The 144,179-nt window shown below is 40.6% G+C and overlaps 1 long non-coding RNA gene across 2 annotated transcripts; it reads right to left on the bottom strand.

Moving 5' to 3' along the window:
• Positions 1-78,957: 78,957 nt before the first annotated feature.
• On the bottom strand, positions 78,958-143,895 carry LOC109284073 (uncharacterized). 2 transcript variants are annotated; one of them, XR_002091395.2, is made up of 3 exons: positions 143,851-143,895; positions 82,567-82,666; positions 78,958-81,475 (listed from the first exon to the last, which is right to left on the bottom strand). It is a non-coding gene; the product is annotated as an uncharacterized LOC109284073 (long non-coding RNA). The 2 variants fall into 2 exon arrangements; XR_009462465.1 differs by lacking the exon at positions 143,851-143,895 and adding an exon at positions 140,769-141,066.
• Between the last annotated feature and the right edge of the window lie 284 nt (positions 143,896-144,179).

The following is a 144,179-nucleotide window of genomic DNA, read 5'->3' as shown; positions in this document are numbered from 1 at the left end:
GGTATTGGAGCCCAGCAAGGGAAATTCTCTGCTGGTGTAAATGAGCAATATGCCTTTGAATTCAATGTGGCTGCTCCCATTTTCACCAGTAGAGAATTTGGCTGCTAATCTGTAGGTCTTCTCCTATTCCATGGGGAGATAGCATCAACCAGACCTCATTCCTTTTTATTTCTCTTTCTATGGTGTGGTAGATATGAAACATTTCCAAAGCCTTTGTAATGTCTACAGAGCAGATTTAAGGAATTACATAAGTAACCTTCTGGCCAGTGAATTTTTTGTTTTGTTTTGTTTTATCTATTACAGACAAAGGATGCTCTAAGAGCAACATTGTAGTCTATATGACCACCCTTGGAGATCTCTCCAGCTGAGAAAGGCAGGGAAGACAACTCATCTGTTCACCTCATGTTGATTTATCATTTGACATCTGCATCAGAGCAATACCCCATAAGAGCAAAGACTTTGATGCCATTGCAGCTATAGCTCTGCCTGAATTCAAGCATGTGAACTATTCATTGTGAACAATTTATTCAACTGATTTACTCATTTCATCAGTTTGTGAATTCTCTAAAAACACAGTGATTTTTTTAAAGTACTGGTTCATTATTTGAACAGTTTTGTTTTACAAATCTGTTTATAGAGGTATCCTGGGAAAATACAAAGGGTAACATTTTGGGGGTTCCAGGGAAACAAACGGATAGAGAAACAAATAAGTAAACAAAAAACCCCCCATTCCATTAACCCTAATCAGGTCTAGGTTTTAGCCAAAGTCCCTAGGGCAAAGGAATATATAGTGTATGCGGCACAAGTGAGGTCAATAATGAAATAGGTAGGAAAAGGAGGACTAGGAAAAGGTTACAATAGTGAAGATGTTTAGATACTTCCACCTTGAGGACTATATAAAAATGATAGCTAGAGAGGTAACAGTCTCTTATTTAAGACATGGAGACATTTTGATGGCTGGGGAATAAGATTTTTTTCCTGTAACTAGCCCTTTACTAGGAGGAGGAAGCCTTGAGGGAGACATGGTACCTCTGAGAGGACCCCACAGCAGGTGTAACTCAAACTTCAGACTGCAGACGGGCTGCTGCCAGGACCAGATTTATGGCAGTGGTAGTCAGCTTCCAGATGGCAGTAGGAGAAAGTACTTAAGGCTTGTTTGAGGATAGACATTGTAAGCCCACTTGAAGAGAATGCAGCTGGACATCAGTGCATATTGGTATTAGTGGACTATGCCATGCAATATCTGAAGGAAAACCCACCTAAGATCTGTGATGGCACAAAAAGATTGCTGATGAACTATTAAAAGTAATCACCCAGATGGGGCTACCCAAGGAGATCCTGTCAGACCCAAGCAGCAATTTTTTTGTCAAGGATATTCTAGGAGGTTTCAGAAACACCATGTATCATGAAATTGTGGATGTCCATGTATCATTTTCTGCCCAAAGGATTAGTAGAATGGTTGAGCTACACTCTAGGTCTAAAGGGTATGGCTTAGGAAGGTCATATGTAAAGACCTCAGATATTGGAACTGGCTACTACCTTCCACTTATATTTGCCTTTTGAGAGGCTGCACAATCATGCACTGGGTTCTCACCCTTAAAGCTACTGTACAGTTGCCAGCCCCTCAGGGTGGTGAAGTTAATTAAGGAAGGATGGGAAGAGCAGAAGGCACTGGCATGGAGTCTGGTGAAGCATAGTCTCCAGCTTCGGAAGCAATTAAAAACGGTAGGAGCCATAGCAAGAGAGAATCCACAAGAGGCATAGGAAAGAATATCTACAAGTAGCACAGACTGTATAACCACCAGCCCCACAAGTGGTGATTTGAAGTGGGAGATGTGCGGGCCGGGAGCGATCCGGGCCCTTTTTTGCGCCGCGTGGGCTGTGGCCAGCAGCCCGGGCACGCTGGATCGGAGAAAACAGGCGACGCGCTAGAATTAGTCACGGACGCTTAGTGGTTGATTCAAGATTGTTTACTTACACTGAAGATGGACGTGGTGTAGGCTGGACAGTTTCCCAGGCACAGCTCTGATTAGATCCTCGTTTGAGGACTATGACAAGCTCGGGTCTCTCCCACAGACTTGTTGAGGCTCTGTGGATCCTTTTGCGCGCAGGGAGAGGGATACGTCGAGGATTGCGAACGGCGACGGGGAGAGGCTAGAGGCTGATCAAACCTCTGTTGCCTGCTTGAAATGTACTGGGTCCAATAGGCTCCGCAGCGCTTAGAGATCTTCACACAGCGTGAAGGTCCCTCCTCCTGGTGTTCGTGGAGTCCTCCAACTTGGGCGGAAACCTCTCAAGCTTTTTATATGGCTAGCAAGCCAATCACTAGCTGCCACGTGTGAATAATTTCACGCAAGCCAATAATGGGGCTCGAATTATAATACAAATGGCGGGAACTCTTTGCAATGAGCATTTCTTAACTGCAAAGAAGAAATGCACACTGCGAAGAAAGCTACAAATTGGTGGGAAAATAATTCAGTGGCACCAAAGCGCACACAAAACAAAAAATCACACCCTTGGGTTGTGACATCCCCCCTTGCTGAAGGCACAGCTGAATTATGGTGCACGTTTGTCATTCGAGTGATCCAAAGCTTATCACGAGTCGTCAAATGAATAAGCAAACAAACAAACAAACAAACATAAAATTCCCCAACATAAAATTCGCTCTCCTGGGATTGAGTTGCACAATAACCAACACAAATATACATAATCAGATTCAAAACAAAACTACACGATCAGGGCTTCAGTGGGCGTCATGGCGAAGTCGTATGTCAGGCCCTCACTTCTTCCGATGATGTTATCCTTCTCAGGGCTTCTCTTCAGCATGCATACTGAATTCCGGATCTGTAAACAAAAAACTCTCAAAAAAAAATAGGTTAACGCATCTCAACATATTTACAAAGTTTCCATGGAACTTTACTATAATACAAATATTCATCACCCTAAACTACCCTCTTTTGTACGCTCAACTAGATGAAATTGTCGAGGAGCCATCATCTAGCTCTTCTAGATAACGGAAACCTAACTCATAGGCCAGCTGCCATTGACCTGCGTCCCCTAAAATCTGAAGTTGCCGCTTATTGAGTCCAGAATGCTGTAGGAGAAATCCAAACATGTATCGCTCTTCTGGTGTTCTTGAATCTTGGTCGGGTGTCGACAGTCCCGATCAATAGATAATCTTGGCTCCATCAGGATACACAGTCGTGACAACTGACGAAGGAGATTACACACGGGTTGGTTCACCATTGGGTTAAGCAGAATCCGGAGGACGACGATGTTCTTTTGCCCATAAACTTCAAGACAACTATCTAGGCTGTGAATGGTTACTGGAACGGTTCCAGGATCTCGTAGATGACGATGAGGCCATGTTCTTATTCGCTGGAGTGATGTCAGTCCTAGCGCACATGCCCTGGGGTTCCAGGCACAGTACGAGACTCCGATGATTGCTAACATGAGTTGTTCTGCACCGGTATGTTCTGGCCGTCCTTCATGCCATACGTGGGCTTTTTGACTGATCAGTCCTGTAACAAGCACTGGCAGTGGAATAGGCCAGTGAACATTGACCGCTATCATGTCGATGTCAGTGGCATGTCCTCTACTCCATGAAGCTTGTCTGACTAAGAAGCTTGCTTCTTCCTGGTTCAGCAGGTTGGATCCAAGTTCCACGACTAAACGTCCCAACCATACAGCTAGAGTCTCTTCAGGTTGGATTCTTGATTCTCTGCACAACTCCTGTAATTCAGTTCTGGTGCGAGCATAGTAGGCAGTAACAATTCGATTAGTCGTTGTTGTAGGCTGAACTGCCTCTGCGGGAGTCACTGTTGCTGTTACTGCTTCAGGCAGGAGGGGCGGATGCGCTCCTCCACTTGACTCTCTCTTTCATTGGCAGGAAGGCGTGGTCGGCAGAGGCATCACCGCGTCGCTAGGTGGGGTTGCCGGAGACGACGCTGTGTAGATGGGCAGAGTCGCTGACCGAACTCTCACGGGTTCCTCCGAAGCTCCACCCTTCTTTTCCGGTTCTTCCACGCGGTCTCCCTCTTGCTCGGTACCATCTTGGGCTGGCGTTTCAGGATCCCTTTTCTCAGCCGCTTCTTTGACCGCCTGAACAGCCATACGCAGCTGGGCCTTCAAACTTAAATTCTTATTCATTAAATCAGCAATTCTACGGAAAGTTGCACTCAATTCTCCCCCCTTGTTGTACCGCGGGGCCACCCTCTCATCTGCAGCGCGTTCCTCCATCTCCAGATCTTCGCGGAGCTCGGATGGAAGCTTGCGACCCCTTAATCTAGATGCCACGAGGGGAGGGAACCGGCTGATCAGCACCGGCTCTTCGCTCTCCCAAGCATATCGTAGGCATCGGGCACGCTCCCGGGTGAGGGTCGGGTTCACTGTGCCCGCTGGGTTGACTCTGGCGAGGGACACAGTATTGAGGGGCCTGAACAGGACCTGCTCGTCACTCATTATACACCCCAACGCAGCAGGGAGCAAATACACTTCTCTCTCTCTCAGGGCTCCGTCTTCGGAGGCTCCCTCTTCTCCCTTCAGCGAAAGGCGTCCGCTGACAAATCTCTCACCCATTCTGCCCGCCTGGTGGTAAGCAATATGCACCTCCAGTTCCTCAAAACTTTTCACTTGGCGTTTGTTATCGCGCCAAGGGCAGTTCTTAACTAATTCTAGCTCTAGCATGTTCTCTCCTGATCCCATCCTCGTCGCCATGTGCGGGCTGGGAGTGATCCGGGCCCTTTTTCGTGCCTTATGGGCTGTGGCCAGCAGCCCGGGTACGCTGGATCAGAGAAAACAGGCGACACGCTAGAATTAGTCACAGACGCTTAGTGCTTGATTCAAGATTGTTTACTTACACTGAAGATGGACGCGGTGTAGGCTGGACAGTTTCCCAGGCACAGCTCCGATTAAATCCTCGTTTGAGGACTATGACAAGCTCGGGTCTCTCCCACGGAGTTGTTGAGGCTCCGTGGATCCTTTTGTGCACAGGGAGAGGGATACGTCGAGGATTGCGAACGGCGACGGGGAGAGGCTAGAGGCTGATCAGACCTCTGTTGCCTGCTTGAAATGAGCTGGGTCCGATAGGCTCCGCAGTGCTTAGAGATCTTCATACAGCATGAAGGTCCCTCCTCCTGGTGTTCGTGGAGTCCTCCAACTTGGGCGGAAACCTCTCAAGCTTTTTATACGGCTAGCAAGCCAATCATTAGCCGCCACGTGTGAATAATTTCACGGAAGCCAATAATGGGGCTCGAATTATAATACAAATGGCGGGAACTCTTTGCAATGAGCATTTCTTAACTGCAAAGAAGAAATGCACACTGCAAAGAAAGCTACAAATTGGCGGGAAAATAATTCAGTGGCGCCAAAGCACACACAAAACAAAAAATCACACCCTTGGGTTGTGACAGGAGACTGAGTGTTAGTCCTGCTCCCTGATGAAACATTGAAGTTAGGGCCCATGCCAATGGGCCAATATGAGGTGATAAAGTGGGTGGAGCCAGTAGTTTATGAAGAAAGACAGTCAGGTAGATGGAAATTACATTAAGAGGTTTACATGGTAGAGTTTAAGAAATGGAGAGAGCAAGAACACTTGTTTATGGTACTGTATCCTGACCAGCCAGAACTAGGGCCTCATGTAAGGAAAAGGGTACATGGGGCTCAAGTGTCCATAGGGGAGCAACTAACAGACCTGTAAGTGGCACGGCTAAGGCAGATAGAGCAGGAATACCCTGTCTTCACAGATGAACTCTGGGTCACATGACTGATTGAGGATCACATAGAGATGTATCCTTTGGGGAAGATTGTGCAGGAATGCTGGAGGCATCTCCTGCAACAGCAACAAGGACAGATCAAAGAGGAGATAGACAAGATACTGGTCCAAGGCATCGTCCATGAATTACAAAGCAAGTAGCAGAGCCTCGTGGTGGAATTTCCAAAGAAATATAGGTCCATCCACCTGTGTGAATAAACAAAATAGCAAAGTTTGATGAATACCAGCTGGCAAGAGTGGATGAGTTAATAGAGCAAACTGGATAAATCCAGCTCATGTTCACAGTAAACCTCACCAAGGGATACTGGAAAACCCCCCTCAAATGCACCTCCGAGGAAAAGACCACCTTTGCCACCCTTTGGAGATTATATGAATTTACCCAAATACCATTTGAGTTGCACAATTTCAGAGAAATGGCCTCCGCACCAGTTCAGAGACTGATGAATCAGGCATTAGTGCTGCATCAGAGCTATGCAGGTGCCTACGCTGGTGATGTAATAATTTTTTCACAGGATTGGGATGAACACTTAAGATCACTGCAGGCATTTCCAGCAGATTTATGAAAAGCAGGGCTAATAGCAAACCATAAGAAATGTCCCTTGGGTAAAGACATAACACAACACAATAAGTAGGCTTCCAAATGACAGGGGTTGGGTGGCTTAAGACACTTGCAGACAGGATACATGACCATAGGGAATGGTCCCCACACAAGACAAAGAAGCAACCATGAGCATTACTTGGGCTCGTCAATTATTATTACTACCTTACACCTGTTTTCATGCACAAGAAAAAAAGAGTACCTGGCAATAAAATGGAAAGTAGAGACCTTACAATACTACCTACTTGGAAGACGGTTCGCCATAGTTATAGACGATGCACATTTAAAGTGGCTTCAGCAGGTAAAAGCAGACACTCTGTGCATACAGCCTTACAATTTCATTGTAGCAACAAAGGAATACAGATTTTTTCTTGAGGAATAGTGAGGAGAAGAGACTGAGGGAATGAAAAGTGGTCTATAAGCCAATAAAAGAAGAGGTGGGTATGTGTTAGAGGACCCTTACCACTTTACTAAGAGAGGGAAGCCCTGAAGGAGGTATGGTATTTCCAAGAGGACTCCACAGGCAGTATAAGCCAAACATCAGATCAGAGATGGGTTTCTGCCAGGCCCAGAGCTCTGGGAGAAGTGGTGGCCAGACTCCAGAAGGCAGTGAGAGACAATACTCAAGGTCTGTTTGAGGGTGGCATCAGGCAGCAGAACTGAGGGAGTTGCGGTCACCAAAGGCTTAAATTGGCAAGCTGGAAGAGTCAAGCCCTGAGCAGTTGATTAAGAGAGGACTTCAGTGAAGAATAGTAACTGGCCTGTTAACTAGGCTAATGGGAAGCCACTGATTCTATGTAAGCAAACCTCAAGCCACCTCTTCTTTTCGACAAGCTTTAGATAAAAGTGCCCCCACTGTCATTTTAAAGCACAGGGGCACTGATACCATGCTCCAGCATACTCAAGTAATCAGAGTAGCACTTCACAGCAGCCTCTTCTCTCATGTAAAGGCACCCTCAGTGTTTGGTGTGTCTGTGGTGGTAGCAGGACACAGCATGCCCTTGGGGCAGGAGAGCTGAATAGGAACTAGGGAATGTGAGCTCACAAACTCAGGAGGCAAGGCAATCCATATTCCATGACAGGAAGGAGACACTGTGAAGATAAGTGATGGAAGATAAGTGCTGGAAGCTTCATGTTTTGGTTTATGTTGTGGGCTGGCTTGAAGACTGCAAAGCATGGGAGTGGCTGAAGGGGAGGAAAGAAGACATCCCATGGAGAGCTTAGATGGTGTTGTGGACTGAGGCTAGCAGAGATCCAGTGAACTGTAACCAAGCTACTGGAGCCCTGAAAGATAAGGAAAAGGGCAGAGGAGCCTCAAGAGACTAACCAGGGAGCAAAAAGGAGCCTGTGGACCGAGCCAAGGAGGAAGAGAGACCAGTGAGCAGGGCAGAGAGGAGTAGGACATTCACAGCCATGCCCCAGTTAGCAGAAGGCAGTATCCCAAATATTCTTCATAACAAAGTCATGGTAGGTGAGAGTGAGAGAAGTAATTGGTGGGGTGGCTGAGGTGCTTAAACAGGCCTCAACAGGCCATTAGAGAGCTTCAAGTGACTTTGGGGAAACTGAGGTTTTGTCACATCTCCCAAAACTTATCTGGACCATGATGCAAACATATATCAGGATGTAATGGTAGTTATGTGAACGTATAGAAAGTACTGTTTTGTGAGACATTTTCTAAAGGGAAACAAAAGAATGATGTGTTTCTTTATTCAAGAATTTATTAAAAAGAATTCCTTGGTTTTGGTGTATAGGGACATATATGTTCATTGCTAGTTAACGATCCTATTCCACTGTAAATTATTCTGTTTCTTAAGACATCTCCACCCCTGTGTACATCTACCAATGTTCAGTTCCTTAGAACAAGGCTCAGTAGTTTGCAGCCTTCAGCTGAAAACCTACAGTATCAAAAATAAGCTTTTCCAATCCAAACAAACTGCAAATTGCAATTTGACCTTATAGTACATAACTGCAATAAGGACTTGAAGCATCCATAACTTACAGCCTGTGGGCTAGATCTGTCCTGTGAGGAGGTCCAGTTCAGCTTGGAGGACTGGTGACAGAGCTGCGCCATACCATCCATTCCCTCCACAGATTTCCTCTGCACTGTGGAGTCTTCTGTTCTGCCATGTTTATGCTTATCCTGGTTTCAAAGAAACTGGAATTAGTGTTGAGGATAAGCACAGGCAGTGAGCTGCTCCAGAAGGTTGTAACTGGCTCCCCAAGACGGGTTGGGTCACAAAGGTCACCTGAACTGGCAGAAAGTTTCTGACTCCTGCCTTAGAGCAGTAGATATTCTAACTACAGTCTCTAAAATGCTCTATTATCTTACTACTGATTTTAAAATTCTTTACTTTTCAAGGGTTCAGTAAACAAGCTGCTTAAATTATTAAACCCATTTAATTTTCATAAGCTTGTATTCAAGAGTTAAGTTTGGTTTCTTGCAATGAAAACTGTGGTGTTGGTATTGCTTCTTTGGGATTGTTAACTTCCCTTAAGTAAAGCATGAAATAATTTATTTAATTAAGGGGGAAAATGTGCATGGCAGATGGTTTCAAAGAGAGTTTAAAAATGAAAAGCCATCTCAGTATGAGACCACCCAAAAATTGGAACAGCATTGGAATACTTCCTAAGCTTAATTTTGAAACACTGAAAAAATTAACAAATCTGATAACAGATCTTATTAAAAGGCCCAGTTGATCGAAATACACTTTACTTCAACTTTTAGCATGCTCAGTGCACATATATAAGAATTTTATTTATTTATCTTTTCATTCATTACATTTATATACTGCTCTTCCTAACAAAAGCTTAGAGTGGCTTACAAGAAGAGAACAAAGTAACCTATAAGACAAGAGAACAAAGCAAGAAAACAAAACTTATAAAAGCAAGCAGAGCAGTAGAAAAGGAAATAGAAACCCCCTAAACCAGGGGTGCCAAACTCCCTTGGCCCCAAGCTGGATCTTGACTATGGAGGCTCCTCCTGGGCTAGATGCATGGGGTCAGCAAGAGCTGCAGGGGGTCCATATAGGGGTGGCAGCACAATCTGGAGGCTTATCACCAATGGCCATATTCATTAGGCTTCAGTGACCCTATACTCTGAGGCAGGCTGCACACTCCAACTTCTGGTAGCCTGCTAGACTAGGAGCAGGTCAGATTAAATGTTTCTGTGGGTTTGATCTGGCCTGTGGGTCATACGTTTTACACCCCTTGCCCTAAACAATATACCAGTCTAGACTTCATGGCTAAAAGTATGCCTAATTGGAAGGTCTTACAGCAATTCTGGAAGATGTCCAGGCTCTGGCAGGCCTCAAGGGGGAGGGAATTCCAGAACATAGGAGAGACTGCCAAGAATAGTCTCCCAGAGGGCAGCACTGTGGAGGGGATGGGTGGTATGGTATAGCTGCCCAAGCCAGACTGGACCTCCTCATGGGCCAGATTTGGCCCACAGAGGGTGCATCTACACATGCAGTTAAGCATGACTAAAATTTAATGCACATTAAGGTAATGAGCATTCAGCAATTTTTGGCAAGTGTCTACACGTGTAGGGACTTGGCATTAAAGTTAGTGCACTTGGCATTTGCAGGTATCAAATTTAGGCATGATTAGCCTAATTTCACCATTTGTAATGCGCATTAAGGGCATTCAAGAGTAGACACATGCCTGTAATGCACATTAAATTAGGCTAACACACATTAATGCACCCAGACTGTAGGTTATTGAACTTTGTTCTAGGGTATTCAACTTTGGTAGACAGGGTGGAAATGTTTTAAGAATTTTTGCGGAGCAAACTTTGTACATTGATGGTACTTGAGGTTGTGCTCACCTGACCTTGGGGATCATGATGGGGCATAAGGGAGAAGGTGGTCCCTTAGGTATGTAACCCTAGCCTGGAAACACTTACTTTGAAGCTTTACTTGCTTTTAATAGCTGTACTAAACAAAAAGCCTGCAACTGACTCATATCTTTATTGAGTATCCTATCACTGGTGTAGCATATACTGAAGTGGAGCTTCGAAAACTGGTAGTATACCTTTTTATTTTTGTTAAAAAAAAACATTGCAAGCACTTGTAATTAATTTGTCTGGTTTTTTGTCTGTTTGTTTGTTTTTCCCAGAAGAGACATGATTCAGCCTGAATCAGGACTAAAAGAAACTAGTTGGGTAAGATTAAGAACTGAATTGAATTTCAATTGAAACTTTTTTTTTTCTTTTTTACAGTAGAGAAACATTTTTTATTTGAAAAATGTTACATATAATACTGCCCCTTCTGTGTAGCCAGTGCAAACTCAGATTACTGAAAAATCTACCTGTGGATCACCAAAACAGTTAAGATACAAAGGAGACTGTGCCATCTTCAGATTTACAACAGCAAATTCCAAAGCTTCTGAAGTACATTCAAGTGTGCCTCAACTCTGGTAGGAACTAGACCATTTTACAATAGGTAAATAGAAACTCGAATAGAAAAGTGCTAATTCTGAGCTCTCCATGATATAGTCCCTTTAAAGGAAGGCTGGAGATATAGAGTTATCAGATATCTGAGAATCAAAACATCTTTTTATAATCAAGAAAAGACAGACGAGGCTGTCAGGAAACAGAGTTTCCTGATGATCAGGGAATGTCACTGAAGGCTAGAGACCTCCAGAATGTTAGAGAGAACACATTGCATGGTACCAGAAAAGGACTGCTTAGGATGGAAAGGGTTAGAAGGGAAGATTTGCAAAAAATACAAATAAATAAGCTTATAGAAAGAACTAAACTTACTAAACTTTTCTAAATTTGCAGTGATATAACATAGGCATATAATATAAAGAAGAATTTGAATACCTTTTGCTTCAGCCGGACTTTAAAAAAATAGTGGCAAATAAAAGTTTTAAGGCTGGGTTAGTTCAGCTTAAGAATATTGCTATCCACAGCACTGCTGGCTGAAGCTTGAACTGGAGATAAGCAGTTCAGTGAAACTCTAAAAATTACCCAGCTCCAAGCATAATTTATTGAATTCAGTTCTATGTGATTAAAACCCCCAGCATCAGACCACCATTTTATAGGTTTTACTATACTTGGAAAACTTTCAGTATGAATTTAGCTCTCAACAGGATAATTCTTCTACCAATATTATATTTGTAAAATGCATTTTAAATGAAGACTGACTTTTTCCTTTTAAAGAATAGACTAATTGAGTTTCCTAGTCTCTCTCAGGGTTGCACTGGATTTTTAAATTAATTCCTCTTCCTCAGCTATCCCAAAAATAAAGGTATACTTGGAAATTGTGAAGCATCAAAATATATCCAAATTTTGTGTGGCGTTAGAAATAACATAAATGTGAATGTCGATGTACCTAGTCAAGGCCTATTGAATTCTGAAGGATTTCTGCATTAAAATGTCAAGAGTAACCTGAACTGTACAGCAAAAGTTGTGCATTGGAAATGACAATTCATTCCAAATGCACCTGACGTCCAACAGTGTTATGTATTTGATCAGCAGGGATCCTTGTTTTCTCTGATAAAAAAAAATCTCCTTCCAGGTTTAAAAAAGTACTTGAAAATCCACATTTTCCCATGATCAAATTGAAATCCCACATTATATATATATCTATATATATATTAGTGGTGTTTCATTTTAATCATGGAATAATGTAGATTTTGGGTTAATTTTTTTAACCCAAAAATTGGGGATTTTTTTTTAATCACAGAAAAGCAGAATCCCTGCTAATCAGAAAGCATTTTATCAGTTAAAAGCTATTCCAATAAAGCAGGCAAAAAAAATCTGTACCTGCTGTATTTAAAGTTCTTTTTACATTTAAGTCAGGACTATTCTTAAAAGTGATAAATACCTTCTGAGACACACACATGCTGCACATGATGTAGTAAAAATTCTAGCCCAGGGCTGTTCTACTTCTGGGCAACTGTGGTCACATGCCAAGAGAGCCACAGATGCAGGGGCCATATGCCACATGGGTGGCCCTGTCACGCAGCCTGTTCAGTGCTTTTTCCCTCTTCAGAGTGCACCCAACACACTTCCCCTCTCTAACTGCACATACCACATAGTTTGTTCTACCACCTCAGCATAGACTGCTCGTCTCTCCTTTGCTGTGCACACAGCACCTGCTTCTCCTGCATGCACACACTATCCTCTTCCAGTATGAGCACCCTTTTTTGCCAAGTGTGCAGCCTGGGTAGTTCAGCCCCCTCCCAACTGCCATGGTAGGAGAAAATGGGGAGAGGGATAATCGCTAGGCAAGAGCTTGAGGGCTGCTTGCTAACCCTTCAGGGGATGCATGTGGCCAATGGCCTGCCAGTTGAACAGCCCTGTTGAAGGCTGTGCTAATCCGTCACTGCTGCATACTGGCTTTAAGACCTTCTTCCTGCCTCAATCACTTTTCTTCCCAAAAACATCCATCCACTGACTTTGCCTCTTCTTTGGTAGGGGTTTGCAAAGTAGGCCATATTCAATTCGGATTCAGATTCAGCCCGAATCAGGGACAGTGATTTGATTAATTGATTTGGATCACTGTACCCGATTCGATTCAGCTGAATCTGAAGATTTGATGCTGATTCAGAGAATCAGTGATTTGGACATAGACACAACTTTAAATGTTTTTTCTACATACCTCAAGGTACCATTGCGACTTGTGAATGCTGTGATGCTGGGGCGCATGGAGCATCCCACAGGAGTGCAGGGGGGCCTCCACATGCTCGGTGGCGGGCCCAGAAGTGGACCAGAAGTACTCCCAGTCCACTTACGGGTCCATCGGGGAGCATGCAGGGCTTGCCCATACCCTTCTGGCTTGGTGATCGGCTGCAGAAGAACCCTGGTTGCCCCCCCAGACTGAGAAGGCACCAGTCACTGAACCTGCTGGGGTCCCCCAGTGCACTTCCCAGTGGAGTGCTTCTGGTCCACTTCCAGGTCTGCTGCTGAGTGCGCTGGGAAACCCCCTGTGCTTCTGTGGGACACTCCATCAGCCCCAGCGTCGCAGCATTCACAAGTCGCCTGGTACCAAGAGGTATGTAGAAAAAACATTTAAAACTGTCTATGTCTGAATTGTTGAATCTTTCCAAACCTCTCTGAATCGATTCGGAGGATTCCAATTTGATGTGGAGAGTTTAAAGGGTCCTCCGATTCAATTCAGATTCAGAGATTTGGCTGACGAATTGGGCCGAATCTCTGCTGAACTGAATCAGCAACTGAAGCTTTGCATAGCTCTAATTCTTTGGTTATCCCTATCTAGACTCCTCCATAGGTTCTGTTCTTTGTGAGAAATTCTGCCTCACCAAAATTCAAAGCGATTGTTGTAGTAATGGCTAGTACATGTCAGATATAACTTCAGCAGAAACCATCTCTCACTGAATTATTAGAAAGCAAAAAGGTATATCGAAGAGCAAGCACTAATTAAACCGCAAGCACCATACAGATTTACAATAACTTTTATGCAATAAGAACAAAATGGCCAAAAGTACTGGAGAATATGAAAACAAACAGTGTGCACACAAAGCTAAATTTGATTATTACATGAGGAATTGTCCCATACAAAAAAAGCACAAGCCAGTTCCAAGCACAAACAACAAGCCAGTTTCAAGTCTGCCAGCATTCTAAATATTTCTGATAGAATGTTATCATAGGCCTTATTCTTTACCCTACGCTAAATGATCAACATTATTATTCATGGTGGTGAACGGAAAATTTGGTACTGTGGATAGTATACATATGTAGAATCAGTAGCTGATTTTCCAGGTATGTAGTGATGTACCTTGTATCAAATAAGATCCTACCTTACCTTTATTTTTTTTAAATGTGCAATATATATTCACCTAATGCTAAGAAGACATAAATCAACATAGCAGGTGGTCTTGTCTACTGAACATTCAGCTGAATGTCAGGATTGGGCATGGGGCAGCCCTGGGTCCTAATTTGGGTCCTGGAGCTGTCCTCAGCCAGATCCCCAGGGATCAGGTTGGGGAGTAGCTCCAAGACCTGGGAGTGTCTGGGGTCATTGCCGACAATCAGCTAAGCATCAAGATCAGATCATACACACAAGGCAGTCCTGGGGTTCAGGAAACAGCCTCCTCCTGCCTGATCCACATGATCAGGATCCACAGGATTTGCCCCAGGTCCCAGTTCATCCAGGGCAGTCACACATCTGGCATGGCAGGATGCATGAATTTTGGGATAGGGCATAACATTTTTCAGATCCCAATCCTGCCATTGTTTTAATGTCTGCCAGAGGCCTATGGTACTCAGCTTTGTATCCTTGCGAGTCTTATTTGTCAATACATGGAACCACAGAGGAACACAAAACAATCAGAGCATGTTGTTCTGAAATCATATAGTCATGTTCATGTTTATCCTGTGATACATTGTCTCATGATTCACTGTCATCATGCCCAAGCACACATCACAATGAGCGAATTTGCAGAGTAATGCCATTCTGCCTTGCTATGATAATTTTGTGGTTCTCGCCCCGACTGAGTTTGGCCCTCTACCATGTGTAGGTTCTCTCAGCAACCAGGAAGGGGAAGCATGCAAAGAGTAAAACCTACATACTTTCAGTCTAAAACAAATTTATTCTAGAAGCAGGATAATAACTAGAATAAATAATTAAGATTGCAACGTGAGTACTAGGTGTGTATACATGTGCATGTGTGTGCATGCGCACGTATTGCTATGTGAGCAGGTTGTATCAGAGCTAAGTATTAATTTATTTTGATTACCGATTCTAAAAACAAAATGCCTGCTTCAACTTCCAAAGATGCAGACGTGTAAATTATTGTTGCTTCAGATTCCCCCACTTCCCCTGAAAATGCATCTATTTTCCCATGTTCTCTTTGAGAAAAAAGAATAAAACAATGCTAACTGAATTCAGATGTGTATTTGCTCTTTTGAAATAACCCTTCCTCCAAGATGTTTCAAAATAGACATTCTTGGTAAAGATAGATTTAAGACAAGACCATGTATTAAGGCTTAAAACTAAAGAGTTTACTGCTCTCTGGAGTAACCTTTCCTTTATTAGCATGTCTTCCCACTTTAATTGGATGGAAAATGAGAATAAATGACAGTACAAAAACCACCAACACTGTTAAAAAAAAGAAAAGAAAAAGAAAAAAGAGAAAAAGAAAGGGAAAAGAAAAACTCCTCTCAGGGTTTGTATCTCTGTCCCCTTAGTGTTCTGGAAGCCAAATATGGAAGGCCCATTGGAACTGAATACATTGTTAGAGGGAGGAGACAAGTTTTCCATGCTACTGTTGTAACCTCATTTTATTAAAATCACACACTTATCTGTCCTTATTAGGACCATTCTACTTTTCTATTTGAACTTGTTCAATGGAAAGAAACTATGGTTTTCTCCCATGTTTCCAAGTTTTACATAGTTTTTAAAGGGGATCTGAAAAAGGCAAAATAAATTAACTCAGTCTTTTGGGCCCCGTCTCTCCACTTATGAACAAAAAATGCCTTAAATAGTCTCCTTTGTTCCTGTTCCGAAAAGGATATTTTTCTGCTTTTTTAACCTTAGAAGTATAAAGAATATCACCTCTTGTCTCTTCAATTTACTTGGAGCACACTTTGGAGAAACATAGAACTGGATCAGAAGATCTCCACCTTTACCATAAGAGGCCACAAATAAGAACTCTAATTTGATCTCTAATCTGATTGTTCCCAATTTCCCTTAAAAAGGTATTAAACGAAGGTAGGGGGAGGCAGGGGAGAGAACACAATAACCAAAAAAGAGAAAATAAATCTAAATGAAAAAAATCTTTCCCTTGCTGGCTGTGAAGATTTTGCTTTTTTTTTACTTGTAATATAATGACCCTTCTAAATCAGCAGTCTTTCATAAAGTCCTCCCTCCCCAAATTTAACAATGAACAGAAGAACTGACAACATTTTGCTATTCTTTTGCATTTCATTAACTAATGCTCTAGTATGAAATTCTCCCCATCCTCACCAATGCTAGTCCATTTTATACTAGCATCACCCACAAGTAACTCCAAAGATTTGGATGAGCGTAAAACCCATCCCTCCACATCTAGTTGTTACAAAAAAGAATAAATAGTATGTCTGATGTCAAGCATTCACTGGTATGGATTATCTGTATAGCAGTATCATCCAGAGTCCCAGCTAAGATTGGGTTTCCCAGTCTACTTCAGGTTATACTTAAATGTTGGAGGGCCTGGTCCTTGCCCTAAGGATACAGACCAACATTGGTTTGTATCTTTACCCTTCTCTGTCATGCTATATAACAATATTCTGATAGCTAGTGGAGTTAATTTTGTAATATTTTTGTAGTGAGCTAATGATAAAGGGATAGTATCAACAAGTTCATTAACATGAGGGGAGACATTACAGCCTATGGAGTATAAGTTTAATTTGATATATTCATTCAATTTGACTTCTGTTTCCTTTTCTGGTTAAGAGAGAAACTGTGATATAACATTCAGGGTATTCATCTTCAATGGAATCTGTCAAATGTGTAGGAGGCTTTTTATATTCCTTCTATTTGTAATGCATGCACATGCATATTGATATGCGGCAGAGGCTTCACACATCAGCTAAGGAGGAAATATTCCCACACTTCATAGGACTTTTATGCAACTTTACCTATAGATGGTGTTCACCTTACTGATGACAACAGTGACAATTGATGACAAGTGAGGATACAAGCCTACAAATAGGTTTAAGAAGGTAAACACTTAGGATCCAGGGGAGCTGTTTAAAAGGTGATATTCACAGGCATAAAAAGAAGGAATAAAGAAAATTAAATACGAATTGTATATTCAAGCCAAATATCAGTGAAGATGGTCTGACAACAAGATTATAATAAGGGATGCTGAATAGAACCTATATTGGATTCTTCTGAGTTCAGGGAAGTCTACATTTGGATGAGTGTAAACAGAGAGCTTAAACTTAAATGATTATTTGAAATAAGAATTTTGGTAAAATATCCAAGTGTAGATAAACCTTTTGATTGCTGAAGTAATATTTTGGGCTCAAGAGTAGTGCCCCACGATAATGGGCAGAAGTCCCATTGTTTAGGATATTTAGAACTAGACTGAATAAAACACTTGAAAATGTAGGAGGAGGAATAAACCTGTAGTGAGGAAAGTATCATTTAGGTAACTACTTTATACCGTTCTTAGTTCTAATTTCTGATTTTATATATACATACATTTTGGATTTCAAATAAAGTCTTTTTAATAAGGGTTAACTGGAGATGTCACACATGACTGAGTACTGTTTCAAATTACTGCTGATGGTGACATAACTAAATAAGGCAAGTGGGCAGAACATTTAAATAGAGAATAGTTTAATATCCTCCCCTTCTGTTTAATCCTAATATTTTCTTAATTATTCTTGCAATGACAACATCCTGGCAGTTATACATTTTATGAATATTTCTACTCCTTGCTAAATGTAATTGCATTCACATAATATTTCTGAGAGACTAGGTAGCTTTTTAAAAAGCAATACTCTGGTTTCACTACAAGTTTTATTGGACTAATGTAGGAACCACTTTTTAAATTTCTCTGGCCTGTTTTATGCAGGGGAGATCAGAATAATCATAATGGTCCTTTCTAGACTTAAAAATAAATAATAAATCTATATAATAGAATAATAATAAGCCTTATATTTAGACAGCTAGAACAATGCAAGAACGAATCTAACCAAATGATCATTCTATAACCTGCTGTCCTGAAATCTAAAAATAAAAACCCTTAAACTGAACCCTGAACAAAAACTTTCAGTTTTTCCCCTAATCTTCAACAGTTAACTATAGGCATTTCCTTATACATAAAATACTGGCCAAGAAAAAGGAAGATTTTATTTATATATATATATGCTTGCATGTTTAAGGAAACCTTATCTTCCAGTCCCTCCACCCACCAGTTTCAGTCAAAGGATGTCTTCAGTCCATTTCTTAACTAATCCTGTCACTGTAAAATCCTACAGTCATTCTTCCACACATAAAGAGAAGAAACTCACTAGGAGGACCTAGACTCTTTCAGTTTTAACTATTGACCAATAGTGGAAAAGCAGGGATGCCTAAGTTATGCCGTTAGAGCCAATGAAGTAGATTTGTGTCTCCCACATGACTGTGTTTCCCCTGTCTTTCACATGGGCAGTATTTAGTTCAATTCAGAACTGCAGATAGTACAGCCTGCTTTGCAGCAATGGGATGTCTGAACACAAGTGGCTGACTTCCGAGTGACTTTATGAAGCACTTTTATACTTTCCTCCTGCATTAAACTGGGATTCTGCACTCTTGGCGTTCACCCATCAGACTCCTCTCTGCTGCAGGGAACTGAGTATTTAGTACAGCTTAGCATTATGAAACTGTGAGTACTGATTTTCTTTTCTATTCTTAAAGCATATACTGTAAAGCTGTTTCCATGTTGCATGCACCAAATTTTAAAAATACATTCTGTTTGTTCTTTCTCTGGTTATGCAGATTGACAATATTGTCTGAATAGGTAAATCTCTCAAGAATATTTCCTCCATTCTTCAATTAAAAGGGGGGGGGGGAAATCACTTATCCCTTAGGGCAGTGTCTGCATGAGAACCTCCTGCCACACTGCTTCCTAACATAGCCAGCATGCTGCTTTGTTCATAAAGAAAAATGAAGGCAACTGCCCCCCCCTCCACACACACACACACACACACACACACACACACGTACGTACGTACGTACGTAAGCTGTTCACTTTTATTTGCGCTCGCATCTGGTCAGGCTTGATTTGTCCCAAAGGAGGGAAAAATAAAGGCAAACTAACTATGCTAGCAAGGACAGTCCAGACTTTCCAGACATCTGACAGTTATTATAATTAGCTATGAAAGACAGTGGAGACACTTTGGGGCGAACAGTTCTTACATCTTGGACAATGAAGTTAAGGAAGATTCCCATCCCACCCTGTTTAATGTTCTTGGTGCAGGGTGGGGAGGGGAGGGGAGGGTTTATGATAGCATTTAAAAAAATAAAAGTAATATTTTAATCTGGAATTGCTGAATGTAAAGAGAGGCTGGGGCAGGCTGCTTTAAATATCTCTGGATCCTGCCTTCCATGTAGAAAGAATTTACTCAAATTCCTGATGGGTTGGGTAGAAGTGTGGGGCTCTATACAGCAAAACATCAGAAGGGGGAGTGAGGGGGGGAAAATAATAAGACATTCATAACAATGCTTTTTCATTTGCCTCCCAGAAGACTGGGTTAGATTGAAGTTGCTTTCTGTGCAAGATTTACGAGAGTTCTCAAACAGAAGCAACAGACAAAGCAGGGCTTCCCCCCCTTAGAAAAGAAATTGAATCCAAATGGATAATGTGGTACACACCAATGTATCATTTTGTATTCGAATAAAAATAACCTTCATAGGATCCTCCTTGACTAGACTCATCCGATAAATCTTCTATTAAAAAAAAGTTACACCCTGAAAGAACAATCAGAAAGGGGTGGGGGGAAAAGGGGGAGAAGAAAAGACAATGGAAACCTGATGCAGACTCAGCTAGACTGAGCCTCTAATAAAGCATGAAGTGAATACAGTTTCCAAGTGAAAGATGATCAGACTTTTGTTTCCAAAGGAATATTAACTCCAATAAAGAAAAATTGCTGAAAGACTCCGGACTCCGCTAATTATGGCTTAAATAAATCTTCCTGGGTAGACGCTTGCCTGCTTGTATGATGGTAAAAGGAACCCAAAAATATACATTTAAGAGAAGAACTTGACGTGAAATCTTGTATATGATTTTTTTAAAATACACCATTTCTTTTTCTTTGTCTGCCCTCCTGTTATCTACACCTCCCCCAATCGCCGCCCACGGTGAGCTGAGACACCTGAAGGCTAGACATAATGATCAACAGAGCGCTATGCTAGCCTGTCTGGATTCCAGCCAGATTTTTTTTCCCCCTCTACAATCAAGGAGCCTGCATGCAATGCATGGCTAGCCAATTCCTCTGCTATGTGTAGATCAGTCGTGGAAGTCTTACCCATACTGCAGAAAGATTAAAGACAAAACAGCTTCTCTTTACCTTACTGTGGTCAGGCTAATTTTTAAATTTAGCATGACTCTAAAATAACACATAATGCATACATACTCCTTTATGATACATCTATATGCATGCATTATTGCTCCAGGATATTGCATTCAATTTTATTTTGTTTACAAACAATGTACTAGCATGTTACATACATGTGTTGCATACATTGTACACATTAGTAACATACCCTTCAGCAGAGACATTATACACATGTATATAGTTTACTATAAAAATATACATGTGCGCATACATATACATAGATGTTATGCAGAGACCTAATTTTGGGCACCTTCCAACACTAGGCAGATGATGTCCAAATTGAGGGGTTTTTTTGAGGTAGTTAGTCTTGCAAGCACTGACCTTCCAGTGGTTATGCAGTTACTGCATAGTTCAGGAGAAGCACTGATTGGCTGTGTCATTTCTTTCAGAAAGTTTCTTTTGAATGACACTCACCAAAATAGTTACATGCATTAGCCTGGTGTGGGGACATGGGTGAGGTTAGTACAGACAGCCAGGAGAAAGAAGGAATCTTATTCTGTTTTAATCTTCTTTTCCATTTAATTTTTAAATAAATAGACTAGCAATTTAACTTTCTTAAACTGCAATGTATTTCATTGTATCCTGACAGCAGTGATGAGAGGAAGGTGCACAAATGGAGATTTTAAGTGGTTTCTGCAAACAACACTTAAAACACATGAACATGGTATGCTGTTTTCAGTATACACCCTAACAAGGTTTACAGAAATGTTTTCCTCAAAATATCAACACCTAGAAAGAAAGAAAAAAATGACTTCTTACGGTGCTCCTTTAATGATACAAACTTTCATACTCATTCATCCACCCGACCCCATAAATTAGCCACAAAATGGACCCCACTATACATACCAATAGATTGAGTTTTGTAAGCTAAGCAGTTTGTTAAGGTATTTAGTAGAAAGTTTTAGTAGAGAAAACACAAAGAGTTAATAAGTTGGAAATAGCTAACTGCTACACACAAAAATCCCCAACAGAAGTAAAGATTTCCAGAAAACGTATTTAAAAAAAAAAAAGATAATGAAATTGAAGGATGTATTGGAATTCAGATTTATGCGATTTAAAATTGTATGTAACATTTTCCTGGGAGAACAATTAAGCACATCTTATTTGACAGTCAAAACAATATCTAGTTCAATACACTGATGGATATGTGAGGTGTGTGTGTGCGCACACACACAAACACTTTGCATTTCCTTCAGTTGCCCCAGTACATATGTGCTAATCTCTTTCTGGTATTGTCACTGAAAAATAAACTCTTTAGTTTATATTTCACATTCAAACTTTTTTTTGTTCATTTCATAATGCCAAAAATGCTATGTAGATCTGCAAATGTACAGCGTTCTGGGCAAGTTGAAACAGAAGTGATTTTTTTCAATTACCAAATTTACATTTATGTAGAGTGTCTATTCAGTTTGAGAAGTCTGTTTTTGCAACTCAAGAGAAAAAGCCAAGATTTGTAAACCTGGGTACCTAAGCATGAATATAGGGGTGTAAATTTAAGAGGCTAAATAAAGTGAATCAATGTTCAAGAGCATTGAGTATTCAGCGACTTCCACTGAGACCAGTGGGAGTTACAGATGCTGGCACCTTTATTTAGGCACCTAAATATGGATCTAGAAGACTAACTTGTGTCCTCAAGGAGTCTGAGTAGCCATATTTGAAAGTTTTGGCCTGTGTGTTTGGCTAACTCATTCTTTATACTTCTAAATGGTTGCTGATGTTGAAACAAAGCAGTCGTGAAAATATTCATGAATATTTTTTACTCTAGTCCATACAAAATGAAGAGTTTGATATCTGTCCCACATGGTCTGTTAGCCTGTGGTCTGCAATTGGCTGTGTAAACACCACAGTATAGTGAGTAGAGACTCCAAATGTTCATGAGGTTTCAGGGAAAAAATAAATAAAAAAACCCAACAAAAAGACATTGCCTCTGCTTGAATCCTTCCTCCTTTAAGCATAACTGCAAACATCAGATACAAGAAGAAACTCCTCAGGATAACATAACACTTAAAACTTTTCAAAGATAGGTTGCTCCATGACACCCTTATAAGTAAAAGTAACCTGAGATCGACTGAAACTTTGCTTGCCAGAAATGCAGGCAAGCTCAGTAAGGTAATGGGGTCAAATGAGCTCATGCCTCACAGATAGGAAATTAAATGTGCATTGCATATTTACAGATAAAAACATAGAGTATTTTAAAGTAAACAGGTTTCTGTTTGATATTTTGGCAAACTATTGCAAATACCAAGACTATGGCTGAGTCGCAATGATTTTTAGTATGGTATAGTTAGACCAGATGGCCACGTGTTCTTTTCTTATTTAGATGAGACTTTTCCTTTCAATAACATCTTTCTTCCTGACCTGCTTAAAAATTCCAGCGAATGAAATCAGCACAGGATTTTCAATTCTAATTGACCATGTGCAGAGGAAGGGCTAGTAGAGAAATCAGTAGAGCCATTGTGAGGCACACTGCATCAATCTCTCCTTTGTCTTGTATCCTTTCTAACCAGAGCTGAAATAATTAAGAATATTTAATTTATATTGGTTATACAACTGCAAAACTAGCTGTACTTAGACAAAAATCACTGCAAGTTCTTCTTTATTTATATCTGTAGCAAGGATAAGAAAAAAGTTGTTTCATATCTAGGCAAACAGGTTCTTATCATTTATTCTTCGTCATTATACAAAAACCCAAAGAAAGAGGCACTAGGAAAAGGAATATGAGAATTTTGATAGAGTGGATTTCTACCCATTGTTGACTGAAATTGGAAGGTGCAAGTGAGGTGATACTTTTCTATTTTTAAAGAATGCCACCAAAATGTTGGTGTTTTTTTTTTAATAACGGAGCCTATAACCACAGCATCTGAACTATTTAATTATCAGTAGTTTATCTAAGTGTGAGAGCATGCATGTAATACACATTCTGAACTGTAGACTGAACCAGTCAGATGTGTGCCAAAATTATATAATCAATAGCTTGCCTGTGTAAACATATATATGTATGCACACACAGTAATTATAAATAAAATTGACATGGATTTCACCATAATGTTCTCATCTACAATTTAATTTGGGTTTAATAAGATATATACTGTGGATTAGTAGAACATATTTACTGAGATTTATCAAGTACAGCATGCAAAAGAGGCATACACATTCCTAAATCTACTTGTTTCCTTAATCTACAGATAAGTCAATAAAATGGATACTAGAGAAGGGAGGGCAAAAAACCTAACTGAAAGCAAAAAAAGTGCCTAATATTATAATTAAACAAATATCAAAGATAGAAAATTTGTTGTTATCATGAATATTAAATACAGAATTCCTTTACCATTCAAGGCCTGGGCTAGCATAATGCTTGAATAGTCAACTTTTTATGCCATCACTCAACCCCAAATCAAGAAATCAGTCTTCCATAAGACTCTGGTTACTGCTGACAAATGGATATTCACTTGCTTTTATAACAATATCTTAGCTTAACTATCATTCTTTTCTTAAATTTAAATTAGGAGTTCATTAAAACCTCTATCATTTTCAGGTATGAGATGGAGACTAAAGGAGAGAGAGACAAGAATAAAAAGTAGCAGCCAGTTTACTTTTTAACTGTTGTACACACACATCTTAGGATCAGAAACAATGCGTAAACTAATGACTACCCTAGAAAACATAAAATGGAGAACCAAGGCATTTTCTCTAATTTTTCAGTGTAGTAGCAAAGTCCTCATTCCAGCTTCTCCAAGAAGCTGCTGCATAACCTTGGGCAAGTCACTTAACCATTCTGCCTCAGTTTCCTAATCTTCAAAATGTAGTGCTATTTAGTCATATACCTTATAGGTATAGGTTTAGTGCTTTGAATATGCAATTACTGCTGCAGGGCCTAGGTTGAAATACCACAGCACAGGACATAAAGAATATATCAATGCAAAATTTCCACTGGAAACCATAAGATCGGGCCCATCAGCTGAATAAAACTTCGTGAGAATTGTACTTTCTTTAGCTGAAAAGGTAAAACATGTATTTTTAATTTGGTGCTTTACTCCATATTTAGTTTAGTTTTCTTAAATGTTTTGTTTATTTGGAAGTAACGTTTTTGCTACAAACAAGCAAAATACTCATAGTATTTAGTAAAGATAAGTGACAGTGATATTATTCCATCTGGGCCATCTCATCCTACACCTACTCCTACTGTCAGGCAGGGCTCGATTCTGAAGTGGAATGGAACCTTATTCAGTAAATTGTTCCAGTAATTTAAGCAGTAACTATGCCACTATTATGACATTGGTCCTGATTCAGGGATGCTTTTAAATGCATGCCACTGTCTAAAGCATCAGAGTAAACCCATTCATTTCAATAGGACTACTCCCACACTTAGAGGTGCTGCATGTGGTTAAGTACCTTTCTGAAACAGGTCTTTGGTCCCTACAAAATCCCTCTGACAGTTCAAATGGTAAATATCCATAGCCAGATTCCTGCTCCCTGTTACACCTAAAGTAGTGTGACACAGGTGAAGATAAGAAAGGTGTTTTTATTAGTTAGTCAGTAAATTGACTGAATTATAAATCCATGGCTGAGTGTTTCTAAAAATTACGGCACTGTAACAAAAAAATCAAATGAGCCTGTGGAATTAAAGTACTTTTTTTTCAGGCCGCCATTTTGTGCTGAAGTAAAATTGCTCTCTGAATCGCATGTACCGACCTGCAACAGTTCTAAATTTGTGTGCATGTGGACAAGAATACAATGGTGTTCTGCACAAAAGAACACCACATTCATTCTCTCTATTGAGTGTTTGCATTAATCAATATTCATGAGTAGTATGAAAGTAGCACTCATATGCTTTCAAATGTCTTTTTGTCAGCGTTGTTCAAGAGTTATAAACATCCATTAAGAATATGGGACTGTAGCAGATTTGCAGTTTATCTCCTCTCTGCTTCTCAGAAAGGGTGGAGTGGTGAGAAAGGGGTTGGGGGGAATATCCTGTGTGGAACTTCAGACTCATACAGCGCACAGGATAAAGAGGAAGTAAGAAAAATATGTAGTCGTCTATAAGCTATTGATGGGATGCATTTCATCAGTCTCCTTTTACTGTCAAGGCACCAGATTGCATTAGCAGTTTATCCAGTCTTCTTAATCATAGGATGTGGGAAACAGGACTAGATAAAATGATTAAAATCAGTTTGGTTCCATGATTCCAGGTGGTAAAAACAATATAAATCATACAAAAAGGTTTAATTATATGATACAAGTACAAGCAACATTTTTGTTTGTTTTTTAACCACCGTGTAGAGATATTCCTTCTGTGCCTTTTTAAATGAAAAGGGAGGGGGAGAAATTTGTCCCACCCAAAATCTGTTTCTTCCAAGCCTGAAATTACCAAATGCTAAAAGCACAGCATTGTACATTTTTGCCTGGAATGTGATGTAAAGCCTTTCTGTATAATGGTCTTTAGAAAAAGGGTGCTGTTAAATTATTTGGAGAGTTGTATGATACTCACTTAAAAAAAAATCCGATGATTTTCTAGTACATTATCTGTATGTTAATATTTAACTTAAACTTTCAATTATTATTTCTAGAGGATTTTAAAGCCTTTTTCTTCAGAGGGATCATTTCTAAATGGGAGGGTTTAAAAAAGAGAAGTGTAGTGAACAACAGTAGACGGAAATTAAAGTGGCTCGCAAGGTTGATCAAAAGACATATAAAGGGTTAACATTTCAGATCTTTATGTAAGTGGAAAAAATGAAAGGGGGTTGAAAAAGGAGAGCTAAGCTGCTGGTGACTTGGGTGTATTTATGGATTACTATGCCTTGAAAAGAAGAAAACCAAAGTTGTAAGATGACACTGCAGGGGTTGTCTGGACTTTTCACCGAGTGTAAAGTCTGTTTAGTCAGTGCCTTAACGCCTAATGCTGACCTTTGCCCTCTTCACTCCTCCCTGCTCCAGGTGCAACATTTTTGCAAGTGCTTTAACATTATTGGAAAGTTTGTGCAGGTTTCATCCACACAGCAAAGTGCACAGAGGATTTTATTCAGCAGCATCTCTCTCTCGCACACAACATCAAGGCTTAGTAATTTTTCTTAATAAATGGATTTCCTTCATGCATATTTCTACTATTGGGTATTGTGAAATTACATTAAATAAAAAAGAAGAGCCATATTTGAAAGAATACAGCTTTACGTAGAAAGATACAAAATTAAATTTAAACTGATATGGCACATTCACCAGCATGGTAAATTATAGCAAGGCTGTGCTATGTACAGCAACAACATTATTGATCTCTATTAAATTAATTTGCTTTGCCATGGAAATGTGAAACAAAAACAAGAGTGTATATTGCCACAAAAGAGCAGAGGCACTTAGTCTAACTGATCTTCTCAGAAGCCAATTGATTTTTTGTTTTGTTATTAATTATTTCTCAACTGATATAAGTTTAAAACATAATATAACAGTTTTATAATTTAGTGATAAAGCAAATGTTACAATATAAAGTCAGTATACAGTTTGGGATTTTTAAAGATACCTGGATGAATTTATCCTGATATTTATTGACTATATTCTATTATACACTATATAACATCTCAGATAAACATAACATGGCATATATTATGTTTGCGTGTGTACCCAGCATGTCTAGTAATTATTATTAAAAATAATGCATGCTAAAATTGGGCTACTGGGGTCATCATGATTCAGACAAGATGGATACGTGATGTCTTAACATTAGTGCCCATTACGACTTCTGTAATAATTTCTGAAAGACTAGGGATCTTTTTTTTCTATTGCTTTGTTAAATGCCTTCTCCAGAGACGTAGTCTCCCTATCCATGTCACCCTAAGAGAATATGACTGTTTCTTTCAGATGCAACTAATTTACTATGACTTTTCCACCTTAAGATGCAATTGCCAAAATGCACTCTATATGGGGATACAGTTTCATTCAACTGGAAAATTAAGATAGTCCAGCAGCTGGAAACATACCACCTATACTCATATCTATGCTGACTATCTGCTTTGGGGCAGAAATTAAAAGTTATGGATTTGACGTTTATGAGCCTAAATGGCTTGAACTTGCCTACTGTTCTCTTCCTCCATGCCATACTGCCACACAGTTGCATTCAGTGGAGGGGTTGGATTTAAAAGAGGGAGCAAGGGATATGCATTCTCTGTGATAGGCCTTTATCTTTGGAATTTACTCCTATAGTTTATCCAAAATAGTCCAGGTCTGCTTCTTCCTCAAGGCATGCAGTAGGGCCTTTTTCACTGTTATATTTGGTTAAGGAAGTGTCTGTTACAGATTGAAGCTCAGTTTTTTGTTTCTGAGTATTTCGAGGAGAATTCTTGGTATAGAATTTGAATGTTGTTGTCAGTGGGTTAAATAATTTACCTAAGCTATTTTTATTTCTATGTTGATGGCATCTCAGGTTTCAAATGCTTTCCTTTTCCTTGAGTATTTTATGCTTTTGTCTAATAAATCCATATATAACTACATTCTGCTGCTTAAATTTTCATTTTGGTTTCAGTTGGGCTGTTTGTCCTCACCTTACATTTTTATGTGAGGGTTGATGCATGGTAGCTGCTATGTTCCACCTGAGAGAGAACTGCATTGGTAGATGTAATCTTTTTTTTGGTTGTTGTTTTGCTTTTGTTTTGGGGTTGTTCTGGTTCAGCTTACTTTAGAATGATGCTCAAGTCAAAGGTTTTAAAAGTTCAGGGAAAAATTCAAAGTCAGTTCTCCCTTTTGGTTCTATCTCATTTTGAAATATTTGGGCTGCAAAAGTATCAGAAAAAAATGGGAAAGGGTTTATTGGATGTCATGTTCATACTGTATTTCCTGAGCTGGGCAGCTTTTTCTCAGCACACAGAGTTTTCCAGTTAGTAGTTCAGTTGTTAACACCTCATCAATTCTGCTTTGCTAAGAATAGATTAAAATTAAGAATCAGATTGTTAATGCAAATTGATATTAAAACAAGGTATTATACTATGCAATTGGAATTGGTTTCTGGTGAGACTATAACCCTTTTTCTGCTGAAGGGTCTTGCACTGTTTTACAGGACAAATTTAGTGCAGGTGGTATGTGCTTCGTTTCACTTAAAGGTCAAATGTATTTGTCAAGACGACATTTTGCACAGATGAAAATTCAAATTGTGGACCAGAAACAACATCGTCTATGATGGAAACAGCAAGGAAATGGTCTTGAAATTAACAGTTTCAAATAATAGTGCATAGTATTTCCAGGTACTGTCTTAGTGAAAAAATCTCTAAATTTGGGTTTATTGTATGTGGGGGAAAGCACTCACATTTAATTTTGTAGACACTTGGACCAAAATATGATTGCAATAAGTTCATTGTCACTTTATGACCTAGAAGCTCTTAAATTATGCTTGACATAAATTAATTTAAATTGCTAATTGGTAAAATATCTTCTTACCTTTATTCTACATGACATGAATATAGCTTGGGTGCTTCCCTGGGTAGTCTGTATCTCACCTTGGTGCCACCCATGCCCATGGTTTCAGACTGTCTTCCGTAGATTTGCAACACATTTGAGAAAACTATCTTACTTTGCTAGTAATAGGGACAAGAATTTAACAGACTGAACTAAGCTATATTTGTTTGGATATCTCTTAAAATAATAATATTTTTGGATAACTACTATGCATTTTGTTGGAGGATAGGATTTGAGCAGAAGCCTTGACATAAAAGATATGGTTTAAAGAAGTGGCTTTCAACCTTTCTAGACTCAAGATACCCTTCACTAGACACAAGGCACCTCTCATTAGACTTAAAACACCCCTCAGAAAATGCCAGCTCTTAGGTTTTCATTTGCTTATTAACTATGGAAAAAATAATAGAGTAATTCCTCTTTTGCAAAGAAGTAAGAAAGATCACAACAGGTTAAAATGTCTCTACCACCATGGATTCCTATTTGAAATCACTGAGTTTATCTTGTAAATCCTGTTTGTACACCCAACAGTCCTAACATTTGTATGGCACCCCATGGCCATCCTTGAAAGGATCTCAAGGCATCTCAGGGTGCTACAGTGCCCTGGTTGAGAATCACTAGTTTAAATATGATAATGTTGACAGAGTAGTTAAATTACATGAGTAAAATCAAATAGATGATTGAGAACATTAGTAGATCTTGTCTAGCACTATATTAGAAAGGCACTCTAATAAAAATCAGTGCATTTTCTTAGCTGTTTCATTCAGCCTGGGTGCATCTACACATGAAATTAATGCAGCACAATAAACTCCAGTGCATATTGCACCAGAGTTTGTTTCTCCTGGGTGCCACATTTATACATGTGCCTGGGACCACAGCATGTTGAGCCAAGTCAGAGCAGCCCCAGCTGACAAGGGGTCTGGGGGATCAGGCTGCAAGCCTGGGACTGCTGTGACCTGTCAATGCGCTGCCAAGGGTCTGGCTGGGGCACAAGGGTGCTGCAGTGAGAGCCAACAGGCAGCCCCCACACTGAAACACCCTAATTCCCTGTCAGTGTCTACACACGCATTGCTGCACACTAAAAATGCTGCCATATGATAGTACTTGTGTTTATACATACTAACCAATGGCAGAGTCAATTAATTTCCTGTAGCCTAATAAGGCCACATGTGTAGACATTGAGACTTTACTGTGGAGCTAAGTAGGCAGCTCTAACGTAAATGTCTTGCATACATGCACCTCCCTTGTTACTATCTACTGCTTTCAAAAGTAATTCAGCTGACTGATATAAAATTGGGTAAATGTTCCTGTATGACAGCATAACTTACCTATGAATGACTAGTGACATGTAAACAAACAGGCAAGTTGCAAGTATGTTTTGTTTAGGGCCAAAAGCAAAATTTCAGGAAGCTTTCCAGAACCAGGGTTGATTCTCAAGGCTGATTTCCAGTAAAACAGCCACTGTACACAGTGAGACACTTACTTGAGAAAGGGTTTCAGAAATAGGTCTTCTCCAAGTTTGAGTTAATCTCTGCTCCACATTAAGACAAACAAATACAATGATATCTGAAAGAATGACTGCACCTGTTTCCATCTGCACCCCCACAAATAATGTGTGCACTGGTGTTTCCCTTCTCTTTTTTTTCACTTTTGTTTTCTTATTTAAAGCATTTCCCCCCAGAAAACAGACTTCCCTGTACTATGCTGCAGTAGAACCAAGGGAGAAAGAAGAGGGAGAGGGAAAACACAAGACGTGTAATGGGAACAGGACAGCTGCAACTCTGTACTCAAAAGAACCAGCATACAGCAAGTTTTGCAAAGAGCAGAAAACACCTATTTTACTTAATTTTAAAAATAACAGTCTTGCCCCACCAACCCTCAGCTGTTCTATCTTACATTAGCAGGACACATCTCTTTCCACTGCTCAGCCATCCCCATGTCTAATTGATCTTCTAGGCTGCAGGAACAAGTTTTTAACTGCAACTATTCTGAGAGTTACTCCTTCATATAGTGTCAACTTGCAAAACTAAAGACAAACCTATTTGCATCACATGGCAGAACATAAAATAAAGCTAATATGTAGTCCCATCAAATTTCAGTGAGTCAAGATTTAAGGAAATAAGGTATTTTAAATCTGAGGGGTTAATGTGTCAGCATTTTATCTTTAAATCCAAGCTTCCTTTTTGCTCACTTGTTGGTTTCTTACATTCATAATTTTCTTTTTTTAATTATTATTATTTGTGGTTAAGTTCACATTTCACATCCATCCTGTAGGTATTTTGATAGCTCCCTATGCTAGTGTTCCCCACCACTTGTCATGAGACGATTTGACTTTGTACAGCAAAATTCATGCTTAAAATACAATTAAGGCTTGCATAACTTCATCCAGAGAATTATTGTACATTATGAAAGCTCTATCAGTACCAGCATTTAAATTTAGCAAATTTCACCATGGGTTCATTAGCACAGTTTGGTCAGTTTATTAAGACCCTTTTTCTGACAAGCCTACTAGTCACATTTAAGCAAGAAACGAAGAGCAAGCCACTTGACAAATTGTCAAAGCTTGTGCCTTTGTCAAAGATGTGTCAGGGAGCTATTTACAGCTTGCTTTAATTCAAAATAAATGAGACCAAATCCTGAATTCTTAGTTATATAAAAAGAACAAAAGAAATGGGAAATAAAACATATTTTGGGTTGAAGTTGAGGAAAATGTCACATTTCATACACTATATTACAACAGTTTGTGAATCTGTTCACTAAGGAGATAAAATAAACAGTGTGACTAGGACACTATTCAGATCAAGTGGGGGTGTTTGTTTTGTTCTTTTTTTTTCTTACAATGATACAAGGAACTGAGAGTGTAAAATGTATTAATCCTTTGGGGTGTATATGTGGAAACAGAATTCTTTTTTACCATGACAAAAATCAGTTTATCTAAGCCATTTATAAGCCACTAGGCAAAAGCCAATTTTATATGTATGGATAAATTAGATATTCAAAAGATTGAATCAAGTCTTCTCATATTCTCTCCCTTTACAAGCAATATGCATTAGCACTTTCTATAGCCTGCAAAGTTCTTAAAGCTTTTGAGGATCAATAAGAAGGGTCAATTCTGGTGAATTCTAAAGAGATCAATTTACTGAGAAAACATTTGTCATGCTGCACTCATCTATGTTTGCTGGAGTTTCTGTACTCAAGTGGTTTCAGACTACATGATCCTCTCCTGTAGGAAAGTCTGCTGGAGTTTAAAAAAAAAAAGTGCTGAAGAATCACAATCTAAACACATGGGCGAAAATCCTGTTTACTTCAGAAGCACCAGAGTTTCTAAGAAGTATTTAAAGCATCCCGTAAGGTGTATTGATTTTAACTTAATAGAAGCCCGTGGCAGGGTCTCAGAAACTCTCGAGCACAGAGGTCTTACAACCTCATCCCATAGGCCACTGAAATTGGCAGGACTTCATTGAGTTCAGTAGGTTTTGGACAGTTTTCCTTTTTTTTTTTTTAAATTAAGAACTGTTCCCCAAGCCATTTTCCTCTAACATGTACCCTTTATTACACATGTTCCTTGTCCCTCCCTTTCCCTTCCCACTTCTCAAGTAGTGTACAAAGAATGAAGAAAATTAATTTTGAAGTATCAACATTTAGGCTACGTACAGAAATTACATATAAACCAGGATATGTGATCATAAACTGGTCTAAACTGTAATAGAACAGAAATTCAGTGCACAAAGGCTGGTTTAAAAATGGCAGAACCCAGCCTAAGATGGACCTGCATGGATGTAGTATCAGATTTAGTCAGTTTAAGTTAGACCAGTCTATTGAACTTTTGTTCCAGATCCTCTCCTGACTCAGTTTAGGTTGTAGTCCTCTGGCATCCCAGGACTCTTCGTAGGCCCTGCTAATCCCCACTTGCAGGGCGGGTGGCTAGCCTCTGCCCATGCTCATTTGCTCTGTCTGAGCACAGGCCAGCCTTACCCCAAGGCTGTCACAGAGTGGAGGCAGCACTGCCTCTGCTCCCCAGCCCAGCATCCTGCCATCACCTGCCAGCCAAGCCAGGCAGCAGTGGGGTGGGGGAGCAGAGGTCCCTACCCCATAGACCCAGCCAGAAGAGCTGGAGGGGTGCACACAGTGCAGGCTCTCCTTCTTCCACACTGACTGGCCCAGGGCAGTTTCTATCTCCAGCCCTACCCCTGCCACCTTGGGGGGTAGGAGTCCCCACGCTCCTCGCCTTCTCTCCCAGCATGCTAAGAGCTAGCAGAGGCAGGGCTGGAATCAAAAGCCATTCTGGGCCAGTCATCAGGAGAGAGAGGGAGCCCCTGCCATGCACCCCTCCAAGCTCTTCTGTTTGGGTCTAGGGGGATGGAGGCCTCTGTTTTCCTTCCTTTCCCCCCACCTGCTCCAAGCTACCTACTGGTTGAGCCAGGAGCCATGGCTGGGCAGAAAGCTAAGGTCTGACAGAGCTGAAGCCTCTAGTCCACCCTCCCCCCACCCCCACCTGTTGCTCCAAGGGGCACATGGGAGGGTCTGGGGTGAGAGCAGGGGGTTGAGAATGTGTGTGCGACAGCCAATCAGAGATGATCTCTGCTCACCTGTGCTTGGCTGCCCTTGGCAATGTCCGGCACACAGAAGTATGCAAGAGCAACCCCTGCCTTCTGCCATTGGACAGCGCAGGTATCTGCCTGCCTCCTCCTGCCAAAGGGTGAATTTACATTCTGTTTGCTCCTGATCCAATCTATGCAGCTTAGAGAAACCCATGTAGACTGGATTAATTCTGCCTTGAGCGTTTTTAATGTCTGTACTCAGCCACAAAGTCTGCTATGGAACAGATATCACTTGGGGCAAGAAGAAAACATCAAATCTAAATCCTGAGGAGAGAGGAGACACTGTCCTGCTGTATAACTTCAGTCCCTCTTCAGTAGATTTTCTACTCCTTTTCTAGTTTCAGCATAGCTCAACAGAGGCGAGCAGGCAGAAATTACAACCATGCACATCCTGTCTTTCCAAAGGTTAATCGTTCAGTATTTTTAAATGTAGAAATGTTACTGGCTAACATTTCTTTTGCTGCATTAATGTGAATTAAGCGAGGTCAAACTGCATGGGGGGAAAAAAAAAAGAAAAATCAAAGGCTTTCTTTTTAAGTTCTTCTGTTTGAAACTTTATAGTTGATTTCATGCCAAGTATGAAATTCACTGAAGAATGTCATCCTATATATGGAGACACTGGACATTTTTTATTACTTGAGCACATTTCTGAATGAAGACCATCTATATTGTTTTCCATTTCCTTAAGAAGGCCTGACTGTACCAGCTGTCTAAACATATTCACAGTCTCCCTGAATTCTGTTCCAAGTTCACTCTAGTGGAATTTCTCCTAAGGGTCAAAGGTAGCATAACTGCAATGACTGTGTGCTTTTACAGGCAAGAGAACATAACTATGCATTTTCTATGAAACTCATAGCCTATTTTAAAAGAAAAGAACATATAATATTAAAAAAATACAGACTCTCCTTTTCCCCCTACTAGTCATTTAACAAGCAGCTTAAAACTTCTGGCCTATCATTAAATATTGTGATCTTTATGGACATTTGTACAGAGATTTGTCCAAGAACAGGTTGCTTGAGATTCTTATCCTGTTTACTCGCTGCTATAGTTATATCCATCCATAAAGTCTCATCTTTGCTTTTTGTGGGTCTTTTTAAAGACTGCATGATAAAACATTCAGTTAGTCTCAAGTTTGATTTACGTTTTACATGCCTGTACTATTAGAAAGTAAAGACCAGAGAAAAATAATGACTTCAGAGGGATATGTTTATTACCAGTTTAGATTAGATGATTTATGTACATATTGAGATCAGGAGCTAAAAACAAATCAGTCTAACCAAAATGAAGATAAGTGACCATCAAATGACTGGGGTAGTATAATCATTACCCAATTTAGATACAGAAATGCCTGCTGAGATGTTTAACACCTTTCAGAAAATGCACAGGGAAGAGGCTTGCATTTTCTATAGCTCCCTATTCAGAAAGACATGTTGGGTAATTTTGAATTAACATGAATATTTAAATCTTCTATCTGTTCGCATTGTGTTAGCACAAGATTCCAAATAATTTAAAAAGTATGAACAATACTTTTTATATAGTGTCATGTTAACATTTTTTGGACATCTTGAAGAATCAAGAAGCTCATTTCCTACATGTAAGAAGCAACAAAAATAAAGACTTTTTCTGAGACGAGCATTTGCATTTTCCTTCCAGCTTACTTAACATTTACTTAAAAAAAATAAATAAATAAAAAGAAAGAAAGAAAGAAAACAAAACAACCCAACAACCCCCCCCCCCCTAAAAACAAAAAGGCAATTCTGAATGCTGTCAGGAGGTAACCTGAAGTTGGGCATCTGTCTCTGCCACAGCTGATTATTCCAGATTGTATTGATTTTAGCAGCACATAGCAGCAGCGGACAACCAAAATGCATACCTTTCTGTGCTTAGTGAGTACAGCAAACCATTCCTAAAAGACCACCACCTCTACCGCCCTCCCTGAGGCAGAAAAGTGACTTAAAACAAAGGAACAACCCTAGCTTTAGTGCAGGTGTATCCCAGATGTACAGGTTCAGTTGAAGATGAAAGAACACTGTATCTTGTACTCAGCCAGCTTGAAAATCAATTATGTATTTAACCAATTTTTGGCAGGCATGATACCATATAACACTTCTAAATTACTAAAGAATAGCACAAGGTGGATCAGGGTTTACATATATACTCAGGATTTTTAAACACATTTGAATATACTGGGCCTGTCAGAGTACAGAGACAACTTTCTATCAAGCATCAAAAAGAACAACACAAAATCACAGTCAACCTGTATGCTTCCCTCCATGCCCTGCACAGGTGTGAGGCTTAGGCCTAAAATTTTATGAAAACTTATCATGCATTTAACCTCATATACTTGACATTAGGCATAAAGTATGAAGTTATTTATGTTCAGAACAAAACAACTCGTCTTGTTTTGTACAGAGTTGAGAAAGAAGAATAATTCTTTGATCTCAGCCCTATAACTCTGTATTAATGGGATAGAATAAGTAGCTTTACTGAATACTTCCCGCTTTCCTAGATGTCTACGCAAAAACTACCATCAACCAAAACGCTATAAAGCTTAGGGGCAATATGAATTCTGGGTTGTGCTTTGATTTATTCCAAACTTTTAGTAAAGGTCAAGGAAAGGTTCATTTCAGTGCATTATGTTGCAAATAACTGAATTAGAAATTAAATCTTTCTCCTCATTTATCCAAATCTGTCCCCCATTAACAGAATGAAGACATTCAAGATATTTCAACCCTATCCTCTTGTTCATACAAAAAATCTCATTTTCCATATATAGAGTAGTGAACCTGCCAACTAGGAATGTGTATCAGCTGAAATGCAAAAGAAAATATGTAGACATAAGTCTGAATATTATCCAGTACAACTATAGGGAGAATATAGCAAGAAGTTAATTATAATCCTAACTTTATAGCTTTCAAGATTCAAACCTATCTTTATTATTATTTTTATTATAACTAAGGCATTTGTAGAATAGGAGGTTATCGCATTTCTAATTACACTATATTTCATTTATTTAAATCTTTGTTTTGTTTTTCTTCTCTCACTGGTCCTAAGTCCTCATAAATAAATTTTTGGTATGAAAGCTGTAACAGCAAAAATGTGTCACATTTCTAACCCAGGCACCATATTCAAATAACATAAAAAATCTAAATCATCTTTGTTCATTCTTTAGCTCCATGGGTGAGGCTTTTATATTTGCCTTCATCTCCATCTAGTAAGCAGTTCCAACACCAACTTTTACATTTTATTCAAATGTTATATCTCTTATTTATTCAATTCAAAGACAACCCAGCACTAATTGGTTTCTATAAATGGAAAATGTATAAATTTGTTATGATTTCCCATGTATAGAATTTAGTTATTGGAGGGTTGTCTTTAAGGCTAGGGACAGACATTCAAGAAGCCTGAGCCTGAATTGATTCAGTTTTTGCAGGTGAATATAACCTCGCTAGACTGAAATGGCTTGAAACCGGGCAGACATTATCTCTGGACTGAGGACATTCAGGCACATGCCTGCAGTGGCTCAGGCTACAAGCTGGGGGGTGCTAAAGCGGCCCTCCCTTCCCTTCTGCAGGGAGCTGAGCTGAGGGGGGTGTGGCCAGGCCCCAGCAGGACTCTCTCATTAGGGAGGTCTGCCTGCATGGTCCCAGACTTTTTCCCACTGGATGCTCAAGGGGTAGGAGTGTTGCCTGCTCCCAGCCCCCTGCTAGCACTCTGAGGCAAAGGGGGAGTGTGGTGCATGCATCTGTTGGTAATACAGAACTTTTCAAACTCCCTCCCTGCTTCATCATCATCATCATCATGTCTGCAGCAAACTGACAGGCAAGCAAGCCAGCTGGGGGCTGATAGTGATAACAATCTTTATCACCTGATTGGCAAAACAATGGCCTCTCTCAATTACTTCAGACTTCTTAAACTGGCTGACCTGTTGATTAGCTCCAAACAGCCCCAAGCAGTCACTGTTCTGTCTGCCTGCCCCAGTGAAATTGGAGAGATGCACACAGAGACACCTCTCGGCATTAGCTAGCATACCATATGCCTAGGGTCCATGGGGCTGGGAGATGGGGGGCCCTATTTCCATATGCCTAGGGTCCATGCTGTGCAAGATGGGTGGGTGCTATTTCCTGCTTGAGCAATGTAGGGGAGGGGGGGGAGGTAGGGATAGGGCACAGGGATGCCAGGCAGACCCTGCTGTGTCTCCAGTCTCTGCCAGAGCCTTACACAGCATTAGCTAGCATACCACATGATGGCTATGATCCATGCTGTCGGAGAGAGTAGGAAGGGATCCCTGCTTAAGCAGTGAGTGGTAAGGAGGTGAGGAGAGGGGGGCACGGAGAAGTAAGCAGACACTGCTGAGCCTGCAAGTCTCTGCTGGAGCTCTGGCCAGGGAGCAGAGGGGAGGGGCCAGCCCTGCTCTGGAGCAGAGAGCCCCACCCAGTCCAGAGAGCATGCTGGGATGCTGGGGGAGTCTGATTTAACTTAAACAAGAAAGGGGCCTGGGACAGACATTGCATAAACCAGTTTGAGCCAAAACAGTTAAGTCTGATACTACATTCAACCAGGTTTATCCCAAATCAGTTTCAGCCATTTTCAAACTGGTTTATGTACACTGAACATCTGTTCTGTTACAGGTTTAAATCAATTTCTGATCACTTAAACCAGTTTATGTAAAATGTCTATCCCTAGTCTAATTCAACCCCCATACTCCTGAAGCAGAGAAAGCAGTGGCAGGGGCACAAGTGGTGTGGAATCAGGCAATAGTGGGGCAAGTAGTAAAGGGGAATAAAAATAGTTTTGCTCCTGCCCCCTGCCCCCCCCCCATTCCTGCACCACCTGGCATCTGCCCCCCACCTGACCCTCACCTCTCTGACCACTTACCTTCTGGCTCCAGTCCAGCTCAGGGGAGCAGGTTCTGTTCCAACTCTGGATCCAAGCAGGGAGCACCTAACAGATCCATCCCCAGCCTGGCTTGGTAGCAGCAGTCGAAGGGGTGACAGCAACAGCTCGGGTCTGGGCTCCAGCTCTGGGGACTGAACAGAGCTACCTCTCGTACAGCAGCTGCTACTGGGCTGGCTGGGGCCACAGCAGTTACATGATGCCTGGGCTGAAGCAGGGCTGGAGCTGGGGTCAGAGTCGGAACTGCAGCAAGCACCCACCCCATCAACTGCCTTGTACTTGAATCCAAGATGAGGGGATTCACCCCCGCCCATGTTAGATGGGGGGAAACTAGTCTTGGATTTGAGTAAATATGGTGTATATACATTATTCACACACATGCATGTAGCATGTATAATGTATATACACCATATTTACTCAAATCCAAGACTAGTTTCCCCCCATCTAACATGGGCAGGGGTGAAGCCCCTCATCTTGGATTCAAGTACAAGCACTGACCATATATTTTTCAAGTACATATATTTTTTGCATACCACATACACCCAAATAAGACATGCACCTTGTTTTTGGAATGGCAGAGTGAAGAAAAAACAACCTTTCAGAATTTTGGCTGCATAGAGCAAGGACAGAGCCTAATTTTTATCTTACTCACCCTCCCTTTCCTGCTCAACCAGAAGCTGCACCTATAGCTGCTGCTGAAAACTGGTCTCCATGGGCATATCTAGGATTTTGAAAAGAGCTACAAACAGTCTGGAGGGCTGTGAAGTAGGAGAAAGAGAGACCAAGAGTAGCTAGCAGACAGCAAAATTTGGAGGAAGAAAGCTTAGCTTGATTACTGGAATATTAAGATCATTTAAAAAGAAAAGAGGGTTGTTAACACATGTGAAGCAAAAAACAATGAGCCATTAAGTCAACTGACTCCCTTAGGTACTTGAACTGAAATGCCACTTCTGCTGCCTGGTAGTTGGTTTTGAACTTTGACTTCTGTTCCTTTACAAAGTGGGGTGCTTTTAGTCTGAAGGGGAAACAAATCTTCCCTGCTTAAGACATGCACCCTAATTTTGGAAGGCTGATAATTAGGACATTTGTGTGTCAGATTCAAAGCAGAGGATTTCATCCTCAATCTCTCCGAAACAGTAAGAGTGGAGACAGAGCAGGAACACAGGGTTGAACCTGGTTTCCTCACACTTTAAAACAGTTTCTTAGCTACCTAGCTGCGGATACCCTTCCCAATACAGAAAACCTTAAATCTGAATATTTTCATGAAAATGAAATTACTTCATAAGATTATTTTGCCACTTTTATTCTGCTACAGAGGAAGAACAAATATGAAAAATAAAAAGTTGCATTAAAACTGAATTGTTCTCCAGTCAATTTTTTTTGTATGCATTTATTATGGATGTTTTGTCAGATCTTACATATAACTTCTTGTATCTAAAAAATGACAAGACACCCATACATCTCCCCTGATTTTGTTCATATACTGGATTGAAACAATGGATTAATCATGGGTTCTAAGACAAGAGAAACCAAGAGAGTCCTTAGATCTTAGATATAGGAATGTTCCTGCATTGAGCAGGGTGTTAGACTGGATGACATCCCCCTTCCAACCCTATTTTCTATGATTTTCCTGTATTTATTGTGCGTGAACATCATTTAGTTCTTTTGAACATTTAAGAGTTGCAGATCAAGTTTCTTGAAGTAAAAATAAAGTTGTAGATTCACTGGGTTCTTAATTTGTATCCACCTTGGTTGAGAATAAAAGACTTATTGGGCACATCTACATGTCACCCTATGTCATTGTAGCGATGTGCTATGGCAACTTAGCAATCACATAAGTCTACACATGACTGGCAGCTACATCACTGTAGTGGAGCACTCCCCATTTTCCCATGCTGTTACAGTGAAATAACAGCTAAAACTAACTGCACCCCATGCACAGCATGGTACGGGCAGCCACTGCACACTTCCAAAAGGAAATACTAAAGCAGGGCACAGTAACAATGTGTAGACATGCCCATTGTTACAAAGTAGCACGGATCCTAAAAGAGTATGATTCTTCTGCTGCAAGACTCTTCCTAGGTCACAAAAGACCTGGCATCTTTATGTGCTGCACAGCTAAGTTTAAACTGCTCGTCTGCAATTAATACATCATCTTTGCTGAGGACTGTTGCTATTTTTCATCTGAGAAGTTAGTTATAGGAACTGATAGGCACTTTCACAATTGGAAAAATACATACTTTTTATAATTACCCAGAGTGACGTTTTCTCCTTTAGTCTTGCTGGTGCACTTGTTAGCAGTTTGATGCATCATGTAGGGTGCAGTGAAATCATGCATTACACCTTAAAGAAATGCTACTTCTCACTGAAAACATAAGATTTCAACTTTAGTTCCATAATCAATTAATTATTTGAACTGCTTGAGAATTTTAAAAACTTTAAAAAATTTTAAATAAAAAAAATGATGATTGGTCAAATCAACTATTTGCTTCCATGTCATATGTTCATTTAAAGAACTATTAGGAAAGTCTTCTTGGGTCTAAATAGCATTTCAAGTCAAAACCAGAGGTAGGCATTAAAGCCCAGAACTGCCAAGGTTTCCCACCTCTGAAGGTAAAGTCTTCACCACTGGTTTACTGACTGCTCTAGGGTGCACATCTTCTCTGTCTCCTGTCTTCTTTTTGTGGTGGAATGAGGGGGCAAGGAGAATCTAAGCATCTTTGTTTGATCCCAATATGGAGCAATAAGAAGTTTCAAATCTAAGAAGTTTTGTAGGAAGGGAATATTCTTACCCATCTAGCTCCTTTCATAATCTATAAATTCTACAATGGTTTCTCAGCTGAAAATATTAGTGATTGGTACACAGTTACTGGTCTGAGTCTGAGAATGCTCTCCTATTGACCAGGATTCAAGGATCACATGTTTTCACAATGTACTGGCTCATGTCAAATACAGTTTCCTATCAAGTTACATATTGTTGTATCCAATCTGCTACAAGTACCTTGAAGTTGCTTTTAATTTAACTATGTATCAATTCTTAATTTAACAATCCTGATGGTGCACTGGAATGAAAACCTTGCTGGGGGGTAGGGGGACTGTAGTGTCACAAGATGTTTTGTACAGTAAATTATTTGATAGCACAGCTCATTAATAAAACTGTGTATATTTGCTGTTGGACTAATGTATATAAATGTTAAGAGCTCATTTTCAAGTTATAAAAAGATATAGTGGAATGAACTAATAAAGGAAACATAAAGGAAGCACATACAAGGGCATTTTACATGTGTTAGTTTATTGTAATAAAAATACCAGCCCGTCCATTAAGCAAATTCAGTGCAAATACACTTTGCATAGTCTAATTATTGTATTTTGAAATAGAGAAATGGAATTATATCATGAAAGATGCAGGATATTTTTTTTTAAATTACGTTATATTTATAATAGACTTGCCATGAAGAGGATTCCTTTGCTTTTAGCAATCAATAGAAGGGATACATTTTAGAAGAGCTAAAACTTGCTCAAACTTCCATTTAAGTTTATGGTTTTCACTAGCCTTCCAGGTCTCATTCATTACATCAGAGGGAGTGAGACCCAAGAAATGTTACCCTTGCTGAAATCCATCTTGGGAAATAAGTTAGCATGCATCACCAGCAGCTGTTCTTAGATTCATACAGGCTGGTATTTGGGTAGATCAGTGCCTTCTGGGATCCTTCTCACACGGGAAAATCCTGGACTGCACAGAATTTCTACAGAGCAGCTGGCCACTGCTTAGACAACATTATCAATTTCTAAATCTCTTATAAAAGAAGGCCTTAAGGATTGAAGGGATAAGAACTTGCAGGTCAAGAATGGGGTCAGGGAAAACAGGCTTCACTCAATCACTTGTCTTAAATTTTTAAGATGGATCCCAAGAAAGGAGAATTTATTAAAGTTAGAAAATGCAAATTATTAATAGCTGTATATTATCATATGTAATATATTTTACAAACATACAGATTCCCTTTCATTAACTGCATATCAAGCATAGCAGCATTGTGCTAATGCATAAAAAGTGGAAATTCAGTGAAGACTGACTAAACTTAAGTCGCACTTAAATTCAGAAGAATTAAAAAAGTGCAGACAAAGTCTGGGAAGACAAAATAGAGGAAAGTAAATAAAGGAGAGTGCATTGGGTTCTACATTTCTCTTTTCATTTTGGTAATATAGGCAAGTTGTATTTACAGATAACATTTTCTGAACAGATTAAGTTGTAATCAAAGGACCTCTAAGCATTTTAATAGCAAAAGATAACAGTTTTGAAAAAGCTGTCATTAAAAAGGACATATTCGACATTGAAAACAATGTTTTACAATTTAATCAAAGTTTAAAACAACAAGGATATGAAATATGTCCCAGTTTCCTAAGACTCTCATTGTGATTTTAAGGGAAGAGTGCAATGTAGAAGTCCACAACATGAGATATAGAGTTGCAACAATCTTTTTTAATACCAGAATGCAATGGCCCATTTTAAGGATATCACAAGACAGATTTCTTACTTATTAAAAAAAATATAAATGTTTTAGTAGACTTATTTCAAAACATTAAATTTACAGAGGTTTTAACACTCCATTTTAGTGAACAAACAAGCTACTATAGTAGATTGTAATATCCACTGTGGCAATAAGATTTGACAGCATGCTCATTGTTGTACCACAATTGGGTTGGGTATCTTGCGAGGCACAAGGCCAAAGGCCAAATGCTTTCAACCAACTCAGGCTGAATGCAGGACAATACTACATGCCCTGTAGTATTTCTTGCCAAGTATGACCTTATTCCAGGTGAATAAGAGATTTAAGTCCTAGAAGTAAAACAAGATGGACAAGCAGCATTTAAAATTATTTCCACATTTCTTAATAGAACATAGCATTAACACCTTAATACTGATATAAACTGAGCTAATGACCACAATGATAACATTATACAACATAGAAAAAGTGACAAATTGTGAAAAAGCAAAATGTGATTCCATGTGTTGTGAATCAAAACGAAATAGTTTCTCACTGAATGGTGTGATTTATGTACTCAAGAAACATGTATGGCTATATAATAAGTCCTGGTTCCTATATTAACTTTACGTAAGGAGAAAGTTCTGTATGAAGCTTGCTAAAAAGGAAAGAGCAAAGACTGTGGTATTATTTAACAAAGCTTCCTTCCCATATGTATAAAGCCATATTTCTACTACACCCACATGGGGCACAAAAGCTAATGAAGGACAAGAAGTGGCCAAAAAAATGATGGGTGGTGATGACAGAGGGTGAAACATACTGCTTGTGAGAGCAAGGAATCTATTTAGAGAAAGATTAGCAGAAGCAAAAAGCAGGAGTCTTGACTTTTGTTCCATCTACCTCGATACTGTAGAATACATATAAACACCTTTTGGCAAATTCAATCGCATTACTAAGGTGCCATGCATGAGAAATTAATGTTTGTAAAAGCAAACACACCAGCACACAATATGAGGCAATCATTTTAGTTTTTAAAACATTTGAAAAAAAAAAAATCTTTTTCCCCTGAGTCCAAAACCCATCATCATATTCTCTAAACCAGATTTGTCCTTTTTAGTTATGCCCTTCCACTGCCTCCTTTTTCTAACTACATAAAAGTAACATTTAAGGGAGAAGAAACTGCAGTGAAATCAAGATAGGGCTATTAATTTGCTACCATAGTTTAACATTGTTTGAAGGAATGCAGCTCAAGTACAAGAATGAACTATCCCCTTAATCCCCTACTGCCCAGAAGGGATGGCACTAGTATTACTGTACCCAATTTCTTTTTCCCCCGATCATCGGTGACCACATTAACAATGTCAGCTGCCCCCTAGGTTGTTTTATCTTCATGATCCATGAAGGACTACAGGCTATATAAGGAGGGTTGTAGCCTTTTGTCCCTCATTCATGTCCCCTCCTCCCCTCCACTTGCCTTTTCATGTATGATGAGGATATTCACTTCATTCGTTTGGAATGACCCTGAAAAAACAGGCTTAGTTTTACTTCCATGCAAGTGTTCCCTACTCTCTAGTCCATCTCTGCTACTGGTTTCAGTGGTGTACACAATTCTCTGAGCTAACTTCTAAACTGTCATTACCCTTTATACCATGAATGGGATGTGAGGAGACTCTTGAGAACCAGAAGCCTTCACTTTTCCCAATTTGAACCCAGTCACTTCTACTGAAGTTCATGCAATTTTAACCCTCTACTTTTACATTTTTGTGAGGTCATCACTATAGTATCAGTCACTTTACATAAATTAAGTGGTCATCATATCTGCTTAATGGCATCTGCCTTTCATATTACAGCTAAGATGACAAAGTGTAAAGCCAACATTAAACTTTGACCTAAAGTGTCTGAGATGGTTAAATTCTAGAGCCTGATTTTCAACATTACCAAGTAACGTTTCAACATTACCAAGTATCCCAAACTCTCCCCTGGCATTCTGTATTGATAGGAGGTATCTAGCTATGAATGTTGGTTCTTAACAGATTCCCAAGATTCAACATTTTGATACAAATTACTTGACCCAGGCTAAACAGGACTCACAAGATCAGGACAGGGTTTACTACTGAAGAACTGTTGTTTCTGGTGGAGTGCTGTGGGTACACTCAGCAAATAGGTGTATCAGTTGCAAGCAAACAGTTGGTGGCCAAGAAGGCCAAGTGGGTCTCAGTGATTAGTAGTAGAATATATAGCACTCTGGGCTGTGCTGTGGTCAGGGATCTCCCTGCACAAATAATCATGGGATCTCTTATGTGGAATCATGGGTTCAAAGGCCTGCCAGGTTCAGCTATAGGGGGAGTCATAGATGACCTACTAGTTGTAAAATGTATTCAACCAAAGCAAACTTTTCAACTCTAGTAATGGTTATACACTTTCTTTCAATCTTCATGCAAAGCTGATCACAGAGGCATTCATGTTCTTACTCTGAGAGTCAAGCCTCTGTTTTATTGGCAATAGATGAAAAGATTTGGGCTTGTTACCTCCAGCATGTGCTTCTATGGGTTCCAAGCTCATGCTTGAGGAAGAAAGGGATCAGAGCCACTCATTGGGTAATCACTTAAAGTATTAAGCAACTGTCTACCTCCCTGCCTGCCAAATCCAAGCACATATATGCAAGTCAAGTCCTCTTCCTTTTTTGCCCATGGGAGTTGTCAAGATAGTTGTCTTCTGTATAATCACCATTTTGATTTCAAGGAGTATGAACAGGAAAATGGTCTCTTATTGTTATATTATGAATAGGTGAGGTGTGCTCTACAGGAAGTAAGGCATAAATGTACAATTCCTGCCACTTACAGGGAAGCTGAATGCAAAGAATTCCTTACACACAAATGAATAGCAATAGAAATAAAGTAGTTTAATAAATAGCTGGCAAAAAACTGCAATGAACTGGAATCAGTATTTTAGAATGGGATGCATTTTTATGTCATTTAGCTTTCTGCTAGTCTTTTTTTATAAGATAGTGCATCATTGAATGAAAAAATAAAGCGCATCTTTCCTTGCTTGGGTAGATTATACTATAGAGGATGCTGTTTAGGAATACTAAAGAAGGGAATGTATCAGGCTTGGAACTTGTTATGCAGTGCTATCACATGAAAAAAATGTATACAAACTAATTAAAAGCTCATTAGGCAAATTAAGGCAGTATTAAAGGTCAAGACCCTGATCAATTGCCACTGAAGTTAATAGGAATCTTTCTGTTTACTCAATGGACTTTGGGTCATGCTCCAAAAATGCTGTCTTCATATTTCGGAAGAGGAAGCTGCAATGCAGTATTGCACTGCCAGCAGTAAATCAATAAATCAGTAATCAACATAAAATAATAATAAAAAAGAAACAAAACAAAAACATGAACCAGCATGTGCTGGAAATCTGCTACATACCAATAAAGCTTCACTTCAGTTTTTCAATTGCAAGTAGCTCCCAAGCCAGGGTAATAGCTCTCTCAATTTCTGCGCCTGATATTTAATGTTTTTTTAACACTGGTCAGTGAGAGTCTTACATACATCATTAATCGTGAATTTTTCGTATCTTGAACTTTCCTGTTATTTGCTATTCTTACCATACTTTCTCCTTGGCACATATATTGCCTCAGGTGCAATTGATGTAACTTATTGTCCCATGCAATTGTTGAAATTGGACTATAAAACCTACATTTCAATGTACAGTTAGAGTAATGACAAGAATCACAAGGACACCTCTCAAAACACATTTCGTCAGAGTGCCACCACCACGCACATCGCATATTCCTTCTCATTTCAAGATCTAAAAACGCATGTGCTACATACCAATTGTGAACCCAAAGCTTAAGTTAAATGTGATCACTGATGTTTCTTTCAGATTCTACTTATTTAAGAGGCTTTCTTTCTTACTTATAATCTGAGTAAATTGTTTTCCTTGTGGACTGAAAAACGGCTTACGCTAGACCAATTATATGCAATATGTAAAAAAAAGTCTCATGTTTGGAGGTCTGTAATTGAATTAAATGAATTTGTGCCGTTCAACTTCAGTGAAAGATTAACTACTACAAAAAGTTACCTGAAGGAAGAAATAAAAAATTAACTCTCATAGTGTGTTTCACTCAGAAATGACTTCAAAGACAACCAGTTTTTACAAATTCCAGATAGGAAAGTGCTTAAACTTGCCATCTTAAAATTATACTGAAACAGTTTCATTGGTCTTGTGGCTCTCTTTCTGGTGAAATGTGATAGCAAAAATTCCACAAAACCTATGTGGTAACATAAGATATTGGGCCTGGAGAATAGTATGAAAAGTGGTGACTTAAAAAACCCCACAAAAATCAAATGTGGATGACAGTTAAGGTTATCAAAGTTTTAAGTTAGGGACCAGTCCATTTTACTTTGTTTAATTTTCTTTTTAGCCATTTTATCACATTGACTAGTACCTTACTTTGCACAAATCAGACAGTTTCTTGACCATTCGGGTACTAATGTACGTAAGTAACAGATTCCTCTACTTAATTGGGAATATCTGAAAAATTCACTGAAGGTGTTCCATACTCCATCTCATATAATACTTAAGTAGATGAGAACAATCACATGCTTAAAGTTATGTATTTGCTCAAGTATCTTGTTGAATCAAGTCCCTGTCATCAATATCAATAATATATTATTTCTCTCCACCACCCTAATGTAGGGATGCAGCATGACTGACAATAATGTAAGCAATATATGTATATACAGGCCAAAGAGAGATAGATAGGTGGATAAGCTTGTTTGTAACTAAATACTATTTGAGTTTGCATTAAAATTATTTGAGTTTGCATTCTTTCATATCCTATTATTGTTTCCTTAAATTATTGTGATGCTTTCTTCTAATATACCAAATTCCTTCCAAAATGCCTTATAGACTGTTTAGTATTCATCTCCATACTCCTGTATAGCAACAGCTGTTAATCTTTTAAAATGTACCAAAAAAGGACAACAATAGTTCTACACGAGGGCCTATTTTTGCCTATTTTGTTATTTTATTTTACTTTATTTCTTCATATTAGATCTGATTTAGGATTTCTAAGGCAAAAAGACAATTTACAGTTACAATGTAGTTAACTGTAAATTAAATACCTATCACTATAAAGACTCAGGAATTTACAACTTACTGTGTCTAAGAATCAGTGAAATCAATTTGCTTCTCTTCTGTTTTCAAGGTCAGTGCTAAAATAACACACGATCTGTATTATACAGTTGTATCATATAGGTGACGTGCTAGTAAATGGAGTCATAATTCAGCAAACTTGGCCCTGAGTTATTAGTGCAAGTATTGAGTTAACTGTGCCTACCTTCTACTGCTTCCATTCATACAGCTACCATTGAATTTAGTCACTGTGGTCTTCAGTGAGCAAGAAACAGGATAAGGAGGAAAAACTGTTTGAGAGCTCATTTTTACCAGTGTAAATCTGAAACAACTCCACTGATCCTAATAGTTCAGAAATATAAGTGGAGATTTTCCAAATTTATAGTAGCTTAAATTAGAACAGGATCTAGCCCTCTTTTGCTTTTACAACTTTAAAAATTCATAGTAAGAGTGGTTTGTATTTATTGGATGGATTCTTAACACTTCCTAAAAGGTATCTTTGAGAGCGAAAACCAATGCCCAAAGTAAACCACATAGTTTTTCTTAAAGTTCCCTTTCATTCTTATCTTCCACACACACACACACACACACACACACACACACACACACACACACACACACACTTTGTTCCAGGAAATGTCTAAAATGCCTGCTGGTAGCTTTTAAATAAACATGAAAATCTCCCTTTGAATTCAAATAATGACAAAGGGAAGTGTGCTTGGCCTATAAGAAACAGATATAAACAAAAGGTCAGGAATCACTCTCAATAATTAAAGTGCATTTTTCTTCTTTTGGACTTTAGTTTGATAACTGCATTAGACTTGAACAAGGCTTTCGTTTGTGGCACAATAATCTTTTCCTGTGCACAAGTAGTACAAACAGACCTCATTTGCATTTTTCGACTAAGAGCTAAAATTTCTGGGTACATGTTACCATTTCAGTTTCATTTGTCAGTAAAACTTTGTTTACTTGCTTCCTGTTATTAATTATGGGAAGCAGGATCTCTTCAAACTCTTTCAACTCCTGTCTAGACTTTAAGGCAAAAATATTGACAAGTCCTTTAATGTTTCTGAAATGCTGTGCAAAAATACATTGTTACCTCAAACAGCTTAAGACTTCTTATCACACATGCACAAAAAAACTCCTTAAATCACTGAAGCTCCCATCCTTATTAGTCACTGAAGTAATATTTTCTTTCATAGTTGGATACTTTCTTCATCTGTCACACTGATTAATTAACAGCTCACAGTGTGAGCACTAAGCTTCAATAGCCCAGAGAAACTGAGAAAGAAAGATCAACATTAATATTCCATAAAATGCTGAAAAGGAAAAATGTTTTTTCTTTAAATATGAAGGGATCTATCCTCTATAAAAAAAATATAACCTCATTTTTGTTCAGTAGCATTACACCCATGCTAGTATCATGCAAGGGGCTGAAAGCAGATGGATTGTGAAGGAAGTGTGTGGTGCAGAGCTATTTATGAAAAAAAAAAGTACTTTAAAACAAAAAAGACCTAAAATTAGACTGCTTGTGGGGAGGAAATGGGAACCTGGACACTTTGTGAACAAATTCGCATCAGCATTTGAACAGCCAGTTTTAATGTATAAGAACAAATAGATCTGTGACACAACATACTCAAAACTGGGGGAAAGGCATGGGATTATGCGAAATGAAGGATTTTTCCAAAGTCTCAACCTTCAAGTCTCAAAACACACTGAAATACGTGTAGGTTGTTCCTCTCCCTACTCTGCTCTCTTCTCCCTTGCCTTCCTCTCTCCTCCCCTCCAGTTCCCGTCTGGTAGTTATTTTAAGAGTTTGACTTTCACCAGCTATGAGCGCTCCCCCTTTTCTAAGCCCCTCCAATAGTGCTGAGTGGACAAAAATTACAGATGCAAGTAAAGCTGACAAATGACTGCAAGGCCCCTCCTCCAGTGCCTCGACAGTCAAAGCTCCTGCCAAAACATGCCTGAAAATGAGCAAGGAGACAAAGATACAAAGATTCCATTTTCTCAGTGAAAATAGATTTCATGTGTAAAACACCAGTGAGAATAATAGCACACTGGCACATGTGTGCTGTTTCAGAAGCAAAAGTAGGAATGAATATTCCAAGAAAGATGGAAATTATATTTGATTATACAGCAAGCTCAACAAAATGCTGTTTAACCCAATAATCTTTTTTAGTCTGCAAAGTGGTGTGGAGGCTATATAGGGAATAAAAAAGAGAGAGGGTGTCTGAAAAACGTGTTTCAGCAATGGAAAACCTTGTGTTCAACAAAATCCTGATTATACACCAGTCACCAGTAAGTAAAATCATCTTAGATAATGAAAGGTCACATTGTCCATATGTAACTAAAACAAAGCAAAATGTCAAAAAGTTAGTTAACTCAAACATTTGTGAATGTGCTTACTATTCTTTCCTCAGGACAGCCTTTAGAGCTGTGAACATTTAAAAACATTGGCACCCTACCCTTCCCAAGCTTTTCATAGTCAGCTTGAAAGCTTTTCATAGTATTTTTACTGCTTTTGGCTTGTTAGGCTACTGTGAGTGTCATTAATCACTGAGCTGGATCTCTTCTGCCCTTTGAGCTGTACAAAAAAAAAAAATCAGCAATGGGCCCAAATGTGAAGTGGAAGGGAGAGGAAGAACCTGACTTCTCTTTGGAATGAATCAGTTTGTTAATCAGGAAGTCAGGGTGAAGTTGGGCAACAGAGAAAGAGGCAGGTTTAACTTCTGGGTAATTTAAACTTGAAATGAATATTTTCCTTAACACCCAGTAAAAAAAAAATATTGGATACAATTGATTATATTTCAGTATGGCCTTAAAGCAAAAGTAGCTAGTCTTAAAATTATATACTGCATATCCAGTTCTCTGCAGAATTTTAGAGAGCTGTGTTGAGGGACATAGAGGTGTAAGCAATTATCATATTCATCAGTAGGGTTTTTTCCATATGCTTGCAGCTCCAATAATTACTGCTCATCAACATGTAGCATTCTTACAAAGCCACTACTTACAATAGGCCTGTTTCTTTTACATGGGACAACCTACGCATCTGGTGGTATTTGGCAGACCTTCCCTACTTTAGCAAACGAGAAGAATTTCAGCAGAAACCTTACAACAAGGTGAACAGGATCTGGGAAATGTTATATAATTAAGTGACTAAAAAAGGATTTTAAAATGCCTGAGGAAAGAGGGAACAAGAAAAGCACCATGGATATTTTAATTTAAAAACATTTTAAAAACAAATATAAAAACCTCCCTAATACACACACACACACACACACACACACACACACACACACACACACTCAAATCTGTACTTCTAGCTAGAAAATGGCAGCCACTAGCCCTGTAGAAGAGAGGACATATATGACTATCCTTCACAGGAGCAGAAAACGGAAGTGAATGTACTTTTGAGACAACCCTTTTTCTTCATCATCCTAGCTTTTATTCTTACCAGTTATGACATCCCTATAGGTATAACTAGCTCTTATAGTACTCTGGGCAGAGCAGAGGTGGTTTTGCTAAGGGCAGAAAAAAGAGATGTGGGGCACAGGTGGAGCTGTACATACCACAGCCCAAGATATCTCAAAGTTATACTGGAGGTAAACCCAGGCTTACCCAAAAGGTAGGAGCTGGAGGTTGCAGCCATCCAAAGCAGGGGCAAGATTCCCTCCCTCAGCCTCACATCCCAGCAGCTATGGTGTTAACCCTTTCATAGGTGCAGCAGAATCGTATGTAGAATGAGACTGTAAGGCTAAGTACAGACCATCAAAAACCCTGAGTCTGAATTGATTAACTTTTTGCAAGTTAGTCTAAGATGCAGAGATTAAACTGACTAACAAGTACACCAACATTTTTTTTTGATACAGGGAATGCAGCCACATGCTTGTAGCGGCTCAGGCCAGAAGCTGTTACAGCATGGCTCTCTGGCACGTAGTCAGCATGGGCTGTGTGTTTGCTTCCTCTTCCTGCTGCCCTCAAGGCCTCTGAGATTTGCAATCCAGACTCACAGCAGCAGGACTCTGCAGAGTTGCTCATCACTTCCTCTTCCTGCTTCAAGGTGCCCCTGAGATTTGTAGTCCACAGTTGCAGCCAACAGTAAGTTTAGCAGGGCAGGGCAGGGCAGGGCAGGGCAGGGCAGCTCTGTACTTAGGGGAAGGTAGGGTTTAATTCCCCTCCCTGGCCCCAGACCCCAGCCAAAGTTTGCTTGGGGGTGGAGCGGGGGAGGAGGCAGGGAAGTCCCTAACTCTCCCCCACCCAACATCTCTCTGCTGGAGCAGACGGAACAACCCAGTCCAGGGCTGGAAAGCATGCTGGGATGCTGGGGACTGTGATTCGACTTGAACCAGGAACGGGTCTGGGACAGAAGTTTCATAAACCAGTTTGACCCAAATCACTTAAGTCTGATATTACATTCAACCAAGTTTATCTTAAGCTAGTTTCAGCCATTTTGAAACTGGTTTATGTGCAATGAACTTCTGTTCTGTTACAGGTTTAAACCAGTTTCTGATCACTTAAGCTGGTTTATGTATAACTTGTGTCCCTAGCCTAAAAGACATCTGTGACAGAGTTACATTGTGACACTGGCAGCTGTGACAGAGTTAACCCAGTAGCTTTTGGCTAGGCACCTTCCCCTTCAACAGCAGCATCTCCCATAGGGGAGGGGGAGTGATGCTGGCAAGGGGGACCCCTGCCCTGGCTTTGTGCAACCACAGCCTCCTGCCACCATTCCAGTTCTTCTCCAACATGCCCCCCTCCCCTCCTTAGTCAGTGTCTGGGACTCATAATTCCCTTTTATACCTCTTCTTGTTCTATTGCAGTGTTTCTCAACCTGTGGGTCATGACCCAAAAGTGGGTCACAAGAATATATGAAAGGGTCACAAGCAAATTTTAAAAATGGATCATACTTTAAAAAAAGATTCTCCTTTAAAGGAGAAAAATGTGGGAAACTACAGCTTTTCTGTTGCAGGCTGGAAGAGTTCCAGCTTGCGAGGGGCTGCTCTGTAATACAATAGTAAGTATGGATCTTAAGTTAAGACACACTCAAGTCTTGAACTGGGTCTGATATGATCCCAGGGTTGTTTTTTAGTCTCAGGCCTGGCATTGCACTAGAGCCAGATCAGGACTCTAGTGTAGTGTGATGGCTGGGAGCAACATCAGCATGTGACAGGAACTGGACCCACTCCTGCACCTCAGTGGAGCCTTGAACCAGTTCCCATGTGGTGTAGGGGCTGAGTGCCAGTGTCACTCCCAGCCCTTATATTGCATGGGAGCCTTGAATGGGTAAGACTCCAGTACAATGGTGTGTGTGTTGGGGGGTGGAGACTGGTTAAAAGCTGTTTACCAGGCGTCCCCATTTTCCTCATCCCCCCCCCCCCCCACACTTGATCCTTACTAGTTCAGTGTTCCAGTGCAGTAAGGAGGCTGGGAGCCTGAAAAAATGGATTTGTTGGGCTCTCCCCCACAGCAGAGTCCCCTGATCCTATTCTATCTGTGGGCCAGTCTGACATTATTTCAACACATATTAGTCAATACAAACTGGAGATACTTCTCACAGGAAGAGGCCTAACTTACCTTGCTACCATGGCACATAGCAAGTGCTTCACTGTTTGAATGCCTGGGCCGTAGCATTGTAAATGCAGTTATAACATGCTAAATGCACTGTAATAAGGCCCTAAATGTGTTTTCCAGCCTCTTGTTGTCTTGCAACCCATTCCTAACTGGCCTTGATAAATATTTCCTTCCCCCATTCAAAAATTGTCTGCCAAAATCTTGCTTGCAGGTCAGTACTTATTTCATTACTGCCAGCTCTTGGTTAGCATTTCCTCCCTTTGGATCTTATTCTCCACTGAATCAAAAACATACCCTTACTACCTGCTTTTATGCTAGTTACTGTTCTCTTGTATGCTGTTAATATGACAACTTTCATGTCCAGTTGGCTAAGGATGCCACCTTTTGCTGTCCACTTTAAATGTGCTTTCTCTCATGATGCTTCTCGCTCATGGAACAACTTAGAAGCATCTCCAAAGGCACCTCACTGTCCTCCTTAAAACTCTTTTAATCTAACAAAATCTTAATGTTTATTAAGTACCCATTGTGCTGAACCATAGCCTATTATGCCAAGTATTATATCTTGCTGCCTACCTGCCTCTTGTTTTACACTTTAAGTTCTCTGGAGCAGGACCCACCCTGTCTTTGTACCTGGTCCTGATCTCTGAGTGGAGCTCCTAGGCACCGTAAATATATATATATATATATATATATATATACACATACATATATACATATACGTACACACACATATACACCTACTCTACTCCTACCCTTCCCCACTGCAGACCTTACAACTTCTCTTCAAACCTGTCCTCTGAAATTCAGTTCCTTCCATCACATAAGATGGAACTGCTCAAATTAAATTCATAGATCAAATAAGGAAAAGGACTTGGCTTATCTAATTTCTGGTACTGTTGCAGGAGAGGGTCTCCAGAAAGGGTACTTGCTTTGTGGGCACAGCCCTGAAAGGAATTCCAAGAATAGTGGTCATCCTGGAACAAAACAAAAGGGGCAGACCATCTGGCATCATCAGCTTGAAAGGAACAGGAAATATAAAACAAATTTTATAAGATGTAATACAAGAGTTATGCTTTATCTATTATAGTTAGTAAGCTCACTCACAGACAAATAATATAAAAGTAAACCTTCTGAGAGAATACTTAGATTAAGAAAGTAAGCAGATGATTGAAACAACATTATACAGAGTGATAAATACTGTCACTTCAATTCATACACATGCCTATCTTCTCCCATTCAGAGACTATTTATGTTCAAGTGTTTTTAAAAAGACTACTTACAAGATTTCCCATAATGTTATTTCAATTTACAGAATGATAAAGATTCAGAATCATAGATTTCACAGATTTCATAGACATTAGGGCTAGAAGGGACCTCGGAAGATCATCGAGTCCAGCCCCCCGCCCAAAGGGCAGGACGTCAGCTGGGGTCATAGGATCCCAGCAAGATAAGCATCCAGTTTCATCTTGAAGGTGTTCAATGAAGGCGCTTGAACAACCTCCGGCGGCAGGCTGTTCCAGACCTTGGGGGCTTGGACAGTAAAGAAATTCTTCCTTATGTCCAGCCTGAAACGATCTTGTAGTAGTTTGTGACCATTCGTCCTCGTCATCCCTTAGGGCTCTCTGGTGAACAAACGTTCGCCTAGATACTGGTGATCACCCCTGATAAACTTGTAGGTGGCCACCAGATCACCCCTGAGCCTGCGCTTTTCCAGGCTAAAGAGCCCCAGGGCTCTCAGCCTGTCATCGTAGAGTCTGCTTCCCTGACCCCTGATCATGCGTGTGGCTCTTCTCTGGACTCTCTCAAGCTTCTCCACATCCTTTTTGAATTGTGGAGCCCAAAACTGGACGCAGTACTCCAGCTGCGGCCTCACTAAGGCCGAGTACAGGGGGAGAATGACGTCCCGGGATTTGCTTGAGAAGCATCTATGGATGCAAGCCAGCGTTTTGGTCGCTTTACTAGCCGCAGCATCGCATTGCAGGCTCATGTTCATCTTGTGGTCAATGATGACCCCCAAGTCTCTTTCTTCCATAGTGCTAACCAACATAGCACTGCCGAGCCTATAAGGATGCTGCGGGTTTTTTTCCCCAAGGTGGAGAACCTTGCATTTATCGGCGTTGAACACCATCAGATTCTCATCCGCCCACTTGCTGAGCCTGTCCAGGTCAGCCTGGATCACCTGCCTGTCTTCTGGCGTGGATGCTTTGCCCCAAAGTTTGGTGTCATCGGCGAACTTGGCCAGTCCGCTTCTGACTCCAGTGTCCACATCGTTAATGAAGATGTTGAACAGTATGGGTCCAAGGACAGAGCCCTGGGGGACCCCACTGGTCACAGGACACCACGATGAGTGACTTCCATCAATTACTACCCTCTGGGTCCGACCCCGGAGCCAATTTTCCAGCCAGTGGATCGTGGGGGACCCAAGGCGACAATTGGCCAGTTTCTCCAAGAGACGATCATGGGACACCAGATCGAAGGCTTTTTTGAAGTCAAGATATATGACATCAATCTCTTCTCCCTTGTCCAGGTGATAGGTCACCTGGTCGTAGAAGGAAATGAGATTGGTCAAGCAAGACCTACCCGCAACAAACCCGTGCTGGCTATCCCTTAAGATGTTGGCGTCGGCCAGTCCATTAAGGATGGCCTCCTTAATAAACTTTTCTAAGATCTTCCCCGGGATAGAAGTCAGGCTGATGGGCCTATAGTTAGCCGGATCCACTTTCCTCCCTTTCTTGAAGATAGGCACCACGTTAGCCTTCTTCCAGTCTTCGGGCACTACACCAGAGCGCCAAGAGTTTTCAAAGATCCGCGCTAGAGGCTGGGCTATGATGCTCGCCAGCTCCTTGAGTACCCTGGGGTGAAGATTGTCAGGGCCGGCTGACTTGAAGGTATCCAGCTTCTCAAGATGTTCCTTCACGAAGTCAGCATTAATGGAGGGCAGGGGATCACCCTCACCCGGACTTCCGGGCCCTGTAGCAGGCACAGGCATCCCATGGGGCTGATGAAAGACCGACGCAAAGTACCTATTTAATAGGTTGGCTTTTTCCTGGGCGTCAGTTGTCAGTTGCCCCATCTGGTTCAGCAGGGGTCCAACGTTGCCCCTGCTTTTCCTCTGGCTCCCCACATATCTGAAAAAGGACTTTTTATTGTCCTTGATGCTCAAAGCTAGCTGGAGTTCAGTTGCAGCCTTGGCTTTCCTGGTCTGCTCCCTACAGGACCGGACCAGTGCAGAATCAAACCTTATATCCTTGCCTAACACCTTTCAGTGCAGCTGAATTTTGTTTAATGGTCCCAGAACTAGACAAGGTACATTATTGGGTGTTTATGCAGATGCTCCAGGAGTGGGGGGCATAGGGAACGCTTTAATTAAAGCAGGTACAAGAGCTACTCTAATTAAAACACCTGGAGCATCTCATGTATCAGTATCCCTGCACTTCAAAATGAGGGTGGGGATGCTTTATCTAAAGCTCAAAGCTCACCCCCATTTTGAAATGCAGGGATGCTGATACACGAGAAGCAGGAGGCTGCTAGAGTGCAGTAATTGCCGTACTCCAGCAGACTTGATTAATCAAGTCTGCTCCAACGTGCTCTGAATTGCAGTGCATCAGAGCAGCTACCCTGCTCATATATAGGCACCCATAGAGACCAGTTCTACATTGAAAATGACTTGCTTTTACATAGTGCCACAGATCATTGTAAAATTCATCAAACCCTTGGAAAAGGTTTATTCATATAAGGGATACGGCGTGATTAAACCACTTTGTGTTATACTGAACATTTAACTGGTAATATTAATTCAACTGTGGGTTTAGTGTTATTTGATTTCCTATTTTTTGCTATGGTACTTTCAAACTGAAAAAAAAAAATAAAGGTGAGGTTTTCAAAGTTACCTTCTTCCATTAATTGTAATGGAAGATTTATATCTAAATCTTCAAAGATGTCTTTGAAAAAAATCTCTCCCTTGGAACTGTAGGGAATTTAGCACCTATGGGTGCATACAAATGTTCATTGTATGCAGTCTATGAAGCTGTATGATTGTAGACTGAAAGCTGCATGTACAAGCATTCGCTGGTTCCTGGAGCTGCACAGGGAACCCGGTATAAGTAACTCAGGTTGTGGGGAGGAACAGGCAGGATTAAGCAGAGGGCTAGCAGGTCTATGGGAGTGGTTTGGTGGGTCCATAGGTGGGAGTGGGGAGGGTTGTTGGGCTAAAAGTAACCTAAGTCAGGGTTGGGGGGACAGGTAGAAGAGCATAATCAAGTTAATTTACTCCCAATCTAAGTTAGTTCACATACTCAGGTGAACTATATTAGATCAGGCCTGCCATTTTTGGCCTGATTTAAGTCTCCTGGACATCAGCACAGATGGCTATTTAGATCAACTTAACCCTAGTTCGATCCATTGAAATATAACATTTGTACATACCCACACCCTTGGGATCAGATTTTATTCCACCTATTAGCCACCTGAGTGAAATTCTTTTTCCCCTGCTCACATACAGGATATCCATTAAAACACCTACTTTTTCAGTGCAACTTGCCATTCACACACACACACAAATAGGGAGGAGGAGGAGTAGGATCAACCAATCTTTTACATTAACCATTTTTTCAGAGTCAAGCATGTGAAATAAAATCATACCTAGGCACTTATTGGACCAACTGTATAACTGGGAGTCTTGTTGTTCTTCCTTACCTCGCTCAATGCCCAAACACTTGTCAAACAGAGCTTCCAAATAGCTTTGGTCCGATAAAAGATATTTTAAAAATTCTTATCTCTTGGACATTTCCTGGACCATCATGGCTCCAACAACATTGCAACCTTATTGAGTTTACTTACATACCTAATAGGGGTGTGCAAAGTGGGCTCTATTCGATTCGGATTCGGCCCAAATTACGACAGTGATTCGATTAGTTGATTTGAATCTGATTCAAATCAGAATCTGAAGATTTTATGCTAATTCAGAGAATTAGCAATTTGGACATAGACACAGCTTTAAAAGTTTTTTCTACATATCTTGAGGTAGCAGGTGCAGCTTGTGATTGCTGTGATGCTGGGGCACATGGAGTATCCCACAGGTGTAAGGGAGGGCCCTCCATGTGCTTGGCGGTAAACCCAGAAGTGGACCAGAAGTACTTCTGGTCCACTTCTGGGCCTGCTGGGGAGCACGCTGTGCCCCCTTAGCTTGGTAGTAGGTCGCAGGGGGATCCTGGGTGCCCCCCCCCCGACCCAGGAGGCACCAGTTGCTGAGCCGGAAGGGGAGGGTGGGGAGCCCCCAGCATGTTCCCCAGTGGACCTGGAAGTGGACCAGAAGTGCTTCTGGTCCACTTCCGGGTCTGCTGCTGAGCACACTGGGGAGCCCCCTGTGCTTCTGTGGGACACTCCATGCATCTCAGCATCGCAGCATTCATGAGCCCCTGCTACCCAGAGGTATGTAGAAAAAACATCTAAAGCTGTGTCAAAGTCCAGATCTCTGAATCTTTCTGAATCAATTGAGAGGGTTCCAATTCAATTTGGAGAGATTAAAGGGTCCTCTGATTTAATTCAGATTCGGAGATTTGGCCACCAAATCAGGTGGAATCTCCACTGAATTGAATCAGGGACCAAAGCTTCGCACAGCCCTAATACTTAAGAGGTGGAAAATAATTGTGGCCTATGATATATCTGAAGTTTATATTTTGTAAAAATTATGGCACTTTCCTAGATTATTAGAATACTTTCCAAATCATAGTCAATCACATAGTACATGTCTGGATAGAGACATTACTTTTAATCCTAATTCTAATATTATAAAAGCCTAAGTCTGTCTGTCTGTCTGTCCATAATGCTTTATTCATGCTCTGACTGGCTGATGGAAACAGCCAATCAGAGTGCTTCAAGCATGGGGGAGTGCCGCCATGATTTTGAAACCATGCTGAGGACTGGACAGAGGGTGGGGGAGCAGAGGCCAGCAGCCCTGGCCTCAGCTCCCTCACCCTGCTCCCTGGAAGAGGCACAGAGGACCAGACAGAGGGTCGGGGAGCCGAGGCCACCCTGATCCCTGCAAGCAGTGCCGAGGACCGGAGGAGGGTCCCTGCAAGAGACAGAACAATGGCAGCATAGGGCGTTAGCTGGCAGCATTCCATCCCAGCCTCCTCCCTCCCCGTCATTCTTGACGGGCAATTGGCTAGTATGTCATAATGGTTCAATATAAGTCTCTTTCAGTTAAAAATAAAACAAGTTTCTGCGAGCAGAACTCAAACACCTGTCACTAAGGTTTGTGTTTTGGAGCTGTGACAAAATTTTCAAACCTGCATACCAAAAGTGAGTTCCCATAGGAGCTCCAATATTTTAAAAGCCAAGCACCTAACTCCCATTGAACTTCAGCTGAATATCTGGCTCCTACAATGCTTTCAGCCTAAGGTTGGACTGATTTTCAAAGATGTGGAGAACCTACAGATTCCTTTGACCTCAATAGATTTATGAGTGTTCGGTTCTGCTGGGCATCAGTCAATTTCTATTTAGCAGGTTAAATATATGCTTGAGAGTCTAGCTTCTGACACTCAGTTTTGAAAAAGTTGGTTATAATTTGCATAAAAATTAAAGAACACAGCACTGAAAATAAACACCACTTTTTGATGAATTCCTGTTTTGTATTCCTAAATAATTTAACAGAACTGAAAAATGGTGATGTTCAGACAGAACAAAAGTTCCAACTATTTTAAACATAGTATTTGGAAAGTGAATCATTGAATTTATTGCATTCAAGTTGCTGTTTACTTTGTTTCACCCACAGCAAAACTTTGTCAGCCAAAATATATACCACTTAATCAGAAGAAAATATTATAAATTAATATTAAAAATGCTGGCAGATCTTTAGCCTTAGTGGCAATAGCAGTCCTTGCTTCAATAATGTCAAGATCAATTTTAAGCTGATCTATTTAGCATATCCTGAGCTATCACATTAAATCTTTCATTTCTTTGTCTTCCAAAGGAATCTGAGCAGAATTGTAGACCAGCAAATTAAACGAGCTGAAGGCAATTTGACCAGCATCTTCTATGTTCGGTCCACAGAGGATGATGAAGCACCAGGTCTCCAAGGTAAAACTCAGAGTTTAATCATCTGCTAATTTTATGCCATAATGGACTAAAGTAACCTGTTTTCTTGAGCTAAAAATCAAGCTATCATGGATACTAAGAGGTCTTACCCTCTTCCTGAAAGTACATCTCCTCCTTAATTGATGTTATTTACTAATATTTAATTAAATATATGCTATCTCAGCCAATTGATCAGGCAGCACACACACCTGAGGCACAAAGAGACTGCTTGTTAAGGAGTTCCACCTGTCTCATCCAGGCAGCTATAATAAGTATTTCCATACCACAGAAGACAACCTAGTACTTGAATGACAGCTTTCATCTCAGTTCTTTTGGTCTATTTTGAAACAAAGCTGTAAAATTATATGAGTCAACCAAACAACAGAGAGAAAGTAATTGGACAAAAGCTTGCGCTAGGTTACAATATATTTTGGTTTAAAAAAACCCCCCCCAAAACCCAAAAACAACAACAACAAAAACACACCACAACAGGATACCAGGTAAATGATTCCACCTAATAAGGCACATGACAATCTCAATTATGGGAATCATTATTCTATGTACTATGTGCTATTTCATATTCCCAGCAGGGTTTTTTTCATCTTATCACGAGTTGAGGGCTGTCTAGTATTTCAATATATGTAAAGCATACTTAAAGCCTCCCCTCCCCCCACCCCCCCAAAAAAGCTCCACTAATTAAAAAAAGGCTTGTCAAGTGGTCAGACAGACTGGAACTAGAGGATTATAGGTAAGAGGGATGAAATGAAGGGTTGAAAGCTTCAATTCCTGTGGTAGCTGCAGAAGCGTCTGTTATAGACAGGCAAATTAAAGATGTGGCTTCTTGGACTAACAGTCTGGGAACAAGATGTTACAAAGCCTTGCAATAAGTCATCTGCACCCCACTTTTATTATACAGTAAGTGCTAGTCATTTCTTCTTTTCCCTCCCAAGTTTCTCTCAACTCATGCAAGCACTGCACCTTCCAGCTGATTTCTTTCCTGTCCTTGGTCACCAATTCTGTTCCTTTCTTCCCCTCACTTTTTTGTCCTGTGGAGTTAATAGTATTTCCTAGGCCTTTGACTAGTATTCCATGCAGGGAGTTGCTAGCAAAAACAAGGAAGATATTTTTACAAGACAGAGAATAAAACGTGGGAGTGAGGTTAAACAGCCCTACCTGTATCCATTTTTGCATACACAGGCTGTTTCTAGATTGTGCATCAAGCAAAATAACATTTACCATTTTTAAGTCTGGGAGATAACACTAGTTACACATTCAGTCCAGCTTCTGGAAGGAGAAAGGACAAACCACCACAATACTTGTCACAGATACACTAATTTAGTTGAAATATTTTCAGATGAAAAAATGCATGTTTCCTCCCTTCTCAGTGTTTTCCAGAATGTGTATGTATTGTGAATCTCATAAAAGCTTGTTGGGTGATCTTTTGAACCCAAATGCCCAGAGACAGCATTATTTTCCAAGTCTATAAATCCTAGTTTTATGGGATGCTGCACCCAAACAAAAGCAAATCACCATTATACTTCCAATATATGTAGAAGATTAATACTTTGGGCTAAGCCTTAATTCTATATCAACTATGAATTCCCCAAACTAGAAGTCAGCTACACACCAGAACCAGGAATTTTTGCCTTTTGTCACAATGTAAACACTATTGGCTTGATTCTAATTGTGAATGTATACTATCACGACTGCATATCATCCCATCTGTGTGCATCGGGGAGGGAGGAGGTCTGAAATCGAAACAAATCCACCACCTCAGGATTTACAGTTGGTGCACTGCCTAGGAACTGGGATCTCAAGACTGTTGGAGCTCTTGAATTTTTGTTAATGATACTGCTGCCAGTTACATAAGTATCTTTGAAGGGGGGAGGGGGGAAGTGTCTCCAAATCTCACTGCAAACATTGACAATATTCCGTAATTAAGGAAGCCTCATAGTTCTTTTATGAGAGTGGTAAATACCTGATGGCAAACCAAGGGACAGGGGTTGTGCAACTTATTCCACATCATACAAAGCATTACTGACAGAAGAGTTAGCATTTTCAGTGGGCCTGTGTTTCTTTACTTTCTGTTTTCACCTCTAATGTAAATCAACTCCTCCACAGTTTTATGCAGAACCAATATAATAATATGAGTGACCAGCAAGAGGATCCTTTGGGTTAACCCCCAAATTTTAAGAGAGAAATTGTTTGGGGAGGATTGCTACATTTCCTCCTCTACTGCATCTCTGCTTCAGAAGCTGAACCCAGCTTCTGGTTCCTTTTAATTCTAGCAGTTAGCTGACATTTAGCATCAATTTATGCTTTCAAGTTTATCTACACAAGTTAAAGAGCTAAAACATGTTTTAAAAAGAAGTGCAGGTTATAGCTTTATATTTCTTATTCTGTCAAAAATGAGGACATATGGCCAAACACTGTGGTAGAGCATATGTAGGGGACAAATAAGTGGTCTTTCTGCCAGACTTCAGAATAGGACCAGGAGTCCTTGTATTACTGCCAGCAGAGCCGTCCCTAGGGTATGGTGAATTGGGGTGACTGCCCCAGGCCCCATGCTTTGGGGGGTCCCCACAGAGCTGGACAGAGTGGCTGCAGCCTGGAGCTGCAGCCCTCCTGGAGCTGGCAGCTTAGCCCTGTGCCGCAGAAGAAGAATGGAGACTTCCCGCCTTTGTGAGGGTACCACAGCCCCACACAGTGTTAAGTGGTCCCTGCAGAGGCTGATATGCCCCGTGCCCCGCACCCAAAGCCATCCCTTGGGTAGGGTGAATCGGGGCAACCACCCCAGGTCCCGTGATTTGGGGGTCCCATGAAGCTGGGCAGAGAGGCTGTGCCCCCTCCCACGGGGCCCGCCTGGAGCTGGCAGTTTAGTCCCATGCTGCAAAAGAAGTGTCCAGCCACTCACTACCCCTTTCCCCCCCCTTCACACACTGCCAGCTTCATGTCCTCTGAAGAGTGACTCGTCCAGGGTGCATGGGATCTGCTTGGCCCCGGGCGCCAAATTTCATTGCTACAGCATTGATGTGCCCTGCCTTTGCAGCGGTCCCATGGCCCTGAGCAGTGTTAAAGGGGCCCCGCATATGCTGACTTGCCCCAGGCCCCAAACATCCCTAGGGTTGGCTCTGCCCCCGCCCCCCAAGAGTCGGCTCTGACTGCCAGTGCACTAGATAGCATATAATTGGAGTTCATGATTATCAGTACTGATTTTGTTGTTTATTTCTCCTTCAATCTGAGTTTTTAAACAAATCGTTTTTAGAGTGATGGTTACATTCATGATGCTTTGAAGCTGGCAGAATTCCTTTAGCAAGCTTCATAATTCAACCCCATGGTAGAGAAGATGGGACCAGGGAAAGGCAAGAAGGTCATGACACAGAAAGCCCCATGGTTCTCATAGCCAAAAAGAGGAATTGATTAATTTTAATCTAAACCTTTAAGAATTAAGGCTTCAGTCTTGCAGCTGACTTTGGATAGGAGCATACCCATGAGAGTCAGTAGAAGCAGAACAACTGTGAAGTCAAAGTCAACCTTTAAGGTCACACAAGTCTTCAGACAACTCAAAACCAAATTTTCCTTTTAAAATTTTAAATGTATACAACTGCTTCTTTATGCCAAAATGAAGATCATTCATGTTATATAAAATTAAAACTTTGATTACCTATTAAAAATGAGCCAAAAGAACAAGTTTTAAACAAGGGACAAATCCATATAATTAAGTCTATATATGAAGACAATATGGAAAAAAGAATCTAATGAGCAACCAATCAATAGATCACAGACTAGAAAGGTCAAGTCACCAAAAGGCTAGAGATGATCCAGGCTGGAGATGATTCAGTGATAAAATGGATTAACACAAGGATTCTCTCACAGAGACTAGTTTCAAAAGCAACTTGTTACATGTTACAATAATGTGAGCAGCTTTAGTAATGTGTACATTTATAGTGGGCCTTGATGGAGCAGATAGCCATGATCTGTAGTCTTTTATTTGAGGATATTTACTAACAGAGAGCTTTAAGAGGTAAATACTATCAAGATTGTTATGGATGCTGAAAAGAAACTGGATGCATACTTTTAATGTTCCAGGCATTACATGTTGGTGCAATCATAGATAACTTAGAGGTCTTAATCCAGATACTACCAATAAATGTCAGCCTGAGTTTCTCTATTTACAGAGATATTCAGACATTCAGTTCTGACCAAACATTTTTTTTAAATGAAGACATCCACAACTGAACACCACAGAAGTAATTTTAGAAATAATCAAGCTGCCTCAACATCTTCATTAACTGACTAGTGCAACCTGTCATCAACTGTGGATGCTAAAGCAGTCACAATAAGTAATGATATTCATGGAAATGGGTCAAAGAAAAAAAACAAGAAGAAACTACAGTGAAGATTCTCAAGTAAAAAAAATACCTGTCCTCCAGAACATGCCAAAATCATTAATAGAAAATACAATCTACAGCAGTCCAAGAACATTATTTATATTGTACTTAAGTTGTATTAGATTAAACAACTGTCCAAAGTAGCACATAAAAAGGCCCAACCAGACCCTTTCAGAAGTTTCAGACAATATTTGAAAGTCACAGCAGCTTCTCAAGAGAGACTTTTAGTGCTTTGATGTTTTACGGAAAAAAACCCTGAAAGTAATCAATAAAAAAAACGAAACAGATACACTCTAGTGAAACAAACTCAACCTCTGCCACATCATAAAGTAACCTTGACTTAAAAAGGAAGTTTTCCAAATTTGGGAAATTAACATGATTTTTGTTTAAAAAGGGAAGTTTACCTTGAGCTACATAAACAAGTTAGTTCCTCAGGCAGTTCTGGCTACAGCTGCTTTACAGCGATCCACAAATTCCTTCTCAACATGGTTTAATAATTAGAGGAAGAAGAGAAAAGATGATGGTTTACACAATGTTCATGTTATCCTAAGGCAGCTTGATCCCTCTGATACAGACTTTTAAGAAAAGGAAAAAAAAACACACTTACACACGTATTCAAATGTATATGACAAACTAGCAATGTTCCAGATATTCATGAATAGGCCTTTTGTAATATGCCTGCCATTGCTTTCAGTAAGGATTTCCACTTAATACATTTTAAAAATCCTCATCAATAAATTTCAGTCTTTTTGAAATGGAGGGTTTTTCAAATTTCTATGTAGACCCAAGAGGTCATGTATACAAGTAACACTGAAAGAATATGAATTTTTCCCCCTCTCAGAAACAGGGCAGTTCTGTCCCTCTGCCAAAACTGGTCTGTTTCCTAGAAAAAAAGAGCCCACATATTCCTTTTGGTGTACACAGCAGAAATCAGAATCAATCCTACCAATTTTGAGTACATATGACATGTATAAAAAAGGAAGAGAAATCAAAACAAGAAGCATTGTTAAAGTTTCCATAGAAGAGGATAATTTTTCACTAAAGAATGCTACCATATTTGTTCGTTTAAATATGGAACTGCAATCCAATCAAATCCATAAGATCCTTCAAAGTCTCCTTTAAAAAACAAAAAAACAAAAAGGATATACACAATGTGGTAAGAGCAAAAACTGGGTCAAACAACATTTGTTGTCTACTAAAAATGGCATAAACTGGAGCTCTATGCTTCATTTAGGGCTTAACCAAAAACTCTAAGATTTCTTTTTTATGGAAAAGGTTGAAGTTTTGGCATTTGTTTTTATTCTGCATTGGAACAATAGAGAGATTGCTCTGTGTTTTGTGAGCGCAAAGGACCAGAAACACCCTAAAACAGAGAGTTGTAGTGCTCTGGATAGGGCACTCAACTGGCATATTTTCTTTTACTGCATTCAGCAGAATAAGGAATGGAATCTGGATCTTCCAGAGTCTAGATTAGTCAATAGTTTGGTGGATAAAATACTTTTCTGAGGGAGGGAGAGAGGGCTGTCTGCCTCCATCTGAGAAACTGTTCCAAGCATTTCATTATGCACATTGAAATGTATTTCCACAAAACACTTCAGTTTAGACAAACCACAGCATTTTTGTTAAAGACATTTTTTCAGTGAAACTCTCTTGGACCAGGTCTAATGAAAAATTAATGCACAAAGGCAAGTAAGATAAATATAAATTAATTCTAATATGAGAAATCATGTTCTCAACAAGTTCCATTTATTTCTTTAATAAGCTAGCTTTCAGTACGATTAAAACAGCTGCACCTTTAGAACAAACAGCATAGCATGACCAAAGATTTTGCACTTTAAAGACTTATGCATCTCTGATTTAGTTAGTTTTCATAAGCAGCAGTTTCCCTTCATCAAATGCTGTGAAGAGACTGCAGGGAGCAGAGCCTTCCAAATAGACAGCAATGATTTGAATACAAAGGATTGGGAAGGGAGAGGAAAAGTGAGGAGACACTGCTGACCTGCAAAGTGAGTAGAAGAGAATAAAACAAAATAGTTAACCCATTGAGGAATCTAGGGGTTATAAAAGCTAATCCAGATACAGGGATTCATTCATTATATATGAACTAATCCATAGTCTTGGTTTAGACCACACTTAACACACTCCAGTGTGAGGTTAATTTCTTGTTCTGCAATTTCCTACTGCAGTTAGTTTTTAAAAGTTTCATTGTTTAAGAACAGCTACTCCAGTTTCAGTGGTAGGATGTCTAGGGAGGTTAAAGTGTTCTGCCACAGGCTTGCGTGTCTTTCTGGAATTGAGATAAGAAAATGTTCGTTCATTCATTCATGTATGTATTGCTCCATCTGTCCAGTGTAGATGTCCAAGGGGCACTATAAGTAGGTGATGGCGTATAGGTTGTTGAGAGAGGAGCAGGTAAACAACCCTTGGATGTTACAAAACATGTTATTTGGTACAGTGATGATACAGTTTGTATTGAGGAGGGAGTCCAGAGCAAGTTCTGGAGCCTTGCTAAGAATAGGAGTTAGGTAGTCTGTTGCTGGAGAGATGCTGCTTCAGACTGGGAAGAGCTCTGTGGGCATGTCTATGAATTGTTTACTGCGGAGGTGCCTAATTAACTCTGCAGTAAGATCTCAGGGCATTTATACACATACCTTTTAGTTCTCGGCTATGTCAGAGATCCGCCGCTTTGGAGCAGACTCAATTAATTGAGTCTGCTCTTCATGGGGGCTGACGCACACCACATTGCACCGCTTGCAGTTGTAGAAGCAGCAAAATGCCCATTTGTTAGCATGGAGAAAATGGCAGTGGTGCGCTTTTGACCTAAAGCACCTCTAAGGTGTTTTAGTTCAAATGTGCACCACCACCATTTCTCCACACTGACCTGAATTTCGGCACTAATACAACTGCAAGCAACACAGCGCTGGGCACTTTTCATGTGTGCAAATGCCCTCAGTGTCTATACATGCAGCCCTATTAGGCTACTAATAAATACTGCCATAGGATAAGACTTGTCAACACAATTACTATCCTGCAGCTGTGTTATTTAGTCTGCTGGAACACGTGTATACACTGGCAGGACTGGCTGGGGCACAAGGGTGCTTCAGTGCAGGGGCTTGCTGCTGACTAGTCCTGCACTGAAGCATGCTCATGCCCTAGTCAGCCCCTCTGCAGCAAGCTGAGCTGGTTAGAGCAGCCTCAGGCTGGCAGGCCGACCCCCAGGAACCCCTGCCAGCTGGGGCTGCTCTGATTCAGCTCAACATGCTGCAGTCCTGCATGCACATGTAAAACACAGCACCCGAGACCAATAAACTCGGCACAAACTGTGTCAGAGTTTATTCATCAAATTAACAGCACATGTATACATGCCCTGTAAGTCAGGATGGGTTTGTTCTTCATGGCTACCTTGAGATGGTCACTATTTGCCAGGCGGAGTAGAGTTCACTGCTGATATGGCCAAGGATTTCAAGCTGGCCTGTAGCTAAAAACTTGAGAGATTCTGTTGTCTTTGTCCTAGGGTTGATATTTTAGCAGGTCATAGTGAGGGCTGAGTCTGGCTTTGTTGATTTGAGTGGCTACAGTTTTATGACTGCATTGTAAATGTAGGAAACCTGGCTTCAGATCTTTAATATGTGTATCCCAGTCAGTGGGATCAGAGCAGATATGGTTGTAATGCAGAGCTTGGCTGTAGCTAATGTATCTAGTGGTATTCTTAAGATGAAAGTTGCTGGTATGGAGCCAGTTGTAGCAATTGGTTGATTTTTAATACAATATGGTGATGATATACCTGTTGGAAAGTTTCACAATGGTATTAAAAAAAAAAACAAATTTGAGGGGGGAGTATCCCAGAATCCTATGTGTCCAGATGATGAACATACAAATCAGCATACCTTAGATATCTCTGGGGGATGAGGGGGCAGCTGCAAATGAAACAGACTTCAAGGTCTGTCATAAATATTTTGGCATATTGCAGATTCACGTGCCATACATATACCCATGATAATACCATTTGTTTGTAAGTATAGGAGTCCTCAAGTCTGAAATAGTTATATATGAAGAATGTGTGGAAACAGAAGTAGTGTCATCACTGGGAACTATGTTCTTTTTGGTCTATAATCCATCCTTATGGGGGATATTGATGTACAGAGATTTGACATCTCTGATGTACAAAGACATGATGATAGGTAATATGGTGGTAACTGGAAGCGTAGACTTCTAGAGCCTAGTTTCTTTAGTAAATTTGTAGTGGTTTTCATATAACTGGCAACTCCAGTGGCATGTAGGAATTGGATAATCAGCATAGCCAGAAAACTGCCTCCATGATGGTATCAATGCCAGAAACAGCGGGGTTCAGCATTGCAATGGTAATAAGCAGGGAGCACTTCTGAAAGAGGCAAGGTAGGCAGAAAATAAATACATTTCATTTTACTCATAAAAAAATGTGGAGTTTGGGTTACTTTTTTTAATCCAAAAATTAGGGATTTTTATTTTAAAATCAGAGAAAGCCAGGATCCCTGGTACCAAGTAAAAATGTCTCTTTTCTCCCTACCTTGCCTCTCTCACAAGTGTTCCCTCCCTTTTCATCCCCCTTCCCTATCCTTTGTATTCATATCACTTCTTTCTACAGTATTTAGAAACTCTTCTCTCTGCAGTCCCTTCACAACACCTGCTGAAGTAAAGTGTTGCTTACAGTCCCTTCATGGCCTCTGATGAAGTAAGCCATTACTTATGAAAGCGTACGTACTTCTGATTTAATTAGTCTAGAAGGTGCAACTCTACCCTACCCTTGTCCTCATTTGGCTAACAAGGCTTACTACCTTTCTCTCCTCAAAGATTTTGATGCAAGTAAATCACACTGAATAGTATGAAAAACAGCAAACTTCAAAAGCAGTGCTATCTATCCTAATCTTGCTTAATTTCTATATAGGCTTTCTTCCTTCTTAAGGAAGTATTTTTCCCTTCATCTGTGTTGCGTTTACTATTGTGGCAACTTCTCACTTACACTGTGTTGTTCTATTACTTTACTAAAGTGTCTTTAGGTTCATTTGTTTTCTTTCTGCATGTGGACTTATGCAAGCACCAGTGATTAGCATTAATAGGAATTGTGTATAGAAGTCCCTTTTATAGCAGGTGGAAAATAACTTGCATATGTTGTGCAAGTTGAAGAATGACAAAAACTGCAAAATCTGGAACAATCATAAAGAACCATACCACTCAGAAGATCATTGCAATTCTGAAATATTTACTAGCTAAATGAGTTTCATAGCACATGGAAGGCCAATTTGGAGTTTCATGCTACTCTGAGAGTTTTTTCAAGGTTTTAATGAATCCTACAATTTTAAACTCTGGGGGAAAAATACTTTCTAAAGACAGATATGGAAGGCATGAAGTTTACCAGAACTTTTGTAGTGCCACTGAAAACAAAGGGGGAAAGGACAGATAGGAGTACTCCTTGTGTCCCATTACTTGCTTAGCCAACAAAGCTGCATTTGAATGGATTCTGCAGGAGATAGGGGCTGGGCTGAGGGTTTGTCATGTTGTGACAGACTAATACAGCTCTACACAGACCTCCTAGCTCTAAGCCTGCTTTGGACAGGATACTGCAAGCACCTGCCTCTAGCATAATTAAAAAGCCATGTAGTGATAGCCACTGTTTGTGTGGGTGTCTATTCCATAGCCCATTCCACAGCCCTAGGCCAAAGAGAACATTGTATTTTCCATCACTTCTGTTATATCTTCCCTTCAATCAAAGCCAATTTGCTAGGGATTTAGCAGATATGGATTTGAGAGTTCTGTCCTCCATACTTATCCCAAGAAGATTATAGCCAGTTGTTACTAGGTCTTTGACCACAATATTTATAGTTTTATTTATAGTAGCATATGCTAGTTTCTTCTTAAGATGAAGCCCTCATTTTGCAAGGTACCATAAAATACCAAGTCCCTGCCTGGAAGGTTTCCCAGTTAAATGAGCAAGATAGACAAAAGATGTTAACAAAGGCAGTGCCTTGAAGAAACAATTGAGTGAAATCATACACCAGTCTTCAGCATAACCAGGAACAGAATACAAGCTTTCTGAATCCCAGACCAGCAGCTTATCCAATATATCACAGTGCTTCAACATGTGGATTGGATTACAAATGAAAACACTGAACAGTTAGCAACAAGCTGAAATACCATATTTTCTTGCATACAACATGTCCCAGACTATAACACACAACTCATTTTTGAAAAGCAGAATGAAGAAAAATATTTTTTCCCAGAGTTATGGTTGCATAGACCAGGTACAAAACATAGTATTCAGTTTATTCCTTCCCTTTCCTGCTTAACTAAAGGTGAAACCCTAGCTGCTGCTGAAGACAGCAATGGTCTCACAGGGTAGAGCCATAATTTTGAAAAGAGCTAGAAGAGTCTCCAGAGATGTGAAATAGGAGGAGAGAGAGAGAGAGAGAGAGAGAGAGAGAGAGACAGACCAAAAACAGCTAGCAAACATCAAAACGGCTCTAAGAAAGATTAGTTTAATGAGCAAAACATCAAGGTCATTAAAAAGAGACAGTCATTAACCCCTAGAAGAGTGAGCCATTAAAGACAACTGACTCCTTCATCTGCCTGGCATAGTACTGCCACAGCTGAAGCATTTTGGAGCAGGAAATCAAAGCAGGGTGATTCTATCCCAGGAAAAAAAACAAACTCAGCTTTCTTGCTAAGTATATAGACCCCAATTTTTTTTGCAGGGAAAGGCGAGCGTTACACAATATTTTTTCTCTCATATACATGAGAAAATGTCTGAATGTAAAATCAGAATAAATTTGAAGGGTCTGGAAACATAGTCACTCTGACCTTCTTTATCCAGTAAGTGGCTGGAGAAAAAACAAGAAACAAAAACAAACATTAGGAGTATAGGTAGCAGGTTATTTACCAAACAGTACATTTCATCCCAGAGAAATGAAGAAGCAGCTAAAGGAAATAAAGTTTTCAGGCAAGTACACCATCTATATTATTTTTCTTGCCCTTACTTAAAAAAAAAAAGGGGGGGGTGGCATACATGCACAGTTTAGGATTTCAGTTTATTGGAAAGTTCAAAACTAAGGCAAGGGCCTGTTTATCAAATTTCCACGTGATATTTCTTATTGCAATCTGTTGTGTGCTTTAAAAGGGAAGAGATATGCAGGAGGTTAGTTCTCAGCTCAGTCACCTTAGGAGGGATACTTGCTGCATGTGCCTGAAGTTCAGCTAGATTTAAGAAGTCTAAATGTTATTTTTTTTTCATTCACGGGGAAAAAGGAAAGAGGAAGAGAACTTTCCCCCCTGAAGTAACAAATCAGTCTAACAGTCATGGTACCCATGACCAGGGATCTTGGTTTTCTCTGTTTAAAAATTGCAAATTCTCTGATCAAAACCACTCAAATCTGCATTTTTCTGTAATTAAAATGATATGCCATTATACTCACAGGTATCAGTTAAAAACAATACTTTATTGATATGTTTACAATATATCACTATAATAAAATAAATTCTAAGTATCTACACATTTTGGCAGTTGATTTTCTTTTGTTTTTTGTTTGTTTGTTTTTTTAAATCACAGAAAAATCAGAACTCCCTCTACCTCCTTCACTCACCAGGATGTGGGTCCAGCTGTGCCTCTCCCCATCCTGCCCCCCGCCCCCCTTTGTGGTGCTGAGCAGCCCTGATATGCTGGTGCCCTGCTCATGCCATTGCCTCACACTTCCCACCCACAGCCCCCCTGGCTCTGCTAGTGCCCCTCACACCTCACCCACAGCCCCAACCCCCTAGCCTTGCTGAAGGGGGGCCCCAGCTGCCAGGGCTATGGACAAGGGACTCTGGTCTGCAGCTCCCTGCCTCCTGCAGCAGTACCTGAGCCCCAGCTGCCACCCAGTCCTGCTGTACCATGACATGCTGGCTCCCACCCGCTGTGTTGCAGAAGCATGGGGGCAGGGAGCCCTGAGCCCACAGTGGGCAGCCCACCCCCATCCCATGCACAGGTCTGGGGGGCACTTGCCCCCCCCAAGAGTGCACACAGCAGTGGGGAGCCAGTCCCCTACCCTTGCCTGCTCCATCCTATTCCCTGTGCATCCCAGCTTCAAACCCCAGGCACTGCCATAATGGGGCAGCAGCCTCAGCCCCAGCCCTGAACAATGCCCCCCACCCCCCACACACACCAGACTTACCTGTGGGAGCTGCTCTCCAGGCTGCCTGGCACCCATGTGTATGTGTAAGTGCACACATGCACATGAGGCCCCTCCCTGACTTGAACACCCTGATCCCCTTCCCCCCAGCCCCTTGCAGGCTGGAACTCTGCCAGCCTGCAAGGGGAAACCCACAGATTTCTTCATTTTCACTTTTAAAAGGAGAAAATCTATGTTTTTCTCCTTTAAAAGGAAAAAATCTGGGTTTTACTGTGTTTTCCCATGGGAAAACCTGAATCCCTGCCCATAACATACCTTGGTATCTAGTTGGGGTACCAATGGAGGTATAGCTGCCAAACCATTGAGCTCAGCATAAGGCTACAAAACCTGCTTAATAAGCTAGCTTAATACTCAAGCTTGCTCTCAACTCCCTGCCAGTGCAGCTGAATTATGGACAGTATATAAACATAGCTAAGGTATGCAGCTTTTGGCTGCAGTACAAATATAACCCAAATACACCCATTCCTGAAAACATGTTGAGCTCCCAACACCTACTCTTGTTCTGTGTGGAAGACACGTAAAATAGGAGTACCTTACAAGACCGTCTCCAATAGCCAGAGGGACCATTGATCAAGTAGACACAAAAGATACTTTTTTTTAATACTTTCTCATCATGACTAATTTTTTTTTCCTTGCTACAACTTGGAATTGCCCAAATAAAGTTTGAATTTTTACTGTCTAGTAAACAACATGGTTCAGTTAAGGTAAAATAGGAAAAAGTTGTATACAACAATTTTTTTGTGTGTCTATTCTGAAATGTAACAGATTTGTTAAAAATAAAAGAAAACTTCTAAATTTTTTCTTTGGGGTGGTTAGCTTGCTGTGTGTTACATAAAATTGTTGAAAAAGAATACTGCTAATTAGGTTTCTGAATAGTTGGGTCTTATAACTCAGTTAACTCTGAGGGAGTTTTCTTATTCTGTTCTTAAAAGCCTGGAGTCCAAGCACACCAAGCTCTAATGTAAGATAGGGACTGTGTTTTATCCCAGTCCTCAGTCAAGATGCACTGACTGTCCTAAGACATGTGGAAAGAGTGTGGAGGAAAACAGGTCATTTTACGAGGTCCAAACATCCTTTGTTAATGGACTGATCAGGGAGAGATCATAAGGAAAAATTATTTCCCTTTATGTATCCTTCTGTGAGCTATTCCATGGAAGGGGAAAGTCAGGATCATTAAAAACAAAAGGAATTGGAGGGGGGGGGGGGGAAAGAGGGCTCATGTGCACACATACACACACACACGCATGAGTCCATGTGCGCAAATACACCTATTGACACATTGGTGAGACTAATCTGTCTGCATCACTGGGGAAATGCAGGTTTAAGGTATTTGCCAGCATCCTGACTTGATAGCTATATTCTGGCAAATTTCTAGGATAAATGTACACCCTTGTTCAGTAGGGATTACATTCTCTTTAAAAAGCACGTCCTCAAAATTTCCTTACAATTTACTAGAAAATTGAGGGGGTGGGAAATGCAAGAGTAGGTTCCGCTTGGCTGGCACAGATATCCACAGGATTAGAGTATCTAATCATTAAATGGTGGCCCAAAAGGAATTAAAATAATATGAAAAATGATAGAAGTAAAACCATCCAGAGTTCAAGGTTCCCCCATATTACTTGCCCATACAGAGTTTACCCATTGCCGTATTCTCAGCCCATTGCATAATCTTGCACATTTTTCTAACAGCTACTAGGCCAGTAAGTGAAGTACAAAATGGGATTTTCAATTCCCCAGTTAAAGATAACCTAAACAACATTTTAAAATAGCAGTTATTTTCCCTTCACATACTATACAGGAAGCCATATATGGTCTCCAAATGCATATGCAGTTTGTGTTAATTTAAATGGGATTTATGTGAGTTTGAAAGCGCACCATCTGACTGTATATTCTGTGTATACATCCTTGCAGCCCCATTCAGATTTCAATGGTTATAGCATTCTCCGATAGCAAAATCTTATTCCTTCCTTCCTGCAATTACAACAGTGTTACACACAAAACACACCAACATCTGGAATCCTACTACCCCAAGAACAGCTGTGATTTCTAATCTAAAATCAGGAAGTGAACTGTGTTCTGTCAGGGGTTTTAATTGTTATAGAATATGCTTCTAGCTATAACAGAAACATAGTATCAATGGCCAAAATGCTTTAGGGTGGCCATGCATCCTGGTTTGCCTGGGACGTGCCAGGATTTTGTAGTCCAGTCCCAGTTGGTTGGTCCAAAGTCCTGGGCTGGAGTTTGGCAGGGAGGTGGAGGGCCATGGTGCACCAAGCAGGCGGCTGGGGCAGGCACCGCCACTTCAATTTGGGAGCAAGGTGGGTGGACTGGAGCAGATGCCCATGATGCTCTGCCTCCTCACTGGACTCTGGCCTGGAACTTTTGACTAACAAGCCAAGACTGGGCTACAGAATCCTGGAGTATCTCAGTCAAACCAGGATGCATGGTCACCCTCAAATGCTTGCTCTGTTGTCTGTAATTATATAAGAGAAGTTGTAAAGGTAGCATATTATACTCGTGTGGATAAGACATTGTATGGGTTTAACATATACCCAACCAAAGAGGATAAAAAGTGGTCTCTTACTACCATTTCAAAAATAACTTTTTACTCTAAGGCTCTCACTACACACTACACAATTAACTGGTTAATTGTACATAAATTTAGATTGGCCACATGTGCAAAATAATTATCACACAATAAAAATGACTTTCCAATAAAAATGAGCTATAAAAAGAGCCAACCAGCTATAAAGTTAATGCTTGAAAATGTGTAACAACTCTATGGCTGGTTCCTATCCAGCTTTAATTTGAACATGTAGCAAGGCTTTTAGAGATTAGTTCATTGCTGCTCCTATGCCACAGAATTCCTGAAATTCTATTTCATGAGGGCAAGTCTAAAGAAGAATTCAGTACAATAGTCAATGTGCCTTTCATATGATAGGCAATGTGCCTTTTTAAAATCAATGGCAGTATAATACCAAGCCATCCGGTATCAATGTTAAACAATTCTGTTGCTAAATGAACATTTTTGCTAAGTAAGGTTCTCATTGCATTGAAAAAAAGAAATATGGAGTAGCTTGCAGAAGTGCTACTCATTTACTTGCTTCTTTTTGCCCTATTGGTTGAAGTTTACTATTTATTCCTCCCAGGAGTTTTAGGGGAGAGCAGTGCAACAGTAGCTATTCAAATTGGTTCAGACTGATCCCTTCTATCATAAAAAAAGCATTTCCTATACTGATCCATATCATGGAACTGACCCAAAGAAAGATTTAAATTCTCACCAAAACTCCTGTAATGCACATTTTTATTGCAGAAGGGACCCTGACTAATATCCTACCTTATTGTCTTCACTCTGCTTTTTTTTTTTTTTCCTATGCTGATGGATTACCATATTTGGCTTGCATTGATTACCTGTTTACTTCACACCGTGTCCTACTGAAATCAGTAGGATCATTACAGGCATAAGATGATACTGGCCATATCTACACACATACTTTACTGCGGACTAATTAGCTGCAGAGTGAAGCTTCACTACCTATATGTGTAACAGTATTAGGTTATGATTAAAATGCATGTGTAGTTTATGACCACAGGCATAAATTGCACCCGGTCAGCCCAGTCAGCAGGGTGCCAGACTCCTGCCTGCTCCCTAGCCACACAACTTCGCACTTTTAGCACCCTTGTACACTGGCCAGCCTCTCCGCTGCCCAATGCTGTCACCTGGAGCCCAAAGCAGAGCAGGGCAGGTACAGCCCTGGTGTAAATTGTTCTGCCATGGCTCAAATTGCTACTGTCCTGTGTGCACATGTAGATACTGCACTGAGGAATAGTTTACTCCAGCTCAAACTGCTCCAGAGTTCATTGTTTCGAATTAATTGCATGTGGAGACCCATCCACTGTAAAAGGCGTCAGAGTCTGGCCTCATACAACACATATGCACCCTATAGATCAACTCCATTGAGTACTATAAGTTCCCTTGTACTTGTAATTCTTTAATCTCTTTCAGAAGCTATTTAATTTCCCTACTGGATTTCACTGTTCCAATATTGCATTGAAGGAATCCAAAAGGTGGAGATGTGACATTTCCTTAAAAAGCCAAAAACCCTTTCATCTAGGCAAAGCCCTTATTCAATATTGCCGATTCCCCTAGAGTTAGCTCTAGACAGGTCCAGCACCATTCTCTACATTTCCCATTTCAATCCTTACATGCTGTCAGAAACAATATTAAAGTACAGCGCAGTCTGTAGGAACTGGGGAGGGAGGAGAGACAAAGGAGTATTCTTTTCCTTGCTATTCAATGAATCTGATGTCAGATAGTTTTACTGCAGCAGTGCAAACAGCTCCTCTCCCGCCTGTTTGAAATACCCTGTTAAATATTCAGACTCCTGATGTGGGATATACCGGTCACAGAACCCATATCCATGCCTATGCACTGAGCATCAGAAGGACGTTTATGGTGAAGCAGATAGAGGCAGATGCTACAAGCTTCCTCTTACAGAGTTTCTTTCAAATGCTTTCACTGAGGGCAGGATTTGACTAACAGAAGCAGCTAGGAGTTAGCTACAATTTCTTGATAAAGATGCGTGTTTTTTCCTCACAAAGACTATACTTTCTCACTGACTTTAGGATCTCACTGAATCAACATTTCCTTCAGCTCCCTAGAAACCCATCTTCATTGAAATTATACTGCCAGACTACACTACTCCTGAAAAGACCCCATTAAAAAGGAGGAGGTCCAAGCATGGAGAAGCTCAGCATGAGAGATGATTCAGCTCTAGATCATTTCAACCTCGCTTTTGATTTGCCTGAGTCAGGGGAAGGAAAACAATGCATGTCCACCCCCTCCCTGACTCACCCCATTTCAAGAATTGCCTTTGCCACAGTAAGCTGCTTGTGTAGATTTTGGAAGTAAGGTATTGTGGAAAAAATCTATTTTCCCTTCTCAGTACTCACAAACAAAGTGAGAAGGTTTGAGGCATGATACGACTGCCTTGATCTCCATTTTCAGCAAGTGGCATATGCTTAATTCTATACATAGTTTTGGAAAGGTCAAAAGATGCTCCCACTCACCTTTTTCTTACATAGATAAAATCACAAACGTTAAAAGAACAAAAAAAGTGAATTTAAAGTGCTGAACTTCAATACCCTTCCAGCATATATAGGCCCAACACATGTAGTCAACTATGTCTGCACTTGTACATGTGCACGCACACTCTCTGGAAGAAGGGAAAAATCTGACATTCAGCACTCAGACAAACAAAGGTCTCCAATCATTTAAGCTAACAGGAGGATTTTTTTTGTAGTATGAAATTAGGAAGCTTTTGTAGTCACGGAGAAGTTATTTTCCTTGAGACATATAGCAGATAATATGGCAAGGAGAATGATGATTTTTTGCTAGAGAAAATAAGGGAAAGAAAGGATCTTTCACACCATATTTCATGAACATAAGAGTTTGTTTAACCTCTTGGCATGATTTTTCATTCAAATTAAATAACTCCCACAATTATTAAACATGACTGGAAGCTCTAGGAGTAGTTATTGGGATACTTGGAAAGCTATCCTCATTTAGAGGCACTCAACAGCTTCATTTTATTAGAACTAATTGCAGCCTTGTGCCTATTAGCTTCACTGAAGGGGTACTTCCAGCCCATTTTTATAGTTCAGGAACATTTGGAAGGAGATGGCCATAAACCGATCAAATGAAAGCAACAGAAAATGCTAAATGTGAATACCTGTGTTCATTTTATTGACTACTCTGATTAAGAATCCTCTGATAATCAAAGCATTTACAAATGTTTGAATGCTGCCACTTTCTAATACACATAATAAGATTAAGAGACATTGAGTTGTTATACAGGTGTGTAGAAGAGGCTGCTGTGGAAATAGTCAACATTTCAGTTTTGAGGGATGATCTCCCATAGCTGTGGACAGCAAAGAACAACTTTTCTTTAGAATAGCAGTTTATTTATTTTTTAAATTAAGTGTGGTAACCTTAGTTCCCTGGAGTTCAGTTATAAATAAATAATTTAATTAAATCGCATGACATCAGGGAAACAGGAATTGATTTTTTATATCTGATTTAATGAAGGAAAGAGGATCATGCATTTGTATGTGCAGGCACGCATTCGTGCGCATGCAGACACGCAATTCACTACTCAGAATTTGGGGCTGGATCATGTAAAGGCAACTTCTTCAAAACCATTTTTACAATAATTAATATTTGACTTTGGTTCGTCTCTAGTAGAAGCAAGAGTTAAGTCATGAGAGCACAGCATGAATATTTTTAAAAGTATACATATATTTAAGTAAACGGGAAGGGGAAATTTTAATAGCAACAATCACTTACCTGGTTTGGTAACAGACTTATATACAATAAGCCAGTATACAAAAAAGTGGCCTGAGTAACTGCAGCTTACAAAGGCTGCATTCTTTTGTTTGGGTTTGCACAGTACAAGGGAATAATGCATTTATTATCATAATTTCCAACTAGAAAACTTGAAACACTTAGGCAAGTTTAACTTACACAACATTTCTTTTTCCCTTTTGAAATATGCACTTAAAAGCAGTTCCCAGCTAAAATACTGTACATGTTTCATGAGGCATTCAATTATCAGGGCTTGTTTCTGGAAAGAATCATTCCAATTTGGCAAACAAATTACAACATATATAACTCTGAGGTGCATTAAAATGTCTGGTTTCCATGAGGATAAGGAAATGTGTGCAGCTCCCCAGCTAAGTCCAATGAACAAAACATATTCCAGCTATAATTTGAAAAGGACAAAAAAAAAAAAAAAAAAGTTAAACAGCAGAAAGGGTATTACAACAGCCTGGTGGAAACAAATGAGATATTATAACTGGGATGCAGTCATAGGACTCTGTGTAATTCTGTTACAGCTGAGCACCAATAGATTCTTGTAAAATTAGCTTTGTGTGCTAGTTTAATGAAAGTATAAAGAAGCATATTCAAAAGGCTACAGTACAAAGAACACACAGTCATGACTATTCACAATAGTGAATTCTATACTGAATGTGCTAACTGGATATGGATTAGTCAAAATATAAGCAGCTTCCCTTTGCCTTGGATCCTTGTAATGGTACACACCAAGCAGCCTAAACAGAAAAAGTCTGTCTGTACTGGGAGGGAAAAAAAAATAGTTTTCCTTATTGAAGAGTAGTATCTGTGGACAACATTTGGCACGACAAGTTCAAAAGAACTATTTTATCTGCATTGTAAGTACAGACCCAAAGATTTTACAGTATCCTTGTCTCCATGCTATTGCTTTTTTGTCCCATTAATGGCATTTAAATTATAGACCTGCTGTAGCCACATAATCAAAACACCAAGTCATCTGATGAGACACTGTTTTATAACGTCAGTGTGTCTGTGTTTTAACTATTCTTTCATATACCGTACTTGTCCTCGTCAATCACTTCTTTCTGTGCCAGAGAATACATATAAAAGACAATTCTATCTTTAGATCTCAGATCTCACTGAAGTTTCTAACACAAAGAGCTGTAATTCTCCATTCATTGCACACCCAAGACTGTTTACATCAGTGGAATTTTTTGAGGTACAAAAAAAGTACAGGATCAGACCCCCAATTTCTTATGAGGATTTAAACTATAACAAAGAGCCAGAGAAAATACAGAGGTGGGGGGGGGGGGGGGAGTGTAATTAAGCTAGAATAGCTTAAGTGCAATTTTTTAAAAAGGATTTTTGCATCCAAGTTATAGTAATGGGTTCTCAGATGGATGGAAACCCTATATATTCTGAGGCAGATATTAGCCTTTTCATGTATCGAGCTATTTGCAGCAGCACTATCTACAGCATGTTTCAAACCAGGATAGGAATGCCTTGCTAACCAAAGATTAGTAAATTAAGGCTTTATTTTGTGATAGAGAAATATCTTGAGAATTTTGGGGTTTTTTTTGACAAAACTAAAGTAGAGAAACTAAACAATGGGAACTCAGAGTCGCATGAAATTGGTGGCAGTTGACTTCCAAACATTTAAGTCATTTCCTTGCTGCATGAGTCTACAGTATCAAATGTGAGCATCTGAACTGATTTCAATAAAAGAGCCATTTCAATGCCAGATAAATACTTTTGGGTTCTGATCTTGCAACCCCTTGCATGGGCAGTTCTGCTGAAGACAAAAGGATTGCAGGATTCAGCCACTTTTCTTATTTTCAGATTGCTGTTCTCCATGTCATTCTTCAGATCGAAGACAAACTGTAAGTTGCATTTCACTGTACTCCTAAAAAAATATAAAGGAGATGCAGTGAATCTTATCTAGGTTCCAGTAGAAATCATGTATGGTTATTTCCAGTAGCACATACAACATGGTAAGCATTTTAAATATAAAAACAGACATTTCCCATTCCCCGAGGAGGTTATCATTAGAGATAGAAAAAAGTGTTTTGGAGAATAATGAACTTACCAAAACATTTGGGCAGACCAAATCTGTGCACAGATTTGGGTGCAATACATTGACTAGTTTCATGGGGAAATTGTGGAAATTTTGAAAACATAATATTTTATTTAAGTTTTCTAAATGGAATGCTTTAGTCTTTCTATTGCAAACAGCACTTTACATATTACCTCTGAACTCAATTTTTAAAAATAGCAAAGGGATTAAAATAACCTCTAAGTGAAGTGTCTCATTTCAAGTCAATTAACAACTTAACAATTATTTCTTAATAATTTTTGGGTCAGTATCTGATCCAAAAGAGTCTCATTCATCCAGCTCTACTGATAAAATCAAAAGATACAGGGTTTTGGTGGCGGGGAAAGTTTTAACGTACTAATAAAGGGTCTAGACAGCTTTAGAACCTCTCTTTGTAGTATGAAGTGTTTATTCTCAAGAGAGTTCATTTGCGATTCCCACCGATTAAACAAAAACTACATTGTGTACTTCAAATGCATAAAAATTCTTGTCAAATAGTTGACAGGCATAAAAAATATATTTCAAGTGTAAACAAAAGCTGGTTTTGAATGCTGTTTAATATCTTTCTAGAGCATTTCACAAGCTCAGTATTAGGGCAAAAAGGTGAACAAAACTGCAAATATTTTATGTTTTAATGAGAAGTAAGCAGATTGAGAAGACTGTTAAATGACTGGTCAAAGTAACCTATTTCCTTCATCATCAGTCTTACTTTATATTGCAAACATGTATCATACGAATCTTTGATATTTATAGATGACACTTGTAGAATTCAGCTCTAAAGAGATGCATGTCCTCCTAGGACTGTCACAGAAGTAGGATTAGCTCCTTATGCTTTAAATTAGAAAAATACATATACATGAAAGTATAAATATAAATAAGGCTGCAGCTCTGCAGAGACTGACCTGGGGCTTACATCAGACCAGGAGACAAGTATGAGCCATGAGTGTGCTCTTGTTGAAAAAAGCCAACAGCAATGCCGAATTGTACCAACAGGAGTGTCACCTGCAAAATCAAGAGAAGTGATTCTTCTGCTGTATGTGAGGCTACAACTGGAGTACTGTGTCCAGTTTTGGGCCTCACACTTCAAGAAAGATGTGGGTAGTTTGGAAAGAGTCCAACAGAAGGATTAGAGTCCTAGGAAGCATGACTTACGAGGAAAGACTGAACATGCTAGGGTTATTTAGTCTGCAAAAAATGAAGATGGGGGGGGGGGAGAGAGAGAGATAGTTAAACAGCATTTGAACAGTCTTCAAATACTTGAAGAGTGAGTATAGAAAGGATGGAGATGGACTTCTCTGTGACCATGGGGGACAGGACTAGTAGTGATGGCCTCAAGCTGCAGCAAGGGAAATTTAGGTTGGAAATAGGAAGAATTTTCTGACTGTGAGGATGGTCAAGCATTGGAGCAGGCTACCTAGAAAAAAAAAAAAAAATGTCGAATCGCCATCTTTGGAAGTTTTCTAGAGTAGGTTAGCCTGACACTTGGCTGAGATGGTTTTAGTCAGGGATGACCCTGCCTTGAGCAGAGGGCTGGATGAGATGAGCCTTGTAAGGTTTCTTCCAGCCTCTCTCTCCTATGATCCCATGTCAAAAATAGAAAAGTTGAAGCATATTTAGTAGGTGATATGTTAACATCACAGAAACACAGCTCTTCCTAAGCACACAGATGTGTATTCATTGTATTTAAATCAATAAAATCCTTCAGTCTCCTGCACAGACAGCTTTGTAAAATTTAAATTTCTAAATGTTGACTAAATAAACACTCTACGCACATACATACATTGTCTGCTCGTGACTAAACTACAGCAAGAAAGCATCTACAGACTGTATTTGCTTTACACAGATTCACAGAAGTTTAGGTCTGGAAAGGATCTTGTGAGATCATTAGTTAGATTTTCATCAAGACTTTAAACTATTATTTCCTAGATAGCTTGGACCAAAAATATCTAAGAGGTGCTTCAGTGTAGTCTTACGTTACAACTCAGAATGCAATAGTCATTGGCACTAAGACAACAGCAGCATTTACCATTAATTATTACCTCATGGTGTTATCTGACATACCACAGTTATTTCCTTATATGTAGAACTTTTTTTAAGAGGCAAAATTATGCTCTGTAAAATTCTCTGATCTCACTTCTTTATCTATGCCTTTCTAACTTCTAGGTACTTTTGGTATAACTTCATAAACTTTACATAGGATTATCTTTTAAGGCCACACGAAAGTTAACGCAACCTGCCTTGCACTGGATTTATTTGCCAAGTATAATTACGGCAAATGTTGATTTTGGTCTGAAAATACCGCCCCTATGGAAGGGCCTAATATCTATTTAAATCTGTTCTCGCTGAAGTTGAAGCCAATGGTAAGAAATTCATGGACTTCAGTGAGAGCAAAATTAGTCCAAGGCTATGAAATCCCACCCCAGCGCTACATGATGTGCATCTTGGATGCGTTCTCAAGCTATTGTTTCTCATTAAGGGATCCTCATAATTAAAATAGAGAAGTAGTGTGTGCTACAGTCTGTAGATATGATCTCCTAGGAACTGGATTTCCTCCAGTTACAGCTGATTGACCTTGAAGGACAGGTAAAAGTTTCAGACATTTGGCTAAAACTTTATTTTAAGGCTGGTGTGTATATTGGAGACAGAAGATTTTATTTTAGTTCACATTGGCCAGTGGGTCTCACTTCATGGGAGCTGTCTATTGCTTTACATTATTTGAACAGATCAAAGAAGCCACAAACTCAATGGATTCTAAAAGGCTTTCTCCTGCATAGAGGATTTCTCTGGTTGAGGAAAATATCTGTAATGTTTCCTTTGCAAGTTTCTTTCCTTGATTTATGAACCAACCCAGGAACTGCAAATGCTACCACATTCTTGTGCTGGACAAGAGAATCCAGTGGTTTTTTAAGCTATTGTACTGGATACATGTTTACAGAGGTAGAATCTACTTCTTCACCCAAAGAAGTCCACACTAGAACTCACAATAACTGCAGAGTGCAGGGTAGAGATGCACCTTACAGACTAACTGAACCAGAAATGCATAAGTTTTCATGAGCAAGAGCTCTTGCTGCCTATTTGCAATTATTTGATCCAGCTGTGTCAAAAGCTTTCAACTGTCATTTCTATATACATTTGAACAGCCAGATACAAATGAAAACAATCGTGTTCTCAATGAACAGCTGTGATGAACTAGGAAGCATCAAAATCAGAAGGTTGTAACGTCATTTTGTGTTTTCTGACTTACTCTAAAATTTAGATTGTATATAGGTGTGTAGATATTGCAAGCTAATCATCTTCTTTTCCATATTGAAAAAGAGAAAGCCTTGCTTTCTGCTTTTAATGAATCCTCGGTGAGATCACATGGAGGACTGTATAATTTGCGATTCCAAGAAAGTTACTGATGAAATGCAATGTCATTTTTTAATTAAAAAATTAATTATTTTCTACTGTTAAATTCAGAGGGAAAAGTTTCATACCAAATTTAAACTGTGTCAAAATGAGACAGACACATTGGCTAGGTACAGACAGTCAAAAAAGCCTGAGGCTGAATTGATTTAATTTTCACAGGTTAGTCTAAACTGCATAGATTGAACTGGTAAGCAAGTGAACGGACATTCACTTTTGATTTTGGAAATGCAGCCACATGCCTGCAGTGGCCAAGGCCAGAAGCTGGGGGACACTAAAGCATGCCTCCCTGCTCACTAGAACAAACAGCTTGGGCCAAGACTAGCCCACCCACCCTGTGAGGCAGGAGTTGCATGGGAGGTGCAAAGCATCCTGGGATGCTGGGGGACTGAGTTTACTTGAATCTGGAAGGCATCTGAGACAGAATTTCAAAATCTGATACTACATCCCGTGGTTCAGCCATTTTGCAAGAGGTTTATGTGCACTGAACTTCTGTTGTGTTACAGATTTGAGCCCATTTCCAATCATTATACTGGTTTGTGTGTAATTTCTGTCTCCAGCTATTAAGTGACCTGGCAAAGTAATGCAGATGTATAATTTTTTCTGCAGCCAACCTAGAAGGACAAGTACTCCAAAGCTGAATCTGTAAATTTTTAAAGCACAGCTTGCAAACACAAGAGCTGGTTATTCTGTGGGGGTGAGAACAGAAACCAATGTAATAATAGATTTTGTTTTGTTACTTAGCTGTATGAAATAAGTTTTTGTTCTCAGAAACCAACAGAGTATACAGAATTATTTAACAAAAGGCAAATGATGAGCTGTTACCACATCAGCCAAAAAATCTATTTTGCAGAAGTCAGTGGCCTCCCTGTATTCTGTCATGATTGAATTTAGTCATGTTCACAATGGCTCCATTTTTAAGTCTTATTAATAAGATGCTATGTATTGATTTGTTTTAGGTTATATGAAATGATTCTACTGCCTGCTGTAACCAAAACATTTCTCACCTCTGTTTCCACACATTTAACAAATGCAAATAGTAGGGGTTTAGTTTCTAATGTCCAATAGAGTCTAGTGATGCTCTTGCTTGATCAAAAAGAAAATTGTTGTATTCAGAACTCTCACAGTTGCCTTGACTTCCATCAGAAAGGGAAGAACAGTATGTCAACTCTGGGCTATTTAATGGTTACTATCAATCAAAATATGCAGGACACTGGGGAAGAGAGAGAGCATTTAACTTAGTATTGCCGCATACTCCTGCTTTGTATGAGTACTGTTCATTCTGTTGTGTTATCTTAAGAAAAAAAATAAAAAGAAATCAACAATGCGGTCTGTCACATTTTTTACAACTTGTTTACTAGTTTGATCCAAAAAATCTCTGGAGAGGGTACACAAATCTGCAGAACGTCCCTTGTTGAAGTCTCTTAATTGGAAAGCCCTCAGATATCAGTTTTCTTTTGTTTGAATCAGCTATATTAAAGAGGGGTACAAAATTATATGAACAATGCATTGAGAAAACTCATATGATTTATTCCATCTAAAGTGCCATATATTCACTTTAGAGACAAAGGAACACTATATGCAGACAAAGTGACATCAGGTATACTTCGCAGACAGTAGGAGAGGAATGACTTGGTTATTTCACAGAACAACCTGTTTTGAAGATCTACCTTCACAGGTGCTGTGAGCACATGGAGCCAAGGCCCTGGACACATAGGAGGTAACTGTATTATCACAAATTAATGTGTATATTTTAAACATTGTGCCCCAAAGTAAAAGTTTAAACTGTTTTTAAGGCTGTGTGTTGCTCCCTCTGAAACAAAGCTTATGGTCTAAATCTTGGAACAATACGTTGGTCCAAGATGTGATTTTACATTATTTAGTTACAGAAAAAGTGTTTGTGAGATACTATAATTTATTTTAAATTGGCCAACCATCTATTTGCTGGTACAAGTACTATCTACAGTTCCTTTTATACCCGTTCTCTTTACCTTTATCATTTCACTGTTGCACTCAGTCTAATTTCAGCATCCTAATTAACAGCTAAGGTATATTTTGAGAGAAATTCACTCGGTCCCTCAAAGGCTTAAATTTTCAGCCCCTATAATCATATGTCTAAACAGAAAAAGAAGACACACACACACACACACACACACACACACACACACACACACACAGCTGCATACAATGGATCCTTCAAAGTTATTAACTGCAGCTAAAGCACTTGCTTATAGAAAAAAGACTTTGTGACTGATTTATTTGCTAAAATGCTTCCTGGAGGACTGCCCAGCTGGAGACAATACCTACCCCTGAGGGCTGATTACTTGGCTTGCCTCTTGTCCACATCACCTGAAAGCTGTCACTTCAGCACAAGGAGAGATCAAGATGTCCCATGGGGGGGGGGGGGGGGGGAATCGACGTACTGTAAAGTCATATCCAGCTTCTTAAAATAACTGCTGCTCTCCCGGTTGCCAGAAAATATGATTATTTATACTAAAACTTATTTAATAAGGGCAGAAAGAAAATAAAAAAGCCCTGGCAGGGCCTATTTGTCCACACATTTAGCCTATTACAGGATATAGTGCTCTCTCGCATGCTATGAAAAAAAAAAAATAAATAAAAAAAAAAAGAATCACACATTGTATGTGATATATCTAGGAACATTCAGGACTAGGGAATCAGGTGACACAAACTGACATAGCTCCACTGACTTCAATATATCTCACCTAAGTATATCAGGCGATTATTCATTTCAGGCTACTACATTGGGCATTGCCTTTGAATGAAACTAATTTGTAACTTTAATTGGGGGGAAAAAAAAGAGACAGGAAGTAGAAGACGACATAGGGGAAGTACAGGCACTATCTAACAAAAGACTAAGGTGTGATATTCAGGGTAGCCAAACCAAACTTTTAGGTACCTTGACAACAACTGAAACCCAATGTCCCAAGAAGGGCACCTGGATTTATCAGGCAAGTGCACAGAGTTAGATGGATAAGAGTGAAATCCGCAAAAAAGTGTACAGAGCAGAGGCCCACCTCAACTCATAAAAGTACAAATGCTAAGAGCAGGCATGTGGTTTAAGCCACACCCTTTGAAATGAGATACCCAGTTCTAGGTTTCAAGGAAGCATGCTTCTATATTTGGGATTAACCACCAGGAAACTCTGTCCTGGAATGGATCCTTACACCTGCCCTTGCTCAAAGACAAGCGGAGGGGATGGTACTAATACTACTATCCGACAGTCTTTTAATAGGAGGCTGAGGCTACAAATAGATGATGCCAAAAGAAGTGGATCAGCCATGCCGTGATATATCATGGCACTATTAATCCACTGTACTGGGCAAAACCCTTTGTCCTATTCTTGATGGTGCAAAACAAGGGGTGATCAGCAGGGATTCCAGTTTTCTACTTCCCACAGAGAAATGGAGAAAACTATGGATTTCCCCCTTTACTGGAAGAAAACACAGATTTCCCATTTTAGCAGAGAAACCTGCAGATTTTGCAGTTTTGCAAAGAGCTCTCTGCAGGCTGTCAGAGTTCTAGCCTGCAGGGGATGGGGAGGGAGTGGGAGGAGGGCAGTCAGGTAGGGGGCACCATGTGCATCTATTTGCATATGGCCATCAGGCAGCCTGGAGAGCAGCTTCCATAGGTAAGTGTGGGGGGATTGAAACCCCCATAGGGAGGGAGTTGGGCCAGGCTGGAGCTGCTGCCCAGCTGGGTGGTGCATGCGGCTTGGGGCCCAGGGTCACAATGTGTGGTGACAGGTCCCCAGTGGGGAGTGGGATAGGGCTGTGGGCAGCTTGTCCAGGCAACAGGGAAGGCCTGACTCCCTGCCACTGTATACACTCCCAGGGCACAGGGGGGACACATGTCCCCCAGATTTGTGCGTGGGGCAGGCATGGGCTACCCACTGCAGGCTCGGGCTCCCATCTTGCTGCCCTGCCCTGGGGCCTCCACAGCCCACTGGGTGCAACCTGGCAGTGCAGGGCAGAGTGGGGCTAAATAGGAAGCTTCACATTGCCACAAACTAGTGCATCCTGTAGGGTCCAAGTAGTTATAGGTGTCCTCCAAGTACAACCAACAATTTAGTCCCTGCAGGGCATGTCTACACAAGATACTTTACTGTACAGTAGACTAATTTACTGCACAGTAAAGTCCCATTATCTACATATGCACAGCATTTACTATGCAGTAGATTAGTCTATTGTACAGTTGTCTACTACCTATAAATACAGGTAGTAGATTAACTGTGCAGCAACTACAGTGCAGTAGCACAGTTGTAGACTGCTCACAGGGAACAAGTTGCTTCTAGCCAGCCCAGACAGCAGGAGGCAGTTAAAATGTTCCCCTACCCACTACTTCCCAGCTTCATGCCCTGATCTGTGGATTGGGGCATGGGGCTGGGATGCAACTGCCCCAGAGGCAGGACAGCTTTTCCCACTTCCTGGATACCAAGGCCTGATTCTGGTGCCCCCCTGCCAGCCCAGGGCTGGCACCAGTGGAACCTGGAACTCCCCCTGGATGCTGTAGAGGGCCATAGCAGGGCTGAAGTAGCCCTATACTGAAGTGCTCCCCTTGGGAGCAAATTTGCTTCTGACAGGTGCACGTGTAGATGCCTTGCTGGGGAAAGCTTATTGTGCAGTATTTTATGGTAAGCTTACAGCACGTTAATAACATGTGTAGATGTGCCCACTAAGAAGTAAGAAGAGAGAAACAGTGTTCCCTATTATTCAACAGTTTAATGAAAGTTGATCTAAAACCAAGATATGCCCCTCCCAGGTGAGTGCTCTCACCACTAGGTATGGTGATATACATACTCTCTTTCTCTGACCCAATGAATATTTAATTATTCTAGCTGTGGTAAAAGTATCAAGAGCAGTTGAAAGCACCTCTATCCAGAGTGGCCTGATTTTAGGACACACTCTTTGGAACTTATATATCACAGTTTGCAAATTACCAAGCAGAGTGGAGATTCATATCTCAGGATGGAAACAAATGTAACTTTTATATATTAGGGACAAATAGATGTCAATACTGTTTGTTGCAACACTTGAAAGGGAAATCATGGGCTCAACAAAAGGTAGTAATAGACTGGGAGGGGGCACTATTTCAGGGGATGGGCCACTTAAGTTTTGGCGAGCTGTCAAGGGCTTCACACACCCACCTTCTTTCAGAAGGTATCATTTTAACGAATTATTGATTAAAAAAAATTACATGTTAAAGAAATCAAACATTTACTATAACATATTTAATTTCAAAATATATTTTTATCCTGATTTGTGTTTTTGAGTAACGTATATAGAGGTGATTAAATAATAGCTCAAAATAAAGTTAGGGGGAGGGGGCGGAGGCTCACACACTAGTTTCCAAGAGCCAGTCATGGGGGGGGGGAAAAGGGGGAGCAGGGGACATGTGCAGCAGAGCTTGGCTTGGAGGTGTGGTGCATGTGTGGTCAGCCCACAGCTGCCCCCATGGTGCTCTGCATGGGGCTGAACCCCACCCACTCCTCCCTGGGGCAGCCCCTGCTGCACTCCTGCCTGCACCCATCCCATGCCAGGCAGCTCCTGCCCCAGCTTGTGGGGCTCCTGACTGCCTTCCACCCACAGATGACTGTTCATTGTGCCAGGAAGCCAATTGGATCCAAGGCAGCTAAGAGCTAGAGCTGGAGAGCCCCACTTGCTGAGAAAGAAGCTGTCCAGCAGGAGGCAGCGGTTGCTGCAGGGAGTGGAGCCCAGCTCCCCAACCTGTTGCAGGCTTGGGTGGGGGGAGGGCCAGGTCCCCATCACTGCAGGCACTCCTGGGGGACAGAGGGGACCTGGCAAGGCTTACACAGGAGCTATACACCTAGCAGCTGGCACTGACAAGACATGCCCAAAATCAGACAGTGAGGTATGACAAAACAGACAAAATCTTGAGGTACTTAAAAGCTTGGATACCTACAGAGTTAGAATGCAGCAGAGCAGGCTTGAGGATCTAAATTTTAGCTTTAATCACTTATAGTAGCAGTTAAACACTTAGGTAGTTTTGCAAATGTGTTTCCTATTCATAACTCTACCCCTTCTATAGTATTAATGGATCAGACCCTCAGCAAGTGTAATTCAGTGGAAGGCTAACATTGCTATGCCAGTTCGCAGTAATTTAGGAAATGGCCCAAAATTTCTTGGTCAGAAGTACTGCCATTAAATATCTTAAATCAAGCTAATGTTGCTTGATCAGATTCTGTAAGACTTTGAAATGATTATTTTTGCCCAAATCTCAAATTACTTCTAAACAATTACTCTGGGAAATTATATAAGTGATAATGAAAGAAAATTCATTCTAATCTGTCCCTCACAGCAAGGTGGACCTCAGCTCCTTGGAAAAGTCCCTGGATTTGGTGACAACCTAGTCTGAAAACTTTTAGTTTAATAAAGAAGGCTTAAGAGGCAATATGGAAATGATTAATTGGTGCATTAGCTCCTGAATTACTTATTTTGCAAATGAATTCAGTTTATGCTTGCTGCCACGGATTTTTCATTTTTCAGTATACACTTTTCTACGAAGGAGGCATAAATATATCATAGTAAGAGAGGAGGGCCACTGATGCTTTTGGTAGCCAACTTGTTCCCTGAGCCCTTAGACACTCAAGAAGCCATTTTGTGATTGTCAGCTCAGTCGGATGTCTAGACTAGAAACAATAAATATCTAATATTGGTAACGGTAACATTTTGATTTTTCATCTTTAGTTTCCAGAGTAACCGATTCATTCGGATAAATAAGGCCATTCAGTTTAACCCCTTTCCAAGCCATTGTTTCAGGCCATCCATTAATTCAAAAAGAAAAAACCCAATGCCTTGATTTATACTCAGGTCAGATGTTGCACAGCTAATTTTGAAACATTTGCTCTTCTTTAAAGAAAGGTAAAAATCCTGAACAGAACCCTGCAACATGTGATGGTTTTTATGATAAAATATCAGTGTGACACAATCACAGGGACCTATATGTCACTTATTATACTGAAAATGAAAGCAACATCCCCCCACATTACCATTTTAAGCAATTAACTCCCTAACTCCTGGAAAAGTATTAGGACAGTATTACATAACAATAACTTCAGATGCCATTTATTTTAAATCCTCTACTCTTCAGTGAAATGATGGCAGGGTTAAGACTTTACTACTGACTCCAGTAGAGAGGGAATGGAGCCAGCAGCCATATTTAGCACATGGTAATTGATTTCTGGCACTGTTTAGCTTCTCTGCATCATGAATCTGGCAGAATGGTAGGCACTTTACAAAGAGACTGACTGGCAAACTGACACTAGCATTTAACTGGGCTCAAATACAGGGCAAGGAATGAGAAATGGATTGGGTCCGGAGTCCCCAAAACTAAATTTTAAAATTCAAAATTTCTGAAATACATTGAAGATGAGTCCTGAAAGTCAAGAAGTTACCATCTAAATTCATCATTTAGCTTGTGACTGTTTCTGAGAAAAATCTATATTGTATTGAATATCTTTAGCATGGGAAATCATAATTAAAAAGGCACACTGCCAGCTGGAGATGAAATCTGCCTTTTGGATTTATCTGCTTTTTGCTATTGTGTTTTTCCCTACTTATTATTATTTAAATGAAAATTAACCACTGATTTTCAATTTTCTGAAAAGTTATTCCTCTAAAACTCCAGTAAACAATCAAAGATAACAGAGGATGACAATTCTAGACTTCTTTATCACATTAAAAAAAAAAAAATCTTGACTCCCTCTCCCCCCAATTTTTCACAGAAACCAGTGCCCACTTAGTTTGGAATTTTGTTCGTCATTAAAAAAAAACAAAACAAAAAAAAAACAAAACACAAAAAAACCATGACAACACAGCTCTGTTTTTTTGCTGCTGAATGTAAAAGTGGGATCAATCAGCAAGGCATAATCAAAGGCTTGGAGTAATAGGAGCTCACTTATAACTGTGACATCTAATGGATTTCAGAGTAGTTTATAAAAATACAGAGGTGCTCATAGACCATGTATTTACAGGTGCAAAATAGGCAAGCCTCTATTTAAAAATCTGATTTAGTGCCTTTACTAGGGCAGGGGAGCCAAGGGAACATGTGTGCCTGGTGACAGATCAAACAAGTTTCTACATTTGATCCTTGATTCATATAATTTTTTACATATGCTTTAAAAATGTCTCTGTTCTTCCATGGTAATGAGTTAAATATCATAAGTGCTCTTTCTACAACTGTTCCCTTCAAGTTTGATTCACAGAACACATCCCTAATCTGGCTACAGCTTCTCAAAAGCACGGCATATGTACCTTCTCATTCATTTGGCCAACATATGCACTTCATGTCTTCTGATTTCCATCTAAATGGGTGCTTCTACATATGTGCTTTACTGTACAGTAGATTAATTTACTGCACAGTAAAACATCACCGTCTACACATGCAGAGCGGTTTGGCAGGTGTAGACTAATATAGTGCGCCGTCGGATAGTCCCATCAAATATGATTACTATGCGATGGCAGGCTCAGTAAATTACTGCACTTAGACACACTTGTAAACGGTGAAGGGCCTGGCTGAGGCATGCAAGTGCTTCAGGGTGGGTCTAGCTGGCAGGCAGCCACCATGCTGAAGCACGCTCATGCTTCAGTCAGGCCCCCTGCAGTACAAGGAGTCCAGTTGGAGCAGCCCTAGGCTGGCAGGGGACTCAGGAGTCAGCCTGCCAGCCCAGGGCTGCTCCATTGCAGCTCCATGTGCAGTGGGGGGGTTGGCCGAGGCACGAGAGCACTTCAACGTGGGGGCTGCTTGTGCCCCAGCCAGCCCCTCCAACATCATGTGGAGCCACATTGGAGCAGCCAGCCCAGGGCTGTTCCTATGGGGCTCCAAATGCTGTGAAGGGGCTGGCTGGGGTATGAGGATGCTTCAGAGCAGGGGCTGCCTGCCAGGTAGCCCCACATGAAAGAAACTGTGCACCTTGAAGCAAAATTCCTCTGAAGTGTATTCATGTGCATTAACTGCACAGGTAGACATGCCCAGTGAGTAACAATCGTTAACATCTTTATGCACAATTAACGTGAAATTCTGTTCAAATATGTAAATCCACTTAATGGTGAGACTGGAGTGTGCTTGCATATTTGTTTCAGTAATCCATGCCAAAGGATGCTCTCTTTTCCTTGCTGCTTCCTCCCACCCCTGCCCCAACCAGTCTCAACTCAGATCATGGGATTTTTTAGGTCAGGCAATAAAGTCCATGCTTTTAGACTATGATATTCAGGGTTTGATCTCCACTTCTGCTGATCCATCCAACGGAGTTAAATAACATTTGTAAACCTGAACAAGTCCTTGGTTCATTGACATTTCATGGTCTAATGAGAGTTTGCGGGGGGGGGGGGGGGGGGAAGGGAATACTATAAAGGAGGAAAAAAAAAATACCCAAAATTTAAATCCCATGTTCACCGCTCCCTTTTAAGTTTTTCTTTAAATGAAGTGTACATAACTTCTGAGCACTTAGCTCCGCAAAGGAGCATTGAACATGTCTCCAGAAAACAGAGACACTTGGATGTTCAGCTGGTTGCCAGTCAACATCTTATAAAAGGTTTGAACATTCTGTAACCAAGAGCTAGAACAGGGGTGGGCAATTATTTCAGTGGAAGGCCCTCTTAATGTGATTTGGTGAGCTTGAGGCCCCTTGGCAAGACGGTGGCAGGGCAACTGTCATCTTGGGACTAAAAGTCCTGACCCTATCCCCTGACCTTTTCCTCTCCTTGTCCCTCACAAGTACTCATTTTGGGAGGGGAATTGCCATCTTGGAACCAGAAAAAAAACAACCCAACAACCCAGAAAAAAACACCAAATTATAAAATACGGTAGGTGTTTGACTTTTAGTGTAATTTTATTACAAAAAATATTTTTGTTGTGAATTTTGGTTGTGTACTGTATATAGAGATTATTGCATAATAACTCAAAAATAAAGTTTTAGCCATATATAGTGTATGTGCGTGTGTGCGCGCATGCAAGTGCGTGTATGGTGGAGTGTGGAGGGGTTGTGAGGAGGCATGGTTGTGCGTGGGGGGAAGCAATAGAGTATCTTTGGTGTGTGTATATGTGGGAGGGGTTGTGGAGGGAGGGTGTGGGGACCCCCCCCCACACACACACACACCCCGCCATGGCATGTAGTCCCCATGGCAGCAGCAACAACAGGTGGGGGCGCTTGGGACACTTGTGCCCAGCAAAGGTGTTGCTGCCTTGAAGCACATGGCTCCAGCCAGCACTGCACATTGCAATGAAGAGTACAGCTAAGCTGGTCCACCTCTAGCACTGCTACTTCCTGCAATTCCCATGCAACTCAGTGCACTGGAGCTGGCTGTCTTCACTGCTCCCTGCTGTGCAGGTCCTGGGATTCTGTGGAGAAGCAGGGACTGTGGCTCCCCTCCATTCATGGCAGAGTCCTAGACAAGGTTCCCTCTAAGGTGCGTGCATGCGTGCGCAGCTGCACACAATTAAGTGTGGCTGCGCAGAGCCTTTTCAAGGCTGCACACCAGGAGAGGCTGGGGTGGGAGCCTGGCACGGGCTCCACCAGCTCCAGGAAAGTGCTCCGCTCCCCCACATCAGGGCTGGGGAGTGGAGCACTGCCCCAGAGCTGGCAGAGTCTGCGCCAGCCCCCCGTCCCTGCCTCCATCCCTGCCTTGCCTCACCTTGGGGAAGAGCTACTGCCTGCCCCAGTGAGGCTCCGCTGGCTCTGGGACACTGCTCCACTCCCCCGTATCACCTTGGGGAACAAGGAGGCATGTGAGAAATGTGCCCCCACCGGTAATTGGGTATTTCTGTCTTCGATAGATTTCTGGTATGCGTTCATTCTGGTGCGCAGTTGTTGTTTGGTCTCTCCTACGTATTTTCCATCAGGACATTTGGTACATCGGATGAGGTATATTACATTTCTGGAGGTGCAGCTGCAAGATCCAGGAATGCTGATGGCTCTGTTGTGGGGTGTAGTAATAGTGGGGGTGGTGGAGATGTGGGGGCAGGTTTTGCAGCTTTTTCGGTGCGTTTAAGGTGATTGCTGGTTCTGTGCAGATATGTATGTTGGTCTGTGGGTTTTTTTTTTTTGTATACTGTGGTCTGTATTTTACCCTTCTGGATACTGATCACGTGAAGAACTGCTGCAGTACAGAAGAAAACCCCCTACAAATCACACACCGCTGGTTATGACATATCACCCCTCCCTTGAACCTGTACAGAAAATCCTCAAAAAATTGCAACCCATTCTAGAAAGAGACCCTATTCTTAAAAAGATCTTCCCAGAGTCAGCCATCCTAGCCTTCAAACAAGCACCGAACCTCGCCAACCTCATCACCAGAAGCAAACTTCCTCAGACCCAGAACACACCAAATGGATCCAGACTGTGCCATGACAAGAAATGCAAAACCTGCCAACACATCTCCACCACCCCCACTATTACTACGCCCCACAACAGAGCCATCAGCATCCCAGGATCTTACAGCTGCACCTCCAGAAATGTGATATACCTCATCCAATGCACCAAATGCCCTGATGGAAAATACGTAGGAGAGACCAAACAACAACTGCGCACCACAACGAACGCATACCAGAAATCTATCGAAGACAGAAATACCCAATTACCAGTGGGGGCACATTTCTCACAGGAGGGCCACTCTCTCTCCAATCTCTCAGTCCTGATCCTCAAGGGAAACTTACACAACACTTCCCAGAGACGAGCCTATGAGCTCCATTTCATCAACCTGCTGGATACTAGAGATCATGGACTAAACATAGACATTGGATTTTTGATACATTATAATCTGCCTGACAACTGACTCCCCAGCCCAGCCCAGCCCCTGGCTTCTTTACTTTTCATTCCATCCAGGAAGAGCACACAGCAACTGCTGAAACTTCCTTAGCCTGATGAAGGGTTTTTGAACTCGAAAGCTTGCTTAATAACTATTCTCCAACTATTTGGGTTGGTCTAATAAGAGATATCAAATTCACCCAAGGAACCTTGTCTGATTACTTGATAGACACTTATTAGGGAATAATTACAGATATAATTACACAGGTCCTTATTAGTTCCTATTACACACACTGACACACACCCAGAAACTTATACACATAGGAGTCATAGTCAGCAGAACCAGAAAACTTATTTTGGCCTATTCTACAGATGCTATTGTTTGAGAGAGAGAGAGAGAGGCATCAATTTAGATAAATCAACACACTTCCACTATTCTTGCAATAATAATGATGGCAGGCTCCTAACTGAAGTATACAAAAGGGACCCGATATTCAGGAAGAAGTGCCATTGAAAGTCTCTAAAATCCCTTTGACATTCTTTAAACTCTCCCTTCTTATGCATAACCTCAAGATTAATGTGGGGTGTACAAAAGTTGGTTGGGTATTCCCAATGAAAACCAACAGCTTTCACTAAATCCTTTCCCTTCCTTTTTTATTCTGACCATCTCAGACTTGGATATTCTCCACTTCAGTGGTGCCTAAAACATATGCAGGCCCCTACAGATATTACACTTTTACCCGTACAAGTGTTCAGAAACTGATCTAAACCCATAACAGTACAGAAGATAGGTGCACATAGACTAGTTAAAATGGCAAAACCTGGTCTAAGATAGACCTGAATCAATGTGCACTCAAACTTAAATTGATTTAGGTTAGACCTATGAATTGAATTTCTGTAGCAGAACTGCTATTGACTCAAAATAGGTCACTGTTCTCCAGCATCCCAGTCTCCTTTGCAGTCCTGCACAATCCCCCCCTCTCACAAGTAGGCATGCTAGCACTTGCCATGTGCTTAGCTGCTCCAGCTGAGCGCACAGCTGGCTGTACCGCTGGGCTCTCTCAGAGCTGAGTCAGTACAGTGGCCAATGAGGACACAGCAGTCAGGGGAGGCATGATCTGCTGTGCCCTGAAGCCCAGTCAGTCTCCTTGGGTCTGCACCTGCTTATGGGGGAATGGGAGTACCTAGGTGGGTGTCCAGGATCTTTCCCAGGGACCCCCATGCCACAGAGCGCAGGCACAGCCCCAGGGAGCGTGACCTGGCTGCAGGGGCCTGGCAACCATGGTTGCCTTTGCTGCCTGCCTGCAGTTGACAGATGGCTATGGCTGATGATGATGGGGAAGAAGGGTGTTCGGCTGTGCCTGGCAGCCAATCAGGGGTGTCCCAGCTGCTCAGCAATCTCCAGCAGCCTGAGGAGCTGCTAGGAGGCATGCATGAGCCTCCGCAACCTGCTTGCCTCAGCCAGTGCAGGCAGCCTGACTGCCTCCCCCAAAGGGCAAACATGTGTTCTGTTCACTCCCAAACTAACCTATGCCACTTATAGAAACCCACGTAAGTTTGATCAATTCTGCCTTGGGCTTTTTGAATGTTTGTACTTAGCCACAGTCTCTTGGCTGCCTATACTTATGTCCATCTGTTATAATGGCAGCATGCCTAGTTTAAAATAATTTGTTCCATATCTCTAAGAGAGATACTAAGCTATGGTTAATTTTGAATGGGCAGGTGATAGCCCTGACAGTGTTGTCTTTTTATAAGAAGGTCCTCTCCAAGATAGCTTTGCCATATTGGCATCACCTGTCTTTGGTTTGTTTTTCAGTTTTTTTACACAAGATATCTAGTGACAGGTATATCAAGCTCACCCTCACAAAAAGTTACTTATGATCTTACTCTCTACTATATATCCATCTGCCAATGAAATGAATTGTATTACAGCCAGATCTTTGAGAGGGAAAGAGCAAGAGCTTGATGTGTCTGAATATTTTCAATAGAAACCATCTTCACATACACAACAAAATCCTACATCACCATAGGAGGACTGAATCCAGTACTGATCATAATCCGACCATGTAGATCAACTGTATATATGCAAATGATTGAGTGATATGTCCACATCCTTGTACTCCCAAGCAATTGCTCCAAACAATTCTGTTACAAGTGGGCAGCTAAACTTGTGAAAAATCAACATATTTTTGAAAGTAGCGAGAATAGGAGGCTGAGAGACAACAAAAATGCATGGGAGGGAAGTTGATGAGTGAAGAGGAAGGGGAAGTACATTAACAGGGATATTAAAAGAGTGAGATAGCATCTGTTTTAACTGTCCTTGTCATCCATACCCTGTATGAATATACCCATATTTGGGGCTGCTGGTTGATCATCTCTACCCTTTGCTTTATTAATCAAATAGTACTTGGAATTTCTGTGAAACATTTCACATAATTCCCAGCATTGCCAAGTCAGTAAAAAAAGGAAAGGAAAGAGCATGTAGAAATTGGGAAAATACTGGCATAAGGAACACAGGGTAGAAAACTGCTGTGGGATGGCTGTTTTTATTTCAGAATTCTTGATGGGTTCATAAAGGTTTTCCTCATATTTCTTAAAGACTTAGAATGAAATCTATAGCTGGGGAGGCTCTTGATAGATGTGCAATTATACTAAGAAAACTATAAATCCAAAAAGCCATCCATTCTCAATTTCTCCAGAAATTTTGCCTCCATGTTCCAGAAGTAGATTTGATTCCTAAATATTTTCTCATTCTTCCCTTCTTTCCCGAATCCAATGTTTCTCCAAGCCCATATTTCACAGCATGCAGTTATGGCACATGCTATTAATGATACTAATACCTAGTTCTTATATAGCACTTCTCAATGTTATGTCTCCACAGGGTCCATTAAATATGATCCTTATTTTGTACATGGAAAAACTAAGGTACAGAAGTCAAGCAAGAAGATCAAGGGCTGCCAGCTGATCTATGACAGAATAAAATTAAATAGAAATGAAATCTTCAGAGTCCCAGTCTAGTGCTCTGACTGTTAAACTAAACTATTTGCTAGTTACCAGCTTTAATTAAAAACAAAAAGGTATATTTAAAGACAGCAGGATAATTATTTCTCCTTTCTACACCCTTACTAGGTGCCGTAGGTCATTTTCCACAACAAAAATAAAAGTCTTTTTGGTAGTGTCTATTGTCTGAAGCAGCAGTTGTTAGCTGCTTGTGGCTAATTAGTTACTAGTGAAAGTATAATAATCCTCCTGTGTGATGGTATACTCCTGGAAAAGATGCAGTAAATCAGCAGGGTTATAGAAATCTTTAAACAAAGCAGGAACCCATTAAGGATTTAGCCATGGAATATTTATATAACTAACTGGTTTGTGTTGAACACTTAAGGCTGGCCTTTTTAGCACCTGGGTCATATATTCACTAAGGGCAAAATTCACAGTGTATTCACAGAGCCATCCTAATGCCTCTGCATTATGAGTTCAAATATACTTGCACTTCAGAGTTCAAATAGGACTTAAGTGGTTCGTGTGTGTGTGTGTGTGTGTGTGTGTGTGTGTGTGTGTGTGTGTGTGTGTGTGTGTGAGAGAGAGAGAGAGAGAGAGAGAAATATATTACCAAAGGCAGATAAGCAGGGTATATATGACAAGGACAGTGCACACACACACACACACACACTCTACAAAAGGCAGATAAGCATTATAATATATATGCTTATCTGCCTTTGGTAGTCAGGGACACTGCTTTGCAGATCAAGCTTTATATACTTCATATATGTTTATCTGTACATAAAGCTCGATCTACAAAGCAGTGTCCCTGACTACCACTGGGCAGGAGAACAGGTAAGATACAAAGGATATGTAGAAATTCCAAATAAGTTTTCTGAAGCTACAGAGGGATTTTTATGCCAAACCTTTGAGATAACTAAAGTTAGACACACTGGATTACATTTGTGGATGCTTAGGACGAAATCTTTTTTTTGTAAAAAAAAAAAAAGTGACAACTGAGTTTGGGTTCCCACATGTCTGGGTTTTCCTGGACATGTCCTCTTTTTTAGTCCCCTGTCCTCAAGTCTGGGTGGGCTTTTTAAAATGCCAGCAAATGTCTGGGTTTTTGTTTTGCTTATGTTTTCCTGGGCTGGGGGCAGCAGGCAAGGTAACTGGCTGCCAGAGGCCACATGTTCCCCATGAGGGCCTGGCAAGCTGCTCCCAGATAAAGAGACAATGTGAGTGTGTGCACACACAAGCAAGCACGCAGGAGCTGCTTGGGAAGCAGGGCTGGTGCGGCAGGGAGCTGCAGGTCAAGATTGAGGGGCACCGGCAGGGCTGGGGGGCAGGGGTCTGCAGGTTAAAAGTGAAAGTCACGGAGCAGTGGGGGGCAGGGGCAGGGCATGTGCATATCACTGCCGCTCCCCACCCAATCATATGCCTGTCACCCACTCTCCTCCCTCACAGATGTCTTCTTTTTTGATACTGGAAATATAGTAACTCTGAGATTCCTTTAAACACACCTGATGCTTAAAAAGTGTTCAGCACCTGCCTGCAGAAAAAGTCTACCCATTCAGCACTTGTAGGGTCAGGTTCTGAAACTATAATGATTTCAGATTTGTGCTCAGTTAACCAGAATGTGCCTCTGAATATCTGTTAGTTATCATTACCTTCTAGATAATATCACAGCTGTGCTCCATCTGGTGCTTAATACACAAGAAAAGGAAGAATTTGGTCTTTCCGTTCAGGTGTTTTTTTAAATTATATATATATATATATATATAAATAAAACTCCTGACTCACTCCATACTATTACAGCCTTCAGGTCTGTGGCTTTGTTTAAACTATGACCCCTTGTCTGGGAAAAATTTAAACTAAAGCATAATATAGGAAGTCAATTTGAAATTTGGCTTAAAAAGGAAGTCTTTTTTCCCCCAAAAACTGTGTTGGGGGGGGGGGGCAGGGAGGAATGAATGTAAAGATGCTGATAGAGTCAGGGACAGAAAGTAAAAGAAAAGGAGACTTAAAAACACCTTTCCCCTCCCACTTCCCAGTAAGCCCAGTTCCTCTCTCAGCCCATTGTTGTGGTCCACCGACCACTTTCAACTCACACTTTCTATGGAAAAAAAAACTGAATGAGAAGTCCAGTATAGCTGTGTCAATAGAACATAGCAGTTGAAAGTGGCCGTTGAACCACAAAGTGCTTCTCAAAGGGCAGCTCTGAGGAAAAGGAGGAAAATGCTTGGGTCGAGATAGAAGAAAGAAAGGTTTAAAGTAGGTGTAACGTTCATGCAAAATAGTCAAGATAAGATATTTAAAACCTTTGTTCCATTCTTTTGTTCTTCTGTCTGGAACTATTTTTCTTCAGGCAAATGTGAATCGTCTAAACATAGTACCCCAAAAGCACATCTAAACAGCCATTTTCTTTTAAAGGTAAACAAATGAGGCAGATTAACCATACTAATAGGTTGTGAGTACTTCTGCAGAGTAGCCCTTGCTATATTAAACATTTTAACTGATCCCAAAGGCTGTGGACTACTTAGTTTCCATTGGATTCAGCACTTTTCAGGATTAGACTCATAGCTACCATGTTTTTTCTGAATCACGGCTTCTTAAAAATGGGTGTACTTGCTTAAGTCCTTTAGCTGATCTTAAATGGGTAATAGCTTATCTTAGGGGTTCAAAACATGCAAGAGATTTTGGTTCTCTATAAGAAATTGCAGAACTTGCTACAGCGACAAGAAAGAGAAGAGGAAGTGGCCAACATGACTGTCAACAAGTGGGAATGGTCCCTAAATCTTTCTATGATTGATTATTTCTAGCATAGTTTGGGAGGGACTGGTGTTATCACTATCCCATAAAATAGTTTTAGCATCCTTTTACATAGTAACAGGAAAAGTCTCAGACATGGTACTGGAAAACAGAGATCAACAGATATGAGACAACCTCTCTAGCCAAAGTCCCTGTCAGCTTGTTTTTCTCCTGTACGCCAAGGCAGTGATTCCAGGAAAAGGGTGGGGGGGGGATTCAACATTTTCCCCAAGGGAAAAGATTTTAAATGACTATCCTGTATCCTTGATCATCAGCTGCATTCAATGCATACTTAGTTGTATAATGACAACTTTGCTTTAAGTAGAACTGTGTGGTTTAGAAGATATTGTTGTGCATGAAGATAGTGAGATATAGAGACTTCTTCAGAGACAGCTGCTGAGGTTAACCTGCCTGCTACAAACAGAATAAAACAGGGATTAAACAAAATGCTAAGGAGTAGGCACCTGCTGTACTATTTCAGAAAATTTGTTGGGAAGGCAGAAAGACGGTTAATGCTTTTTAACACTGAAAGTTTGTCTCATCCAGCCATTCTCTTCAGCCCAAAATGTTCTTTGTGCTTGAAAAGAGAACTTTCCATCTTTAACAGGAGGAAAAGGGGTGTCTTAAGTTGCTTTGAGTCAAAGCTTTTTCTGTTGTGCATTTGAGCAATGATTGGGAGAGAAAGCAAAGTAGCAGGTTTTTCCTTTTCCAAACCAGCATAATATGCATTGTGATGTGTGTGTTAAGAAAGATTGCTAAGTGAGAAGTCTTTCCACTGCAAAGGACAGCATACTGTCATCCCAAGGGAGGTATGGTTTGCCAGCCGAGGGTGTGACAACCTCCAGTTTTCTAAGAGCATAAAGGGGTTTGGAGCTATCCTATGGAAAATAGCAATAAAACAAGTCAAGTATTTTCACCATCCCCCTTCAACACTCAGTTTGACCCTCATCAGTACTGTCAGGTCTGAAAGATGCGTGTTTAACTAGTGCCACTCCGCTGTCTCTTTGACATGACTGCATCTCTGAAAAGCAGGATGTCATCCTAAACATACAGAAATTAATTCATGCATCATCAAATGCTCAACCTACCTTGTAGATGCTCGAGCACAGCAGCTAGTTAAAAGCAACAGTGATATTTTAGGACAAGAGGGACACATCTACACATGCTATTAATATGAAGCAATAAACTCCAGTGCTTATTGTGCCAGAGTTTATTGTTCCCAGGTGCACCATTTGAATGCATGCCCAGGACCACAGCACCTTGAGCTGGGTCAGAGCAGCCCTGGTTGGCAGAGGACCCAGAAGGTCAGCCTGCCAGCCCAGGGCTGCTTCAATCCAGCTCGATGTGCTGCAGAGGGGCTGGCTGGGGAATGAGAGTGCTGTGGTACAGGGCTAGCTGCCAGACAGACCCCTCACTGAAGCACCCCCATATCCCAGCCAGCCACATCAGTGTCACATGTGCAGTGCTGCAGAGTAAAAGAAACCAAAAAAACCCCACAACCCCCTCCCCTAAACCCCCAACCCCCTCCCTCCAAAAGCCAGCTCTGCAGTAAGTAATACTGTGCTGCACATTTAATTCATTTCCTGCAGCCTAATAGGGCCACACATGTAGATATGAGATGTTTACTGTGATGCTAATTAGTCTAGTCTGCAGTAAACATCCCATGTAGAGGTGCCCAAGGTGTAGCATAATGCTGCCAAACCACCTCCCATTTGAGTTTCGTATGGGACCCAGACCTACACTAAATTTGACAAAGGTACCCAGTCCAGTTACAGTCCGAAATTCAGTTACTGCAAAGATATGAATATTATAAATCTTGGACATATTGCTTTTTTTTTTTCTTCACAGCCATAAATTCCCCCATCCAAGCACCTTAAGATGCTTTACATAAGCCAGGCCTCAAAATGCACCCCCACTGAGGTGAGGAATCATTTTATTCCCACTTTGCAGATGAGATTGCAGAGGAGTGCGCACATTTTAAATAAAATAGCTTAGCGCACATACAGATCAGGAGTTAAACAAATTAGAGTGTATACAATCCTTATGGGGCACTTTTCATTTTGAAATTTTAAAATGATTTACAAATGCATGTAAATATCCTTTCCTCCATTTTGCAGATACAAATACAAAAGCAGAGACTGAAAACAGCAAGTTAACAACATTGGAGTGGCAAAACCTGCAGGAGAGCTCTAATCCTCTAATTCACAGTCCAGGGCCATCTGCAGTGGGCAATGCTTGCCTCTCCTGCCTTTATCCATTTGTGTGAAGCAATAAACTGATTAAACTGAGGCCATGAATCCTAGAGGTACCGAGTGCAACTTTATAATTATTTGCCTTGTGGTACAGAATGGAGGTACAGCAACTAAGATGTTGCTCTTCGAAATCAATTCTGGTTCCAGAGGCATCATTAGTTTGGGCCTTGTTACACGTTTTACTTTGAGTTGCTCAAATGTTGATCAGTGTGGCCATGTCTACATGTTTGCTTTACTGCAGAGTAGACCAATTAGCTGGAGAGTAAAGCATGACTATTTTCACATGATGGTATTAGGCCACAGTAAGCTAATTAACACCACTGTAAGATAGTAATGTCAGGGACAATACTATCTTAGGGTAGAGATATTAACTGCAATTAAATACACATGTAGACACTGACCATGGGTTTAAATTGCACCCAGTCACCTCAGCCAGCAAGGAGCCAGATTCCTTCCTGCCACCTAGCTGCACTTTCAGCACCCTCGTGCCCCAGCCAGCCCCTATGCCACCTGACAATGCCCCCTGGAACTCAGGGCAGGAGTGAGTGGCTCTGGCATGAACTGCTCTGCCCTAGGTCAAATTGCTGTGCCTGGGAATAGTTTACTTCAGCTCAAACAGCTCCAGATTTTATTGCTTCAAAATTAATTGCATGTGTAGGTGCACACTGTTAGTGCTAGTTTGAGTTTGGAGCAGTCACACCATACGGCTAAAATAAAAACCTTCCTCGACTGTCCCCCTTACTTGCAAAGCTGTGACTTTCCACTAGATGGCTGGTGAGCAGGGGCCTGACTAGGAGCTACAGCTGTGAGTTGCCACTACAGGGCTGGTGAGCCAGGACAGGCTTCTATACCTGCTCTAGGTGGGGGTATGTGAAAGATGGGGGCAGGAACACAAACCTAGGAAGTGGAAAGTTAATGGGATGGGTAATGGGTGGGTAATGAAATGGGATGCAGAAAAGAAATGGGGGTGAGGAAAGGGTGGTGAAATGAAGTCATCCACCAAAGGATAAAATAAAAAGAAGTAAAACACTCTTCTTTGCGTAGAAAGAAACAAAGAAGTAAATTAAAAGGTGGTCTCATATTTTAATAAACTGGTTGTGCTTCCCTCCCAGTGGTGAGGGAAGGCACTTTTGTGGGAGCCAGTGCACCTTCCCCAGAAAGGAAACCTCAGCTCATGAGGACCCAACCCACTCTACCCCCTGCAGATCCCATTCCTATACAACATCCATATCAGGCAAGCCAGCTAGCTGGCATGTGCTCTGCAGGCTGTTTGCATGGGGTTGGACCCCTGGAGGTAGGAAGGTCACACCCAGAAGGTTGGAGGGGGGAGTTGGTTTGGTGCCAGAACCACCCCTTGTAGTTCAGAGGGTAGAAAGTCTGTCCACAGAGAACAGGAAGGCGAGGAAGGGACACTGCATCCTGGGATGATGGAAAACTGCAATTTGGGTGGTTCATCGGTAGCCACATTAATGGAACACAAGCTGGGTAACATGGACCAGAGATAAACTTGCCATTGGAGTGGTGTAACTTTAAGCCACCTAAAGTGGTCTTAAAACTAGTTTCAGGTGTTAAAGTATAAACAATCCAGGGGTTGAGAGCCCCAGGAGCTGCCCAACATTACTATATAATAAGGCCCTCCAACTCTGGCCAAGCAGAGTGGTTCAGGGGCTGCCATAAGGGAAGCTGTCACTTCCTCATGTTAACAGCCAGGTTAACCCTTCCCTGTCCCCACCAGTACCAGTTTTACATGGCGAGCAAGGATCCAAAGCCCCTAATTCAGCAGTGGCTGCAGGGCCAGGGAAGGGTTAGTTTAGCTCTTGGTGGTGATAACTCACAGCTCCCCTTACAGCAACTGTGTCCCTAAAAGGGAGTAGGAGGCAGTGGGCTGATGAGAGGATTACTGAGCCCACTCGACTCCAGTTTGCCAGAACCTCGGGCTCTCTGTCTCCATTTTGGCACCCCCCCCCCTCCACACACACACCTTTCCCTGAGCACCTGGGGTGTGTCCCACTTGCTCTCCCTTGGTTATGCTACTGTTTTCAGTCAAATAAAGAATGGGTAACTGGTTAAGGAAAATCATAACAAAAGTGGTAAGAAATCCCTCCCCACTCCCCCACCAGAGGCAGTAACAAGGGGCAGAAAATTACTAGCAGAACTTCTTGTGCCATAGCGTGAGCCCATCATGGTGCTTCTAATGTTCATGCAGTCTTCTCTGGTATAGTATCCATGAAAAATGTTGGGGGTCTGAGCCACAGGTACTCCAAACCAGATTCTGTTTCCAATTTCCATCGTTTTACCTTGCCCTGCCTAAAAAGTTAGATTGCTGAAATATTTGCTAAAATAGTAGAAGCTAAGCATGAAGTCAGTAGGTGAGCATTGCTTCATGGATATTGATGTAAAAAACAGTTGCCATATAACTTCTACTGATCTAAAGAACAGATGCTTGCATATGATTTATGAATACTGAAATATGTGCATATCTTCCATAAATAGTAATATGTTCCAGCAACAAAACAAGCAGAGAATTTAGTCCGAAAGGGCTGAGAAATTGTAGGCAGTACTTGAAATTACCCAATAATTCTTAGCTTTAAGTAAAGAATCACAGATTACAAGCACAATTTGTGGTGGGGAGAAGCTTATTTAGTAGATTCTCCAATTTCAACAGTGCTAGTAGTATGGAGTAGTAAAGACCATTCACCTCAGTTTAACAAATCAGGCCTAAGAATACAGATATAGCTGTATAGCTTAGACTAGTTAACACACAGCTTTTGCTCATTAAGCCAGTATAATAAATAATATGTACTTATTATACATTTCATCTTTAGACCTACGCATGGCATGAGCGCTCTGAGAATTACCCAGATTGTATTCAATTTGCTATCAAATTTTAACAAATTCCTAAAACAAAAAATTGAATGGGCAAATCATATTCAAAGCCTACACATTCACACCTACACAGTTACATAAATTATTCCTTTAAAAGTCATCAAATATTTGATTAAACGGATATTATCACCAGTGCTCACATGTGCGCGTCTCCTAAATTAGCATGACTAAATCAGCCCTTCACTTCTCAGAAAGACTGAGTTGCAGACATGTAATTTTAGCCAATGGTTTAATTTTAACACCATGGTCAGACTTTTGACAGTGGATTAAAAATAATAATCTTATTCAGTGGACATGAGCATAGTATTCTTGATCAGGAGCTTCAAGACAGAGAACTGCTAGTGCTGGACCCAGCAATTTTCAACTTTTGTTTTTGTCATTGTGTGTGCATGCCATTTTTTTTTTTTTTTTAATTAAAGGAGTCCTATAACTGCTCTTCTACTTCAAGATGGATTCCTAATATGCTGGCATTTTTTTCAGTTTCACAATCAAGGGACTTTCATAAAAAAATAAATCTGCATAGCTATAGCTGTTCCATCATGCAAAAAAAGGGGGGTGTATAAGTTGCAGCATTTATGTACGATTATGTGTGTTGTATTTAACATGAATCAATTTTCCCTCCATGTTCTCAGCTGAAATGCAGTGTTGCTTTCAGAAAGGTTACATAGCTGTTGCTTCTCTCTCCAAAGGAGACATTTCTGCTGAAGGAACAGTGCTCTCTTAGACATGCTTTTCTGACTGTACTGCACCAGGATATTATATTTTCATAGGCTTAAATCCTGATGTAAATATTATAATTGTTTATTTGGGTTGCATGCTTATCCCCAGTTGTAGACTCCCACCCTGTAATTCCTTCACTGGGCTCTAAATACACCCCAAACTTCCATGAATTTCAATTCCAAACAACAAATGCAAAAGGATGAAGAAACCTTAGGTAAAAATTAGAGAGTATATTAGGCTATGGTGTTGGCCTTCGTACAAGCAGCACCAAAATAAGTGCTTTCTGTTTTTATTACAAAATGCTTCTTTCTTGTGCTGTTGTCCATACAATCTTGCAAACATGTAGCCTGGAGTTTAATTTCAATAAAAGACTGGTTTGGACAGAAACATTCAATAAAATAAAATAAAGCTTATGTTGATAATGATCAACTGGATGTCATTCTTTTTATTGAAGTTGCAGCACAGTGTCAATATTTAATTGGATTTTTTTCTAATTTATTTCAGATTGAGCTTCAAGATAATATGACGTTGTGGCATTCAAGAGGGCTCTTTAGAAAAAGAAGGAAAAGTATGAACTATGAACAAGAAAAAGGTAAACTAATTAAAAAGCACACCAAAGCCCATAATTATCCTTTCCTTTTCTCACAGATCAGACCAGGACCTACCTGACACAGGAGGTACATGGTCCCACTAGGGGGAATGCCATACTGGATCTGGTATTGGCAACAGGGGATGACATGTAGGGGACCTACAGATCGGTAGCCATTTGGGGGACAGTGATCACCTAATAATAGAATTCAACATAAGACATCAAGTGGGTAAGGTAACTAGTAGGGTGAAAGTGCTAGACTTTAGGAAAGCTGATCTCAATGAACTCAGGCGATTAGTCAAGGACGCACTGCAGAGTAGGAGTTTTGAAGGGATGGGAGCCCAAGAAGGGTGGCTGTGCCTTAAGGAAACGATCCTTCGGGCACAAAGCAAGACGATCCCCGAGCGAGGCAAAAGAGGGAAAGGGGCCAGGAGGCTTCCATGGCTGACCAGAGAAATCCAGGGCAGCCTAAGGGCCAAAAGGGGAGCACATAAAAAGTGGAAACAAGGCGAGATCACTAAAGATGAATATACCTCCTCTGCTCGTGCTTGTAGGGAGGCAGTTAGACGGGCCAAAGCTACCATGGAGCTGAGGATGGCAACCCAAGTAAAGGACAACAAGAAATTGTTTTTTAGATGTATAGAGAGTAAAAGGAAGGCCCAGGGAGGAATAGGACCCCTGGTAAATGGGCAGAAACAATTGGTGACGGACACGGGGGACAAGGCTGAACTCCTCAACGAGTTCTTTGCCTCAGTGTTCCTAAGTGAGGGACACGACAAGTCTCTCACTGGGGTTGTAGAGAGGCAGCAGCAAGGAGCCAGACTTCCATGTGTAGATCCTGAGATGGTGCAGAGTATCTTGGAAGAACTGGATGCCTAAGTCGGTAGGCCCGGATGAGCTCCATCAGAGGGTACTGAAGGCACTGGCTGACATCATTGCAGAGCCACTGGTGGGAATATTCGAACGCTCGTGGTGCACGGGTCGAGTCCCGGAGGACTGGAAAAGGGCTAACGTGGTCCCCATTTTCAAAAAGGGGAGGAAGGAGGACCCGGGCAACTATAGGCCAGTCAGTCTCACCTCCATCCTTGGTAAAGTCTTTGAAAAAATTATCAAGGCTCACATTTGTGAGAGCCCAGCAGGACAAATTATGCTGAGGGGAAACCAGCACGGGTTTGTGGCGGGCAGATCGTGCCTGACCAATCTAGTCTCTTTCTATGACCAGGTTACGAAACGCCTGGACACAGGAGGAGGGGTGGATGTCATATACTTAGACTTCAGGAAGGCCTTTGATACAGTATCCCACCCCATACTGGTGAACAAGTTAAGAGGCTGTGACTTGGATGACTACACAGTCCGGTGGGTGGCGAATTGGCTAGAGGGTCGCACCCAGAGAGTTGTGGTGGATAGGTTGGTCTCGACCTGGAAGGGTGTGGGCAGTGGGGTCCCGCAGGGCTCGGTCCTTGGACCGATACTCTTTAATGTCTTCATCAGTGACTTGGATGAGGGAGTCAAATGTACTCTGTCCAAGTTTGCAGATGACACAAAGCTATGGGGAGAAGTGGACACGCCGGAGGGCAGGGAACAGCTGCAGGCAGACCTGGATAGGTTGGACAAGTGGGCAGAAAACAACAGGATGCAGTTCAACAAGGAGAAATGCAAAGTACTGCACCTAGGGAGGAAAAATGTCCAGCACACCTACAGCCTAGGGAATGACCTGCTGGGTGGCACAGAGGTGGAAAGGGATCTTGGAGTCCTAGTGGACTCCAAGATGAACATGAGCCGGCAGTGTGACGAAACCATCAGAAAAGCCAATGGCACTTTATCGTGCATCAGCAGATGCATGACGAATAGGTCCAAGGAGGTGATACTTCCCCTCTATCGGGCGCTGGTCAGACCGCAGTTGGAGTACTGCGTGCAATTCTGGGCACCGCACTTCAAGAGGGATGCAGATAACCTGGAGAGGGTACAGCGAAGGCCACTCGTATGGTCAAGGGCCTGCAGACCAAGCCCTACGAGGAGAGACTAGAGAAACTGGACCTTTTCAGCCTCCGCAAGAGAAGGTTGAGAGGCAACCTTGTGGCTGCCTATAAGTTCATCACAGGGGCACAGAAGGGAATTGGTGAGTATTTATTCACCAAGGCACCCCCGGGGGTTACAAGAACCAATGGCCACAAGCTAGCAGAGAGCAGATTTAGATTGGACATTAGGAAGAACTTCTTCACAGTTCGAGTGGCCAGGGTCTGGAACGGGCTCCCAAGGGAGGTGGTGCTCTCCCCTACCCTGGGGGTCTGCAAGAGGAGGTTAGATGAGTATCTAGCTGGGGTCATCTAGACCCAGCACTCTTTCCTGCTTATGCAGGGGGTCGAACTCGATGATCTATTGAGGTCCCTTCTGACCCTAACATCTATGAATCTATGAATCTAGGCTGGTGTAAACTGACATGCCTTCATTGACATCAGTGGAGCTGTTTCAGTTTATACTAGCCAAAGATCTGGTCCCAAATGCCTTTATGCCATTTTTAGAAACAGCCACTGGAATTCACTTTAGTGTCAAAATTAAAAATACATCCATGCATTGCATTTCTTTTCTGTCCCCAAGTGTATAAATGGAGGGTTGTTAACAGACTGTGGGAGATGGAATTACTGGAAGAAGCCAATAACTGCATCCAAGATATAGTTTGTGACCTAAGCAAAACAATGTGGTTTTGTCCTTTGCTTTTGGGCAAATGAATATTTGCATCCAAAAAACAAACAAAAAAAAAAACCTTTCGCTCCTATAGTAACAATTTAACAAAAGAACACTAATCATTTAAAGATGGTGTAAGCCTCTCAGAACATTTATCATAGAATTACATTAATGTAATCAGCCAATCAACACAGAGGCTCTATTTTAATATATCATTAAAGAGGTAATCTAGGAGTAAAATACTTAGAATTTGCAAGAAAGCCCCAAATTCCAGACCTACTTGCTCACCCAGATAATTTTCCTAAGAGTCTCACTGCTGGAATAGCAACAAGATTGATTAAAAAAATAAGATGGCTGTACAAAGCAGCCAGCATGGAGCCAGACCTATTTGACATCTATCATTTATTCTCCAATTGATGTGTGTGTGGGGGTGGGAGAAGAAAGGAAGGAAGCGGGTGTGGGCCAGTGAAAGAACAGAGTAACATTTCAAACTAGAGTTGTAGGCACTATTACCAGGTTGAGAAAAGAAAGCCTGTATGTCTGTGTTCTACACAGAGAAGCTGTTAAACATGAGCAGTACTGAACAACAAAATCCAGTTGCTGATATTAGCCACAATAATGCAGTAAATTGTTCCTCTTTTGATGCCAGATAAAAAGGTCCAAATATGAAAGCCTGGTAATTAGGAGCAAAGATGCAGCTTGCAGAGCAGAATAGTAACTGTCTGTGCAGCACAACACCCATATTTTCAATTTAGGTCAGTCCATCAAGAGAGGAAGAGGACTGGAGATGAGATGCTCTATTTCACACAATTGCCCTCTGGAAGGACTGGCAAAGGCAGTCACTTAAATTAAGTACAGGTCATCAGACAAGATATCTAATCTATTCCTAAGACAGACATCTTCAGCAGCCCAAATCCCTGTGGCCTTTACAGTGACACAATGAACTACTTCCTCATGTACTTCTGTCAATTCATGTTAGGTTCTTACTTTTTTAAAAGCTATATTTCATGTACACTATGACCCTATTGTTCATAGCAAGGAAAGTGCTTTGGTTTATTTATGACCTACTAACCTTAAATAAAAAAAAGCATACATCCAATCTGAATGTTCTCATAAGCCTGGAGATCTGAAATAAAACTTTAAATAAATCTGGCATTTGTACTGCAGCCAGCTCCGCCCAGTTGGGGAATTAAAAAAAAAATAAAAAAAAAATCAAAACCAGATGACAGAAGAGGAAAGCATTATTACTCTGTATAAACTGCAAGTGTTCGGCATCAGAAGTGCCTGGATTTTGTAAGAGTCTAGCTTCTAGCAATGTGGCTAAATAAAAAAAAGTACAGTTTTCCATCTAAAACTGGAGATAGGAGAGTAGAATAAGCAGCCAACTGTATTTTTTTAAATGGAATTTCACACAGCCACAGCACCTAATAGCTTCCCTTTTTCCCCCCAAGGTATCAGCCAGGCAAGACAGTGCACTGAAAGATAAAGTGACAGGGAGAAGAAGAGAATGAGAATGCGTGAATAAGTACTGAAAGAAATGGAGTATAGAAAGGAAGCATACAATAGAGAGAATGTTAAACATGAGTGACCCTAAACCATGAAGTCTATTCATTTAGCTGGGACAATGTTGAACACATGCAGATAAATACAAAAGCCTATTGAGTCCAAGGGCCTGATTCTCCACTCAATTAGATGGGTGTAAATGAGAAGTAACTTCACTGTAATCAATAGAGCTCCATTTGGATAAAGCCAGGGGAAGGCAAGCAGAGAATCAAGCCAAGTGTGTAGTCTGCTACTTGTGGATACACCACAGGTGCTCCACTGTATCACCAAAACAAGTTCATTGCTGCATTTGCTTGGATATTTGAAGCATCAAAAATCTCAAATGATAGATTCCCCAGGCAAGTGTGCTTCCTGTCTATAAGAAGTGCTCTAGGCCCATCGCGGAAAGAAAATCCAGGCTGTGCTCCTACTGCCATGTCTTTGTACATCAGCATGATTTATCGTTTTATCTAAAGCAGGGGATCCCAAACTGTAGTACACATATCCCTGGGGGTACACAAGATATTTTTTGGGGGTATGAGAAATAAAATGTGTAATAGCAGATTTAATTTTCATTAAGCAATAATTGGCATACAAGGGATTAAAATATAAAACATATGCTGGTAAGCATATGTGGGCATCCGGTAAATCTGGAATGGAGTATGCAATAGGAAAACATTTGGCAACCTCTGATCTAAAGGACAGCAAGCCATTGACTAGTAAAAGTGATATAAGCAAACACTGGGTGGCAATAAAATGCCAGGATACATAGGAAATCCATTTAAAAGAATAGTTATAACTTAGGGTCAATGCTGTGGAGCAAAACTTGCTAACAAAATTTATGCAAATAGCATAAAAATTGTGGCATGTCAAATATTTTTGTCCTGGGTTCCCTGAATGCAAATAATGCAAAATAAGGTGTTTGAAGTGATTTTAAAAATGAAGGAGGTATACAATAATCTGACACATACCATGCCACCAGCATTTGGGGACAAGACTTCATCTACAATTCATCTACAGTTAATACATACCCAGGAATCCTTCTATTACCTGGTAACTGCTCTTCTTCCGTTCAGCAAATATAGAAGCATCTTCGTATGAAGAATACTCACCTCTCAAAGGAATTCTCTCCTGTGGAACAACTCTGCTTGCTGCTACTATTAGTAGGCATGGTGGACTCCTAAAGTATCAGCTTTTACCCTCTGTCTGTAGTCTCTCCCTTTCCCAAACCTTGCCCTTGGGGAAAAATAGTTTTTGCCATATTAATTGCAATATTACATCTACTTTACTTGGGCTAAAAACATTTTTGATAGAATAAAAAAAAAAAAAGTTTAACTGAACTAGAAACCTTTAGAACAATGGCAGACAAAAAAGTTGTCTTATTGTGAGAGTCTTATCAGACTTTAAGGGTGATATCAAGTCCTTGAAATGAGAATGACATGGCCATCTCATAAATATTCCAGAAGGAATCTGGGGCATTCTAACCTAGAGATAGGTCCATTTATATCTCCCCAGAAAGTCAACATAACTGGAAGCAGCAAATAAAAAGTGTACATGTAAAGAAAATCTAAGAATTGATTTCCTCCAAGTTTAGTTTAGTTTTGATAGGATTTCATTTCACCTGCAATATCATGAAGTGGTGATTTAAATACAAAGTCAGCTTAAGGTGGTGATTTAAAATTTACAAAGCCTGTCTAAATTACAAAGCTAGTACAGAATCTGTATGGATTCTGCACAGGCATTTAAAGAAGTAGAATGCTCTTATTAAAGTAAAACATTGCACCTGTTTCACAGTAAAGCCTTTGGTATTCTAGCAATTTGATAAGAAAATAAAAGTTGCTCTTTTCCAAAAACATTGAAAAACAAAACCATTTAAGACAAAGTTCAGTATTCAGCAAGTCTAAAAGATCTTATGGAATCATTGTAGCAGAAAAGGCCTTGCCGGGGTTGGAGATCTATTCACGTCATCACTGAGACTCACAACTTATCCAGTTGTGTAGAGGTATAGGGTTGCATGTTTTGATCTGACAAATTTAGCTTCATGTTAATTTCTATTTGGCTACCAATGTAGGAAAACAAAAGCTTTTCAATAAATGAAACTTTTTTTTCCCCCAAAGGATCAAAGTGTTGATAACTGCCACTTCCCTACTGGAATAGGATGGGCAAGGGAGGGTGGTAGTATTGGTGTTAGCAGGATAGGAAGGAGAACTTAAACCTCATAATATGTACAATTAAAATCATTGTGTCAATTCTAATCTTTTCCCCCCTTTCAGACATTTAAGGATGCTGTCAAGTCAATGGAGTTCTGGTTTTAGTGGTTGCTTCAGTGAACATTCAACGCTGTCGGTGAGTTTGGATTTAAAGTGAAAACCATCGACCGTTGATTGTACCCTCCAGCTAACCATCATCCTCCTTGCTTCATGCTTTCAGGCCTTTCACCGAAGATAGCTATCAAACCAGCACACAAGGTTTCTTCTCCCTCTCCCCCACTCATTTGCAGAGCTTTACAAAAAAGGTCACAATCAACATTCATTGCTGTCGGTGGGTTTAACTATGCGGACAAGCTCACTGAACAATGAATGCAACTGTGGCCCCACTTCTTGCGATCACAGTCAAGAAAAACAGCAGTTCAGAAAGCAACACTAAAAGGTAGACATTTTTTGTATGTATATATCTTAAACTTCTCTGATCATAAGACTGTTGAATATTTTCAGGATTTATTTATTTATTTTGAGATTGGTTTGATTCAAAGGTTCAGTGTGTAATCACCGTCTTCAAGAAGAACATCCTTTTTTTCTTGAGTTCATTGTAAAGACTGATTGATCTGAACATATGTCCTATTTGCTACAGATACAAAAGTGTTGGTATAGAATTTCTCTCTCGACTTCTGAGGAGTTTGAATGCTGGAGGAGAGATGTTTAAAAGCTCCTCTTTAAACTTAGGCAGTGTAACATTGCACAGAAGGGGAGATGGTTGTCCTAGCCAAGGCAAAACAAAAAAAAGAATGGGATAAAATTAGTTATACGATGGAGCCTTAGTTCAAAGGATGCTGATAATACAGTATTCCAAGACAAGGAATAATTGATTTCTTTGTGAAGTTTATATTAAACACCTAATAAATATTCAAGACGCAAGCCTCATTGGAGTTGCCCTTGTTCCAAGATTAAGCCAGAACTAGGTAGCTGGCATTCCTTGTAAACAAACGACCAACAACAACAAAAAATTAATAAGCTTTAGGTCATTATTTCAATTAGGGGAATGAGTTTCGACTACTTTTGCCACATTGCTATTTCATGCTTCCAGGTATAAGAGAGGAAAAAATATAAAAAGGAAAACAGAAGCAAATTTCTACCTCCTCTACCAGTGTGGGTTAGCACTCTAATTTATAGAACCATATGAACCACTAACAAAATTTATGTAATTCTTTAGGCCAGATGCAGCCAAAAGGTTTGATCTTTATCAAAAAAGTGTTGAAAACAGAAACTATTGATATGACAATAGGGAAAGATGCATCATTATATCCATGTCTTCCTTATATGAGCTCCATTGGTAAAGACTTCGGTACCTCAAAATAACACTTTCTTTCTTGCCCTAATGCTTACCCAATTCACCAGTCTTAATTCTTACCTGGCTCTCAGCCCTGTAGCATCTGAATACAGAGATCTCATCTATTTCACAGTACTGTAGTCGTAAATTTACATTTTCTTCAAGAACTTGATATTCTTGATGTAATTAAAGAATGATAAAAATACATGACAGCTCTGACTTGAACCCCTTGCAAGACCAATGCATGTAAGATGAGAACCAGATCCATAAACAGTTATCCAGAAATTTAAGGGCACCTTCTCCTGAAAGGACGTGCCTTTTAATGAACACTAGTATTTTAGAATACTTACTTATTTGTTTTGTTCCAATGACTACTGTGAAGGGCAGGTCTAGATGTACTGTTGTTGAAAACAAATGTTTTAGTTGGGTTGCTTTATTGGCACCTTTGCCGAGTGTTTTTTTTCTTTGGCTGCTTCTTTTAAGTAATGCACACACCCCCTGACTATATTCTCTTGTATGTTCTGCAGTGATGGCCCCCTGGAATTCCTACAAAATCACTTACTGAGGTACTCAAACACGAACTTAATAAAAGGTTGCATCCACAAAACTGTCTTGTATCTGAAAGCTGAACCTTTCATATGAAGTTGCAGCTAGTGTCCTGGTGAATGTTGGTGTTTAGAATTAGGTAATGACATGGGAGCAATGCATAACATGTTGGATCCTCCTGGCATTATCACACCTGCATAATATTATATTTATTTATATCTTATTATGTATTTATATCAGACACGATACTTATAAGATGATAATGCTGGAACTTGGCAATGCTACCACTTTATCTACATTATGAACAGCCAGCAGAATTGTGGTAGGCAGGGGTTTGAGGGATCATACCCTGTAGCAAACAGTACTGGCAATAAAAAAGGGCTTCTGCCAGCAGAGCTGTTATTCAGGGCAGCTGGCATGTCTCTGACAGCAAAAATCTCCTTCTGCCAAAATAGCTGCATCCACACCGGGAGTTGGAACTGGAGTTTGTAGCAGGAAACTAATTTTGGACATAAATATTTAAGAAGGTCTTTTTTCCATATCTGTGTTAAAAGAGTTCTAATCTTTTTTGTTTTTTTCATTTATTGAATAACTACATTTATATTGATGTACTGTAGAAAGGCTTAATTTGGGATTGTGTCAGGCACAGTACAGTCACATGTGAAGATGCCAGCCCTATTGGACAGAATATTTACAACCTATAATGGACTTTATCAAGTAGTTTGTTTTAATACAATATTCTTCACTGGACTCAGAGTTATTCCATGCTTCTGAATAATATACATTTTTTGCCATAGCAGGCTCTGAAACTGAACACAACAGGTAGGTTGATCATGCATAAGTTTCAAGAGGCCACAGACCCATGCATGTCAGAGCACATAATCAAAGAGAGAAAAGAATAAGAAAAGAGTCAAGAATCTTTACAGGCTTTTGCCACATGAATTATACTTCATATTTAATCTCTCCCTATTTCTGTATTTGGTGTGTGCAGATACTTCTGGAGCCATATAAACTGTAGGTTTACTAAACTCCATCCTTAAGTTTACTGAAATATCTGTGGTTTTTCCCCACTGCAAATGCTAGAAGTTACAAGACAAAAGTAAGAATAGTTTAGTAGCTTGCTCTGCATTTTAATGGTACCCACTGTAACTTCCATTAGCATGCCTCCAATTGACATCATGCCTCTGCATCAAAGGAAAGAGATTCAATTCTGTTTAATGCAGCATTTCTGCAGTTTGTCAGACTTTGCCCAATACAGACCAAGAATTTCACCCAATATTTTTTTTAACAAGCCTGTAACTTGTTAACTGTGTAGCTATTGGCTCCACAGAAAGGTAGCTAGCGTTTAGACTAACAGAATCAGAGAAGCTTATGCACACGCATCTCCGATTCAATTAGTCAATAAGGTGCACTTCTACCCTGCCTGATGCCCGACTTCAGACTAACATAACTTAAACTAAACTTCCTTTCTCTCCCTTCATAGTGTTACACTAAAGATACTCAGAGACTACAATCATGACCTAATATCTCCAGGATTATATAATGGCTCCTTCACAATGATGTCTGACAACTCTGAGTAATCTCTCAAGGTAAGTGGTCAGATATTGCTTCAGTAATGGGATGTTTGTGTGTAAAGAACAAATAGGTAAGCATGATTGAGTGCAATTTCTTCCTTCACCCTTAACCTTCACTTAACTTTGTATCCTTTTCCTGCCCCACTTCGCAATTTACCTAGCTTGTCATTTTGAGAGACTACAAAGCAAATGCAAGAAATTCACACAACATTCCAAATACTTTCAAGACAAGGCCACCTTCTTAGTTTTACACAAAATCACTGACCTTTTTAGCCAACAGCAGTATTTGTAGTGGCACTGCACTGTTAACACATTTAAATGTAAAACATCATCCTTGTATTTAGCCTTCTCCAGTGATCCCTTCCCCAGATTGCATCACTTTATTTCATCTCAGTCAAATGCAATACCTTGCACTTATTGAACTTAAAACAATTTCTCCAAGATATAATTTCCCACAAAATTGAAATCTTAATGAAAGGTGCTTTTAAAAAACTTGAAGGGTAGCAACAAGAATGTTAGCAAACATGAATATTAGCAGAAGCTTCTTACTACCCAAGAAATGGATTGTGTAAACTGCCCTTTATCACTATCCCTTTAAAAGAAAAAAAAAGGAGAAGGAGACAACCCAAGACGAATCAGGATGATCCAAGACAAATTAGGAAGTCTAAGTCTTCATCAGATACAAAGACAGCAAGTTCTCTCTTACATACAGAAATGATAGGAGTATTTTCAGTGTGGGTATGTGTACGAGAGGGACTGTAAACACACCTAAAAGGTGTATGCATGTACACATGTATGCACATTAAAATATGTACGTGTTATGATGATTAAAAGATATAGCAAGCATTAATGTAAACCCAATTTAAATTGTGGGCATTTCCGAATTTCTCTTGTCAAAGTCAACTACCATAGAGCCCTGATCCTCCAAACCTAATGGAAAGGAGCAGAGGGCTGTGTTAGGGAGCCATTAATAATAATTAGGTGGCCCTGGAGGAAAGGGAATACAACACACAAGATGTCCGCATGTGTGTCTGGTTTCACAGACACCACTTCCTGCTTTTCTTTTGGCTTATTTTTCTGCCCATATAGAAGACTGTGTAATAGCATATGCCCACCTCCAAAGAGATCTAGCAATGAAAAAGACACAGTCACAAACTCAATAATTTATATAATAAATTAGGTTCAGCATAAATGGTAGCAAATTCTGGATGAGGTTTGAAATGGAGTTTAGATTTTTTTTAGTCTGAAATGGAAGCATTTGTGTAGCACAGCCATGAAATACTGAGTTGCTTTCAGAAGAGTGACAGAAAATTATCTGTACAGCTACATAAATCAAACCAGAAAATAGGACCCTCCTCCTGGAACTACATCCAACTTCATGGCAAAACTATTGAGACAGGTTAAGATCCAAAAATTGCTACCAACCCATTCGAGGATGACCACCCTTCCCTAATTGGGCAGGACAGTCCTGGAATGGGAACCTCAAGTCTTGGTCCTGGGCTTCATAAATCAATGACAGCATTTGTCCTGGATTTGCAGAGTAATGCAGGGATCCATGAGAAGTGTCAGGTTTTCCTTTGCAGGCTGGCAGGTTCCAGCCTGCAAGGGGCTGCCATGTGCATGTGTGTGCCCACACACAAGCATGGCTAGAAATACAGCTGGGCAGTGTGTGGAACAGTTCCCTGCTGGCAAGCCTATGGAGGGGAAGGGGTACGGAGAAGATGAGGGGGGACAGCAGATCGAGGCCCCAACATTGAGGGAGGGAGTGGGGCAGGGACTAGGGGTGCTGACCAGTCAGAGCAGTCCATGGGGCCAGGGTGGGAAGCAGAATGGAGCCATGGGCAGCTTGTCCAGGGGGAGGGGAAGGTGGCTCTCAAGTGCTGCACACACACCCCAGTGGGCAATGGAAGGTGGCATTTGACCCATCCCAGATTTGTGCACAGAGCAGACGCAAGCTGCCCACAGAAGACTTGGGGCTCCCTGCCCTGTTCCCTTTACCTTGGGAGCCCTCTGCCAGTCGCACTATACTTGCCCACCTGACAGCAGCAGGGGCAATAGCGGCAGTGGTGGCATGGAGTCATCCTCCTGGCTGCTGCCAGGTGGGCAGGGGGAACATGGCAAGCTCAGGGCTCCAGTGGGAAAGGCAGCAGGGCAGGGACCACAGCCTGCAGCGGGCAGTCCACATCCACTCCCACTTGCTCAGCTTCGCTCCAGCCATAATGGAGGAGGGGGCAGTGGCAATGCATAGTGGGTGCACGGGGCTGCACATGCACCCTGAGAGCACTGGTGTATCCCCTGACAGGCCACCCTCCTCACTTAGGCAACAGGCAGGGGGGGCAGGTGGGAATACCAGTGCCCATCCCTGAGAGTGCCAGCCAGGGAGTGGGAGCACCGGATGAAGCACCATGACCACTTCCGGGAGTGCCATGATCAGCCATGAGGGACCCTCATTGCTGACTGGTCACTGGAGGGGGGCATGTGCTAGTCACCCTTGGTGGGGTGGGGGGGGGAAAGGGGGAGGAGAGGCGGGCATGTGTCCAGTGTTTACAGTTTGAAAAAAAGGTCACCCTAACCCATTCCCACTAAAAGCCAACGAGATTAGCAATGAAGTCTCCATTTTTTATTTGAAAGCTGACACACCCACACACCATATATGTTCAAGAAGGGGTTTTTTTGTTGAGCTTCTTCCAATTTTCTCCCACCAAATGTTGACCCCTTTCATTAATATCAAGATTCAGAATGAAATTTCTTCACAGAACTAACTTTCAGTAAGAAGTCAGGTGACCAAGGACTTAATACTGAAATTGAGATCAATGGAATTCTTGCCATACACTTCAAAATAGGCAGAATTAGGCCTCTAAGCCATCAGGCAGAGAATGTGAACCCCAAATACTCTGTTTTCTCTTAAATGCAAAAGGACATGAACAGTAACATTAAAACTTAAGGGATGTTTTTAAGGTAGGTAAAGGTTTCTGTTTATTTAGTATCAGTGACACTTCAATAAACCTGCACATTCAAGAGGCAAAAGCCAAGAAGTTAAGATTTTACTGACATTACTGGTGCACTCTAGCTGGGGTCATCTAGACCCAGCACTCTTTCCTGCCTATGCAGAGGGTTGGACTCTATCTATTGAGGTCCCTTCCGACCCTAACATCTATGCATCTATGGTTGTTGTTTATGTGGAACCCTGAAAGTTTTCTTCTACAGCAAGACTGAAAATGAACCAGATTCTGTGAACCCATGGTGCCAAAATTCTATGTATTTCATGCAAAGGATCCAGGAAAGCTGCAGAGATGTTCAGCTGAGCATTGCTATGACTGGGTTTGATGTTGACCTAATGGTCAACTTAAGACTGAGAAATGAACTATCAGGGTACCTATGGGTAAACAGCAGGTTATTCCCAAGATAAACTTAAATGTTTGCATGGTAACTGGCTGCACAAATCAATTATTTAGGGGTGAAACAGTTAAAGTTGTTTCTCATAAGCCTTCTGTAGCACTGAAGTGAAAAAGAAAAAACCAAAACAGAAATATTATTTTGGTTATAATAAGTTGGGCCCAGGTCATTGCCCTCAGAAGTCATTGCCAACTGATCTTCAAAACGTACTCTTAATTATCATACAGCACACCCAGTGCTTACTGCTGTATTTGCCACAAAATAATGATCCACGGCAAGCCTAAAGCTCATATTGTTAATTTACATTTAAATGCCATGCAAGAGCAGTGAATCAGTGTCAGTATACTGCTGGTTACGAAACTGACAGAGATGAGATTACTGAGTCCACTATCCTTTTCCTCCAGTGCTACACTATCCTTATCCTTCATTGTTACAGAGCTGGCATTGAAGAACTTTAAGATGCTGCGGATAGAACATGCTATTTAGTTGTAGAAGAAAAGCCTGGGGGGAAGAGTCAGTTACTTAAATGACGAGAAGCAGTTACAGCCTAAAGAGTCTTATCTTGAAGACTTTTCAGCTGTGCCCTTGAAAATCTGTCTTTTTTCCTAATAATTACAATACAATATGTCACCCTAGAAATCTGACAAACTTAAACCAGCTAAGATTTTGATCCCATATTGGTTAGGTCAACATATATACATTCACTTCAATGAAGTTTAGGTAGTTTACATTGGCTAAGGATTTGGAAAACAATTATTTGGCACATATCCTTGTGTCTTACAATATATTATGCCAAATCCAAGTTTGTTTCAGAAGGGGAGACTACTGAAAGCCACATGCACCCTGAAAAGACGCATATTCCCACCTACAGGGACAAACATTTCTATCAGAAAATCTACCAGGAACTGAGGCTGTTAGCAGTGTGGCACACCACACAGATGCCCAGGTTGCATGTACAAATGGCAGTTTTGCAGATAAGTAGCTTTAGAATACAACAGGAAACTATACATTGCAAGCATAACTTATATAGGTATATTAGGATAATGTAAGCTTATCTACTTTAAGGGAGCCTTTTTAGTTTTGCAAATGTGGTTGAGAAGCAGCAAGTTCACAGAATACTTACCTCTGAAAATGGTTCCCATAAGCACACATAATTAAGTGATGATTTCTTCCCCCCCTCCACTTCAAACATAATTTTACATTTCCCATTATTAGTGCACAAAGCAAGGTGTTTGTATTAAAAATATATTGCATTTGAACTATCACTAAGAAAAAAAGAAGTCATTAAGTTATTAAGGATAGTGTAGCACTGGAGGAAAAGGATAGTGGACTCAGTAATCTCATCTCTGTCAGTTTCGTAACCAGCAGGATATTGACACTGATGCACTGCTCTTGCATGGCATTTAAATGTAAATTAACAATATGAGCTTTAGGCTTGCCGTGGATCATTATTTTGTGGCAAATACAGCAGTAAGCACTGGGTGTGCTGTATGATAATTAAACAGGTCATCCATCATCTGAAAGCCTTCCTAGTACAGACCTCCTGCTACCTCACTTTTTTAACAACTGAGCCCTACAATTACTTCAGTGGGCTTTGGATCAAACCTTTACAAGGAAAAACTTCATTTCAATACATGGATCAAACTTCTTGTACTGGATATTGTTTTAAACAATGTTTAAGACTTGCTTATCAATAAGCACTACAATTTCTGAAATAACATAATAATTAACCATTGAACCAAAACTTTTAGGTCTGGCCCACATGGATACTACAAACCTGATTATTCAGGTCAATTCACATGCTCCCATTATTTTAGTCTACAAAGTTGGCTCTTCCCCATCTTCTTTCACCATTTTCCACCATTGTAAAACCCTGCAGGCAGATAAGTTTATATAATAGAATCACAGAAAATTAGGTTTGGGAGGGACCTCAGGAGGTCATCTCGTCCAGCCCCCTGCTCAAAGCAGGACCAGCCCCAACTAGATCATCCCAGCCAAGGTTTTGTCTAGCAAGGTCTCCAAGGATAGAAATTCCACAACCTCTCTGGGTAACTTGTTCCAGTGCTTTACTACCCTTCAATTGAGACATTTTTCCCTAATATCCAACCTAAACTTCCCTTGCTGCAACTTAATACCATTGCTCCTGGTTCTGTCATCTGCCACCACTGAGAAGAGTCTAGTTCTATCCTCTTTAGAACAACCCTTCATGTAGTTGAAAGCTGCTATTAAATCCCCTCTCAGTCTTTCCTTCTCCATACTGAGTAAGCCCAATTCCCTCAGCCTCTCCTTATATGTCGTGTGTCCAACCCTAACCCTCCACTGGGCTCTCTCCAATTTGTCCACATTCTTTCTGTAGTGGTAAACCCAAAACTAGACACAGTACTCCAGATGTGGCCTCACCAGTGCTGAATAGAGGGGAAGAATCACTTCCCTCAGTCTGTTGTAGACACTCCTACTGATGCAGTCTAGTATGCCATTAGCCTTCTTCATAACAAAGGCACACTGTTAGCTCATATTCATCTTATTGTCCACTGTAACCCCCAGGTCCTTTTCCGCAGAACTGCTGCTTAGCCAGTCACTCACCAACCTGCACCTGCATGGAATTCTGTCAGAAGTATAGGGCTCTGCACCCTTAACGAACCTTGTAAGATATCTTTTGGTCCAGTCTTCCAATTTGTTGAGGTCTCTCCGAATCCTAGCCCTACTCCACTGAACTTGGTGTCACCTGCAAACTTGCTGAGTGTGCACTCCATCGCATCTTCCAGGACACTGATGAAGATATTGAACAAAGCTAGCCACAGGACCGACCCCCAAGGGCACTCCACTTGATACTAGCTGCCAACTAGACAGAGCCATTGAATCCTACCCTCTGAACCCAAATATCCAGCCAGTTTTCTATCCACTTGACAGTCCATTCCTCCAACCCATACTTCCTTAGCTTGCTTGCAAGAATGTTGTGGGAGACCATATCAAACACCTTGCTAAAGTCAAGGTATATCTTGTTCACTGCTCTTCCCAAATTTAGAGCCAGTTATCTTATCACATAAGGCAGTCAGGTTGGTCAGGCATGACTTGCCCTTGGTAAATCCATACACAATGTTCCTAAATCGCCTTTCCCAAGTGTTTAGAAATGGATTCCACGAAGACCTTCTCCATGATTTTTCCAGGGACTGAGGTGAGGCTGACCAGTCTGCCATTCCCTGGATCCTCTTTCTTCCTTTTCTCTAAGATGGGCACTATATTTACCCTTTTCCAGTTGTCCAGGACCTCTCCCAACTGCCATGAGTTTTCAAAGATAATGGTCAGTGCCCCTGCAATCACATCGTCCAACTCCCCCAGCACCCTTGGGTACATCACCCCATGGACTTGTACATGTCCAGGTTTTCTAAATAGTCCCTAACCTATTCTTTGGTCACCATTGGCTGCTCATCTCCTCCCCAAACTGTGCTGCCAGGTGCAGTAGTCTGGGAGCTGACCTTGCCTGTGAAGACTGGTAAAAGGCATTGCATAGTTCAGCCATTTCCACATCTGTCACTAGGTTGCCTCCCCCATTCAGTAAAGGACCCACATTTTTCCTCATCTTCCTCTTGTTGCTGACATACTTGTAGAAATCCTTCTTGTTGCCCTTCAGGTCCCTTGCTGGCTCCATGAAAGGTACTTGGGAAGCTAGAAAACTGCACCATGGTTGCCTCCCTACTAAAGCAACAAGGGCTGTAGGTACCCCATAGTATGTGGTTCAGATATAAATGTCTTGCTATGGATCCTTAGTAATTACCTACTACATGCTTTCATACTTACATGCCCGAACTGATACTTATGGCTAGAACCACCATTTCCAGATGGGTCCCAGCCATGACTGGTGCATACTGCTAATTATGATGATTTCATCAGAATGGAGCATCTGAGCTATTTTTCCCCCAAATATGAACTCAATGCTGCCATTAAAGGCCTTCTTGCCTTATTTTGTATGAAGTCAGGGTACAATTTGTTTAATCCCTCCATGACCATAAAATCATTTGGCAGAAGAAATACCACTTTTGTGGAATTGAAAGTAAGAGCTAATAAAAGTAAGGTCTCTGCAATTAAATCAACAGGTCATAGGTAAAGATTCCTACCAGTGAAATGACAGATTTCAATTATTTTCCTGTCCTCTCAGTAGATATAGCAAGTGGGTATAAACCATTTCCTTGTACCATAGTGCCTCATTGAATCAGATTGGACTTTAAGAGTTAGGATATGTTATACAAGAACTAGAAACAGAGAAAGCTCCAGAGCCCAAATTAAAACCTAAATTATCTAATTTTGTATTAATCTTTATGATGAGAAGTCACACTTTCTTAGTACTATTAATCATAGTGAGGGGCCCTATTCACTTGCATTAAAACCCTGCCAGTTGCAGTTTTACCAGCTCTTTTTTTAAAGTTTGTTAACTAGCCTAAGTTTTATAAATATTCATATGTACATGGCTCCCTTTGCATACAATTATAACTGTTATGGGCAGCTTGGTAACAAACAAACAGGCATGTCAGACTTTCATTGTGCTCCTAAATTTTAAAATGTCACATTTTTAGCTTGTCTTTCAGAGATAGCCTCTGAATTTTGGACCTTTAACTTGAATTACTTTTGATGTGAAGTTTCTAGAAATAAATTTTGTGATTTTCTGCATACAAACTGAATAAACTGCAAACAGCTCATTTTGCATGAAGCACCAAGTTACTGAGATCTCAAAATTAATGCTTGGGTAGAAGCCACTTTGAAAATTTGTTTCAGAAAGTCAATAAATAATCCTTTTATAAATATAATTCTGAGTCAGCCCCAGCAGTAGAAAAATAAGTAGGTTGCATGTTCCTTTCCTACAGGAAAATAATGCCAAAATATATAACTGTCACTTCTCATCTTTAGAATAATGTTAGCTATTGTGGATATTTTCAATGAGCAATTATGTCTTCAGGCTTCATGTCATTTTATATCATTCCACTATCAGCCAGGCTAGAAAGCTTAAAGGCAGCATTCTAGGTCACTGACTTCTGCTAACAGTTTACTTGCTATTTCAGTAATTGAATTAAATACATTGTAGATAACCAGATTCTGAAACCTAAGCAACCATGGAGGGGAACACCTCACACACATGATCCAGTGCACTGCTGCTCTTGACACAGAGTGAAGAAAATCACATCTGCTAGATATCACTTGAGTGTCAGTTTCAGTATTATACACTAATATCAATAGTAAAAATGAAGAACTGCTTTTCAGATTGTTCATGCAATTACCAAAATACTGGACTTCATCAGGAAAGATCACAAGACCATTAATGGAACCAAAGAAATTAGTACTATATAGTGAGCACCGAACTGGTCTCCATTTTCAAGGACATTTTAGACCAGTTTTTATGCTAGCATCCATTAGCATTATTTGGAATCAGAATTTCAGTAGCAAAATACAGACTTTTATATTTTTTTTCTACACACCCTTAACATATGAGCCATAAGATCTGTATTAATATACCAAGTCTCTAAACTTGCATTTTAGAAGACTACCATACATTGTTAGGTCAAACAAGCCTCATGGGGATCCACTCTATAAGAAGTTACAGATCTCTTATTTTTAGTCATCACAAAAAGATAAACAATGGTTACTGCAAGACATGTTCTATTAAACAGAAAAAAGTTTTGCTTAAACCTCAAGGAACCAATGCCTCCTCCCCACAAAATACTTTAAAGAGAAGTATTGTTCTTGTAATCCCTTTTTCTAGTTCCTTATGTGAATATTGTGCTTGGCAAAAGAAAAGTACTATGGATTGATCCAAGTGTGGAAATGACTGACAATGGGCACAGGGCCTAAATTTAAGCAGCCAGTAACAACTTTGTGCAAGGATTTTCAGTGTTACTATCATGTACATATAGGATATGGGCTTCACATATTCAGAAAATTCTTGTGGCCAATGATGATTTTCTAGGCAACTCTGAGGGTTTCATATCTGTTTCAGGTGTGTTGGGGTGGGAGAATCTTATCTCTCTCTCACGGAATTAGTTGGTCTGTCTGTGTCTGTCTGGCACACTCTTTAAATGTGAATAGCTTGAAAACTGTAAGAGACAGAACATTTGTTTCTTCAGAGAAGGTTCTTTGCTAAACCTTAGCATTTATTTAGTGACCATGTCAGAATGATCCCAAGTTCCAGAATTCTGAAGAGAGTCAGGGACCACAGCTGTTTCTACTGAGCTTCTCCCAGGAGGGCACCAGGAGCCTGGCACAGTGGGGAGGGCAGAAAGAGGGGCCAGCAGAGGAAAAGCAGAAGCCAGGCAGAGGCATGAGGCAGTGGGTAAGCAGTGGCAGCCCTGTCCCAAGCCCCAAGCGGGGAAGGGGGCAGTGCAGAGAAAACCCTGGGGCATGGGCAGCTGTTACAAGGTGCAGAGCTCACCTGCCCTTGCCCTTGCAAAGCAAAGAGATGCACAGGCTCCAGCCTGGTGGACAAGAGCAAGTGCAGGAAGGGATTGGTATCTTCAAATATTTAGCCTATTTTAAGTTATTTATAAATATTTAATTTATTTAATAAAATATGAAAAAGTAAAATCTGTTTGTTTTTGTTATTTGAAATTCATCTGTCATTCTTGATGGGCAATTCAGTAGTGTATATATGTTGAACCAAAACAGGAAGGAGCTTTGTTCGATCTACGATCCACTTTTATGGGAAAAGTGAATGGGGCCTGGAAAATTAGGTTGTGCTAGGCAAGGGAACACTACTCTTCTAGGTGACAGGCAGGAAAATGTGAGTATCTGGGGTAAAGTGAGGTGGGGACAAACTTTTAAGTTTGGGGATATACCATCTATTTTGTGATATAAAAGAATAAAATATTAAAATAAGTATAAGTTATTTTGTCTTCTATTGCAAGCTACCCTAAACTTTCCTTGGGGTCGGGTAACATAAATATAAAAATAAATAAATACATACATATAAAATAATCGCTGGTAATTTGACTATTTTGGGGTGATGTCTCATTAATTTCCATTCTGGGTCTAAGAAACCTTTCCAATGAAAGCTTCATCGAAACTGATATAGTTTTATGAAAAGCACTGGTTTCAAGAAATTAGCATTTTCCAGTTGTATTGAAAATTTTCCTTGCTAAATCTAGTTATTATGCTACTCAATTATCTGCTCAAAGCCCCCAAACAAAACACTTTCCTACATACTGAAAGGGAAAAAAACAAAAAACAAAAAAAACTTAAAGACTGAAAACCATTTTCTACATTTTTGAAAGGTGAGCCACCATGCACATACTGTACAGCTAGACTTACCATTACATTGAGGTCAAACAGACAAGTCACTGTTGTATAACAAAAAAAAAAAAAATGGGAGCCATAAATGAAAGGGGGGGGGGGGGAAGAAGAGAGAGAAAAGAAGACTTTTCATAAGATTTTTATGAAAAAATATATTTTTTAAAAATGATGGGAGAAGGTAAAAAAAATAAAATGTAAAAATATGTGATTGGGATATTCAGCATAAGAATGCCCAAGAGTGAGGAAAGGTTGCTGTTTGAACAAAAAGATGTCAGAATCAATGGAGGGGAGATTGACTGTTAGATTTTAAAAAAGTGGGTGGCCAGGCAAGTTTTCTAGGATGCCTCAAGCAGCAGAGAAAACATAAATTGAGCCAACTTGGGGGCAGGGAGCCTTGAGTGAAGGGAACATTGTGAGAGTTTAGAATAGCTACGGAGTTATAGGGCACATCTACAGCTCATGGGCCTGCTACCATGAAGACATGCCCCATTTGTTTTTTTCCACCCCACATTCATTGAACAAAAAACAATAAAACCAAAGCAATTGCACATACCTGAGCCTGGTTATGTGCATATTAGCACAGCACCAAGCACTCCCCAAACAACAACTACATTCTACTTTTTTCAGCGTGTGTTCAACAAGACTCTGTTTTCACATTAGTGGCAACAACTACATGCACGGAAGACTGTGTAGTTGTTACTGCGCAGGCATAAATAAGTACTAAATGACTACACAGTACTGTCACTACATTTTTTTCCGACATTACTTACTGCGCAGTAGCAATGAGCTACTGCGCAGTAGCATCACATCACGGTTACTGTCTCATGTACAGATGCCCAGTCTGTCATTGTCTACCTATTCCCAAAGATGCAAATCATTATAAAGTATGAAAGCTGTATGAGAATGAGGAGAAGTTAGAAGTGAGAGTAGGTTTAGATGATCAAGTAAATGATCAGAAAGAGAATTTGGGGACAAGACAGGCAGAGAGCAGAATGGGAGCGGAAGAAAGTTGTCTTAATGAAGACATGGCCAACTAAGACTAAATAACAGTTTTGGGCAACAGAAGAGCCAACCCAAGGAGAAGATAAAGAGGTTTCAAGCTAGGGTGTCAATCCAATGAAGAATTTGAATTCACTAAGGAGTGTGCGAGAGGCTTTCTTTTTTAACTGTTCCATTTGTAGTAGAAGCTGTGCCTCTCTCCTACCACTTCTCTTCCCCAGAGCTTAATGAGGCTGCTTCAACCATCAGTAGCTTCCAGCTCCTGGAAGAGAAGCCTTTCCCCTCAGTGGAGGAATGTTAATGAAGCCAGCCTGGTCCCTTCCTACTACCAGTTCACCTCTGTGCATGCAGCTGTTTGGGAACAAACACCAAACTAGACTCCATGCTGGCTTTCCCTACAGCTGCAGACCTGGCAGATAGGCTCAACTGCCTCTTTGGGTGAAAAAATAATTCAATGAGTTTGGGGAAAGCAAGACAAGTCTGCTAGCTCACTAAGAGAATAATATTTAATATCAAACAGGCTATTATTTTACCACTAACTTGGTTACTTATGCATAAGAAGTAAATGGGAGTAATACCACAAAGACCTTCTGTTTGTTCAGTTCTAAAAGATGCTTTTTCCTCTACCAAGCAGAATGTTGCAAGTACCAGACAAGAAGAGACTAAACTAACACATTTACTTACTCATATCTTACTTCTAAAAGTGCTTGATTCTCTTTGAAGCTCCTACCAAAATTGAGACCCACTCATTTTGCAAGAGAGGAGAAAAAGAATTAGTGTGTCCCAGGGATGCTCTATGCATTACATGTGTGCTGCTATTAACATGTTAATCATGGCATAAATGTCAAAGTTGCTACATGTGCATCCAATTTATGGCACCATAAAACAGCAAGCCAGCCATACATATATGTAGAACATTATTATGGTTGGGTTGTATAGCACCTTAAATTAAAGGTGCAGCATGACCCAGGCTACTGCCTACAATCAACCAGTTTTTGGCCCCACAACAGCCTAGAGGGCTTGAACTGCTCTGTGGAGGCCAGGGCTGACAATCAGCTGATTGTTGGTCCCAGTCTCAGGATAGTCCTAAGTCACACCAGGCTGTGGGCACTTGGCTTTCGACTGGCCAACGCAGGAGGAGCTACGGAGCACAGAACTCCTCCTGCACCAGCAAGTAGAAAAGGTGCAATTGGAATCTGATCCCCAAATCACATAATTGCATCTCCTGCCATGTACATGTGGCATGACAGGAGGCATGATTGTTGGGACGAGGATCAGATCCCATGATGCTTTTAAATTACTGTGTGCCAGGGGCCTCAGAAGTGTGTTACTGAACCTGGCAAATACAAAAGTAGCAGCCCTTCTCTATACAGTCACAAAATAAACTCTTTGGTCCATTTGAGGGATCTTTTATTGTCTCAGGGAATATTTAAAAAACAGAACATTGATCCCTTGAGTGTGACCAGGCATGGATCCAAGAATCTAGGACATGTGGGAGTGAATAGCAGGTTCTTGAGGTAAGGGACATAGACAGAGGAAGACTGTTTGGATCAGAGGCTCTCAGTGGTAAGAGTGTGATGAGGAAATGAAGCAAGAAACCAAATCTGGCTGCTTCTGTCAGTTAGTGAAGTTCATAGCATTCCCAGCACAATTCCCTTGGAGATAGCCTGGAAGGATAGGGCAGAGTAGGAGCGTGCCTTGTGGTTTCCCCCAGCATCGATAATAACATACTTTTACAGACTTCCTCACTTCGATATTGGGTTTCATTTCCAGCTACTCCACTTCTTTATTATTATAAGGTAACATTAGTGGGAACAAATCTTTTCTGCTGACTACTAGGCCTGTGCAGTGGCTAGTATTTACTTCGGATTTGGCCAGTTCAGGGGACAGTGATTGAATTCAGCAATTCAAAAATCACTGTTCCAAATAGATTTGGCTGAATCCAATTTGGAGATTCGGCAGCCAGGGAATCAGCCAAAGCTCCAATTTGAACAGGCCCCATCCCTAGCCTGCTCTCCCCATCAATGGCTGCCCCACCCAGTGCCAGTGTCCTGGCACTTAAAAATAAAAAAAAAAAAAGCCCTGCACTCACCAGTTCCTGCCAGGTTGGGGGGGGTAGAATCCCTACTCCCCCCCCCCCCCCATGCTGCATGTGCGGGAGCTCTGCCATGAGTCTCCAGAGGCTTCGATGGCTGCTGCAGCAGCCAGTGAGTGCAGTGGTTTTGTTTTTTGGGGGGTTTTTTTATATATTTTAATTCCAGGACACTGGGGCTGAGTGGGGCAGCCATTGACAGGGCTGGCAGCTCATGGCAGAGCCCCCGCCACACAGCACAGGGCAGTGGGGGGGGCAGCAGGGATCACCTCCCCCCCCCCAACTGGAAGCATCCCAAGAGTGCAGGGCTTTTTTATTTTTATTTTTTTCCAAGCATCAGGGCACTGTGGCCAGGTGAGGCAGCCGTTGACAGGGCTGGGAGAGCAGGCACCCCCCCCCCCCATGGTCCTCTTCCCCCCTCCTCCAGCCCCACCCTCACTTACTGGCATGGAGTCTGGGTCCAGCTCCCTGTGGCAGTGATCAGGGACTGCCCAAATCACTGACGCTCCTCCAAAGCTTTTCCAAATCAATTTGGACATTTTTATTGGTCTCCTGATTGGATTTGGATTCAGAGATTCGGCTGCCAAAATTGGGCTGAATCTCCTCTGAATCAAATTAACGACCAAAGCTTTGAACAGCCTGCTGCCCAACACGCCCTCTCCCCCCCCCCCCCCACAACCTCCATGTGGCTGACCAGCTGTGCCTACACTGGCTCCGAGTTGGTGGGACTCATTCTCAGATGCAGCAGCCCTGTACATGGATACATAAAGATTCAGAATCAGGGACCAGATTACTTTTTGTTGTTGTTCCTGTTAATTAACTTTTAATGTTATTGTCTACAATAAATGGAATGAGACAAGCTCCAAACCTTTTAAGATCCTGAACATTGTAATTGCCATGTGTTACACAGGTGAGGGGCTTTTCTTCTAGCAGCTCTTTGTTTCATTCAAGCTGGATTCAGCAGTGCCATTTACCTTGTGAAACCCTATCAGTTTCAGAACACAAAAGTCACAGCAGTAATTGGCCAGGTTCTTTCAGCATCTTGAAACATTATTTTGAAAAGATTGCTTCCTTTGACACCAAAATATTTTAATGTCTGACTGCTGTTCCTTTCTGCTAGAAAATTTAGCAAGAATGTAGGAAAACAGAAACAACTGAGACATGGACGTTATTCTCACCAGGGATGAAAAATGTTTTCCAGAAGATTTAATTCTTCTCATCTTAATGTTTTTCTTTCCTTTGAGCCAAAGGAATAATTTTTGCAGGCTGTTGGAGTTCATAAAGCTATTTTTTGGTTTCCAGCAAACTTGTGTTCCTCTTTCATCTAGAAAGGTACAAGCGCACACAGCCAAAACCACAGTGCTCTTCATTGTTTGAAACAATCTATGTACCTCTTTCACACCACCATTTGTAGAGCAAATTCAAAATTCAGCACACCAGCCACAGTACTGGCCTTTCAGTCACCTATGCGCATCATCTCTTAGCTATTAAGAAGTAATATATAGCAACAGTTCTATGAAACCTTTTATGACTGTGGAATGAATCTTTTAACCACATCGTTAGAACACTGTTTTTCTGTCTAACCAAAAAATATTCCAGAATTAGAAATCTAGAGGATATTTGTGTTGATCTGAATGGTATAGTACCTATTTTCTTGCCAACAATCTATCCAAAGTGAAAAAATACTGCCAAATCTAATTTTTAGTATGCCGCGTGGGAGGTATTTATTTATATTGAATTTGGAAGTTATTTATATTGAAGTAAACGCATCTAATTCACTGCCAATGAGATATCTGAGTGAACTATAGCAAGAATGCAACAACAGTTCTTTTAATGCTTTTGCATCTTCGGATACACCACCATGCTAGGCAAATGTACACGCACGTTGTCAGAAAGTCTTTGCAAACTTCTTAACCACCACATCTGTAGATATATGCCAAAGTTATCAAAAGATGTGCCAAGCAAAGAAAGTATTTCACACTGGAGTCATGCAAAACTTTTTAAATGAGAAGAAAAGGTACACACTATTTGTTAATTCAGATCAAATTTGGCAAAACAATCCTCTGCCATAAAGTCCTAACTGCTGCTGGAGCAGCTCCAAGTCTCTTAACCTTCTTCTACATAATGAAGATCAGGAAGAGAGAACATAGTCACCTGCTGGTTTCCTGGGATGGTAGGGAAAGGACAAGCAAAGTAGCGAAGGATGTTTCCCTGGCTAAGGGTATAGGCATCTCCCAGTCTTCAAAGAGACAGAAGCTCAAGGCATGCTCTACTTCACCCACCTTCTTTCTGAATAATATAGCTACCTAATCTCTTCACTTCATCCTCACCCTTTATCAAAAATCTTCTGCCTTCTCCTGGGAGGAGAAAAGGGCTGTCAATGGTAGTTCTCTCCAGAGGCTTTAATTAGGCTAGCTAAGATATGGTAAACAACAACAACAACAAAATATCTTTCTTTGCAAGCTTTCAGGCACACACTCCCTTCTTTAGCCTGAGGGAAAATTAAAGATCCTGAAAGTTCCCATAGGTGGAAAATAAACTGCATTTTGCATACAAGAAGCTGAACGTGGATCTCTATTCCCCTGGGTCCATGACAGTTCCTGTGTGTGACTTGGTCTTTGATGTGCAGATAAACAAGAAAGAAAAAATCCTGCCTTAATAAGTGAAGTTTAATTCCAAAATCAGCTAAAATTTGGCATCTTCCATGTTTCAGGGACATATTTGGTAGTCATGTTTATCTGAGACAAAAAGAAATTCAAAACTCTAGAACTCTTGGTTCGGAGATAATACACAGCTACCAAATACTGATTTGGGAATTATAAACTTCATTGCTAATCAACAAAGAAAGATTTCTATATCTCCCTGTCTTTCTGCCATCTGACACCACCAGGAAAGAAATCCTGCCTTATCTGCATATCAAAGACCAAGTCACATGGACCCAGAGGAACAGACATCCACCGTCAGCTTCCTCTGTGCAAAATGCAGTTTATTTTCCACCAATCGGGACTTCTAGCATCTTTAATTTTCCCTCAGTCTGAAGAAGGATGTGCGCCCAAAAGCTTGCAAAGAAATATAATTGTTTGCCATTTCTTAGTTGGTCTAATAAAAGGTATCATTGCTGAACCAAGAGTTTTAGAGTTTTGCATTTCTTTGCGTCTCAGACCTACGTGGCTACCAAATACATATCCAGAGGCTTTGCATCCTGGACAATGGTGACAACCAGCTGCAATCTGTGGTGGCAGCATTTTTTGCAGACTTCTCCATCCCCAAAGGTGACCCCAGCCACCCCCACTCAGTTATGTTACTGGTTCTGACTCTTACTCACCCTGCCAGCTGGCTGTAGTTCCCTGTCCATGCAAAAGACTTCCTGAGATCATGAAATGATAGGATAGGGGCCTGAAGCAGAGACAATGAGGGATACACACACAGAAGGTTGGAAGTTTAGACAGGCAAACAAGTGGGGGGCTTTATTACAGAATGGAAGAGAGCCACGGTGGATGTTTATACTGCTTTTGCTCCCCTTATTTCTAGAGCTGCACATGCCACTCCTGGAAGCAAAGTGGTGAAGCCCCGATTCCTCCACATGCAAGTGGTGGCACTGCCTGTCCAGAGTGGTAGCAGAGGCACCCTACACACAGCTTCACAGCCTCACTTCCAAAACAGACTTGTGAACAGTAAGAGTAGGAGGGAAAGGTGTACTTAACCACCATTTGCCTGACAGTACCATAGATACAGTGTAGACAGAGAGATGAAGAGCATCTATATTGCAAAACCATGCTGGGGAGCACCACCTTTAGACAGACTGCCCTACTTCCCATGCAGTAGAAGCAATGTAGCTGCATCTGCACAATTCCAAAGGTGGTTTAACTGCTACAGCTAAGAATTAGTGCCAGTTAATTGCTGCCCTCTCTGTCATATAAAGACTGCTTCTGACTTGGGAGACTGTACAAGTGGAGCAATACAGTATATGTGAAGGCTGTGCTGCTTGAAATACTAAGTACATAGTGGAAGTGAAGATGAGGTTGAAGTGCCTTGGCTAAAGTTACACAACAGACTGTCACAGAAGTAGGAAGTGAACCCAGACCTCACTCCCACTCAAGCAGCTTAACTACAAGACCAACTTAAGTCTCACATCACAGACAGGCCACTGGTGGGTTCCATCATTTCCTGTTGAAACAGTGTCTTCCTATCACATTGGGTGTGCCACAACTTCCCTGGAGCATCAGGACCAGCATCCAGACTGATGGGAGAATTGTCTCTATTGAGATCCTTTCCTTTAAGGTGTGAAATGCCTGGAAAGCTAGTTTATATATAAAATACACTATCCTAATTACATAAAGATAATATGATGCGGAGAGAATTGTAAGAGACAAGCTATCCGTTTTTCTTTCAGCAAGGAATTGCCAGAGTCCATATATCATGGTATAGGCCTAAGAAGTAATATTTTCAAGATGCCAAGAGAAATAGTGCAATGAGGGCAATGACAAGACATGGCATGAGAGGAATAAATGATAACACGTGGAACTCTCAAAATTAATAACTTTCTACTCCCACCTCCCTAAAAAAAAAAAAAAAAAATCTAAGCCTATTAGAAAGCTTCCTTCCCTTCTACCCCACATTGCAACTGAAATGTTTCAAAGTTTGTTCAGATGTTATATATAATTTATGAAAAGTTTGTGTTCAAACTTTTTAAGAGAGCGAGATGGACACAGCAAGACATGGAACAGAGATCTGGTTATCCATTTAAACCTTTAAAGAGACACACCCACCTAACATGAGCTGGGTAGCCTGCTTAAAATATATTGGATTTCCATTTTTACTAAGTTTTAAAGTTGGAAATGAGTAGAACACTACAGAGCGAGGTAGGATGGTGCCATTCACAAATATAGCTCTAAAGGCAAAAGGATCGCAAGTACTTCAATTGTAATTTCTTTGATCTCATTCCAGAGTTATTATCCTTACTGCAAAAAGGAGATTGAAATGAGATCAGTGGCCATTCTTTTCATTGCTTTGTGTGGAAAAATTCTCATCTCTGGCACATGAATCCCAACTAGGTAGCTTTCTCCAGGTACTTTTCTTAATAAAAGTTGAACAACAAGCAAGAACACTAAAAAAAAAATAAGCCTGTATGTCAGAAGGATTTTGAAAAAGGGAGATGCCCAACCAGCTACTAAACCTCGAAAATAAATCAGAACCTAGATTATACATGTCAAATAGTTGATTTTTTTTTAAAGCAATGAATCATTGAAAATAATATTCTGTGTACAGATGCTTTAAGAAAGCATTACTTCCTTTAGGTGATCTGAAAACTACGTACGCAGCAACTGACAAAAGTGGCATTTTACAGCCTCTGTGGGACATTGGATTTCAGTGCATTTCATGTTATGCACACTTATTTCATACGTTATCTCACAGTAGCTGCTCATGAGCAATCCAAAAACTGAGAAAACTGAGAATTTGACAGCAAAAAACTCATTAATTTTCATGTCATTCATTCTTCTAAAGACTTCATATCCACTTCTTGTATAAGTGAACATGTCTACACTAATTTCAATGGCTCTATATCAGTTTATTCCTACACTAAGAATTTAACTCAGTGAAACTAGTATGAACTAATGGTCAAATGATTCTTGGCGTTTAGCAAAGTTAGTTTCATGTCTGCAGAGGATGTTACTTTTCTCTGACTTGAGGCTATATATTTTGTAGGAAAAGAGAAACCATGCACCCCTACAAACCACAGTGAGGGGTGATCTTGTGAAAGCTTAGCAGCAACCCCCCCCCCCCAACAAACAAACAAAAAAAACCTAATATAGGAAGTTGCTATCAAATGGCACCCTTTGTTATGTGTGTCACAGCCACTAGACACAACAGGAAAGAGCTGTGCTTAAAAACTACATTTAAGTCTAGCAACCATAATACTGGTACTTCTTTTTGGGTAGCATACTGTTGTGTGTGCATGTCTCCCACACATTTTATAAAGCAAAATGGATGATAATGCCTTTATTTTCCCATTCCTGTAAAGGATCTTACTTTTCCTAGGAAATACTAGTTACAGAACCTCCCTGTGAAGTACATAAGCATTACCATCATCTTTCATACAATAAAACTGAAGCAGAAAAGTTCAAAACAGATTATATAAATCTGAGATTTAACAGTGAACCCCCCTCCACCCCTGCCAAAAAAATTAAAAACCTTGACTAGTTTAGGTTCTCCCCCAAAATTAATTTTTCCTGGGTATTCTCCCTGAACCAGAGGTTTCTCTGGTTGCCGTGAGAAGCTAAGTTAAGTGGAAGAGTGGTTTTGCACAAAGAGATGACAAATGCATAAAGGAAAATATCTTCTAACGTCAGTTAGAGTAATTTTAGGCATTCTAAAATAAATAAATACAAGTTAAAGTTTAAGATAAGTTGATCGTGTCCATTTAAATTATTTGCTCAAATTCACTAGAGTGTAGAAAGAAAACCCAAAAACCACACAATCCATAAAACTCAAAGTTCCTATTAGACCTTCCTAACTGCTACATCAGATTTCTCCTTAAAATTAGGTTACACTTTGCTAGTATTTGTGGAATCTTTCAAACAGAGATAAGCAATTACTCTGCCCCCTCAAGACACAGATATGAGGCTGGTCACCTGACTGTGTAGAAATAGCTAAATAGAAATAGGACTAGCAATGCTGTAGCAAAGGATGGGGGTGGGGGAGGGGTGGAGCAGAGGGTGAGCAAGGCAACTGCCCCAGGTGCTGCTTAGTGGGGGCTGGGTGCAGGACAGAGACGTGAGCAGCTTGTTGGGGAGGGTTGGGGGCAGCTCCTACTGCTGTGTGTGCTCCCAGGTAGGCGAGCCGGGGGGGGGGGGGGGCAGCATGTGTGCCCCCCAAATCTGTGCACAGGGTAAGGGCGGGCTGCCACTGCAGGCTTTGCTCTGAGTGCCAAACTTCCTTGCCACAGTAAGGAGTACTAGACTGGCTTAGGAGGAGGAACCCAAAGCAGATTCTTACTTAAAGCATCAAGCAAGCCTATGTGGACATGGCATTAATGTAGTTCACAGAATAAATCAGTTTCAATCCTGAAATATGCATGATGATCAAATGTAGATATTATGTTTTTACACCATTTCTATGATTTTTAAAAATGTAATACTTCACAAATTGCTTGTCATTTATTAGGCATATGGAGTTATGTTCCAATTAAGGAACCCCCCATCCACGCACATGAGCTATTGCAAAGTTGGAATAATGTCTTTTAAAAGAAAAGACTCTCACCTGGGATCTTTAAGTAATCAATCACAAAAGATTGGGTCTTAGTTTCTAGTCTGTCTTTTTAACATCTTGGAAGCAACAAGTCATGTCATTATATAATCAGAAACCACAACTCTTAGAGCAATCTTTCACATGTTACTTTTACACTAATCCATAAATATAATGAGCAATCAGTTCCCACAATGGTGCCTTGCTGTCTGTCTGCAACCACTCTCCTACTGAAAAAAAATCTAGTCTCTGAGCGCTAATAAATAAATCAGTTAGGCTTGCTTGGTTTCACTGGTCCCTGAATATCTGAATTGCTTACCAATCCATATATTTTTTATGAGCAAATATTTGGCATAGAATGAAGCATTTTGAGAGAGACATATTTCAGACTGCAAATGACTACCTTTTCTGTTAGTCTAAATGATGTACATTATATTACAAATGTCATTAATGAAGAAACATATACCTAAGGTTACTAGAATCAGCTTTACTGCAAAACACTCTATCAACAAGCATTAATTTTCCATCAGAACGCACATTTGCTTAATAAAATAATTATGTGGAAGAATTACAACTGGACTCCTAATGTATTGATACATCAATAATGCCTGGATTGAAATAAAAGCTGCCATCAGCTACTTTTTATTTTAGCTGCCCTCTAGTATCATACTTATTTCATTATATCCATTTCACCTGCAGTAGAATGGTCTTGAATTACATATGGCCTTTCCATATCACAAATGTCCATTTAATCAGAAACACATTTTGACTTACATTCATTACTGAGGCAATATGAGAGAATCTTGGAGAATCTTCTAAATTGTTTTGAACCCAGTTCAGTGGGCAAATTTAGGACCTCTCAGGATAAGACCTTTTGTTCTTTAACTAAAGAAACTGCTAACAGAGCAAAAGAATCTAGGTAACACATTTAAAGGCTGAATTGCCACAGCTGGACACCATCTCATTTGTGCTACATGCTTGGTCCAGCTGTAGGAAAATGCTAGTGGGCAATCACAGGCAAAAAGTCAAGATTTGCACAGTGCAGATATTCAGCACTGCTTCTTGTTGCAGATGAAATTTAGGACAGACACCACCTGTTACCACAGATGTTTATATTAATGACTCTTTAAAAGACAATTAACCTGTTAATCAACAGGTCTTGTGTTCCAAGAAGTTTCTAATAGATACTTAAAGTAAAAAAAAACAACCCCCCCCCAAAAAAACAACACAAATAGAAAACCTCACAGAATTACATATCCACACCAGTTACACTAGTCTCTGAAAAGTACAGATACTGTTAACAATTCTGTGATCTCACAAATTTGGCTCAGTGGATATTATTCCATTTGCATCAGAACATAAATGAAAGCCCCGTAGTAAAACACAGTGAAATCCAGGAGATTGTGAAGTGCTGCTTTTCACACACTATTTCATAAAAGCAACAATTCATTTAAGATATTAAAGAATTCTTTGTTCTCTTTCCAAAAGGGTTTCTTGACATCAAGAATGCCAATTCTCTATGGACTTAGTTCTCTTTGTGGTTCTCTGCTCTAACTCTGTCTTTAACAGGAACATGAAATTCTGAACTTCCATGCCAAGAAATTAAAGAAAATTTACCATGCTCTTTCTATTACATCTATTTCCATATGCTTCACTGAACCCAGGGTGTGTCATTATATATAAACTCTATGACTGTTCATTCTTCCCACTGCTTCTAAGTGGGGTGAAAGTCAAATCATAAAAGTGTTACAAAAATACAGGTAACTAGAAAGAAGTGCCATGTTAACTTGGGAAAAGAAAAAAATAAAAAAAGAATGACCAGCAGTGGATATACCATAAGACCCCTATCCTACAAAGACTTTTCTATATGTTCAAGTTTGTGCACTACACATATTCCCATTAGAGAGCTTAATTACATGCTTAAATGTTTGCAGGATAGAAGCCTATATAAATATTTCTCCCATTAAATTAGAAAAAGTAGGCCAACTTTTTTTTTCTTTAAGGGGAAAAGAAAAAAATGGGTGCTTACCAACATATGTCTATTTGGAACCCTGTACATATTTGCTAGTTGTGTTCATTTATAGCAGGAGAAAAGAGCTTCTTGTTTAAAAAGAAGATGCAATTCCATTTATATACCTATGACAAGGTTTCTCAGTTGTACATGGGGTGAACAAACAAATATGCAACCAGTGGAAATTACAGTACTGTTTCAGTTTGTATTTCTCCACATGCTACCTCAAGTCCTTAAGTGCTAGTTGATGCTACCAGACACTAGTACTGTACTTTCCCAAACTATCATCCTGACCATGGTAGCAAGAAGGCAGACACAACCATTTTATATGTTGGTAAAAAAAGGGCAGTTTGTGACATGGCCATGTTAACCCGCTGTTTAGCATAAGCCTTGCACAAACTGAGTGCATGTTGATTGTATAGATTTTGCAAGAAAGTGCTCAGCCTCATTTAAAACACTGTGGTTTTCTAGTCAGAGAGAAACCCATGTTAGCTCTTAAGTATGAGATGACTGCTTCGATCATAGAGCTAGCCTGCTTCAACCGGGTACCCCCTTTTTCATGCAATTTTCTATCTTCCTTTTCTTCTTCAAAATCATCCCTTACAAGAAAAACCAGGAGGGGGGAAACAATAAAAAAAAAAGTTTTATCCCAAGTAAAACCTTAATCCAGTTATTTAAGCTCCAGGCCAGACTTTTTTAACCTGCAGTATTTAAAATTATTCAAAATTGACCATACCCAATGTATCTCAAGCTCTCAGACATAAATGAACTGTTTGTCTTAGATACATTAACATACAGTACTCTTTTCAATACTCCTTTGTTACTTAATTTTGTCTACACACACCTAGAATAAATTGATAGGATATGTGATTGCAACAGGTGAACACTCCTGGAATCCCACCCCATCATGCCCTCTATCAGTAGCTATAGCACTTACTGGGAAGATGTATAAACAAGCTATGCAATAGTCAGTTCTCAAATGCCATGTTTAGTATTTGAGTTGGCAAAGTCTAGGGTCCAAACAGAAGTGATATTTCTAGCAAGTGTGGGGGCAGAAAAATGCTATTTACCATCAAAAGTGATAAAATGACCAATTTAAGGAGCAGCATTGATTGAATATAAAGGGAATCTGATCTATTTTTTCTACAGCTATGCTACTGTATCATGGTTGTGATGTGGAGATGAACAACAAGAGCTGAACCACTGAAGAACAATTTCTTGTGGCACAGAAAAGTGAAAAGACCTTAAGGTTTATTTCAGAAGCACCACTGCTAAAATATATAGAATGTCTTAATCTTTTTAAGGCTATGTCAAAAGAGATAGCAAGCCCAGATAACTCAGTTATCAAAAATAAAGAAAACCAAACAGTTACTGCAGTAGAATGTATAACACAATGAAAAGTTAAGTGTATTAAAGTTATCTCTTGCATGCATATTGGGCCTCCTCATTCTAGACTTAACAGGAAAATTCATTCATCCACTACCTGTTCAATGTGAGTTGGCTGTCACAGCTATTTCTTCCATTTACATTAATGAAAGAGTTTGTGTTCACAATCTGTAAGCTGTGTTAAAAGTCATGAAAATATAATGGAAAAGCAGAGAAAGAAACTAAGACTGATGATGAAAGCAAGTCACATTTCTTTTGTGTGTGTGTGTGTGTGGTTGTGTGTAACAAAAAGCTACTTAAGTTTGTATTTAGAAATTCCCTTCCCCACTCCCCTAAAGTCTCAAAGCAAAACTTCAGGACAATAAGACATTAAAAAAAAATCATCCATCTAATACATTCACAAGGAGATAGCCTGAAGCTATAAACTGATTTTAACAGGCAGTTTAAATCCATGCCCACCTGTACACAAGTTTCTATAAATCTTCCCCTTCTTTCAGGTTTGCTTACATTAATTTCTTTCCTGAACAGACACCAACTTTATATCTTCTGATCAGGGTAATGAGCTCCACCTGTTCCAAATGACTGGGTCAGAAACACAGGTGCCTCCCCTCAGCTGAAATCAGCTAGAGAAATGTACAGCTGCACTTCCATGGCCTTTCCTATAGCTACTTGTTGATTTCCTAGGATATAAATTAAAAGCCCAAAAGAGAACTCCCAAAAGCATCAAAGGGTTGAAAACTCCTATGTTGTGACAGCTTTAGATGCGGAGAAGGAAAAGTACCAGTCAA

Source organism: Alligator mississippiensis, chromosome 5 (assembly GCF_030867095.1).
Source record: "Alligator mississippiensis isolate rAllMis1 chromosome 5, rAllMis1, whole genome shotgun sequence".
Classification (NCBI taxonomy): Eukaryota; Metazoa; Chordata; order Crocodylia; family Alligatoridae; genus Alligator; species Alligator mississippiensis.
Note: the sequence above shows the minus strand (reverse complement) of the source record. Positions and strands in the feature narration are given on the sequence as shown.